General features: G+C 35.3%; 14 protein-coding genes, 1 long non-coding RNA gene, 2 other non-coding genes and 1 pseudogene across 21 annotated transcripts; 5 read left to right on the top strand and 13 right to left on the bottom strand.

Moving 5' to 3' along the window:
• Positions 1–7999: 7999 nt before the first annotated feature.
• Positions 8000–9841, bottom strand: LOC130733693 (uncharacterized). Its single transcript, XM_057585931.1, has 8 exons — positions 9714–9841; positions 9498–9627; positions 9254–9408; positions 9040–9160; positions 8717–8893; positions 8581–8635; positions 8465–8500; positions 8000–8379 (listed from the first exon to the last, which is right to left on the bottom strand). Exons 2-6 carry the CDS (start codon positions 9582–9584, stop codon positions 8609–8611), a joined length of 567 nt encoding a protein of 188 aa, XP_057441914.1. The 5' UTR covers positions 9585–9627; positions 9714–9841; the 3' UTR covers positions 8000–8379; positions 8465–8500; positions 8581–8608.
• Positions 9842–9947: 106 nt separating this feature from the next.
• On the bottom strand, positions 9948–11908 carry LOC130733692 (uncharacterized). Of its 4 annotated transcripts, XM_057585927.1 has the most exons (5): positions 11429–11908; positions 11205–11282; positions 10985–11110; positions 10136–10168; positions 9948–9987 (listed from the first exon to the last, which is right to left on the bottom strand). In XM_057585927.1, exons 1-5 carry the CDS (start codon positions 11489–11491, stop codon positions 9979–9981), a joined length of 309 nt encoding a protein of 102 aa, XP_057441910.1. In that variant the 5' UTR covers positions 11492–11908; the 3' UTR covers positions 9948–9978. The 4 variants fall into 4 exon arrangements, with proteins under 4 accessions (XP_057441910.1, XP_057441913.1, XP_057441911.1 ...); XM_057585930.1 differs by having other exon boundaries at positions 9948–11117; positions 11208–11282; positions 11429–11907; XM_057585928.1 differs by having other exon boundaries at positions 9948–11110; positions 11208–11282; positions 11429–11907.
• Positions 11909–16866: 4958 nt separating this feature from the next.
• LOC130727097 (uncharacterized) lies at positions 16867–18602 on the bottom strand. The gene is made up of 3 exons (XM_057578375.1): positions 18113–18602; positions 17464–17825; positions 16867–17406 (listed from the first exon to the last, which is right to left on the bottom strand). Exons 1-3 carry the CDS (start codon positions 18600–18602, stop codon positions 16867–16869), a joined length of 1392 nt encoding a protein of 463 aa, XP_057434358.1.
• Positions 18603–18811: 209 nt separating this feature from the next.
• LOC130734874 (small nucleolar RNA R71) lies at positions 18812–18918 on the top strand. The gene has a single exon (XR_009018211.1). It is a non-coding gene; the product is annotated as a small nucleolar RNA R71 (small nucleolar RNA).
• Positions 18919–24249: 5331 nt separating this feature from the next.
• On the bottom strand, positions 24250–26682 carry LOC130733691 (uncharacterized). The gene is made up of 2 exons (XM_057585926.1): positions 26579–26682; positions 24250–26450 (listed from the first exon to the last, which is right to left on the bottom strand). Exon 2 carries the CDS (start codon positions 26412–26414, stop codon positions 24567–24569), a length of 1848 nt encoding a protein of 615 aa, XP_057441909.1. The 5' UTR covers positions 26415–26450; positions 26579–26682; the 3' UTR covers positions 24250–24566.
• A 12506-nt stretch (positions 26683–39188) lies between these two features.
• Positions 39189–45289, bottom strand: LOC130733690 (probable methyltransferase PMT11). The gene is made up of 9 exons (XM_057585925.1): positions 44534–45289; positions 43309–43458; positions 42958–43228; positions 42296–42406; positions 41646–41805; positions 40525–40782; positions 40316–40438; positions 40121–40198; positions 39189–39675 (listed from the first exon to the last, which is right to left on the bottom strand). The coding sequence occupies exons 1-9, from the start codon at positions 45188–45190 to the stop codon at positions 39468–39470; spliced, it is 2016 nt and encodes a 671-aa protein (XP_057441908.1). The 5' UTR covers positions 45191–45289; the 3' UTR covers positions 39189–39467.
• A 1327-nt stretch (positions 45290–46616) lies between these two features.
• Positions 46617–53915, top strand: LOC130726984 (NAC domain-containing protein 2-like). The gene is made up of 4 exons (XM_057578340.1): positions 46617–46833; positions 47211–47518; positions 47854–48669; positions 53664–53915. Exons 1-4 carry the CDS (start codon positions 46617–46619, stop codon positions 53913–53915), a joined length of 1593 nt encoding a protein of 530 aa, XP_057434323.1.
• A 2527-nt stretch (positions 53916–56442) lies between these two features.
• Positions 56443–59567, top strand: LOC130733689 (mannose-1-phosphate guanylyltransferase 1). Its single transcript, XM_057585924.1, has 5 exons — positions 56443–56646; positions 57660–57792; positions 58114–58176; positions 58282–58521; positions 58620–59567. Exons 2-5 carry the CDS (start codon positions 57682–57684, stop codon positions 59289–59291), a joined length of 1086 nt encoding a protein of 361 aa, XP_057441907.1. The 5' UTR covers positions 56443–56646; positions 57660–57681; the 3' UTR covers positions 59292–59567.
• Positions 59568–66090: 6523 nt separating this feature from the next.
• Positions 66091–69924, bottom strand: LOC130733688 (histone acetyltransferase type B catalytic subunit). Its single transcript, XM_057585923.1, has 10 exons — positions 69753–69924; positions 69612–69653; positions 68755–68864; positions 68562–68630; positions 68378–68416; positions 68214–68290; positions 67991–68090; positions 67446–67527; positions 67186–67346; positions 66091–67053 (listed from the first exon to the last, which is right to left on the bottom strand). Exons 1-10 carry the CDS (start codon positions 69829–69831, stop codon positions 66391–66393), a joined length of 1422 nt encoding a protein of 473 aa, XP_057441906.1. The 5' UTR covers positions 69832–69924; the 3' UTR covers positions 66091–66390.
• Positions 69925–70934: 1010 nt separating this feature from the next.
• On the top strand, positions 70935–73769 carry LOC130733687 (uncharacterized protein At2g39795, mitochondrial-like). The gene is made up of 3 exons (XM_057585922.1): positions 70935–71265; positions 72804–73147; positions 73264–73769. The coding sequence occupies exons 1-3, from the start codon at positions 70999–71001 to the stop codon at positions 73421–73423; spliced, it is 771 nt and encodes a 256-aa protein (XP_057441905.1). The 5' UTR covers positions 70935–70998; the 3' UTR covers positions 73424–73769.
• Positions 73770–74273: 504 nt separating this feature from the next.
• LOC130733686 (delta-1-pyrroline-5-carboxylate synthase-like) lies at positions 74274–82686 on the bottom strand (annotated as a pseudogene). The gene is made up of 19 exons (XR_009017560.1): positions 82406–82686; positions 82211–82314; positions 81517–81619; positions 81198–81359; positions 80354–80631; positions 79616–79766; positions 79334–79498; positions 79167–79244; positions 78790–78879; positions 78166–78252; positions 77970–78056; positions 77772–77868; positions 77303–77406; positions 77110–77185; positions 75801–75951; positions 75581–75649; positions 75256–75322; positions 75097–75167; positions 74274–74584 (listed from the first exon to the last, which is right to left on the bottom strand). The product of XR_009017560.1 is annotated as a delta-1-pyrroline-5-carboxylate synthase-like (transcript).
• A 970-nt stretch (positions 82687–83656) lies between these two features.
• On the bottom strand, positions 83657–87565 carry LOC130733685 (uncharacterized). The gene is made up of 6 exons (XM_057585921.1): positions 87316–87565; positions 86933–86975; positions 86736–86831; positions 84957–85122; positions 84391–84664; positions 83657–84290 (listed from the first exon to the last, which is right to left on the bottom strand). The coding sequence occupies exons 1-6, from the start codon at positions 87370–87372 to the stop codon at positions 84099–84101; spliced, it is 828 nt and encodes a 275-aa protein (XP_057441904.1). The 5' UTR covers positions 87373–87565; the 3' UTR covers positions 83657–84098.
• Positions 87566–87654: 89 nt separating this feature from the next.
• TRNAV-CAC (transfer RNA valine (anticodon CAC)) lies at positions 87655–87728 on the bottom strand. The gene has a single exon. It is a non-coding gene; the product is annotated as a tRNA-Val (tRNA).
• Positions 87729–90346: 2618 nt separating this feature from the next.
• LOC130731611 (uncharacterized) lies at positions 90347–91803 on the bottom strand. Its single transcript, XR_009016761.1, has 3 exons — positions 91659–91803; positions 90925–91572; positions 90347–90808 (listed from the first exon to the last, which is right to left on the bottom strand). It is a non-coding gene; the product is annotated as an uncharacterized LOC130731611 (long non-coding RNA).
• Positions 91804–96532: 4729 nt separating this feature from the next.
• On the bottom strand, positions 96533–97835 carry LOC130726894 (uncharacterized). Its single transcript, XM_057578249.1, has 2 exons — positions 97764–97835; positions 96533–97654 (listed from the first exon to the last, which is right to left on the bottom strand). The coding sequence occupies exons 1-2, from the start codon at positions 97833–97835 to the stop codon at positions 96533–96535; spliced, it is 1194 nt and encodes a 397-aa protein (XP_057434232.1).
• Positions 97836–99661: 1826 nt separating this feature from the next.
• Positions 99662–100785, top strand: LOC130733684 (probable glycosyltransferase At3g07620). The gene has a single exon (XM_057585920.1). It carries the CDS (start codon positions 99754–99756, stop codon positions 100645–100647), a length of 894 nt encoding a protein of 297 aa, XP_057441903.1. The 5' UTR covers positions 99662–99753; the 3' UTR covers positions 100648–100785.
• Positions 100786–101008: 223 nt separating this feature from the next.
• Positions 101009–108750, bottom strand: LOC130733683 (folylpolyglutamate synthase). Its single transcript, XM_057585919.1, has 16 exons — positions 108612–108750; positions 108319–108464; positions 108170–108235; positions 107714–107823; positions 107310–107370; positions 106515–106598; positions 106345–106401; positions 106138–106198; positions 105909–105955; positions 105707–105784; positions 105289–105453; positions 104908–105198; positions 104033–104111; positions 103642–103794; positions 102367–102518; positions 101009–101486 (listed from the first exon to the last, which is right to left on the bottom strand). Exons 1-16 carry the CDS (start codon positions 108622–108624, stop codon positions 101427–101429), a joined length of 1623 nt encoding a protein of 540 aa, XP_057441902.1. The 5' UTR covers positions 108625–108750; the 3' UTR covers positions 101009–101426.
• A 1544-nt stretch (positions 108751–110294) lies between these two features.
• LOC130733682 (protein NEDD1) lies at positions 110295–117900 on the bottom strand. The gene is made up of 10 exons (XM_057585918.1): positions 117509–117900; positions 117264–117376; positions 116439–116699; positions 116232–116336; positions 115365–115430; positions 115028–115249; positions 113231–113791; positions 111284–111904; positions 110871–111044; positions 110295–110798 (listed from the first exon to the last, which is right to left on the bottom strand). The coding sequence occupies exons 1-10, from the start codon at positions 117642–117644 to the stop codon at positions 110691–110693; spliced, it is 2367 nt and encodes a 788-aa protein (XP_057441901.1). The 5' UTR covers positions 117645–117900; the 3' UTR covers positions 110295–110690.
• Positions 117901–121825: the final 3925 nt, after the last annotated feature.

Below are 121825 nucleotides of genomic sequence, written 5' to 3'. Positions count from 1 at the left end.
CGTTAGGGAGAAGACACGAGTGTTTAATATAGAAATCATTGCCATAATATTGTTCAATTGTAAATCATAAAATATCACTAATACATGGGTCCAGCAGTCCAGTTTGCTTCTGAAAAATGAAGGACAGCTTAATTTATCAAAACATGTGGACCAATTTAATCAAAAGTTCCTAGGGAATTTTATGCCTGTGGTACCTGGTCCATTGGACCCGTATGCAAACATAAAGTAACTGTAAATCATTGACAAAATAAACTGTAAATTTAGTGAAAAAAAATTATCTTCATCTCCTTCCTTCATCTCTATTTTCTTGAATGCTAATGGTTTTGAACCAATTGATCATCTGAAATTTGAAAGTTTACAAACTAGACGCTTTCGGTAGCCTTTCATCTCCATCTCGGTGGCGGTGGAACGATTTATATCACGAGCAACTCTAATTGGGTACGCTAAAAACAACACGTCAAATATTACAACTCAAAAAGCGCGCTATAAGATTAATATAAAAATTATATTTTATATCATATACATAGTCTTTTTAAGATTCTCAAAAATATCAACACCATTCTGCTGAATTGAAGGTCGGAAGCCTCCACAAAGAATTCTATGACTACTTTGTTGATAAATTTCACGGCTTCTAATGGAGGTTTATTCGGCTTTCAAACAGAATTTTAGAAGTGATCCACAATTTGAAAGTACTGCTTCAGGAATTAGGATCCCCTTACAAGCTTTCTTTCTTCTGCATGGTTTTGTTGCATGCGTTTTGTTGCCTACCTTGTTGCTTTGTCACTGTACTGTGTAATTAGGCCCTTTTTCCCCTGTTCTTTTCCTCGTAAATATCATGGGTTTGAGGTACCCCTAGTACCTCCTTAATACAATTTTGCTTAACAAAAAAAAAATATATACAAAGACGAATTATATTTGAATATTTAAATATTTTTATTGAATTATTAATTAATATAGTAATTTCTATTTTACTAGGAATTTGCTTATTGGCTTATTTTTACTTTGTATTTTGCAATATTCGAAGTATTGTGCAAAGATTCAGAACAATTAATAATACAAAATTCTATTTATATATATATATATACCCACTTATTTATTAACCGAACCTTTTACCTTATTTTATCCCTTAACCAAAGTGGATATGGTCTTAACTTTATTTCTAAACTAACTTACAAAGAAATGTAAGAATTGATTTGTGCTTTCAATTCAACTCCTCATGCATTGAAAGATTTTATGCCGGTGAGGTTTTATTGAATAGAAATTATAACTTTTAATTTTGAAAGAATGTTTATATATTGTTAAATAAATAAAATTAATATATATATATATAAATCCTTAATAACATTAAGGATTTATATTATAATTTTTTTTAAACAAATTGACATTAATAAAGATATAAATATATTTTTAGTGCTTCAAAATTACGTGTGAAAATTTATAAAAAAATTAACTTTCATTTTTTTAAAATAGAAATTAGAGTCTATAACCCAAGACTTTAAAGGAATGCTACATATGTCCATAAATGCTATATATTAAATAATCATCCACTCCATGTTGGAATGCTACATATGCCCACAATATAGCATTGCCTGCTCCCGAGCTTTCCTTTGCCAAGATTCAATTATAATTAAATTGAACTACGCGTTGCGCCAACACATATTAATTTTTTCAATATTTATTTTAAAATACTAAATGCAAAGAAGTAAAATAGTAGATTAAAGTCTTAATTTTTTCAATGTGGATAGTATTACTAATGATTAGAAGATTAATATAAATAAACTTGATGATAAATCATGTATCTAACTTAAGTATCATACTAAATAAATGTACACTCTTTTAAAAAAATGTAATTCATTTTTAGAAATAAAAAATATAATATGATTTTTTTTTTCATTTTATAAATTTTATTAAATATTTCAATAAAGGATATATTTATTGTGAAATGTTGTATATGTATGTAGATACACATATATAGATAGTAAACATATACTGTATGTTTTTTTATATAAAAATGTATTATAAGCTTGTAACATAACATGCATTATATATTCGTTGGATGAAAAGATTTTGACTCTATAGTAGAAATAATCTAGAAGAGTCTAGAGATAGTTTGTATTTATATTTATAAATATGATATATATATATATATATATTAATAATGCACCAAGAAAAAAAATTAATATATTCTTAGTATACATTTAATGAATAATTATCAATAATTAGAATTGTGGTTAAATTTTGATGTTCAATGTTTTACTTAATAATTTTGTACTTAGTAGTTACTATTATTTTATTAATTATAAAAGGACTAAATATGGAAAATAATTTTATGTTTTTATATTTAACTAGTACTTTTTACCCGTGCGTTGCACGGGGCCTTCTTTTTTTATTTTGTATTGTGTTTTTTAATGGTTTTTTAAAAATTATTTATTGTATGAAAAGGAGAAAAACAAATATTTTTGTGATAAATAGTTTTTTTTCGCATTGTTAATTTATGTTTTTAATTGTATATTTTTGTCGTAGGTTTTTTCTATGAGCATATTTGTTTTTTATTTTTGTTGTTAGTCCTTGTATATCGAATTGATGCTTTGGAGTTATTCTTTTGATATAACAATTTTATTATACTTTACAGATAGAAGTAGTATTTTTTTTTTGTAAGATCTTATTTAATATTCAGTTTGTCTTTTTGAGGTTCATAAATCATATTAAATAAATAATAATAAATTTATTTAAAATAGTTTGAAGTTAATAGTATAAGTCCATATTAAATTATCACTATAAACCTTGGTTTCTTCAGAGATGATCGATTACATGAAAATGATGCCAACTATATTAAAGTGTACAAAATCATATTTTACCGTAGGAGTAGTGTAACTTGTAACCTCTTCAGTTTTTGAGATGCTCATTAAAGTAATCTAGTATTTGTGCTTTGTGACTCTATATTTTCTAGTAAATGCTTGAACCATAAAATGTTGAATCACATAAACTTGTCATACACATGATGTGTTACTAAACTGTAGTATTTGAAAAACTACAATTTTAAAAATTTACTTTTTTTTATGGTAACAATAAATAGTTTGAATTAGGTATCATGAAAGTGGGGAAAACAAAGAAATTTAATACATTTTCAACGATTAAGAGTAGTTCAATCCTATTAAAAATTTGCGGTTTTTTGAAATCCCTTGTTTTCCACGCATGGAGTACACAAACTGTTTGAATCATCCTACATAACAAAAAGTTGAGAAAATTAAAGAGAAAATAATTTTTTAGGTGTTTCAATTTGACATGATGAAATCAAGTTGAAGATCATAATGAAATAAAAATCATGTTAGAACACACGTAAACATTCTAGGCTAATACATCAATAGTTAGTCGTTGGATATATGTACCTGGAAAAATGTTTTGAAGCTTGAGCCTTTGGAAAAACAAAAGTAAATACCTCAACAAAGCTTATGTGAAGTGCATATGTTGAATGAATATTGACACTTATTAATTTATATAGTTATAGAGAAAAGAGTTAGTGATAGTCTTTTATTTTCTTTTGGTAAGATCTCATTTAGAATTAAACATACCTTTTTGAATTTCATAACTCATATGAAATAAATAATAATAAATTTATTTAAAGTAATTTTCAATTAATAGTAGAAGTTCTTTTCTAAAAAAATTAATAGTAGAAGTCTATAGAATGACATTGATGAAGGAAGTTCAAGAGGAAGGGAAAGAGGAGTTTTATTTTAGGCTTAATTCCACTTTGGGCCCCTGATGTTTCAGAAATGAGCTATCGGGGCCCCCCGTGTTTAAACGTAGCGGTCAGGCACCCCAACGTTTCAAAAACGTGCGATCCAGCCCCTTCTGTTAAGCTCCGTTAGTTGACCAAACGGAGACCCTTTCATTAATTGACGTGGATTTTCTCTCACTCTCTTCTCTCTCTCTCTCTCTCCCTCACGCGTTCACTCACTCATGCTCTCCCTCAACCTCTCGACTCTTTCTCTCTTCCTCTCCAAGACTCATTTTCTTCTTCTTCTGATTATTTTCCCTAAGGTTGCAGCACTACCAACACCTTCTTCTCCTCCTGATGACAACCACCACCGCCTGGTCACTCTCCTTCCAGAGGCTACACCATCACCACCGTTCCTGTCCTGATCTTTCTCTTCTTCTCCTTCTATGTGCAAACCACCCTGGCATCACCCAAGCTAGCCACCACCGCCAGCAGCCACGATGACGCCGCCACCTCCTTCAGTCCCGCGAGCATCATCATCACCAACATGATGAGAAACAACAGAGAAATAGAGGAGAAACCAAACCCTAATTTCAGCCACCTTCAAATCCCGATCTCCAGCAAACCGCTTAGCTGTTGGAGAAACCACCACCACCACCGTACTCCTCTCACTGTCCGCAACAAAACCCCCCAAGAAATTTGTCGTTCCGCCGCCCTCCACCGCCAGCCGCCGCCGCCAACCACCGTCTTCTCCGGCTAGAACCTGCGTTGGATAGCTCTTTCTCTTCTCTATTCGAATTGATGATCAATTCATGGTAAGGAATCAACCTTTCTTCCAATTTCTGATTTCCCCTTTTCAAACCCTAATTTTAGTCTTGTTCATCTCTCCTAAGTCCTTGCCTTGAATTGTGCCAGTGTTGTTCACCATTGATGGTCATCAGAGGAAGACAAAGCCGCGGTTAGAGAAAATCCACGTCAATTAATGAAAGGGCCTCCGTTTGGTCAACTAACGGAGCTTAACAGAAGGGGTTGGATCGCACGTTTTTGAAACGTTGGGGTGCCTGACCGCTACGTTTAAACACGGGGGGCCCCGATAGCTCATTTCTGAAACATCAGGGGCCCAAAGTGGAATTAAGCCTTTATTTTATTGAGGACCTTTAACTCTTAAGATTTATTATTAATTATTAGTTGATTAATGCTTCAACAAACCTAAACTAATAATATGTGTCTTATGAAACTCATGACTAATATCATATTTCATATTAATTTTGACCTATGACATTTCATAACTCATATAAATTAAATAATAATAAATTCATTTAAAATAATTTTGAGCTTAACAGTAGAAAGTTATATACTAACATTGATGGTGGAAATTAAAGGGGAATATTGAACGTCTAAGATTAAAAGTCTGCTGAATATCAAACGGTTCTGAAAAATCACATATGAAATATTATGTATAATTACTTAAAAATTCGTAGATAAAAATAAATATATGAAACATTGTTTATCGATAGACTATTTTACCCTTGAGATTGCTAAATTTCTCCTTTATATTATATAAAAATTAGTACTTTTTACCCGTGCAATGCACGGGGATACTCATTTTTTGGTTTTTTTAGTATGTTGTTTTTGTTAAATTTGTCTTGATTTAAATATATTTTATTGATTAAAAGATATAATAAATTAGTTTATGAATTCTGATGTTTTCTTTTAATTAAATATGGTGAATTGGTTTAAACTGATGATGAGCAAATTTGTTTCGTTGCTGGTAAATAACTGGCCGGTTGAAAGCTTAATATATATCAAGTGTTTTATCAATCAAATAACATTCATTAATCAGCAAGGGTAAAAATATATAGTAGAGTTTGAATACACATGATTATCTAGAAAAAGTTAAACACACAATTAAAGTAACATTTTTGTGAAAAACATCCTCTTCACACTACATTGCGAAACACTTCTTTGTAAACTACATTAGAAGTACTATTTGAATTACTGTCGTCACCATCGCAAATGAGGAATTGTGCAGTGGATCCATCAACCTTATTGTTTCAGTAATATGTGTTCCCAAAGTAGCAACCAATATGTCTGGTAGCTCAGCATATTCCTGTTAATTTTTATCCATTGCTTAGTTAAAAAACAATCACTCCATTGAAAAGAAGATTCTCAATATATTGTTTGTGAAGAGAGCTTACGGAATTTGGCTCAATGGAAAGGTAAAGTCCTCTGTGCACTATACCCTGATTCTCCATTGGAAGTTTTATACTGATGTAGGAGAAGTGAGAAAACACAAATCAACCGAAACATGAACAAAAGGACTCCACGAAACAAACACCCAACACGGAAAATCACTTGTATGAAGAACTTCAAAACTTGAATGCATGGGTGAAGCTATGAGAAAGAGCCGTGGAGAAACCATTTATAAGATTCCAATTGGTATCTATTTGAATTCATCATCTTTCTTATGCTCAGCCGTTTCAGCCACTATGTGCTCCCTCGACTCTATAAAAAAATCAATTACCCTTTCCGTTTTTAAAATTTAAAATGGAGATTTTTTTTTTTAAATTTTAAAAGGAAATAATGAAAGATCAGTCGGTTTCATGAATTTTAATTTTCCTAAAATGACTAAAGGTTCATCAACGGCAAGTGTGCAATATGGGGTTCAGCAGGTTAATTCCTAGGGGATTATGGCACTTTAATACTAAGAAAAAAGCGTGTTTACCAAAGAATAAGGAAAGTTTTAAATCAGTTTTTTTTCCAAAACTTATTAATTAAGGATTTTTATCAGCATTAAAGTGAAAGCTATTAAGAGGGAACCAATCTAAAGTTTCCGTTTGGAATATTAGGATTGAATGCAATTAATAGGCATCCCTTTAATTTGGCAATCAGTTACAATTTACAAACAATGCTATTTTAAATTAAATGGTTTATATTCAATTTGAGAATTTTAAAAATACCCAGGTTTAGGCCGTTGCATTTTTTATTCACCAATTAATTATGTAACGGTCATTCAAAATCGGATATGGATTCTCTGCAGCAGTTTTTCCCTCAATCTCTCTGCTGCAGCCTTTCTGGCCATTGGATTTATCCAATGGTCCAGAAATATCCAACATTTAAAAATAGTTTTTGTTAAAAAAAAAACACGCACGTGATACCACTGCCGAGGAAGCATATCGGGAAGCGTATGAGTCCGGCGGACATGGCTGTTCCTACCGCCGATATGAACCAAAAAAGCCACTGCGTGATAGGGGTTAACGGCAACGCTATTTACTCTTAGTTAAATTTTTTAATTCAAAAACACCCCAAGGAAATTTTTTGTAATGATAATTGTAACGGATCCTTCAATATTCCGAGATTTTTGGCAATAACACCCCAGGTTTTCAAATTCAAGATATCATAATAATTTTTCCTGAATGAGACTTTTAAAAATTCAGCTACCTTTTAATTCACCAAAAAAACCTATCTTCTGTACAAACATTTAAATTACTTCCATACCAATTGCACCAAAATCTATACTTTTTCTCTGCAACGTTGCTCCAATATTTTAAATCACTCCCCTATCCTACCTTTCTTTCATTAATTATATTTTTAATATTGAGTTATGTTTTATAATTATACTAATTATTTTGTCATGTGAATTTGAGGAGCCATTGAGATGAAAGAGTGGATGGACTAAATCAATTCTATCTATGCATTAATATAGACATCCAAGAACTACTTTAATTTTCTATTTTTCTTAGTCCCATTATTTGTGACTGTTTGCTCTCAGGTTTTGTATTTTTATTAAAGATATGTCTGAAGTTTCTCTCTAGACCATCTATCTTCAATATCACATTATATATTTTATTGTTAAAAACTATAAATCCCGATATTTTTAAAAAATGTGCTAAAGTTTCCAAACTCCTCCACGTTTCCTCTTAAAAAACTATCATGTGTAATGTCTGTTGACTTTGTCAACCAATCAAATATTTTAAACTCTTATAATCAGTCCCAAGAGTTGTTATTTATTTAAAAAAAAAAAACTATAAATCCCGATATTTTTTAAAAATGTGCTAAAGTTTCCAAACTAATGTATGTTGACCTTGTTATTTCAGATCCCAAGTTGAATGTAATATAAATTGCAAGCAATGTTTTTAAAAAATGTATACTGTAATCTATATGTTGTCAATTTTTTTTGAATAATCAATTTATTATTTATTAGTTTTATTGATTTTTTTTGAAAAGTTATTTCGTTGACCTTTTAAATAAAATGATATTTAGCAAAAAAGTAGAAAGATGGAATATAAAAAAATATGTTGCATGGGGATAATCGTGTACTGATCATGAGCCCATAAAAAAAATGTTCACCATAAAGACTTAAACAAAACTCCAACAAACAACTTATTAATTTGAAACTATCCTCAAAACCCAATCAGAAAATCCAATATCTAAAAGCAACCACAAAAACATAGAGCATAAAAAACCACTCGCAACACACAGAATGCGTTTTAGTTTGAATTTGGCTCCACTTTAACAGTGGCCATCTTGAGTTTTTTCTTCACATCAGATGCTTGCAGCCTTTCGCCTTCATCTTGCGAAGCCAAGTCTGCGACATCAGAATCTCGCTTCCCACGCACTTCGGTTGAAGCACCAGGGTCATTTACTCTGGGCGTACAATCCTATGCAAGGTTTTTTATAAAGTCATTGTGTAAATATTAAATAGTCACACGAATTATATGCATTTAAAGAGTCATTTCTACATACCTTTGATAGATCATATGGTTGTTGTGAAGGTGTTCCCTTCAAATAGGAATAATTAGTCCACACCAATAAAAATAGCCTGATATTTTCTCCATAAATTTAGATAACATAGTTCGTACCTGGTCATCATGAGCTGACTGTGTGGCATCACAGTTTTTGTTTTGTGTTAACATCCTAAAGTAAAACAACAACGCACAGTATGTGAACAAATTATATATTCGCATGATAAATATTATGCAATGGATTTTTAGTCACCTCTATATTATGCTTAAGCCTGTATTTGGAAATTATTGCTTGGTCATGACTCAACTTCTTCACTGTATAAGTTTGCCAATTATCCTCGATATTCTTTTGGGTAACATCAATATTCAGCAAAAAAAATTCACCAATCATTGAATTCAGCTCAATTGGATACCCCTGACCATGAGCCGCCTAAGTTGTCCACACAAAGGAAAGCTATATCACGATTGCAGTTTTTTTTTTAAATAATTTAAAATAATACAACATAACATTAAAAGACTTTATAACAAATTACTTGTTTCATTTTTTCCTTGCTTGTAAATAAGACGGAAATTTACCTCATCCATAGCAGCTTGTAATTCTTCAGCATTTTTTCCAATAAATGCCAAAAGAGACCCGTCAAATAATACCAAAGATGCGGAACCGCTGTCATCAATGGCATAAACATTGACCTTATACCTGTTTAAAAGCAATAAAAATGTTTTTAAATTTGTAATCTAACCCCATAAACTACGTCTCTCTCTATAAATTTGGGAGCCATAAATTTTTAACCTCTTGATAGACTTCACCATTTTAGAGCATTTGGAGCAATAAAATTTATTTCCAACATCCTCTACTTTCTTCAAGCACTTAAAGCATGAGTTGTACATCCATCCATTATCATAATTGATCTCAATGACTTTAGCAAGTATAGATACAGTGCAAGGCTGAAATATAACGGAAAGATATTTTTAAAAAGTAGTTATTTAATATTTTATGTTTAAATTCACCGCAAATTATAATAGAAGAACAATACCTCAGTGCAATAACTGATATCTGATATTGTCATCCTTGGTGCTTCAAGAATTTCTTCCTCAAATGAAAGTCTAATCTGGGATGGCATCTGGGTAATTCCTTGTGAAATAGACACATCAGTACTTTGCAACCTGTATTATATAATCAAACATGATCTTGTCAAATACCTTTTGTGGATCATTTATAATAATTAAAGCAGGTATATAAAATCACCAACCTTTTCTTGTATTCTATAGCGTCATAGACATCAGAGTTGATTAGCAATTTTGTACCATGATAGTAGTTTGAAATCCCAACGACCCCTAACAATTTCAAATTCCTCAACCTACATTCACTTTCATATGCTACTTAGCCAATGTAGTCACTACTCCTGCCACCTCATCTCTATTTCTATACATGGTAACTGGTACTTGGAGCTGATAACCTTCAAGTCAGGTCTTATTTGGCTAAATCATTTCTTTCTTCCTACTCTTTTACCTTGCTTACAGACACTGGTCACAAAGCTGCGGTCAGATAAAGGGTGGTCCTATTTCCTCATTCAGTATGAAATGAAATTCTTGTCATTGTCTTTTTTTTTCTTTTCTTTTTTTTCTGCTGCATAGGTATAAATCAAACTGAAATCTGAGGGTGCTAATTTACCTGTTTCTGGATTGCTGCCAGCAGCTTGTTTCGCTTGAGCGAAGGAAAAGTCATTGAAATTAAAAGACAAATTAGACATATAATCTACACATCATGTAAACATGTTAGCTTTCACAAAGCCTGTTTAATTAGAAACTTGAACCTATTGGGCTGTTAGCGAAAGTGAAAGTGAGGCAAGAAATTGTAAGTACAATAACGGTTCTAATGCAATCATATTTGAGCTAGTTTTGAAACTAAGAAAATGATGAGGTTTCAGAAACTGAATTTGATTATAATGGATAAAGAATCACGTGAGCTTAATAGGCTTTGGGTCCAAAGAACCAACAATGGTTTTCCAGAATAGAGTTTTCCCTCCCTCGCCCAACTTATAAGTTTCGCTCATTCTCCCTCCATAGTATAATTATAATTGTGAGATCCTCATCTAATAGCCATTTTTGATAAACTGTTCAATAGCCAGAAGCAAATAATGGTTGAATAATCAGGCAAGCATGCACTTAAAAAAGTACAATGACTAATTAAAGCCTCTATCACTTCATTAGCAGTAGTGGAGAAACATAAAACACTGTAAATAGAAGAAAACAAATGGCCAAAATAATAATTCTAACATAGAGAAGGTCATACTCACATCACTAAAAAAATGAAACAGGAAAGAGTCACACTTATTTATCTATTTATAATTTAGTTATTTAGCAAATGTAATACAGCACAGAATAGTGCACAGTCCTTGAACAATTACATAACAGCAGATATCGCAATCAGCAAATGAATAATTCAGTTTACCGATATTTCCAAACATAAAGTAAAAGGATAACTTTAACAATATAGAATATCTATTAAAAATTGTCTTACTTTAGAAGTGATCTCAAGATGGCGCCACAGTTCTTCATCATATTCTTTTAAAAGCTGAGACAATCTTGTATTAATAAATTTGGGCCTAGATAGTCCTAATTCCATTATCAGCCAGATAACAGCAGCCTACAAACTAAGGGAATCAAACATCAGAGACAAAAAAAAATTGGGCCTTTCAGGGACAACAGAGAGAGAGAGAGAGGGAAAGGAAATTCAATACCACATTCAAGAACAACGTAGAAGAACGACACCAATGCACAAACTGGAACCCCATAATCCCAGCATAGGTGTACCAAATCTGCAGAACAGGAATCACAGTGAACAATTTGAATCAAACTTGCTCAGCCAAAAATCATCTCCATCACGAAGTGGGAAAACAAACAAAGGGAACGAATGGATGCTTGGAGGAAGAACGAATCACAATCGTGAGAAAGAGAAACAAACCTGAAAATTTGCAAGAAAACCCAAATCGAGTATGAGCACCCAGCCAGCAGCCACCATCACCATTTAAGGAACAAAGCAGACCACCTTCCCTACTTGATTCGAACCCTCCAAAAAATCCCTTGTCTTCGTTTGTTTGCATAACCGCCATCTAGCCAGTTCCTTGACCACCCGTCAAAGGCCCAATCCCAGTGGCCAAGGCACCTGCGACAGGGGTTACCATGGAAAGAGACGTGGGCTGGTCGCAGATGAAGCCGATGATGAAGGTGTTTCAGACGGCGGTGGAAGGGCGAGGAAGGGTGTCGAGGAGATGCTGGAAATCAGAGGCAGTGTCTGAGAGAAGGTTTTAAACGAACTTGAAACCATGTGTCTGCCTTTTCAAGTTCGTGAAACGGCTGAGGGAAGAAGGAGAAAGGAAGAATGTAAGGTGAAAGGGGAAGCGTTGTATTTTGTTGAAACTGAAAAGGGTTTCACAAATTTAACAAATCCCTTTTGAATGAAAGATGAAGTGAAACTGATATGAATGAACGGCTGAGATCAAATATGAGTGAAATAAAATGATGTTTTTACAAAAATATCCATGCCCAGCTTTCATAGTTATTGGAATAAATTGCTGAAGGACTTTTTTGCCCCTAAAGCTGCAAAACTTTGCTTTTATATATGTTATAGATAGATAGATAGATATTTATACCTTTTTGAATTTCATAACTCATATGAAATCAATAATAATAAATTTATTTAGGTAATTTTAAATCTGAATTTTTTTTTCATAAAATATTAAAATTTTAAAAGATTTGCCCTGATTATCTAAGATTTACCTACATTAAATAAAAAACAAAAAATTCAATAAAAATTAATTAATAAAAACTACCAAATCACAATAAAAACTCAAAAAATCCTTAAATAAATAAAAATCCGAAAATTAAATAAAAATAACATAAAATTTAATTAATACTCTAAAAATAAAATTTTTCTTCACTTAAAATTTATTTCCATAGCACATCTTGAAACCGATTTCTTCACCTAAACCAAAGTCAAAGCTCTTCTCTTCCTCCTCCTCTCTTTCCAGAATCTTCTCATTTCTCCAACGAACAGCTCCGTTCTTCTCCTCCCCTCAAATCCCTCTCTTCAACTTTCTCACATTCTTCTCTCCCTCGATTCGCCGTCGTCATCCGCCACGTCGCCACCCAACCAGGTATTTTCCGTTTTCTCCTTTTCCCTAATTGCATTGTTCATTGTTCGATTCAAATATTTGATTTTGTAGTGAAAAACTCAACACCATGTAGTTGGCAATCGTTAGGAACCGCACCACCCCCTTCCTCCTAGACTGTACAAACAAATGTGCACAAAGTGAATAAAATTGTTGTTGCCCAACTTATCAAACATAATACAAATTTTATGCTTTTTCCCAAAGTCCTATACTATTTTTCTTAAGGAGTTTCAAAAAAATAAAAAATAACCCCTGCCAACTCCTTGATTTACCCTTTTTATTCTGTTCCTCAATGAACTACTCAGATATAGAATTTCCAAAAGATAATGCTATAAATTTCAATGTTTAGAAGTAAAATTTCATAATAATAAAAATTAACCTGGAAACTTTGTCATTAAAACATATATGCTAAAGCACATTAAACAAATGAGTTGAGTTCAATTCCTCAAGATTTTCTCTTTTGGTTCTTTCAAATTCTTGCTATCAATCTTCAGTTGATCATAAGTTTGCAGTATTTCTTGGTGGATAGAAAGCCTCTTCCTTTCATTGACATCAAAATCAACCCTAGAAGAAAGTTCTGTAATTTCTCCACCAATTTCTTCAGAAACTAAGTTGAGAAGAACAACAAAAGTTGAGAGAAAAAATGATTCTCATATTTCTGAATTAATTAATATTCAACCGATACAATTTAGGCTTAGGGATTCTTTTGCTTTCACGTGTTGTGAATTAGAATTTTATGGTACCTTATTTGCTTATGTTCATCCATGTGGAAACTTTCTCATTAAAACATATATGCTAAAGCACATTAAACAAATAAAGGTCTGATAAATAAAGGTTGTAGGTCTGTAGTTGTTCTCTTTGTGCTAATTGTGGCTTGAATATGTGCAGAATTTGAGCAACAATGTTTGTCTCATGGTTGATATTTGTCGTCGTCGTCCGCCACATCGCCACCCAACCAGGTATTTTCCGTTTTCCCTTTTTTTCCGATTGCATTATACCAAACGAAAGTTGATATCCGTTGTTTATGCTAATTAGTTTTTCTTTTTGTTTGTGGTTAAGGTTTTTCTTCAATGTTAAGAGATATATATGCTTCATTGCTCAGGTTCTATATCTTTTCTGTTCTCTATGTGGTTCATATTTTTTCCTCTTTTCTCTCTTATGTGGTTATGGGTACTACTACATGTTAGAGAAGTTGAAGGGAATTCCAACTATTCAAATTAAGAATCCATGGTATTGTTGTTCAATTGCTTTTAACTTTGTGCATTGATTGAGTTTTCTTCTTTTCCCATGTCTATATGTGATTAATACGTAACAAGCTTAAAAAAAATTGATTTTGATTCTATTAATTCCAGGATGCAGGAGGTAAGTGAGTGAGTTTTCAGCTGGTGAAATAACAAGGAAGGCAGTTAAGTTTTAAGATGGCGGCTTCGGTCGGCGTGGCGCCGCATTCAGGCTTGAGAGAATCCGGTAGCTTTATTTCAGGGTGCAGTGTTTCAGACCCTTTTCTTTCAATCGGAGGAGGAGATAATACTATATTTCAGGATTCACTCATAGTAATATTAGTAATTCATGGATGTAGTATTTTGGGTTTAAAATAGTTTATCGAAATGTTTTAACATTGCTCAAGTATTATTTTAAGAAGTTGTTGATGAGAACTTCTTAACACTTAAAATATGAAGTTCTTTGCTTTAAATTGGTTGTGTATGTTCAATTATTTGTCATCATCCATGTTTTACTCTATAGATTGTTATAAAGCTTATGCTTGCCATTGTGACACAGTTGTTACCTAGGTAGGAGTTAGGACAACTTCATCTTCGCAAAAGGGGTGGATCCAGATACTGTTGTTTGAAACTGGAACAAACCTTTGATGTATATGGTTTATTTAGAGTTTATCTTAAGCTGTACGTTTGCTTTGATATGCATCTCATAAGACTTCTGGAAATTGTATTAGAGTGAGTGATTCCTGATGACATTACTATTGCACTTTCACCTAATTAAGTTAGGAATTGTATCTTTGTTTTGTTTAGTTCTGGAAATTGTATTGCTAAAAATCTTTTCTTTTTGTTTATTATTTTTTAAATAATCAACGTATTGATTCACGTATAAAATACGACAGACATATTCCCCGTGCATCGCACGGGTAAAAAATACACTAGTAAATTAAAAAGAAAATAAAAAAACCCACAAAAATACCCTTATATCCCTGGGTCAACACACCACTATACTCAACGACAGCTTGTCCTCAAGCGTAAATTCAAATAACTTGTCCTCAAGCACAGAACTAATCACCCATAAACCAGATGCCAAATTTTCAGTCAAAAAACATAGGGTTCATCACAGCAGTTCATGCAAGTGCTAAGATAAGAAAATGAATAAACTTCAGTAAGTGAGAATTACAAGTAGCAGGAAAACAAAGTCAAGAGTCCATACACAAATAAGCTCACACATCTCAGCTCATGAACAAACAAGTATAGTGCATCAAACCTGACTATCTTTCAACTCAAAATCAAATAAGACAGCAAAGCAATTAGGAGAGACCTCATCGGGTTGTAACGTGGTCAAGTGTGCAATGTAGGTAAGGAATTGAAAGAATTGACAACTCAAAGGGCTACCCAATTTAGTTAAGTGATCATTTTTTCATGAAGCACACAAGAGCAATTAATTCAACACATTTAGGCTCTCTCTCTTAATTTTTTTTTTCTTTTCATTTGGAACAAAGCAATGAAGTGATTGGGGAATATAGAAAGTGGGATGACCACCCCCAAAACCTTACTCACTTATTTTATAATTTTCCTTCCTTTGTTCCGTGGCACACACCTCAAATTTTTCATTTTTCACTTTGCAATTTTCTTCATTTTTTTAGAGAAGAGAAGCCTACAATATTTAAGCTCTTTCCAATTTTTAAGTAGGATCACTTAACAACACAACAAATCACCAAAGCTAGACACCAAAGAAATAATAATTAAGGCTCAAACGAGCCGCTAAGGGAAACATGAAAGCAAAATCTGAAGGCAAACAAAAAAATTCCTAAAAGTCTCTCTCTGAATCACAAAACTGCACATATTCAACCGAGATGCAAATCAAGACAGGATCAAGCAAGTACAAGTATGTCAGAATTATTCACTCAGCACTCAGAAACAAAAGGGTAAGTGTGCCCATAATCAGAACTCAAAACAGTGTTTCCAAGCAACTCAAATCAGGTTCCCAAAGCTACCCAACTCCAATTTCCTTAACACAAACAGTTCCCCACATGTGAATCACCCCAAATAACATATTTTCAGCAATTTTCACAAACAAAACAAGCATCCAAATTAAGGGTGAAACCGCTTAAGATATGCAAGTAACAGGGTGCACAACACAAGCATATAAGGGTAAACAGACTCAAAAAAAATGAAATGCAGACTAATACTAACACAAAATGAACATGCAAAATAGAAGGAATGTAGTTTATGAATTACTTCCTTGTTTGTTCCATGTAGATGCAACACTTGATAGTACCAGGACTTCATCAACTAATAGGGTCTCCAACCTTGTTCAAACTTTTTCAAAGTAAGCACTTAAGTCCTTGCAACATAAACAAACAAATAAAAAATACCATACATAGATAATTGCATCTCACATAATGTAAAAAAAAAGTAATTTTTATGATTAAAAAAAAACCGTTTTTTTATTTGGATTTTAAAAATAATTTTCTATTTTTTCATTTTCTGGAATTAAAAAAACAGAGTAAAAAAACAGGAAATTACGTTTTCTCTTAAAAACAGGGACTAAAGCAGCGGAATCAGTAGAACTGCAGCAATAGACTTGCGCTGGGCAACAACGGCGCAACCGCGCCGTATCTGGCGCTGCAAAATCCAGTAAGCTATTTTTTTTCTTTTCCGAGCTAATGCAGCGGTTTCATTGTTTCGCTGCTATAGAGTGGACAGAAACGCCACTAAAAGTCCTTATTTTAACAGAATTTTCCAAACTTAACCAATTTTCAGCTCTCTAACCTATGCAATGCATGAGACTCTACTACACACTAAGCCTCAAAATATCATAAAAACCCATACTAAGGGATTTTTTTTATTAAAACTAACAGTACGAAACCAAATAAAATAAATGATTAAAACTTAGAAGCAAAATGAAAATGATATTATAACCAACGAAATAAAACTAAAACTATCACTTAGGTTGTCTCCCAAGAAGCGCAATATTATAGTCTTTGCTAGACTTTCCTGGACTCATAATGTCATCCAGGGTTTATCCCAAAGTGCATTGCACTTTCGGGATCTTTCAATTGAGCAAACACCTTAGTTAGATTTTTGCATGCAACCTCAACAGCTAAAATACAATCATTAAGTTTAGAGTTAAGAGGGATAGAAGATTTTTCTTCTTTCTTACGCTTTGGCTTCCATTGGAAGCACCCACCTTTTACCTTCTCCTCCTTTTGCTTTGAGTCGATCTCCTCCTTCTGCTCAGAGTTGACAACCATGCTCATTGAGTAGACTTCCTTAGTTTGGTCGTTCTGCGCGTCTTCCTTTTTCTTCTTATTTGTTGCTCCAGCTTTTTCTTTAAGGAAGAACTGCTTCAGCTTTTCATCACTCCACTCTTCCATCATCTTCACCAAGAATATATCATTATTCTCAACTGGTTTTGGCTTCAGGTCAAAGATGATGAAAGTGATTTTCTCATCAGCTACCCTTAAAGATATTGTTCCTTTTCCCACATTTATTTTTGCTTGTGAAGTGGCTAGGAACGGCCTTCCCAAAATCAATGGTATTTTAGAGTCCTAATCCACATCAATTATCACGAAGTCGACCGGAAACTCGAACTCTCCTACTCTTACTAGCACATCTCCAACAACTCCCCATGGAGTCACTATGGAGCGATCCGCTAATTGAAGCATCATCATTGTCGGCTTCAGTTCTCCAACATTAAGTCGCTCAAACATTGATAGGGGCATTAAGTTGACGCTTGACCCCAAATCACATAAGGCTCTCACTTCCTTTGAAGCCCCAAAATTAACAGGTAGAGTGAAACTACCTAGATCCTTTCGTTTGGGTGGAAGCTTTCTTTGTAGAATAGCGCTACACTCAGTCAGCTCAATGGTATCATTCTCTTCACTCAACCTCCTTTTCTTCGAGGGTATCTCCTTCATCAATTTAGCATATTGAGGCATCTTTTCCAAAACTTCAGAGAATGGGAGCTCTACACGCAACTTTTTGAACATATTTTCTAATTCTCTGAAGTTATGTTAGTGGGGAAAGGAACTTTTGTAAACTTGTTTTCTAATTCTACTTTTCTCTTTTTCTCTTCTTTTTCTTTCTGTTCTTTATTATTCTCTCCTAAAGGTTCAATATCTCCTACAAACTCATCATTGGCATTATTGTTTTCTACAATTTTCTGTTTAGGCTCACTCAATGTAGCACCACTCCTAAGAGTTATGGCAGAACAATTTTCTTTAGAATTAATAACAGTTTATAAAGGAAACATACCTGGGGGCCTTTCTGACATTTTCTTAGCCATCTGTCTCATCTGAGTCTCCAAATTTTTTATAGCAGCTTCATGATTTTTGAAACTGGTCTCTGATCTGTTGATAAAATTCCCCATCAGCTCTTCTAAGCTTTTCTTCCCACTGCCACTGCCTTGATCATGAGTTTGTTGAGGTCCTAAATTCTGAGACTGAAACCTCTGATTTGAATATTGCCTCTGATTATTTCCTCCTTGATTGGAGTTGTTCTGTTCCCTCCAGGAAAAGTTAGGTTGATTCCTCCACCCTGGATTGTAGGTGTTGGAATAAGGATTATTTTGAGAATTGCCCAAAACCTTGACTTCCTCGTCAAAATCTGCTCCGCAATCTTCACTGGCACGAGGACCACCGCATGTTCCACAATGGATACTATCCACATTAGATATCTTGGCTGCCTGGAATTGTCGTTGCATAGCTGTCATTGGTTGAGATAATTGCTTGTTTGAAGCAACCATCCTATCATACGCTTCTATTTTCACTACACCTCTTTTGTTTCGGCGGTCATTGGTAGGAGTTCACTGCACTTTCAGTCATTTTAATGATTAAGTTCCAACTTGCTTGAGCTGAAAGAGCATCAAATTCGCCACTAGCTGCTGCTTTCAAGTTTGACCTGGAAGAATCAGCCAAGCCGTCATAAAACCTCTCCACCTGCGCTCCCAAAGTGAGGTTGTGTTGAGGGCACTTCCTTAACAGTTTCTTGAACCGCTCTAGAGCTTCATAGAGATTCTCAGTATCTTGCTGTTTAAAAACCAGGATGTCGTTCTTCAGCTTCCTCAGCAAAGTACGAGGAAAAAACTTTTTAGTGAATTTCTTAGCTAAATCTTCCCAAGTTCTTATGTTGCTTTGAGGTTGGGAGTTGAGCCACTCCTCGCCTGTGTCACTTAATGAAAAAGGAAAGAGTTGCAAACGGACAAGCTCGGCATTGGGAAGACGTGCAGTACTGTAGTTCCGAATGAACCGCTCTAGGTGAGCATGAGCATCTTCAGTAGCAGATCCCCCATATTGATGTTGACTGATCAGGTTGATGAGTGTAGATCTGAGTTCAAAGTTCTGAGCCTCGGCATCATGAGCGGCTATACTTCCTGGGTAATTATAACTCATGACAGGTTCATTCATATCCCTGAGGGGGCGGTTGGCCTCCTCTAGTTCTCTTTCTTGCTGGATTCGGCGCAAGACTTCCTGCACCAGTTCCTCTTCAGTCCTTGCAAACTCCGCTCGAAGTCGCGCTTCCAATTCAGCATTTGTTTCAGCTGCCATTGCATATGTATGGGCTCTTCTTTGTTGTGCTAACCGGTAATGAAATGTGCGGTCGATTTCTGGATCAAAAAGCAATGCCTCTGGATCAACTGTACCTCGCATACACTGAACACACTAATTAGAAGCACCCGTTCAATAAAGATGAAATAACAAAAATTGAAAGACAAAAAATCTAAACAAAAGAGATTAATTAAAACTAATATTGGAAAGACAATCCCCGGCAACAGCGTCAAAAACTTGATAGCTCATTTGCAAGTGTACAAAGTTGCCCGTAGTAATAAATTATCGATCACTCGAGGATTGTGATTCAACACTAATTCTCTTAACTCTTAATATTCAGATTATGAAAATAAAAACCAATTTTGAGGATTTTAAAGATTGTAGCAATCACTCATAAAAAGTAAAAGCGAAAATCAAATAGTTTAAGAAATCAGATGAGAAGATAGCACTTGGGTCCTGTTTCACCTATTCGGCTTATGCCTCCATTCTAACAATGTTCATATGAATTCAATAAACTTCTCTACGTCGATTTAGCCTATGTTCTAATATGTTGATAACTCACACGACCTAGACTTTCAATTCAATTACTAAGTCTGTTTTACGAGCACCTAGACCAGGGAATTGAAGATTAAGTTCTATTTAAAATAGCCAACGTAATTAAGTTCTACTCTTGAATCAAGAGTAGGGAACGTCTAATCTAATTGTTTCCTTGTTTCTTTAATTCCTAATCAACTTCCGTTCTCATAAGAATCAGTAAATTACTCGCATGCATGCAAGTATAATCAAAATAAATTGAAACAACTACGTAAATTGATAAATATAATTTATATGAAGCAAATGTTCGAATCAAAACATAATCCTAAAAAGGATCCACAACCCAAGTACTAAAAGAAGTTTAGCCTAACATAACCATAATCAAGAATTCAAGAAAAAGAAAATAACACCTAAAATTTCCGGTAAAAACCTTAAAAAAACTCTCAAAACCCTAAGAAGTTTGTGCTCAATTCAAATCCCAAAAACTTCCAATCACATTCAATATGTATCTCTATATATTGCAAAACCAAATCTTTAAATATATTGCTTTTCCGTCTGTTCCCACGTGCAGCTCACTTTTTGGAAATTCAACGCCCTGCCACGTGTCAGCTGCGTATTGGGCCATGGTTAAACTGTGACATCAAGTTCTACGCAACCTACGGCCTTATAGTGGACCTTGGTCAAGCTTGTGCCACGTGGAGGAAAGAGAAACAGGGGCCACCAATCTCCTGGGCGAGCATGGGAGCTCCCGTGGATCATCAGCACCGGATCAGATCCTTTTTTTTTCCTGATTTCCTCTTTTCTTTTTATTCTGAAAATCCTAAATAAAATAAAATAAAAATATCAAAATAAATCAAATAAAATACTAGAAAGATAACAGCCCAAAAATAAACTACTTAAATCCTAACTAAATCTATAATTTAAAAAGTACTAATTTATGATAGGTAAAAACTATTAAAATCCAACAAATCAAAATAAAAACTCCTAAAATCCTAAATTAATTAAAAATACGAAAATTATATAAAAATACCATAAAAACTAATTAAAACTCAGAAAATAAATTAAAAAGAAAATAAAAGACCCACAAAATACCCTTATATCCCCGGGTCAACATGACCCTTAACTATGACTAAATCCCGAATCTGGCCGCATCTGAAGGGTGATCGGGTACCGAATGTTTAAACCAAAAAAAGTTATTTTAATATATATGTAAAAGTATGATTCAAAATGATCACACTTTGTTGTTCCCCTGGCCTCAAAATGTGAAATCTCAAGTGTAGAATGGGCAAATCATATCCTTAACACTGGGTTCACAAATTCATTGGAGTAAGAATTAATATTTGTATCGATAGAATGATAAGATTTTCTTGCGTGTCAAAAATTACAAAGGATCTCAAGCTGAAATGTCATATATATCTATAACTCGAAGTCTTTGGGTGATTTGCAAAATCGGTGGAGTAGAAATGGGCTTATGAGGCTGAGGTCTTGACTATCTCACCTGCTTTAATTTTTTTTGTCAAAAGTTCAATTTTTAGAATGTAATTTTTTAGAGCGACTCTTCTTTGACTGTAGGATGTGGAAGTTGTACAATGAGCTTAATATGATTGATTACTTGTTGAAGACTGTGTGTTGTTTGGGGGTGAAACATGTTTTGAGGGAGAGAAATTCGTTTGCGGATTATTTGGCTAAAGTTGGTTGTGATAGAGTGGAAGAAATCCACTTCCACTAAATAACATCCAACTCATTTCATCTTCACTTTTAGAGATATATAGGAAGAGAAGAGTAAAAATGTGAGACATGATAAGTGAAGTGATAGAACAAAAGAGAGATAGAAAAAAAAATAGAGAAAAATTAATTGTAAGAGGAGTTGATTGTGAATATATCAAAGTTGAAAAAAAAAATCTTCAATTAGGTATGTGAGAACTAGAACTTTATATACAAATGGTCGGCTTTTCTCTACTTATGTTGCGAAATATTCACTAGTGGGTGAAGGAAGGAAGAGAAAAACTAGGGTTGGGAAAATTTATTTTGCGTGTTTGTTTTCTGAAGTAAAGTTTGAATCTTTCTTGAGTTTGATATTTTTTTTGGGTTGTGACGTAAATTGGAGCTCGAATGTGGGTGGTTATGGTGGACTCCGGTGAAGAGTGGAGGATAAAATCTAATTTTTTAGGCTAAATAAGTTTTTGGTCCGTTTAAAAAATAGTTTGCCTCTCAACGAATACGTTCATCTTTCATCTCCCACGTAACGAGACAAATGATGTTGGAGTGCCACATCATATACTTCACCAGACTCGTAAGCAACTTAGGCTCTGGTAAGGACTAAAATTAGGAAATTTGAAAGTTTGACCCAGAATGCAACTTTATTCAAACGAGAAACTAAATTCGGAGAGTGACCAAAAACACATTTAACCCTTAGATTAAATTAATGGGTTAAACATGTTTTTAGTCCCAACAATATATAGGTGAATTGAGTTTAGTCCTTCAAACTTTGCTGATAGCTATTAGTCCTTAATTTTTATTGAAAATAGTCTCATAACGTATGACCATTGGCAATGTACATGGTACAATTTTGACTTTGTTTACCAATCGTCTAATAGTATATTATGAAAAATTATATTGCGCCCCCTAATGTACTAATGTATTATACAAAATATTACTACATAAGAAAAACACAAACTTTCTTCACACTATTGCTCTTTCTACCTAGACGTGGCATTACCTTCCACTTCAAGCATTGAAAAAAAAAGGTCACCTTCCAGCCAATCTGCCTATCTAAAAAAAACCTTCCAGCCAATCTTTTTTTATAATTTAATATAGCAAACATAACAAAATTAGTTATTAAAACTTGCGTGATGGCTATGAGTGTTGTTATAAATCTGTTTTTTTTTTCTTTGGAGATATGATTAAGATATTGTCAAATATTGCATCATTATCAACCAATCCCCATTTTATATTTTCTTCTACACTGGGAAGCTTGCATGCTTACCAGCTTTTTTTTTTCTTCTTGATACCATTCTCTTACTGCTTCCCGTTTAAGGGCTGCAATGAGCAAGAGTAGAGAAGTATCCTGCACATTTTTGAAATTAAGATGAAGGCATAGATTGCTATATGTAGATCACTCCCAGGTGAATGAATGCATACAGTGATGCAAGCAAGGGCAATAAAGCTAGGATGACTCAAACTCTTTGCCACAATTGATTTGGTAGGCCATATGGATTAAAGTACCACAAAAAAGAAAGTAAATGTGTGAAACAAAATAGAAAAGCAGAACAAAGCTAAGTCAAAATTAAGAGTTGCGTCCAGCTCAACCTTCCACCCAACATTCTACAAAAAAAAAAACAGAATGAAGCATTAGAACTTAGTCCCTTTGCTAGTTGACCAACACAATATTGCCATGACTATGGTGAGGGTCACCCAGGACGAAATTTGAGGCTTATAAGTGAGCTTTGTTCCCAGATGAATTATTAGTAAAAATATATTTGGATCAACATACTTTTTCTCTGAATCAATTTTCAACACCCGGGAACCACTCACAAAAACTTTTCACAATTGGTTTTGACTTTAGAATCAACGGTAGAAGAATTTGCAAGCATACTATAAGTATTGCTTGACACACAAACAGAAGAAAACAATTTTCATTGTGTTCTTTTTAGGTCCAACTTTTTAGTGTAACGAAAGTGCACTAATTTTTTCATTAACATGGTGTCCTATTCTATTCTATTTATATTATGCACCAAATACAAGATAAAACTCATATTATATCTTATCCTAATCTTACCTGTCTACCCAACTCTACTACCAATTATCAACAATTAATGTAATTTGTCAGCACAGGAATTAGAGCGAAGCAGGGATTGAAGACATTGCTATAAGTTGTAAAAAATTACTGACAAAATTTACACAGAAGTTCATGAAACATACGTTTCTTTCAGTACCCAATAATAAATAAATATAGTCCATACTAGGTTTCATTATGAATTATTTCAACTACCTTTTGCTAATACCTTAATATAGTGCCTGGCAGTAATATATCTCTACACAGATTTGAGAAAGGCATGCAGTATAATAATTCAGAGTCAGTGCAATTTTCATGGTTAGAAGATAAAATCAGAGCACTTCCTCCACAAGATTTGAGATCTACTGTCTCATGGTTTCCAGCACTTACTGAAATCAATTTCAGTAGTAGTTAAAACTATGAGAGAAAGCACTTACTAAAATAAAATGCTTGTCACAGACTCAGTGTGTTTATGACAAACTTGGTCCAAAAAGAAAGGTTGCATGCGTAATTTGTTTAAAAAAAGGGAGTTGATATACAAAGAGAACTCTTCTACTATGATTCTGAAACCATAATCAATTTTGGGTAGAAGCTTCTACGTTTCAGAATTGATTCCGATGAAAGACAAGTGGAACCAAACATGCTACAAATAAATTTATGCCGCATACTGTTATAAGTGCACTATATCATTTTCAGAAACTAGGCAAGCATAAAATAATCCTTACACAAAAGTCACTGAAATTTTTTCAGTCCACTCTATATTTTCTCAAATGTGTGACAGCATGATGGGAACTGAACACCACTAAACCATATGAAGACTTGATAACAACTATAGCCTCCATGTGAAAGGCCTTTAACCTTTGCTGCTACCAATATCACCGTCCAAAATTGCATGCCTAGTTAAAACAATCTCTTTAACAAGATTTCTGTAAGTGAATGGTCTAACAACTGCTCTCAAAAATAGCTCTGGAGGAATTTTGCTCCTCTTGATCTTTTTCCTCCATGGGCCAATCCCGGCAATATTCCACTCATCTGGACTAACCTTTGCTCGCTTTCCTCTCATGGCGGTTTCATCTCCATCATCAACTGAATGCGCTGTTTGTTGCTCTGCTTCCTTCGTCATCATTTGACTCTTATAATATTTGTTAGAGATCTCAAGACTCCTCCTTGCCCAATTTTCCATTGCGTCTGCACCACTTGTTGCGTTTTGAAACTCCTTCTTCAAGTCCTTCAAATCTTCTTCTATAGGAGTATCCTCTTTCATGGCATGAAATTTACCATCTTCATTTTCTTCCATGTCCATAACAACATCTTCGTCTTCATCATCATCAATCTCCTCCTCCTCCTCATCCTCCTCATTCTCCTCCTCATCATCATCGTTACCTTCATCCTCAATCCAATCTAGAATCTCAGTTTCCTCAGGATCACCAACCATATCATCAGCATCTTCATCAGGGGCATCACAACCCAGCTCCATCTCTTCCAACTTAGCCTTCCACTCTTTAGTATATGGATGTAACAGTGGCACTGGATGATTGGTCAACAGAAACTCCAAACATTTCGACTTTTTCTCATCACTCAATTTTTGGTATGCATTAACCACATCATCAACAAATGCCTTTTGATTCACTTTCACAATCTTACACAATCCACCATAATAAGTACATGTCTCAACAGTACCATCATCATTTTGTAACTCAAAAAGATAATTATCTTCTGTGCTAGGATCAAGAAATGGAACTATTGCCCTAAAAAAGTTATCTTGTGGCTCAAACCTGCACTGGAAAACTGGCTTCTTCACATATATAATATCAGGTCTCATCCAAGCTGCACATTTCCCTATCAATGACCTGGCCGTGTTCCCAAGTCTACCCATCAAACTCCACTTATCTAATCTCTGTTTACCAGCTTCAAGCACTACTTCACTAACCAATGTCCATTGCTGCCAAGGAAGTTCCGAGATTCTCCATTTCGGGTGCCTTATGAATACCCAAAAATACCTTAATTTACTTTGATCCAGCTTCTTCACTTTTTCCCCATAATCTTGTTCCATTTCACCCTGCTCAATCTCCTCCCACTCCTCATGATCCTTCACTTCACTGATTATCGTCACACACTCATCTGTTATCCTGCCGCGAACCGGATCCCCAATAACAACTCCACGCCAAGAGTAGGGTCCGTACTCGCCATACTTATACCAATCATTCGGATGGCGTATATTTGGATCATCCTTCTCCATGAACCGGACCATTCGATCATACCCAAGCCCAATTTGTTGAAGCAAATCCTCAGAGAAGTTATCAGCATGATTCCCACCTCCCCTCGGGTTTTTGAGCCGGTAGAATAAAGACTCAGCATACTTCTTGCTTTTGATCCTGGCATTGCGCTTTATCTTTCTTCGGAACTCAGCATTGCCTTCAATTCGACCAGAACCACCACCAGGCTTCTTCTTGCTACGGCCCGCATAAGACCGGAGGTCTCTCCTGCAGGCATTATCTTGAGTAGGGCATAGTGAAATAGGGAACTTACTAACTTGTTTATTAGGGTTTCGCGAGAACGAGACAACGGCAAAGCGTTTGTGCGGTTGGAATTTGAGGTTTGTGGAGTTGGGGAAAGGTGTAATAGAAGAACATAGGAGGTAAGGTGAAGATGGGTTGAGGGTTCTAGGCAAGAAGTCAGTTGTAAGATTGGTGAGGTCCATCTCAAATATCTCCAATTAAAACCATACAAAGACAACCTTCAAAAATAATATCAATAACACATAGGCTAAGAATCAGAATCAATTTATATAAAACATTCAGACCCTAATGTAATTGAGCTTAAAAAGAAGAAAAAAAAAACAGAACAGAGAAGAGAGTGTTGTACCGTTCGCGATAATCAGTTGCCTTCAACCTCGCAAGCACAGTGGAAAAGTTTCTCCAAGCACAGTGCAGCTCTCTGTTGTCTATCCTGGAAAAGTTTCTGGTGCGTTAGGTCAATTGTTTTAGTAAGTTATTTTTTATTTTTTATTTTGAGTAAAATACACTCACCCCCTCAAGATTTGCAAGAATGATACTCCACCCCATTCTTTTTTTAAATCTACACTCCACCCTATTTTTTATAAAGACAAAATTTAGTGACGAAAACAAATTCGTCACTAATAAAAAATAATTACTAATTAGTTAAAATTTAAATAAGTTTAATGCATATACACTATCATACATTAATTTATGAAAATAATTTTACTGAATTAAATTTAAAAAAACAATCCACTCTGTCTGTTAAGTCCACGTCCCATCTGTCTCCAAATCATATTTCTAACCACAAACGGTCACCACCAAGCCTTTGCTCCCTTTAACACGACGGCCACTGTCCCAGAATGTGAAACCCCATGGCACCACCATGCATCAAAGTTTTGTTGCGACCTGAACTACAGAACGTGAATCGCACATTTCCAAAGCTACATGTTCAACTACTTCTTGTGAACTTCACCCCCTTTAAGTTGCGAGCGAACGCTCTGTTGGTCACATATTACCATTATATCCCTTTCTCTTTTCTCACTTTAGCATCATTACCATTATACCCCTTCCTCATGGTTGCCATAAATTTATTGAATATGAGGAGGAGATTTTAGCAGAGTTTGACAACTTTTTTTTTTTTTGAATTCATAGTTTGACAACTTTGGAAAGGGGGGTTAGATTTCCTACCTCCACTATTAAATTTCACACCCCCATTTTCGGATTTTCAAGTTCCGATTTTATTTCGGAATTTTATATTCTGAAATTAATTCGTGATTTGCAGTACAAAATATAATGTAACACCCTACTTTAAAGTGAGAAAATACTTCGGAAACTTAATTTCTGAAATATTTCAGAAATTATCGGAAATTAAGTTTCCGAAAAGTGTTTTAAGTGTGGCATTTCTAATGAGTGGGGTGCCAAATCCAATGATCCTTGGAAACCCAGGTATATGGATGTTCAATTTTTGTCCTTTCATATTTACTTGTTTAATCATAATAAGTATGCTTATGGAAGGAACATATTATTATGCTTCATTTTAACCATTTCCATTTACTCTACCTCTTTGGTGAGTACTGAATTTGAGAGGCTTATTAGTTATTAGGCTTAATTACAACTTTGGTCCCCGACGTTTATCAATGTCACGATTTTGGTCCCCCACCTAATTTAATTACATGGATGGTCCCCGAAGTTGTAGGTCGTGTGCAACGTTAGTCCTACCGTTTATTTCTTAATGGATGAGGCTTACGTGGACGTCTAGTTGGAGAGAAAAATGAGATCTGAGGAGAGAGGGAAACACGTGAGTATCACGTGAACTCACGTGAACCTTATATGAACTCATTATACCCAAATCTGAAACCCTAGGGATTTAAATCGCGTTACCTTCTTCGTTCCAGGGAGGTTAGGGGTTTGGGTATAATGAGTTTAGATAAGGGTCACGTGATACTCACGTGCTTCCCTCTCTCCTCATACCTCCTTTCTCTCTCCAATTGGACGTCCACGTAAACCTCATCCATTAAGAAATAAACGGTAGGACTAACGTTGCACACGACCTACAACGTCGGGGACTATCCATGTAATTAAATTAGGTGGGGGACCAAAATCGTGGCATTGATAAACGTCGGGGACCAAAGTTGCAATTAAGCCTAGTTATTAGGGTTTGCTTAACGAGTAGACAAGTATAGGAACTAAACTGTTTTGGATGGGGCATTCTGCAGCTGCATGAGACTGTAGAGCAGCAACTGAAATTGCATAAGTCTGGAATGAAGTCGATCAATGGTTTGAGCTTTACATTGCTAACAACACTACAAAGAAAATTTAGTGAACTGGAGATAATGGTTTTAATTTTAAGCAAACGAGATGCAATGTAGTGAGTTTATGAGGCGTGGATGTGAAAGTTCTGTCAGATGTTTTGATCTATTGGATGGGTATAGAAAGTTGTCTAAATTAAAGGAAGATACACCATTGCTAACTGCTTCCACATTTCAAATAAATATGCAAACACTAGGTTAAGATTGGGTTTAGTGATGTTTTTACAGTAGAAGCTTTTTTCTACTGTTCACTAAGAGAGTTCCTATAAATTTTATATTTATATGATTTTAAGGGAAGGGCAACCAAGCTACATCATCTTTTCTTTGATGATTTCATTTTTTTGGTATTCTAGATTCCCTAAGAAATTGAGCGTTGATTTATAAAAATTGATCACATCTTTGAACATACACAAGTTGGATAGGAAGATGTTATATCTGCATTTTATAAAATTGGTGTCCTTGTGTTGCAGGATAGTAAAGACAGAACAGATAGAGCAAATAACAGAGCTTGAAAATTTGGAGGAGGTATCTTCTAAAATTCAAGGCTATATAAATTTCTGACTATCAAGCAGAAAGACAACAATGTAGAGGAAAATTGATAACTTGTTTTCGTTTTAGACCTGTGTTTTGCTATTATTCCCTTGATGGAAAAATAAATGGATGCTTCTGTCATGTCAAGGTCTGTTCCTTTGGGAGAAGGTTCTTTTTTTTGTTTTGATCTGAATGAAATGTTTCTTTCCTTCCTCACTGAACTTGCATTCTGGTTGTTTGTTCTTAAGAATGGGCTTTTTTTTAGTGCTGAAAAGTGGATCATAAGTTGGATGATCGGTTGAGGGTAACTGAAATGGCTGATGACTTATTCCCTATTTTTAACTCAGTCGCCAGACCTTTGCAACAAATTCATTGTCAAATGCATATGAATTTCATGGACAGATCTGTACTTGCAACAAGTTCATTCATTTAATTTGTTTCTCATTCTTTGCTTTGTGTTCATCCTGACAAGGCATTAAAGTAAGTTCTATAATTTATTGTTTCACACTTTTAACATGATGCTTGTGTATACTTGAATGTTATGAATCATTGTAGCTTAATTTCTCTTGTGTGTGTGCTTACCAATGCTTAGATGCTATTGTTTGACTGAAGGGAACATGAATCCGTCTGTGTGTGTGGCATCATGGAAAGGCCTTAAATATGTGTTTGAAGCTGGTTCTAAAGCTACAATTATGGTGCTCCTCAAAGACCTCCAATCATATATGTATTATTTTAAAGACCTCCAATCATTTCTCATGAGTTTGCCCTTAACTTTGCTGTAGGTGGAATGAACTTTCAATTAATACAAGAAATGAAACAGCAACCAGTTTACTATTAGAAGGCACTGTGGAAGACATTAATTTTGCTGATGTTGCTGCAGAAGCAAAGCACGCATCTGAAGTTGTGGGGACATGCTCTCAAGCTTTCACATGGATCTTTCCCAATTTCTCTTGGTCATGGTGGTTTGTTTTGGAGAAGGAAACAATATTCTATAGAGGAGAAGGAACAAGAAGATCTGATAGTATTTCAACTAGTTCTGCTCTGGCTATCCAACTCCTTCGTAGAGGCCTTTATTCATAAATGGTGCATATAAATGGGGAAGAGAATTGCTTCCAGATCATGGGAGCAATAGGCTTAGGAGTAGTACAATATGTATCAATATAATGTATTTGTAGAAACACATTAGGTGTGATATTTATTTGCAGTTTTGTAAACTTTGTAATTCAGTTAAATTGTGAGCTATTCCATATTTGAGTTATATATTGTGTACTCTTTTGGTGACAATATCTTATATAATTAATGAGCTAAATTGTGAGTTAAATTGTGAGCTACTCCAAATTTGCAGTTATTATGCTATTATTTCTATTTTGATTTGTTTAATTTGTGAATTATCCTTATTTTGTTTGAGCTGGTTAGGCTGCTTCTTCCATATCGTCCTTTGATTTTGATTTAGGCAAATCTTTGAATCGTTGGTTCGGATTCTAATGCGCAAGCTATGCAATAAGCTAGACTTGGGAGTTGATTCATCTACAATGCAATTAATCCATTATGGTCGGTTATGGTTTGAGCCTTACATTGCTAAGAACACTACATAGAAAATTTAGTCAATTGGAGATAATGGAGATAATGGTTTTAATCTGCCCAAACCTCTCCTAAAACTGTAGAATCATGTTTCTGGAAGCTCAAGGAGTAATTCTGGAAATTTTGCATGATTCTGGGTTGATTTGGATCAAATCTGGGTTCAATCTTCATCGTATTAATCGTGTTCTTCATGTTCAAATCGGTCCTTCTTCGAAACTTCCCTAAAACTCGACCAAATCTCTCCAAAACCTACATAATCGTGTTTCTGGAAACCCAAGGATGAATTCTGGAAATTTTCGCGAAGTTCCGGGCACGCTTGAGACGTTTTTGGGTTGCTATTCTTCAGCTCCGGCGTGAGCTTGAAGATTTCGGCGAGCTGGATACAAAAATCCCGATGCATCCTTCAAATCCGTAAGTTTTTTTACCTCTGAATTCATTTTTGGCCTCTAATCTTTGAAATTCCTAAATGAAGTAATAAAAATCATGAAAAGGTGATTTTTTTAGCTATAAATTAATATTAAGCCACTTTGAAGTGAGAACAGATTAAGGTTAGAGAAGATTTTGGAGTTGAGCCAAGAATAAAAGTGATAAGGAAAAATTTGGAGTTGAGCCAAGAACTAATTAACTTTAGGATGATTAAAATGTTCTTAACCTAATTATTTGTCACATAAGATGATTTAGACTATTCATATTATAAATATTTTATTTTTAAGATGATCCTTAACCTAGGTAAGTGATTTTTATGATGAGTAATGTGATTTTTAATGCAGCTAATTAATTTTAAGATGATTAAAGTTGTTCTTAAGGTGATCAATTGATCCTTATAACGATTAAAGTGATTCTTAGTACAAGCAATTGATTCTTAAGATAATTTAACTTATTCATATTATATATAAGAGTTTAATGGATATGCACTGACAGTGTAAAATAGTTTTACACAGACATCCAATTGAATTCCGCCAAATCAGAAAATATCTTATTCTTTTAATTAAAATTAAAGTCAAATGTAATTATCTCTCCTATGTGGCATGCTTTGATTGGATGACTGTATAAAACTATTTTACACTGTCAGTGCATATCCATTAAACTCTATATATAATTGATCTTTAAAAAGATTCTTAACCTAGCTAGGTGATCGTAAACATGATTAAGATGATTCTTAATGCTACTAATTAACTTTAAAGATGGTGAAAGTTGTTCTTAAGGTGTTTAATTGATCCTTAGGATGATTAAAATATTCTTAACCAAATAATTGGTCATATAAGATCATTTAGGCTCTCCATATTATAAATATTTTATTTTTAATATGGTCATTCACAAATTAAAGCTTTAAACAGAAAATAACCAATGAAGAACAACCTGAGAAATAGTTGAATCAAACGGAATACTTTTTTTAGAGCAGAAAAAACGACATAAAATCATCGTTTTTAACAAATTCTAGATGCATATAGCATAGTGTAAACAGCTACCGTAAACAACAACTACAAAACAAGAACCTATAGCATAAACCCGGATGCTTCCTGTGAACTCAATGCTTTACTTCTTAATTGGATACAAAAATCCCGATGCATCCTTCAAATCCGTAAGTTTTGTACCCTCTGAATTCATTTCTGGCCTCTAATCTTTGAAATTCCTAAAGGAAGTAATAAAAATCATGAAAAAAATGATTTTTTTAGCTATAAATTAATATTAAGCCACTTTGAATTGAGAACAGATTAAGGTTAGAGAAGATTTTGGAGTTGAGCCAACCATAAAAGTGATGCCTTTTCCAGGAAAATGCAATGACTTGGCATGAGAGAGTGTTCTGTTGTTGTCCCATTTGAGACCAACAAATGAGCTCTCGAGTCCATGAAAATTTGTTCTTAAGGTGATTAATTGATTCTTATAGCGATTAAAGTGATTCTTAATACAAGCAATTGATTCTTAAGATAATTTAACTTATTCATATTATATATAATTGATCTTTACAAAGATACTTAACCTAGCTAGGTGATTGTAAACATGATTAAGATGATTGTTAATGCTACTAATTAACTTTAAAGATGGTGAAAGTTGTTCTTAAGGTGTTTAATTGATCCTTAGGATGATTAAAATGTTCTTAACCAAGTAATTTGTCACATAAGATCATTTAGACTGTAAATATTATAAATATTTGGACTGGGCGGGACATAAAGACCTCCATGCCCGCCCAAAACAAGCAATCAGCTGGACGAAGGAAAACATGGCGGGAATTGACGAAATACCGAGGATTCTCGCCCCCTTCAAGTGGTCCCGTAAGCCAGCTGGAAGATTCTCTTGGATTTGTCTTATGTGCATAGGGATTTGGGCCCTGATTGTCAGGCCCAAATGTAGGAAAAGTTCATGTCATGACCATACCCCTCTATAAAAGGGAAGGTCATCACCTTGTACCAGAGACTTTTATGACCATTAATGAGATTATTCATTTTTATTACATTTTTGCTATTTTAGTGCTCTGCTAGGGTTTGCTTTTTGTACTTTTCTTACTTAAGCTTACCTTAGAACGCAACATTGGCGCCGTCTGTGGCTCTAACCTAGATCTACAAGTGACGTAGAAGGTGAGAGTTACGATTCATGGAAACTCATTCGTGCGCTGTGGGTCGCCGTGACCATCGCCGGAGAGGTGGTGGTCGTCATGGCGGACGCGGCGGCGGTTGAGACAACAATCGTGCAGTACTTCAAGAACAAGAGTAGGAGGCTTCCTCAGACGTTGTTCACTTGGTGGCGCAGTCACCCACGTCGCTAGTAAAACTAGCTCCGGGCAAGCTCTCAGATCTGATAGCCAAATCAGATCCATGTGTCAGGCGAAGATCAACGCCGCCTGAGTACATAAACTTAGAAGATCTTAAGAACAGTGCTCCGAGGAAAGCACAGGAGGTGATAACAGGTATCACGCCAGTGGCTATGCTGGACACCTTGCAAAAGGTACAGAGCCAGAATGAACAGTTACAAGCCCAGGTGGAATATTTAAACCAGATGCGAGATTTTAAGCAGGGACAACGTCTCGAAGCTGAGGACGTCGTTGAATTTCAACCTTTTGTTCCTTCCATCACAAAGGTGGACATACCAAAACATTTGCAAACAATGGCATTAGACGACTTCTCGGGCGATTCTGATCCCATGGAGCATTTGAGGTACTTTAACACCAAAATGGTTATTGGTGGGGCGACGGATGAGGTGAAGTGCAGACTGTTGCCATCGACATTCAAGGGAATGGCGATGCAGTGGTTTATTAGACAACCGCCTTTCTCAATTGACAATTTTACGGACTTATCCTCCTCGTGATATGATGGATCTTCGCGCTCGAGTTCAGGAATTCATCTTAATTGAGCAAGACGATCAGAAAAAGCAAGAAAGGGAAGAGGGAAGAAAAGACGCCCTGCCCGGCGTGGTTGCACAGGTTAAACCCAAGGCTGGAAAAGATACAAGGCTAGCTCAAACTCCACGCACACCAAGGCCTGGCCCATATCATAACTCTAAACCTGGATTCCATAATACGTGGCATAGAAATCCCCAAGGCACCACCACAGCTTCGGCTAGTCAACATGTTGCCTCGCCAAATACGGTTTCACTTACTAAACTGAATGCACCCCTAAGCACCATACTGAGGGCAGTAGGACAGACAAATGTTGTGCAATATCTGCCACCACCTCGGCGACCACCAACTAATGTAGACACAAACAAATGGTGTAAGTTTTTTACCCTCTGAATTCATTTATGACCTCTAATCTTTGAAATCCTAAAGGAAGTAATAAAAATCATGAAAAAAGTGATTTTTTTAGCTATAAATTAATATTTAGCCACTTTGAATTGAGAACAGATTAAGGTTAGAGAAGATTTTGGAGTTGAACCAAGAATAAAAGTGATAAGGAAAAATTTGGAGTTGAGCCAAGAACTAATTAACTTTATTGATCTTGAAAGTTGTTCTTAAGGTGTTTAACTGATCCTTAGGATGATTAAAATGTTCTTAATCTAACTATTTGTCACATAAGATGATTTAGACTTTTCATATTATAAATATTTTATTTTTAAGATGATCCTTAACCTAGGTAAGTGATTCTTAGGATGAGTAATGTGATTTTTAATGCAGCTAATTAATTTTAAGATGATTAAAGTTGTTCTTAAGGTGATTAATTGATCCTTATAACGATTAAAGTGATTCTTAGTACAAGCAATTGATTCTTAAGATAATTTAACTTATTCATATTATCAGGGCCGGTCCCGACATTTTGGAGGCCCTGGGTTAATAATAAAAATGGACCCCTAAATTTTTTTTTGGAGAAAGTTTAATAGGTTCACTAAACCAAAAAAAGACCTTTTACAGCGCTTTGGACCTCTAGCCGCTGTAAAATAGTATACAGCAGTACAAAGCGCTGTAAAAGATGGACTTTTTAAAGCGCTTTTTTAAAGAAAAACGCTGTAAAAAGTATTCGAATTTTTTTTTGAGGCCCCTTCTTTTTGGAGGCCCTGGGCTGTGGGCCTGCTTGCACAGGCCCAGGGCCGGCCCTGCATATTATATATAATTGATCTTTAAAAAGTTTCTTAACCTAGCTAGGTGATCGTAATCATGATTAAGATGATTCTTAATACTACTAATTAACTTTAAAGATGGTGAAAGTTGTTCTTAAGGTGTTTAATTGATCCTTAGGATGATTAAAATGTTCTTAACCAAGTAATTCTTCATATAAGATCATTTAGGTTGTCCATATTATAAATATTTTATTTTTAATATGGTCATTCACAAATTAAAGCTTTAAACAGAAACTAACCAATGAAGAACAACCTGAGGAATAGTGGAATCAAACGGAAAAAAAAATTCACAGCAGACAACTCGAGATAATAATAGTGAAAACGTGGAAAGGATGAAAGAGCGAAAACGAATGTTTGAACTAAGGGTTGGGGTTTTAGATCGAGGAGAAAAATTGGGTATTTGAATGAAAAGAAAACATGTCGGAGAGGATGTTCTGATAAATCATGTTTGCAGGCTAGCAAGGACTTGGATGGTTTGCGGCGAAAACACGCAGACCTATTTTTAGGGCAGGGGTTTGAGGGAGACGCTCGACTCTCGGTTTTCAACCAGTTTCTTTTCAAGTTAAATTTTTATATATCTAAATAATGTAAAAAAATAACAATGTATCTTCTATCTTATACACTAGTGCGTTTCTTCTGCATAATTGGCATGTCTGTTGCTGCATAATTAACATGTTCATTGTGTAGTGTGTATTATGTGTTGAATGTTCATGGTATTATCGTTTGGAAGGGATTGGGTTTTGCATGCCATGTGAGTTGTTGGCTTGGAGTCACAAGTGTGTATTGTGTGTTGAATGCACATGGTATTATCCTTTGGAAGGGATTGGGTTTTGCATGCCATGTGGGTTGTTGGCTTGGAGTCATGAGTGCGTATTGTGTGTTGAATGCATATGGTATTATCGTTTGGAAGGGATTGGGTTTTGCATGCCATGTAGGTTGTTGGCTTGGAGTCACGAGTGTGTATTGTGTGTTGAATGCTCATGGTATTATCGTTTGGAAGAGATTGGGTTTTGCATGCCATGTGGGTTGTTGGCTTGGAGTCACGAGTGTTTATTGTGTATTGAATGCTCATGGTATTATCGTTTGGAAGGGATTTGGTTTTGCATGCCATGTGGGTTGTTGGCTTGGAGTCACGCATGAATCTTTTGTTTCTGGACCAGCGTGATATCGATGTGGAATGGTGGGGTAAAAATTAGTCATATTGTGTTGGTTTGGGTGGGCAATCCCTATATACTAGCTTATATTGACACTATTGTTTGTTTCTTTTTTGTCATTTTTCCTTCTCTTGCTGAATTTTGTACTTTGTTTGTGGGTTTGGAGTACCCTTGTACGCCTTTTAATAAATTGTTTGCCTATAAAAAAAACACTAAATAAATGAAGATTTTATTTTCAGTAATGATTCATTTACACTTCTTTTTTTTTCATCTCATTTTCACATATTTTTCTTTTTATCTCTCTACATTTTTTGTCGCATGACTTATCATATCATTCATTTCTCTCATTTCTCTTCCTATATATCAAGGCGGAGAGGGGGAATATAAATTACAAAACATTATTCATTTCTAGAAAACCTATGTTACGTGTCCCCTCTAAAAATGTGGATGCTATTATCTCAACAAAAAAAACTTAAAAAAAACCTGAAATAAATATTGGAAGTTTTTTTATTTAACCTAACAAATATGAATTTGGAAATAAACAATAATCATATATCCAATTATTTTCTAAATATTTATATATATAATTTTAAATTATTCAGAAAATTACACCTTACCTAAAAAAATATCAAATTAACCATTATTGCTAACCAATGCAAAATTTCAAAATCAGCTCTTGAATTCACCTTGTTATATAATAAAAGAGTTATCATTTTGATCAATGAGACACTCCTCACAAAAACACTTTCTTATTAAGCCACATCAACATTTTTTAAAGAAAATAAATAAATAACTATTTAATTAGAAATCTCCTCTCTCAAATCACTTTTTCATCAAGTTCTCCTCTTTCATCAAACACATATCCTCCTCCTCAAATCATTGTTTTGAATTTAGTATTCTTCTAAAGGTAATAAAATAAGAGAGATAACACAATCTTTAGTTTTGTAATGTTTAGTTAATTTTCTTTTTAAGTAACTATTTTTTCTATGTTTTTTTTTGCGTGATTGATAGCCAATCCGTAAGTATACGGATCAAGCGAAGTAATATAAAAGATTTTCGAACCACAAGGATAATTTGTTTATCAATTTTTTCTAAGAGTTTAATGTTTAGAAAAAAAGGAAAAGCAACACTTTCAACCCATGCATCTAATTAACTAATCAGAATATCTATTTAACATCTAATATGAACTTCAAACAGTTAACTTCAACACTTACTATTACTTTTAATTAAAAAAATCCATAAACCGTTAATTTCTTGACGATTTCATCTCTCTCCCTACCTACCGATCAAATTTTAGGTTAGGTTTTAGGGCAAAATCAAGATAGTAGTTATTAACACCCGCCTCTCAGTTAATTCCACCTCCCCTTTTAAGTGCGTGTAAAAAAGGGAGGTGGAATTAAATGAGGGGAGTGACATTAACAATTACCCAAAATCAAATACTACATCAAATTTCTCTTCAGATTCTCAAACTTGAATAAGAATCGCAAGTCTACCCAATTCCAACCGAGTCAAGGGAAAGAGTTTGTATTCAAGTTAACTCGAATTATACTATGTAGAATCGTAAACTCGACCGAGTCTATAAGTTGACTAGTGAGTTTGACAATTATGTTCACAACGACTCCAATTTTCTTGTCAATTCACGTTGTGCTGCTGACGAAACAAAACAACGTTCAATTTGGTTATACACTTCCTTTTTTATACCCTTCCTTTTCCCAGACAAAGCAACATTCTGCACCTCTACCACCATCGAAGGATGTGAGGTTCAGGGATGACACCCATTGATGAGATACACTCAAGTAGGGGTGCACATGGGTTGAGTTGGATGGATTTTGGTCAAAATAAAATCCGAACCGATCAAAATTGTATGGGTTGGGTTGGGTTGGATTTCACGAATTTCTTCTTCGGACCCGATCCGAACCAACCCGACGAAGTTTGGATTGGGTTGGATGGATTTATTGGGTCCATATATTAAAATAATAATATATCTGAAATATTAAAAAATCTTGCAAAAATTATTATAAATTCAGAAAAAGTTATAAAAAATACTAAATATGTTATTATACTAAATAGCATGAAAAAGACACAAAAAATTATAGAAATAATACCACATAAATGACATATAGCCAAATATCATGAAAACATAAAACTTAATTACTAAATGACATGAAACAATCTAATATAAATAGTATCTAAAAAGTAAAAAACAACACTAAATGTCATGTCATGACACTTAGAACTTAGATGTCTCCAACATGCCAAATAACTATATATAAACATGTAACAAATAACTACGAACAAATACTCTAAGTTCAAATATGACAAATAACTACAAATACTTAAGTCTCAAAGTTTCAAAAAGTCATCACTCCGACACTAGCAATCAAAGTATGAGTAAAATTATAAAAATTATTATTATATGTATGGATTCTGGGTTGGGTTGGATGGATTTGAACTGAATCCGAAATCCGATCCGAACTTGGTTGGGTTGTAGTAAAATCCATCCGACTAACCCGATTGCCCGATCCAACCCGCATTTTTTCTATTGGATCAGATTGGGTTGGGTGGGTTCATTGGATTTACCCGGCCCATGTTCACCCCTACACTCAAGGGTGACACCCAAATTGTTGATGAGCTACACTACCACAGCCGCACAGGAAAAATGAGATGGTACTCCTTAAGCATTTAACAGACTTATGTTAACATTATGGACTAAAAAGCATCACTTTAAAATAATAAGGGACATAAACCACAAAAAAATAAAATATTAGAGGGACTGAAATAAAAATTGATACAAATGTGCATACTAAAAACATATTTAAGAATAATAAAACAGCATTGTATGGAGCCTGCAATCTTTGAAAAAAATAAGACTTTGAAATAAAGATCATTAGGAACAATATACCAGATATTAGGCCCAAAAGTCTAAAACTATGTCACAAAAGAATAAATTGAATTTTACAAGCAAGTTAAACCATGCACTAACTAACTCTTACGATCTGATGTCAAGGATTAAATAAACAAATGCTTCTAGACAATTATATAGAAGTGATATCTCCACATACTTTCAATTCTCAAGTGTGTATGATGACCCTTTTCTTGCAGGGACCAAAAACAAGAATGTGAGTTTTATATATCAACCGCGTAGTAGGTGCTTATCACAAACCAAGACCCTGTAACTTGCATGAGGACCCTCAGATGTGTCTCGCACCGTCGCTTGCCAGCCTATAGCCTTGGCAATCTCAACAAGCTCATCCATTATGGCAAGAGAATCACGGATGTACGCACGCCCACCAGGTCTCAGTATCCGGTCCATCTCGAGCATAATTGATGACACATTGCATCTGATAACAGACAAATGCAACATATAGTAAAGAATCAGCAAGCATTATAGAAGCACTCCCAACATGATAAAAAAACACAGTAAATCTGTACAAATGTCTTATTTGCTATCAGCATTTATGAAGTGATAATATTTTTAGAATGGATGTCTTAGAGGTCTCAGTCTCTCTCCCTAAATAATGTCACGTTCTTTGTCTCACCTGTGGAATTGTTCATGTCAATTAAAAACCACTTCGGTAAGGTTATAAATGTCATACCAAAGTATTTTTTTATATCTGAGATGACATTATTTCATTGGTTGGGAACTTGGGATAGGGACACCATTTGGGAAAAAGCTTATGTTAGTAGCTTATGAGTTAAAAAATAGATTATGAGGAAAGGCAAATTAATCCAACCATGCCATAACTAGGACTAAGATAGAAGAACTGACAAGGGGAGAAAAGGTACCTTTTCTTCTCCACAGAAAGTAGGTTTGCAGCATGCAGTAAATCATAGGTTCTTGGATAGGTGTCAAATGGTTCACACCTTAATCACAAATCATAAAATAGAGAAATATCAATACATGCTGACATGTTCACAAAATATTAGTTCAATTTCCTTGGTATGTGTTCAATATAATCTTGAATAAGTTTAATGAAGTACCAGTCATGCATAACTCCAATCAGCCCACGGTCATATATAACAGGTAAAGTGTTTGGGCCACTAACAGGGACGACATTCATAACCCAGCTGTCCAGATTCTGGTCAATGAATGCAGCTGCAAATCTGCAAAAAATACTCGGATGTTGAAGTTATCAGAAAACCCTAAATTTATATTTAAAACAAGAAATAGGAATAGGATAAAACAATACCCTCCAAAACCAGCTCTCATGTCCATAACATTTCTAAATTTCATCGTCTTCCAGTGTAATCCACGAACATAATTTTCTATTATTTCATTCCAATACTTCGATTCTGCCCTAAAAAGCTCATTTCTGGATATGAAACCATCAAGTTTTACGCTTTGAAGCCTATCAGGTGGAGTGTGCAAACGTGCAGGCCATCTGGTAAGATTTCGTCCATATCCATTCTCGGGCAATGGAGAGATGCATGTTTTCAGATTAACATACCTAAAGTCATGAAGCAAATAATGAAACACCTGATAATGGGCAGGGAAACTTTAATAGAAGTATAAAACACTGATGCATGAAAGTTATCACAAAGCTTGATCTAATAGTCAATTACTAAAAATTATATACTTATCGCCAGGTTTCTTTCCCATGGCAGCTGGCAAAGGGATAAGGGTTGTTTCTAGATATAGAATTCTATGAGATCCAGGTAGAAAAATTCTAAACAAACGTGTACAATCAAGTTAGATAACTTATTCTGCATTCATCATTTAATTTCCATTTCCTTTTGTTTTTCATCTCATTGTATTTCTCTTTTCCGCAGAAGAATTAACTTGCCTATAATTTTGGTGCATGCTTCGACAAATGTGAAAGCCTAAAATATTAAAGAAAGTATGTACTAAACTACTAATAAAAATTAGAAATTGATTATTTCGAGGACCCTGTGAATTGTTGATCTGGGAATATTAGATAGTGCAGTGTTTTTCTTGGTATACCTAGTTTAGCATAAAATTGTATAGCTTCAACAAAGTTATCTGGAAGAAAATGAAGTTTCACTTCTTTTTTCCTTCGAGGGCTGTTGATCATGAGCTTCTAGATAGTGTAAAGCCATTTTTTAATCATAGTTTAGCTTAACAATTTATAGCTTCAGCTGAAGTGTCTGTATTGAAATGAAGTTTCACTTTTTTTTGCCTTTGATTAAAAATTGTAGGTAGTTAAGCATTTTAACATCAATGAAGGAACTAATTTACTCCTTGATTCTATGCTGGAAAGCTCTATCACATAAGACGGTAGTGGTGATAATATATAATTAGATGAAAATGTCATATAATCATCTATAGATCAGGAAGGCAAGAACACAATACCAAACATTGTCTGGGTCGTCACTTGGGTCACAAAGTGGAGGTTTAGTTCCTTCCTCACGGTTTAGATAGCAGCTATTGTCAGAAGGTTTCTGCCATATTGCAACATACCCATCTTTTTTCAACAACTTCCAGCAAAGACGAGTAGTAAGATTAAGCATCTCTGAAGATACAAAACCCAATGTTATAATCAATGGATGCTGACCACATTCTTAGGAATAGAGTTAGACCAACCCTAATAAATTACTAAAATATTCAAGTAATTACAATACAAATCACAGAAGTAACAGTGTAGGAAAGAAAATGGAGCAGATGAGCACGAATTTGATACCACCACATAATAACATGCTTCTACTTAAACATCTTGTAAGTCATAGCATATGAGAAAGAGAATAATAGGTTAATTGTAGAAACTTTGACAGCAAGGTGCAGAAGTTCAAAAAATTTGCTTTGAGCAATGAATGAATCATTGAGAGAAGGTTTAGGTCCAAAGTATGGCCATTTTAAGATTGTATGCTAATTCTGCCTGTCATCTAAACAAGCAGAATGAAAACAATTAACAAACAACTTGGTGGATACATCACGTCAGAAAGCGTTAATATTAATCCAATGGTACAAAATAAGCAATGGATAAATACTACATTGAGCAGTACCTTCCCATTGTTCTTCCAAAGCTTCCTCATGTTTATAAACTGGTTGGGCAGCCCAGACAAAGTACCCACCTGCCCTTAGCATTCTATTAACTTCAAGAAGCAAAATTCCATCTTCATCACAAATGAAAAAGAGAATGTGTTAGAAGAAATTCAAAGTGAGCATCTGACACAAAAATGGGAGGGGAATGAAACAGCTCTCATTCTATTTTCACAGGCAGTATTTTGTTAATAACATTTTGAGCAATTGGAAATGAGCCCTGCCACCCCCCACCCCACTTATTTCTATTTCTTATTAAAAAGCCAAGTATTATCAGGTTAAGATTGATATCGAATCTGCATCTAGCCATTTACAACCAAATATGAAGAATCTCATGGGGATAAAATCAGGACCCAAGAAGAGAGATTTCAACAATAAATAGAGACTAGAGGATCTTGATTATAATTTGTATCTGTTTTCACAAGAAAAAGTGCATGTTTGAATCTAAATACACGGTAAGCTTAAAACAACAGGGGAAGATTAAAGGGGAGTTGGGGGCATGAATAGAAATGCAAATATTGACATTTACATAATACACGTAAGGGAGCTGGAAATCGTAATATGTACTCCCACTCCCAATTAGCAGTTATAAAATAGACCTTGCACATACAAGAGAAACTCATACCATCTCGAGTCCAGTTAATTCTGCAGCGTGAACAATGTATCAAGTCAAAAGCTTGACTTGGATATAATAAATGTCTGGTTGCAAATGCAGCCACCATTGCTGGCACACCTCGCTCCAGAGCAAACTGGATCTGATTTTCATGGACATCCTTGGGAGCAACAGACACGGTCACAACATTTCGTGATAATAAGTACGCACCAAAACTGGCTACGCCACAGCCAACATCAAGAGCAACTCTTATATGCTGACCAAATGTAATGTCAGGAACCATCTACAGATCATACATAGCATCAGCATTGTCAAAGATGCACCTATAATGTCTGAAAATGTGAAACCAAAGTATATAATAACCTTTGCAATATGGTCCAAGTATTGATCTGCTCCGTGTATAAATTGAGTACCACCACCTGGAAACTTAAACTTATCTTTGTCTCTAGAAATCCAATTTTGACCCCCTTTGTCTTCAACGAGGCGTGTGTGAGGAACATTACTATACCATACCTACAAGAGAGAAAATAACATTGCATTAAGAAACCAATGTATGCCCACCCCTACCCCACCAAAGCAGAAAATCGAGTAAATTTACAATTTAAACCATGCATGATGCAACTTGTATTGCTTTGAGCCCGGAAGTTTTCATCTATACAAATTGCCCCCAAATATCTTTGGTCCTGAAAACTTCTGCCTATAAATTGCTCCATAGGGATGATCTTGTTAGCAAGTTGATAACTTTGGCAGGGTGAACATCTTTTTACGACCATATTGTATATTTAGTATATTTACCAACAAAAAATTCCAAAATAAGTTCTGCAAGTGGAATTCTATTTCCCCATTAGTTTATAAGCAAAACAAGCAATTGGCAAAACTTCAATACAAGAGTCAGAAGAGGAAAATTAAGTCCTGCTGTACTCTTGCTGCAAAATAACTTCTCTTGGTAATTTACTTCCACAACTCTTTCATAATTTTTTTTGTAATAAAACAAATAATACTACTTCCCATTCTTTTTATCTCTGCATTCCCCTCCCCTCTCTCAAACTAACACATTTTTGGTCTTTGCCAAATGTTCCCACCAGTTCGGGAAACTATAGTAGTCTCTCCCAACAAATGATCTCTCAAGGATCGAACTTGTGTTCTTAACCCTATGGGGTCTAGCTCGCTTACCAGTTACCACTAGTCCAACACCTTGTTGGTCGAACTAAACACGTTGTTAATGTTATTGCACATGTATTAAGAATAACAATTAATAATATCACCATTTAAAGTAACTTCCTAATATACCCTTGATTTCTAATATAATCAAAATATAATTGGTAATATAGCGACTAATGTTTCCATGAAAGGTAGTCTATACATAATACATTCGTTTTGGCCGCATTCAATCTTTGATGCAGTAACTGCAGTCAAGGAATATCCATCTTTGGATAAATATTAGACAACTCAAACTCTGAGACCCCTTAACTGAAGTAGTAGCACCAAACATTAACTACACTGAATCCATTTCCACTATACACAATGTTCCATATGTTACTAATTTTAGTAGAGCTAACACATTCTATATTCAGAACAGGAAATGTACCTCATCTCGGCTTCTAGGCCACGGAACCGGTGGCCGGTACCCTTTGGGCGGAGGAACCAAGCAATTCAACCCTTTACCCTCCACAGGACAATGCCTCTCAAACCTTTCCCCTTTCTCCGTAGATTCCAGCTTCTCAATCACCTCTGCATTATCCAAACACGGTATATACTCGCTCATACTCCGCGGGCACAACCCAAACCTCTTCACCGCCGGTCTCGGACCCTGACCCTGACCCTGACCCTGACCCGAACCCGAATCCTCAACCCGGGTCTCGTTCCCCCAATCCTCCACCATCTCCGGGTCAAAATCCCCAACCTCGAACTCCTCCGACATCGTGCCATCGTCCTTCAGAACACCGAATTTCTTCATCGGATCCTCCACCGGTGGTGGCGGTGGCTGTACTGATTTTGCGGTTTGCGTCTGGTTGCGATCGGATTCGATTAGCGAAGAGGCGTTGAAGGATTGGTTGAAATTGGGGGAAGTGGCGACCTCGTGGGTTGTGGCGGTGGCGGTGGTGGAGGTGAAGAAGATGAGCTGCTGGTAGCCGTCGGAGTAGTGCATGCCGAGGTAGAAGAAGGTACCGGCGACGACGAAGATAGCAGCGATCTTGAGGAAAACGGTGGTTCTGAGGAAATCGCCATTGGTGGAAGCTTTCATGCTTTCTGGTGTTGAATGAAGAAGAAGAAGAAGAAGAGAGTGAGAGAGAGTGTGTGTGAATTTGAGTGTTCACAGAAATTGATGAACGAGAAAGACGTGACGACATGAGCTGGATTTGCTTAATCATTACTCCACCGACAAATTAGTGTGTAATAGAGATTTTTTCTTCCATTAATTAATTTGAACAATGAAAATTCAAAACTTTTTTTGAAAATTAAAATTCAAAACTAGATAAAGATAAGTGTGTTAAAAAATTATTAAATAATAATAGTATTAAGATAAAGATAAGTGTGTTAAAAAATGATTAAATAATAATAATAGATAAGATTTAGATTTAGTTCAGATTTATATATATATGGATAAATAGAATTTGTGGGATTGGAGTGATGGTGCATTGAGAAAGAAGTTTGTTCGTCATCTACATTGCTGAGTGAGGATTTCCAATTTTTTTCAAAAAGAAGTTCGAGATTTACTTTATTTATTTCCTCAAGTAAGTGAATTTTATACTCATTTTCTTCCTTTTGATGAGAATTAAGTGAATTTTATAGTTTTTGTCTTCCTTTCAATGAGAATTTTTTCATTGCCATAAAAAAAGTTTCTTATCTCAAGAAAGTAATTTTTTTTTGCCCAAGCTCAAGAAAGTTATTTGATAATAGAAATTTGAAGTTGTAACATTTTTTAATGCTACTTTGATGTCTGATGCTTAAGTATATTTTGATAGCGTTTTTAGAAAGCTTGAGTGTTTAATAATGATTTTTAATAATATGTTACAAAATATAGTTGAAAGTGTATATATATTTTTGAAATGGTATTGTACGCTATAATTTTTTTTAAATAGTTAAAAATAAGATGAAATATTTATTAGGAGAAGTCTATTCATTTCATGTGATCTCAGAGCTTTAGAGAAAAATAAATATTCAATTTAAATGAACTCCTATGACTATTGATTTGAGAATTTTTAACCTAATTTTTTTAGGTTAAGGTGAGTCAAGTGATATTATTTTATTTTTTACAACCAACCGCATAGATTAATTGATATAAGATTGTTTTAATTACTATTCAAAAGAAAAAAGATTGTTCTAATTTAAATAGAGATTTCAAGTTCGAATCATCTATAAATGCAGCCGTGTTAAATTTTAGTGAGAGAGTTAACTTTGCCGCTCATAGTGATATTATCGGGGCTCAGATAGAATTAAACATGTGGTTCAAAATGTTTATAACTATTCCTCCATGGAAAACAAAGGCTTGGCCGTTGAAGCCTGGCTTAACAGAAAAAGAAAGTTAAAAAAAAAAAGGTTCAAATAAAGAGAAATTTTCTTTCTTCGATGGGTGTAATCTGCTCAACGTGTAACACTATTGAATTACTGCGTATAATCCCTTTTTATTCCCATGTGTAATTTAATGTTCTTCTTCGATGAACAGGAACATGGATATTCCTAATGATATTCAAGGTTTTGATGGTGAGGCCATAATGCAAGTGGAAGAGCTGAACTGGATACCACATGGTTACAAATTCCAGCCTGAGGACTTTGAATTGATTGAGTACTATTTGAAGCCTAAAATTAATGGTGATACCTTGAGATTAATTCCTGGTATAATTCATGAAGTTGATGTCTATACAAGTCCACCCCACCATCTCAATGGTAATTTTTTATTTTACTTGTTTGTGTTTTGAATTAATATGATGATTTTAAATGAGTTTAATGGATATGCACTGACAGTGTAAAATAGTTTTACACAGTCATCCAATCAAAGTATGTCACATAAGAGAGATAATTACATTTGACTTTAATTTTAATTAAAAGAATAATATATTTTCTGATTTAGCGGAATTCAATTGGATGTCTGTGTAAAACTATTTTACACTGTCAGTGCATATCCATTAAACTCATTTTAAATTGTCAAAAGATTGAGATCATTTAAAACTATTAAGTATATCATATAGACATTTAAAGCTTTTTTTTTTAAAGACTAAAAGCTTTGTTTTTATTTTATCATTATATTGGTGCGCGTTATACAGATATATATAAGCATGAAGGAGAACGATACGTGTATTTTTTCACTCCAAGAAATCGGAAGTATTCAAAGGGAAGTCGTCCAAATCGTGTTGTTGGAGAATTTGGTTTCTGGAGGGCTACCGGAGCAGATCGTCTAATACGGCGGAACAACGCCGTTATTGGATCTAGGAAGTCCTTGGTCTTTTATGAAGGCAAGCATAAAGAACCAGTGAAGACCAATTGGCACATGCAAGAGTTCACTCTAAATAAAGAGAAAAATAATCATCAAAATGTGAGTCTTGTGGCGAGTTCAGATGCATCTACATGCAAGGTATGTATTTATTAGACTCTAAAAACCTAATAACTTGTGTTTACTTAATTTGTAGGTTGTGTTTACCAAGAAATAATAAAAACTTGGTTCACGAGTTAAAAGAGCATTTCTACAAATTAATTTTAGCACATAAGAAACATATTGTAAATAACATAGATGGTAGTTGTAGGAACATAGTTCATAAAAAGACTAATATTTAATATGTTCCGCCGTAAAGTTGTCATAAATAATTTGTATTATATTCTATATTATTGTTGAAGTTTTATCTCTAATATATGCATGGTTATGTTTGTATTATATTGCGTGCTTATCAAAAAAATGTTTGTATTGTGCAGTTCGATGATTGGGTTCTTTGCAAAATTTATCAAAAAAAGTGTCAAAAGGAAAATTCGGAAACTGAAGAAGTGAAGAAACATGAAGTGGCAACACCCACAGAAGAAGTCATTGCTCTAGAGAATCATCCAGTTCAAAACCATGAGTTTCAACAAGATCAACAAATGGACTTATCTTCTTGTGCAATCATAGAGGATAAACATAGATCACCGTTCCCAATACCATCATCGTACCAAATTCCTAGTCTTCCTCCTCTTCCTCCATCACTAGATCATGAAAACTCAACTTTTCCTCCTTTTTCTAACTCATCTCCACCAAATGAACTTGTGAGTTCGCTTCCAATGCTATCATTGTACCAAATTCGAAGCCTTCCTTCTCTTCCTCCATCACTAGATTATGAAAACTCAACTTTTCCCCAATTTCCTAACTCATCTCCACCAAATGAACTTGTGAGTTCGCTTCCAATGCTATCATTGTACCAAATTCCAAGTCTTCCTCCTCTTCCTCCATCACTAGATTATGAAAACTCAATTTTTCCTCCTTTTCCTAACTCATCTCCACCAAATGAACTTGTGAGTTCGCTTTCAATGCTATCATTGTACCAAATTCCAAGTCTTCCTCCTCTTCCTCCATCACTAGATTATGAAAACTCAACTTTTCCTCCTTTTCCTAACTCATCTCCACCAAATGAACTTGTGAGTTCGCTTCCAATGCTATCATTGTACCAAATTCCAAGTCTTCCTCCTCTTCCTCCATCATTAGATTATGAAAACTCAACTTTTCCTCATTTTCCTAACTCATCTCCACCAAATGAACTTGTGAGTTCGCTTCCAATGCCATCAATTTTTTACCAAAACTCAACGCTCCCTCCTCTCCCTTCAATATGCACGTGCTATCATAACCCATCTCTAAATGAACTACTACTTCCTTCACTTTCAATCCTAACACTAGATCAAAACACAACCCTAACTACTACTACTCCTACTCCTCCTCCTTTGCTTTCACCACCATTGGTGCAAAAAGATTCAGGCTTTCTTGAAAACAAAATTACCGATTGAACCACTTCCTTAAGCCATTCTAAAATTCAATTTGATTTTTCCTATTTTTTAAATTTGTATTATTCATGTTGGAGAATACTTTATTGTACGTATCATTATTTGTAGATTGAAACTTTTTTTTAGGTTTCGTGCTTTTTATCAATTATATTAAGATGTTTATCATGTAAACAATTCCGTCTCTATTTCTTTTTTTTTTTTGAAAAGAACATGATTATATTAAATCGAACTGGCATAGAAGCCAAACAATCATCCAACAACAGCGAGGCTAAACCCGGCGGTCCTTCCTCCCCCCAAACCTCATTGGTAAAGGTAGAGGCATTCCGCGCCATAAAGTCAGCCGCATTATTGTCATCCCGGCGAACAAAAGTAAAATCAACAAAGTCGATATTAATATTAACTTAAATTGTGTAAGAAATCAATATGTATTAAGAATATTACTATGAGTTAATGCCAAGGCTCGGTTGGCATGAGGGGTATCACACTATCACATGAATGAGTTGGTGTACCTTCTCTCACGCATTCAATGGCTTGAGTGCATGTATATCATATATTTTTTTAGAAAAAAAAACTTTTTACTGGGCCGGTCTGTACACCTAGCTCTAATTTGTCAACCGTTGGTTGTATTGTAAGTGATAGTTTTGTTTTTCCTTTGACAAAAAAAAAACAAAAGTCTTGTTTTTCTTTCTGGGGAAAATATTAAACATGACAAGTAGGGAACATTCCACGAAAGCGAAGCTGGGCCTAACAGTCAATTAAATTCTCAGGGAAGATGCTCTGAGATCAATTTTCTGGCACTTTTCCAAATTCACAGCCAAATGCCAATGCCTTCAATTAGGCCATTGTGGCCTTTCCTTATCACCCTGTCGATTGAGAGTGATATATATGATGCAATCCAACTTCAACTTAAAATTGCGGTTCCAATTTGCAACTAACCACCAACTCACCACACACACATAATAAACATATTGTATTAGAAACAAAGTCGAAATATTAATTTGTGGAGGCCATAAAAAAGGATCACCAAATAAATTGGCAATAACATTCAAGGTTGATAATAGGTCATAAAAAGCATGGTACATTTCCATCATTAGTTCATAATAATCTTGTATTTGCGCTCAGTTTCTTATGATTGACGTAGGTAGATCTTTGATCCTTTGTACTAGTTTCAGTGTCGGTCAAATGGTGATCAAAATCTTGTTTTAAATATTTTTTTTCTCTTGGTAACAATTAAGTTTGGACTACTATTCATGACATGTCTTATGGACTCGCTTAATTACAAACATATTTACTGGTCACCTATTAATACAACTCTCACATCAACAGTGAAAATTAAACATAAGACCTTCTGAAAGGAAGTGACTCGTATTTACCAACTAAACCAATCTGTGTTAATTTTTTTTAATATTCTACGATCAAGAAAATATAGTCTTATAAATATAAGTGTGTATAATGTCTAGATTGCATGTGTAATTTTATTCAAGCTTTGACTTTTATGAGAAATTAAATTGGGTTCCTATAAAATAAATTGCAATAGATTCATGAATTGGTATTTTTCGTTGAGATTAATTTCTATGCACCGACGGTGTAAAAAGTTTTACATCATCATTCAATCACAACCTTCCATTTTCTATTTTAGATTTTATTAAATTCAAAATTAATTGTGAGCTAACAAAATGGAGGGATGTGATTGAATGATGGTGTAAAACTTATTTACACCGTCGGTGCATAGAAATTAATCTCTTTTTCGTTATGTTCAAGGTTTATGTCTTCCGCGCGGAAATAAGGATATTTTTAAGGCTTAAAAACATTTTTGGTCCCCCACAAATGCTATGTGTGCAAATATGGTCCCTAAACTTTAAAAATAGCATAATGCATCCCCGACGTTACCTTCCGTCAACACTTTTGGTCCCTTCTCACTTTTCCATCCAAAAACTAACGGTTTTCTGGATTTTCCAGAAAACTCATCCCCTTCTTCATCTTCTTCATGCATCCTTCCATCATCTTCTTCTACATACCCACCAATGTTTGATCTAGCTGTCGTCCTTTTCGATCATAACAAAGAAGATGAAGAAGAAAGCAGATCTGGAACTCGTTGTCATTCTCTTCAATTTGGTTCGATCTGGTTGTGTGGCTGGTCGTTCTCTCTAATCTGGAACTCGCGTCATTCCCTTCAGATCTGGTTGCTTTGCTTTCTCTGTCCTCTGTATTACTGCACTAATCTCTTTAATTTGGTCCTCATTCTCATTATTTTTTTCTCAGCCTCAGATCTGAACTCGGATCCACAAAGAGGTACTTCAATTTCAATCCTTTGAGTGAGAGGAGAAATGGAAAGGATTTGAGGTGATGGTGTTTTGGCGTTCATGAAAGAAATTTTGGAATTGTAAAAGAAAGTGTTGTTGCTTGGGGAAATTCTGGGGTTGCTGACATGGAGCGTTTTTCATTATATGCTAGGAGGATAGCCTAGGTGAAGATTATTGGTTCCCTTGTTCAATGTAAATGCTTGCTAGTGAAGTAGGAAGTGAGAAGGATTTTGAGGAAGGTTTAAGAAGGGGTCTTAATTTATTAGGTGGCTTTTGGCAAGATTAACAACTGGGACTTTATCTTTGGTGTTAATGGACTTTTGATTTGAAAATCTGTCTCACTATTTGATTCAAATAATTTGATTTTTTTTTGTTTTTGAAGAAATTGGATTTTCTGGAAAAAAAATTTGAAGAATATGATGATGATGATAATGATAGAAGGATGTGTGGAGAAAATGAAGAAGGGGATGAGAAAACGTTAGTTTTTGGATGGAAAATTGAAGAGGGACCAAAAGTGTTGACGGAAAGTAACGTCGGGGATGCATTATGCTATTTTTAAAATTTAGGGACCATGTTTGCACACATAGCATTTGTGGGGGACCAAAAATGCTTTTAAGCCTATTTTTAAAGATAAGGTTTTGAAGTAATTTGGCCTCGACGGTGGTTCTGTTACTATGCCTTATCAAGGGGTTGTTATTGTTTTTGGGATACGAGTGAGTGCGAGCACTTGTGGTGGTGGGTGGGAGGAGATTTATAAAGAGAATGATGGTGGGTTGGAGGAGGAGGAAGAGGAAGAAGATGAATATATAGGGATGAGGATGACAACAAACAAATAAATAGAAAACACGTAGGATTAAAATAGTATGACTGGATAAATGAAATGACATGTGATTGTTGACTAAGTCAAAATTGATGAAATGTAGTTACAAATTAAATACAATTTTTGGTCCTATTGCAATTAAAATAAATTAGAGATCTATTGAGAAAGATTTCTTTATAGGAACCTAATTTAATTTCAGGAATAAAAATATTTAAGCCTTTGTCTTATTGAAAAAAAATATAAATATTTATTTGAGAATATTCTCATATAGAGAAGGAATCTGCTTACATCATTCACCATTGTTTAACACTATACCTAATCCAATGAGTACTTTGTGCTCCTAATAAAAGTTTACAAATTTTGTGTCTAAATAACTCATTTATTTTAAATATTATTAGTCAACTTAAAATTATAGTGACTTAAACTTCACCCATAGTCATTTAAACAACTCCTTATTGCAAGTATATAATTTTTATGTATTTTATTAATATTATGTTTTTAGTTTCTTAGATACTTAAATGACGCACTCATTAGAAAAACTTCAGTTTAATTTGAACTATAACTAGGTTTAACACCCTAAAACTATATTTTCTATTATTCAATATATTAAATAATACATATTTAAGTTATTCTTTTACTTGTTTTAGTTTCTGAAAATGACTCTTAATGCACTCCTTAGCAAAACTTTATTTATTTTAGATTAAAAGGGGAAGCAACATTAATTAATATTATAAGCGTGGGAGCTACATAACATCAAGAAAGTAGAGTGTCCATTTTCATTTTCAGAAGCAGATCCGAATTCATTGCTGGAATATGCGTCAAGTTAACTTTTTTTGGTACATGCGTCAAGTTAACTAATCAAATGAAGTAATAAATTGGAACAATACAATAAAGGCTAACACATGAATCGGTGTGAGTTGGCTTTTATAATCAAAGCATTTTCATAATTGATGACAGATTATGTCCATGTTTTTAGATACATGGTAAAACACGAACATGGTAAAGAGAAATGAAGGTTAAGAAAAATTGCTTCTATCTAATTTTCACAATACATCAAAGCATGCATTATGTATGTTCCACATCATATAAAGATTGGATGCATCAGTGTTACTAAACTCGGTCCGGTGATCGACTCAGTCAGGGCACTGGGTCAATGGATCACTGGTCTGACCACTGGGTTACTGGTTGAACCGCTTGACTCGGTTGACAATAAAGAAAAATAAAGAAAAATCATAATACAATAATAAAATATCACAAATACCATACACACAAAAGCAACAAGGAATATTTTACCACAACAAAATCTCACAAATAACTAAAAGGTTTTACAATCACACAATTACCTAATTAATCAACCAACAAGAAAGGTTTTACTACAACAAAATATACAAATAAAGAATATCATAAAAAAAAATATAAGTTATATGCTTTAATCATAATAAAAATCACACAAGTAACTCATTTTAAATTATTTTTATTAAATATTACATATATTAAAATAAATGCCACATGTAATTATTATCACATTTGGGATTGTGGTTTTAGTACTGATGTTATAATCAAGGGATGATGTGGGTGATTGTTATTGATTATTTTGTTTTGTATTTATATGTCCTCATCATGGTCTTTTCAAGGTTAATTTTGATGCAGCTATGGAGCGCATGGGAGATGCTGGACTCGAATTCGTGGCTTGGAACTCTCTTGGTGAGGTGCTTGCGGCTGGATGCTCCTCCATTGGCATGGTGATATCTCATGTTGCGGCGGAAGCCACTTGCATGAGGTGGACTTTGGGCTTGGCTAGGGACCCTGGTTTTCGTCGGATTGTGTTGGAGACGGACTGTCTGACGTTTTTTCAAGCGTGGAAACGGGGGGGTGTTCTATTCTAGATTCGTTGCTTTTGGATTGTCGCTCTTTCGTTTCTTGATTTGATGTTCTTTCCTTTTCTTTTGTTTGGCGGACCGAGAATTGTGTTGCTGATGTTTTGGCTAAGCTTTCTTTTACTTTGGGCGATGCTATTTGGATTGAGGAGATACCTCATGAACCCATTGGCTTGGTCCAATCTGATGTAATGACTTCTATGTCAACCGTTTCTTCTTAATTGAATGAACTTTTGTCAAAAAAATAAACGTTTTTTTCACTATATTCTCCAAGTGAATCGACATGTCATTTAAAAAAAATCTGATGGGGTTGAGACTTTCAACCCAAATGCAAAAAGTAAGTTTGTCCAATTCAACATATATTTTGACGCCTCGCCAACTCATATTGTTTTTGAACATACCAACTCATATTGTTATCCTTAGTTAAATGTCAAATGTGCGTCAGTCTAACCCAACTTATATTACATGAAATAGCTACACCTCAGAGCACATTCCTTTTTATAACTCTTGCTTTATTTTTTGTCTTGACTAAAATTATTCTACAACCGGTAGCTAGCTGTGAATCTAATCATTCGCTTCATGCACGATCAATGACTAAGCAGTAGATTATTTATTCCAAAATGAGTCGAGATTTATAATCTTTTCTTTATAATAGTATATAGAGATTCATATATAATAAAATTTAAAAAAAAATTAAAAAATATTTTCTTTTTTCTGGATGAACTGACAAGTAAACTACAAATAAAGAAAGGAAACGGTATAAGAAAGGAAATTTCGTGCACTTTATACAACCACGATAGTACTACAGAGAGGGTAAGAAGGAAGGCACAAATTTGTGTGGACATACATGCACGTTACAAATCAATCGTAATAAACTAGTCAACAAAGTCATACTAGAAAGTGAGCAAGTTAATTTTTCTATTTATGATTAAAATTTTAGGGTGAGGAAATAATACCTCATCTGACTAAAAAACAGTTATAGAAGATTTATATTTAATTCATTCTAAGGTAACTAATGAGAAAGTCTCAACAAAAAACTAATGAAAATTCAGGTGCCCATTAGGGTGGACAATTTATATAAATTGGTCCACCAGTGGTCCAATATTTAAAACCGTCAGATCTTGAAATCAAAGAATATTCTATAGATGAATGGTTAGGATTGAAAGGATAATAAAAGGGTAAAAGTGTAATATACTTTCTCTTATTATTTAAAAATAAAACCAAAAAAATAATTTCTAAATTTCCAGATTTTATTACACGTTCAATCAAATCCAGATTCAGTCAAATTCCATATTTCCAGATTTCATCAGATAAGTTCAAATCCCTAATTTCCTCAATGTATCATCAAATCCCAGATTTTCTGTATCAAAACAAAAATTGGTAGGAGGAGGAGGAACAGTCATGGAAAATTGCAACAACTTCTCCATCTTCTTCAGACCCAAAATTGAAAGAACTGCCAGATCCCAAATCAGAGTGGTCTCCGTCAAATCCCAAATTTGTGACTCTGTCATGCTCAAACACCCAAGGTTCTCCTCCAACATCTATGCTCCCAGTTCCTTCAGCTCATCTCCTCACCGGCGATTTTGACACCAAGCATCGATACTGGCGGCAGTGGTTCTCCTCTCTCAATCTAAGCCCAAGCCCACACTGCTGACGTCGTCTTTGAACCATCACCCAGCCACCACGAACAAGGTTCAAGGGTCACACTGAATATGGTTTTTGGGGTTCGATATAGGTTCTTCTGTTATCTGCATGTTCATTTTTTCATGGCCCAGATCAGAATCTATGGTGTGATTATGGGTGGGAGGAACCTGTGAATTTTGGGGTTTCTGAATTTGAGTTTTGGGTTGTTGGGGTCTGACGAAAAATCCGAACTTGGATGTGATTTTGGGGCCTTGAATTGTTCATAATCTGGGTAAAATTTCTGGGTTCTGGGTGGTGGAAAAAACAGGACAAAATGAAATTGAAAAAATAGGGTATAGTTTTGAAGTGAACAAAAACCTCAACGGTTGAGCTTGAATTTGTGAAAGCTTGATGAATCTTTTGTGTTCAATTTGGAAACTTGCGCAGCAAATGATTGGTGGTGCTGCTAGAAGACGAAAAGGAAACCTAAATGGAATTCTGAGAGAGAAGTGAGTGAGGATGAGGAGAGAGATTTCTTTTCTTTTTAGAATTTAATTTTTTATTTTGTAAATTACTATTATAGCCCTTGGTCCACCGGTGGACCAGTTTGAAACTTGCCCACCCTAGTGCGCACTGAAAATTCAAACCCGTAATCTATCAGATACTAAACTTTATTACGCTCAGCCGGACGAACCCCGATTTAAGTAAGTTAAATGTAACACACAAGTCACAGCACAAACAGAAACTTAGGAAAAAGAAGAAGTGGACAAAATCAGAAACAACCCACCGACACTAAAAGGGTAAACCCCATGGCCCATAGAAAAAAAATCACTTTTAATATTAAAAAAATACCAATTTGCTTCAAATTTCAATAAAGATAAATTAAATAGATAAATGAGATAAGGGTAGTTACCTTAAAAATATGGTTGGCGCGTCCTAGTATATATAAAGGTTGAAGCTAGATTGAGATTCAGTTGGGGATTTTCCATCATCTTCTTCTTCTCTTCTTCTTCTTCTAGATTCCGACTCGCCGTGTTGACTCGGTCCGGGTCGGGGTTTAACCGCCAACTCGCTTCTCAATTCTCAATTCTCGCCTCCACCACACGCGGATCTCAAGGTAATCAATCGCTTCTCTCCGTTGAACTCATTCTGATCATGCCATTGTCGTTTCGCTTCGATTTTGTGAGAGTTTGCATGTCGTTTCTGAATTCCCGTAATGTGATCGCAGATTCACTGTGTTGATTTTGATTAGTTTTGTTTTGATGTGTTTTTCTGTGTGAATTTTATAGGAATGTGTTGTAATTTCCATTTTTTTACTCAGATCTGGTGCTATAGTTCAATTCTTTTGCTTTGTGTTTGATTGATTTATCAATTCAGCGATTTCACTTCGATTTTCATGGATTTGGGTTTGTCAACTGAGATAGATTTCTGCTTCGTAAGAACTTTGAATTGAATTCCCTTTATGCATGTTGTGTGATTGAAGAAAAAAGCATGCACTAGGGTTGAGGATCAGGTCCAAGAGGTTTTTATTTCAATTTGTTGTTGACAGGGTAGGTAGTGTGGGTTGTGTAGCAAAATGAGACTGCTTGGGAATTATTGTTCCCTTACAGCTGAAATTTATTTGGTTATCCTATTCTGCATTGAAATAATGTTCTATTGTGTTTCACTGCAAAGGATTCTCAAGCTGATTTTTATAGACTGTATAATTAAACTACCTGTGGAGCACCAAATATTTACCATATCATGATGCTCCTTTATTCGAGCATATATTTAACACCATTTATGGAGCGACCTATGTTAGGGTTCTACCATTTTGTCATTCTCGTTAACACCTTGTGACTGTTTTGTAGCTGGATTTTTGTCTTTGTTTTTCGTGTCTAGCTAAAACTTTCATGTTTTTTACTCTCGTTCTCGCATACGGTTCATGGGACACGTAAATGGATCCGTGTCATGCTGAACAGAACACTCGTCAGCTCAATTTCAACTTATTTGACAGTTGTTATCTTTAGTGTTCTCAGCAAGTTCTTTCTATCTTTCCTCGCATTGATATTTATAGGACATGGTGGAATCTATCTGCTCGTATTTCAGATTGCATTGATCTTGATCTGCTTCTAATTTATAAATTTACAGGAAAAGCAAAGGGTGTATCACCATGAAGGCTCTGATTCTTGTTGGGGGGTTCGGAACTAGGTTGAGGCCATTGACACTCAGTTTCCCTAAGCCTCTTGTTGATTTTGCTAACAAGCCTATGATTCTGCACCAGGTAAAAGCTATGTTAATTTTTTTTCCCTCTTGAAATTTTACATCTTTTATGTCATGGAAATAGATTAGGGATATTGCTTTGTTGTTGAATTGTCTTCTCAAAGCAACATCATCTGATGCCTTTCCTTCTACATAACAGAGATCTCAGATCTGTCAATTTTTTTAAAATAAAAACAACATTGATTTGTTTATTCTACACATGTGATATGAAAAGGAAATTTTTGCATGAATATGTATTTATGTGCCTCTTTTATTTCTGTTTTCTTAATATCACACAATAGACTATCCTGCTGATGTACCTTTGAACTTGGCTTGTTTTCAGATAGAGGCTCTTAAGGCCGCTGGAGTTACTGAAGTGGTACTAGCCATCAATTACCAACCAGAGGTAAGATGATCATGCCTCTTCTTACGAGTTACGACATTGTTCTAGTCTATGTTTAAAGAGATATCTGTGGCTAAAGTTTCATTATTTTGACTTGGTAATCTGCAGGTTATGTTAAACTTCTTGAAGGACTTTGAAGCAAAGCTCGGCATCAAGATCTCATGTTCTCAAGAAACTGAACCTCTGGGAACTGCTGGCCCCCTTGCTCTAGCTAGGGATAAGCTGATAGATGGCTCTGGAGAGCCATTTTTTGTTCTCAACAGTGATGTTATCAGCGAGTACCCACTTGAAGAAATGATTGAATTCCATAAAAGCCATGGAGGAGAAGCTTCCATAATGGTAACAAAGGTAATGGAAATGACAAAAATAATTGCTAATATCATGTGAGACTATGCAATACAAGTTAAGTTAGAGGATCTGATATCATTTTTCATCTACTTGTGCAGGTTGACGAGCCATCGAAATATGGTGTGGTTGTGATGGAGGAGTCCACCGGGCAGGTTGAGAAATTTGTTGAAAAACCAAAACTGTTTGTTGGTAACAAAATCAATGCTGGAATTTATCTGCTGAACCCGTCTGTTTTGGACCGAATTGAGCTGAGGCCCACTTCTATCGAAAAAGAGGTCTTTCCTAAGATTGCTGCAGAGCAAAAGCTATATGCAATGGTTCTGCCTGGATTCTGGATGGACATTGGACAACCAAGGGACTACATTACTGGCCTGAGGCTTTACCTAGACTCATTGAGGAAGAAGTCTTCTTCTAAGCTGGCCAGCGGTTCGAACATTGTGGGGAATGTCATCGTGGATGAGACAGCCAAAATTGGAGAAGGATGTCTCATTGGACCTGATGTCGCGATTGGTCCGGGCTGCATTGTTGAGTCAGGTGTTCGGCTCTCGCGCTGCACAATAATGCGAGGAGTCAGGATTAAGAAGCATGCTTGCATATCCAGCAGTATCATTGGGTGGCATTCCACTGTTGGGCAATGGGCTCGAGTGGAGAATATGACTATCCTTGGCGAAGATGTCCATGTGTGTGATGAAATTTACAGCAATGGTGGTGTGGTTTTGCCCCACAAGGAGATAAAGTCAAGTATTCTGAAGCCAGAGATTGTCATGTGAAGTCATTGTTATTCAAATTGGTTATGGTGAGGAGGTTAAGTTATTGAGTCTGAAAGATGTTTGCTCTTTTGCTTCCTGTCCTTTTTTTGTTCACCCATTTATTTTCTCAAAGTTTATAGTGTACAACAGTACAAGTCAGTTTTTTTTATTAGAATGAGTGACCCCATTACAGTGTTGAACTTCATAATTGTTCTATGGGCCTAAGATTGGTCTTCTGTGCAAAAATCATGTAATTTTCAGTGTATGTATAGAAATAAATTACTGATTAGTTGGTTCCGCCTTGTCTTTGCAATTCACTAGTAGTAAGAAGCCAAGGAGGTATTTCTGATAAACATCATATTTCAGAAACCACTCGCTCGTAGTGACTATTGCAGGAGCAGAACTTATTCTGGAAGATCTGAACTTGGATACAAACATGCTAAGTCACTACCCTGAAATGCGTTTTACTGTTAAATTTTCATATTATGGAGTCAAATGAGTGTGAACTAATGGTTAGCATAATGGTATATATGGTCGTAGACTAATGAGATTTGCCCCCTCATGAATCCCTACTTAGATAAAAAAAAATACTGTAACCTTCTAGAATCGAGTTTTATCGAGTAGCTAGAAAGGAATATTATGAGGATATTGTGATAGATTCGTTTGTACAAGTTTCATTTGTTTATTAAAAAGCGATAGTATTATAATATCTTAAAATCCAAAATGTTTAGTGCGTTTGGATACACTTTCAACTTACATCTTAGAATTTGGGAAGTCTAACTCAACCCAAAAATTAGTTCAAAAGTTAAGGTTGTTGAAGACCTTTCATATTTACTCTATTTCATAAACTAGCTCCGTGAAAATGTGAATGTGAAGAGGTTGAACATGATTTACTTCTACAAAAAGTGTAACACAAATGCAAAGCAAATAATTTGCGACAACCATTTTCCATGTGGTAGGGGTACGTTTGAGCAATAATGCAGGGCTCAAGCATTTATATCTTAATTGCCTCTACTGTTATATCAATTATTATCATATGAGAGGGACTGAACTATTTTGTTTTATCGCCTCGCTTTAATGTTTGTCTATATTGTTATACAAGTTTTTCAACACGATAACAACAGGTGGGGCAGGATTTCCTCACTCCTTAGTGCAGCAACCTTTGGAGCTAAAGACAAATGAAAATGTTCCCTACACACAACATTTCCACAAATTATCAATGAAGAAAAAAGAAAGAAAGAAAAAAAGAAAACAAGGCATGCTTTTGTGAAAGAAAAGAAGATAGAGAAAGAAAAAATAAAAAGAAATATAAAGTGGTGATTTAATTTATGGATAAAACTTAGAATTATAAAGATAGAGAAAGAAAAAATAAAAAGAAATATAAAGTTCCTTACCTCCATTTCATCAAATTTATGAGTAATATTTCAAATTTTGACTATAAATTCTTAATAAATGATATTTATTTTTAGAAATAGTTGCACATGTGTCATCACATGATTGGTAAACTTGATGAAATTGATTTAAGGAACTTGATCTAAGTTTCTCCTTTAATTTATACTAGCGGGATTACCCGTGCCCTGCACGGGTGACTTTTGTTATTTACAATTTAAAATTCATGTAATATTATGTTTTCTATCTTTTTAGTAAATATATTTTAATTTTAACAATTGTTTCAACTATATGTTCTTAATAGTGATAATTATGTATTAATCTACCACAACTTTTTACTTATAAATTTTTAATTATTTAAATATGAAAAAAATTAAATATTTTAAATTATAAGACTTAAATTCACTCAAATTTTTATATATGCATTAAATCAGTATTTTAATTTTTTTATACATGTTTAATTATTAATATTTGATTGATTATTTTTCATATCAATGTTTCTATTTATAATAGCAATAACACTAATAATAATATATATATTTTGATTCAAAATGTTTGGTGAATGTGCATTTCCTTAAGGGATTTCGCCTAGGCTTCTGGTCCGGGTTCGATCCCCTCTAAGGGAAAATATAATACATTTGTGGTCAGGGACATTACTACCGTATCCCGAGCCAGATTAGTCACGTGGGGCTCTTTTCCCCCGTGGTGACTGGTGTCCAAAGGACAAAAAAAAACATGTAACAACAAAATGAAACCCCACTTCTAATAAAACTCAAATCAAATCATAGGAGAAAATCGCCAGATTAAATAAACCAAAATAATAGATAATTTACGAAAATTATTTAGATCCAGAGGCTTTTCTTATTTTTTAATAAATTCTCATGTGACTATTACTTTTAAGTTTGAACTCGTTCCTCTTTTTTGTCCTTGGCTCTTCGATCATACCTTTGGTAACCACCGCCTACCAGGGACGATGGAGGAAAAATTCATTTTATCAATCCAAGCAGATAAATTGAAGGATGTTCGTCTTTCCCCTTCATGATTTTTTCATAAGAAATTTCAAAGATAGGAGGAAGAAGTATAAGATGAATAGGAAATGGAGGAAAATGAAAGTCCTTGCCTTGTTTTCGAGGAGGTATGCACAAAAGGATGCTGAAATATTTTGATTTATTAATGTTTAATTTTTTCCTAAAATAAAATACTCATTATTGGTCAATGAAAAATTAATCAGAAATTAAACATATCAACAAAATTATTTGTATTAAATGTTCTAAGGATTCATTAATTAAATTATATCAAAATGTTATAGATTAAATAAATAATGTGAGAAATGTCTCAAAAGAGCAAATGAATTCTCTAACCAATGCACATGTATAGCAAAATTAATTATTTTTGCATTAAGATAAAATTAAAGCATTACCTAGCACATGATTGATAAATTATTTTTCTCTATAATTGTTTCAAATGAAAGAAAAATTGAAGGTGAAAGTTGCTTAACATGAAATTGAATAAAGAATTGAGAAACAGAAAAATGAAAGGGAGGAAAGAGAGGAGTATGAAAAATATGGAAGAAAGTTGAAATACTTACCATGGAGCGGAGAGAAAAACATGATGAGTTTTTTTCATAAGAAATTCCAAAGATGGGAGGAAGAAGTATAAGTTGAATAGGAAATGGAGGAAAATGAAAGTCCTTACCTTGTTTTCGAGGAGGTATGCACAAAATGATGCTGAAATATTTTGATTTATTTATGCTTAATTTTTTATTAAAATAAAATATTCATTATTTGTCAGTGAAAAATTAATCAGAAATTAAACATATCAACAAAAGTATTTGTATTAAATGTTCTAAGGATTCATTAATTAAATTATATCAATTTAATTTCGAAAATGTGGAATATTTCATTTTTGAAATTTCAATTCTTTAATTAATCTTGTCTAATTTAATTAAATTTTTTCGTTATTTCTTACAAATTATTTCATTGTTCCAATAAATTATCAATTCTTGAGCATCAAGGTTTTTAAAAATTGAATTTCAAAAGACAATTAATTATACTCATTAATTGTAGGAATTAATTAGAGCCATTAATTTCAATTATAAGAAATCAAAATTGTAGTATCTAAAATAGGAATATTTATTCAATTGCCAAATTTTCGAAAAATTAAAAAAAAAATAAAAATGATGCTAAAATTTTTTAAAAAATATATTTATTTTATTTTCAAAAAATTATTTGCTCATCACACTCATTTTACAACTAATCTAGTAATAATTAGATTTTAAACGATTACTATAGTAAAGGAAATTCGAATTTCAAAAAAATTAATTTATATTTTAAAATCATTTTAACCATAATATTAAAGAAAAACAAATAAATGAATTTTAGAAAAATAAAAATTAAAAGATCCAATATTTATTTCTATTTGAAATAATTACGAATATTTATTATAATTATTTAGAATATTGTTAATTAAAAAAAAAGGGATTGCAATTATTTTTATGAATCGTATTTTCAAATTTGTAATATTTTTTTAAAATATTTGATTTATCTTAAAAAATAATTTCAGGGAAAATAAAAATTTAATTTTTTTTAATCAGAATTGATTATTTTCAAAAAGTTTTAATCTAATTATGAATTTTTAATAATGGATGAAATGAAATAGGTTTAGAGATGTTCATGTATTGTATCATGTTTTCGAAAATATGGAGGGGCAGAAAATAATATTATTTGGAATTATATCCTTACTTTGATAGTTTTTATAAGTATTACTTATGTTTTATTCTTAATAAAGATTTTACCTATATTTTCAAATAAAATTCCTAGTAAAGGTTACATAAAAAATTGAAATTAAAATCAATATTAAATATTGAAAATCTGTACTTTCGAAACAGATGAAAAATTAAAATAATAATTACGTTGAAAATTAAATTAAGAAGTATTTTTTCCGATTTGTGATTATTATTTTTTATTTTCGAATTTAATTTTTCTTATCATATTTGTAATGTTTTCAAATATAATTCCAAGTAAAGGTTATATAAAAAATCGAAATTAAATATTAAATATTAAAAAATTAAAACATTAATTGTTGTGATAATTCAATTAAAAAGGATTTAAAATATTTTTGAACTTTTAAATAAAGGTTACATAAAAATTGGAATTACATTAAATGATATTAAATAGGGTGAGTCATGATTGTATGTTGTGACAAAAAAGTAGAATGAATATTTTTTTTCTTGGAGAGAAAATGGATGAATATGGATGTGCCATGTGTCATAGATCTTCTAGAATAAACCTTATTTTCACATATATATAGATTTTTGGAATATTCCATTTCTTGGAGAAAAAATTCCAGAATATGCTCTAGCTTTTTGGATCAAATAGGATAATAAAGTCCGCTAATGGAAAAAACCTTGGAAATTTGTTTAGTAATGAAATGTTTATTAATGATGTGTGTCTCACATATAAATTATTTGTTTGATTTGTAGAAGTTTTAGCCAAAAAAAAAAGCAAAATTTTTAAAAAATTGATTTTTTTTCATTTTTGAATTTAAAAAAGGTAATTAATTATATCCATTGACTTTAGTTATTAATTAGAGTCATTAATAACAATTATAAGGATAAAATGTTTAATATAGATTAAAATTTCGGAAGAATAAATCAAACTTAATAAAAACATGATGCTTATTTTCCAATTTACCAAAAAATCATGATGCTGGAAAAAAAATATTTATTTGATTTGAAAACATTCATTTTCTCATCTAAGTAAACCAACAACCAATAATATTAATTAGATTTTCAACAATTATTATAATGAAGAAAGTTAAATTTCAAATGTAAAATTAATATAATATTTCCTTCCAATATATTTTTTAAAAAATTTAAATATATTTTTTAAAAACATGTTAAAGACATAAATTATAGGTTAGGAAATAATGATAGTTTAAATTAAAAGTTTCAATATTTATTATCAACATTGCTGTTGGAGTTGAACAAACAAAGGATTCCAATTTTTGTTGTGTATTATATTTTTTAATTTGTAATAAAAAAAACTAATGTTAGATTTATTTTAAAAATAATTTCAAGTAATTTTTATATTTAAAATTTAAAAAGTGAGAAAAAGATTTCGAAATAATCATTTTTTTTGAAATAGATTTCGTAATATTATTTGAATTGTCACAAACTTTCAAAAATATAATATTTAAAAATATACATTCAAGTGTATCATATAGGATAAGGAATTATGAATAATAAATGAAATTAAATAGGTGAGAGATGAAATATGTTGTAACAAAAAAGTGGGATGTCTTTTTTTTCTTGGAGGGAAATTGGAAGAATTTGGGGGTGCCATGTGGCATAGGCTTCTAGAAGGAAACATTATTTTCATATATATATAGATGATTACATGAAGAGTTCTACCCAAGCAAGTAGAGAATTGGACAGTCTAGACTCTAGACAATTTATTAGTTTAGCTCAAGCGCATTATGTGATAGAGACTAGAGAGCTCTACCATTGTACTAAATTACAAAGGTCTTTTAAACAATAATATTTGAAAAAAAAATCCTCCATCTTATTTTTACCTACTTTTTTTCTATCAACAATGAACACAAGTTTGGGTATGTTTTGGTTATGGTGCTTATAAAAAAAGATATTTGGCTGGTCACTACCACAGGTTAGTGCATACCTCCGGATCTATTAGTCACTTATAGAGATACTCATTATTCACCAAGTTAAGCCCATGCATTAGTAACGATAATCGAACACATAATATTCTCATAAGAAGTGGTACATTCTTACCAAGTACCAACTACTCCAATATGTGTTAGTAACTTTTCTCTTTTTATTGCTCTTCTTTTTTAATCACATCACCTATGGCTATCATAATACTCATTTCTTCTATTTTTCTTCCTCTCACGTTAGTGTAATTTCAGTTTTTTTTTGTAGTTTGGAATTCAAAGAAAACAGGAAAGCGAAACTTCCAACGAGAGTAATTTCAGTGCGACCACAAACTTTTCTTATTATTACCGTATCTTATTTATAAAGATTTCAATATTATCTAAAATGAACATTATCCTTAAAGTTCAGGCATGTACTTCCTAGTTTAGCATCCAAGGCTGAGGTACTTCTTAAATTTTTATCTTTTTGGATACCTCTGGAAACCGTCTTCAGGACATTTAATTCCAACTTTATCAATATTATAATATGAAAAATAAATAAAGAATGTTAGTTAGATTTTAAAATTTCATCTTTTTCATGTGTTATTCATAATTTTCTTTTAGTTGGTACTTGCCCCCCTCAAATATAAACTCTACCTCTCCCACTGCCTTTTCCCCCACGCCCCTAATAAAAATAACAAATTTCAAGTAAGAACAAAACAAAGGGAGAAACCTACAAAACAACAACCCACAATCCTTGGATCGGATGCAGCAAGCAAACACATGGCATAAAAGCACGAGCAATATTTGATCGCAATGATATCAACAATCAACTTGCTGCGGTTAGTCATATTAATCACAGCTTACAACTACATAACATGGTTCCTTCACAGCCTCGGATAATTAAATTGTACTAACCTAGAATTAAGAACCACAAAACAACCTAGATTGTGCCTCCTAGGAGTCTTCTTTGTCTTTGCCGAACTCAGAAATGTGCTAAGATAACCTCTGATAAAAACTCCTGTTCGTCAGCGGAAAATCAATCACACAAACCTCATCGCATGTCATCTTGTGAAGGAGAAATTTAATTAACAGCCACGCCTGAGCTCCCACGATGCAAGGCTACCTTTTCTGCGACCAACTGTATTTCTTTCACCCTATCTTCAACTAACTTTTGCAGTTGCTCTTGTTGATTTGTCTGATTGTCATCAATCTGCACAGTACTAGCTTCATGGGCCTCTGATCTGAACATGACAAATGACATATCCTCATCAGTATCGCTTGGTACTTCAATAAGCTTCTTCCCAGAAGTCCCAGAATCTTTCCCTAAGATATCATACTTCACACGTTCGGAAATAATACTAACAAAGTTCTCCCTGTACTTGTCAATAGGATCAAGGCCAATGTAGAGCAAAACCTCCCAACACTGGAGAAACTGCTTTTTGTTAATTTTCAGACTTTTTCTAACATCCTCAATAGCGCTTGGAGGTGGTATGAGTCGAGGAGAATGGGTTTTCTTTGACAATTTTCCTTCCTTTAGAAGTGAAACAGCCTTAGTAACTAAATGCTGGATTGGCTCGAAATGAAGCAGGCGTAGAGTGTCAATACAGGTTCGGACATGCTGGAGGTTATCCAACGGCTCTTCAATAGTCAGGTCAAAAACATTTTCAGACATGGCAACTTCATTTAGAACCTCTAGAAGGAACCGACCATAACCCTTGTGCTGGTAAGGAGGCAATACGAGTATCTGCCAACAACAGAAGGACCCATCAAAAGATGGGATAAAAAAGCAATTTAGAATTTAACAAGAGAATGATACAAGTTAAAAAACATTAGAGAGTAAAAAGCTGCATTACTGAATGTCCACTACAAAACAAACCTGACCCAGTCGCAATCGGGAACTATCAGGATAGTGGTAAAATCGATAAATAGCAGTAAAACCAATCAACACACGTTGGCTGTCTCCCTGCAGATCAGTTTTCTTCTGAATCACTACATACAACTCCCATTGTGGATCCGTAACATCAATAGGACTGCTCCCTACATGACAAACAAGGTTATGAAAAAAGGCTACAGCTCTGTGTAATCTAAACACGGTGCCCAACAGAGGTATGAAGCAGTAAAATGGGTGAAAATTACCATCAACAAGAAGAAGAGTAAGGGGTATTAGATGACTGTAAAGCTGCCCAGTAGAAATGTTGCCTGCCACCATACGAACGACCTGATACAGGAGATAAATCAGAATTCACTTTCACAATATCCCTCAAAATATGCATATGCAGACACAAGAAACCTAACTGAAGTTTAAAGGAGAGTAAAGACGAAACACAAACTTGTTGCACACAATTTTAACCACAAGGGGGAGGGGGGGGGGGACTTGGCTGGACTTTTCATGTAAAGAAAGGTTGTTCAAACATGTGAATCATATTTGCTAAAAGTAGATCTGGTCACTGCCTAGCTAGAATGTACAACACCATATATACGTGTATGGGACAATTCATAATTTCTACTATGAACCTAAGATAAAGAACCATACAAAAGTATTGCAGATTGCCAAAAATTTGAGTGGCAACATGTATAAGAATATAGTGTTCATATAGAATAAAAAATTAAACTGGGCTTTAACACTCAAGCAACCTAACTAAAAATATAGAGCAGCATTGAGCCGAAATGCAAATTACAACCTCAACATCAGAAGTAGCTGAATCTTCATTCTGATTAGAGTCAGAAAAGTTCCCCTTGAAAGATTTGTGCTTCAAAACCTCTCCACTTGAGATAGTTGTTCTGCAAACCATTTATAATTCGCAGCCACATTCTTTAACATTTTATAAATCAAATTCAAGTAATATACTGAAAACACACATGTTGTTTTTCTTTAGAATGACAAAAGAAGTGGAGGCTTAATACCTGACAAAATCCTTATCCAGCAAATATTTTTGAAGGAATTCATCCTTGCTATCAACAAGAGTCTCAGCAAAAATTGTCTGTACAAAATAATAAACAAAGTTGCAGTGTTATGGGTAATAGATAGGCATCAAAATAGTGGTAATGCAGTAGATGCTGATGCATACCTGAAGAGAAGATTTTAGATCTGTTATCCCTTTGCCTCGCTTAAGAAACCAAACAACACATTGAAAGAAAGTGTCAGAGCAATGATGTAAAATCAAACGCAAATTCTGGATAAACCAGTAAGGCAATATAGGAATATGAATATTTTTTCCACTAGTCTAAAATCCAAAGATATTCAGAACTTACATCAGAAGAACTCTCAAACGTAATATCAGCATAAGCATAAAAGGATATGCTGCTAATCCAGATGGTAATCTGCAAAAACAAAAAAAAAACAGCAAAATAATCTGAGAAACAAGTAATTGTACACCATGAAACATTCAAATATGAATATTTTTTAAAAAGAAAATCCCCAATTATTTGTCCAAAAGAATCTGACCTTCAAGCCCTCATAACCATAAATTTTCCCATCATCATCAAAGAAGCTATTCAAATCCACAGGATTGATGACCAAGCTCTCTGGAGCATTAAATTCATCTTCGCTCGAAACTGCACAATAATAGCAGACACTATATAAAAAACTCATGCCAGTTGCCAAATCACACCATACAGACAAGAAACATCTCAAGGAAATAATGGTAAAGGCCACTTTAATGAACTTGACTACGAGAAAGTGAGAAACAGACTAGAAATATCATGTCCCTAGCAACCTAAGCTTGTGAAAGGTTATTCAAAGAAAAAGAGGCAGCAGAAGCATATTGACAGAAGAGAAGGCAACAGGCTGCATCTAAAAGAACGTTGCTCATTAACAAGGTGTCAAGGTCCACTCTATGTGCTACATAAAAAATGAAAAAAAAAAGGGTCTAGAAAGAAATAATTTCCATTTTCATAGGTTGAGCTCACTTGAGCATAAGCTCTTCATATCGAAAACTTCCGCCTAAACAGGCAGTTTTTAAAACAAAACAAAAAATACCTAGTTATATACACCGGTACAGCTCGGATTAAAACCTCCTTAACATCGATTTTCAGTTACCTATAATGCTAAAAATACTGCTCTCATCTCATAACCAGCAAATAAGCAGGAAAATCGACAATAACAATAACAAGTACAGGAACAATAACAGAGTATGAAGAAGAATAAGAGAGTTAATTAAGCTATAATTAGCAGAATAATAAAATCAGCGACCCATTTTCAAAGGAACCACGTTTCCCCATCCCATAATTGATTCACACTCTTATATTCAAATCAAGAGCTACCCAGCAGCATAGAATGAATATAGCACATTTTTATCGTACCTAGGTAGATTGTGATGCAGTCTTTGGCTTCAACTCCAGCATCTACAAAGGAAATGAAGAAATGTTCACATACGCATGGAAACCATCAACCCAAATTAAAAAAAAAAAATTGAAAATGAGTAGAAAATGAATAAAACTGACCGACGGCGGAAAATCCAACACGGCGTCGCTTTTTGGCGTCGTTGTTGGGATCGGAGTTCGATCGCTGCTTCTGCCCCATGAGCGCGCTTTCTTCGTCTTCTTCTTCAGCTCAACTGAGAGAGTGTTGGGAAGTTAGGGTTTGTAGAGCGGGAAATGAATTGGGAGGGGAAACTTAGATTAGGGCTTTTAAAGCAATCAATCATTGGGCTGCCTTGATCAATGTAACGGGCCCAAATGTGAGCTCATGATATTTATTGTAAATAACAATAATGAATTTCTTTGGTGCGGATACTCGTACTAAGTGGTAAACGACTGCCCTCAACAATGACGGATGCAGGTTAATGACCATGAGCCCTCACTTGGTTTTTTAAAAAATCATTGAAAAAAATTTGAGTAGTAAAAGTATGTGGTATTTAATGACTCTTTAGTAAGAAATGTTCTCACTTGTGTTCCACTTTGCTAAATACCCTCACTTAAGTAGTAAAAGTATATGGTTTTTTTATGGCCTCTTTGGTATAAAATGTCCTTACTTGTGTCATCTTTGATAAAAAAAAAATACCTTTATTTCTAATAGTATATATTAATTATTTTTTTACGAATTTATATGTATATGTTGTCCTCACAACCTTAAATTTCTGGATCCGTCACTGACCCTCATTATTTGCTTCATTCCCATTGCAAGAATCGAATTCCTGATACCTCATTATTGAGGGGATGAAATGAGCTTCATATTTATCCACATTGAGGATAATCACTCTCTAGTTAATACTCCTAGTCACGAGACAATCACAGAGGCAATGCAAAATACTGAAGTAGTTTCATCCTCATTGTTACAAATAGCACACATCAGATAGAGCGAGACCGCGCCTAAAATGACAAGCATTTGCCGGAATAGCTAACCAAATGAGTAGCACACATTTCAGGAGAATCTTTAATCACCAAATCCAGCGCCAAGGCTCAAGGACAACAACATAAAAAATACTCTATAGTTAATAATCCAAAAATGTATTAAATGGAGAGATATGATTGTATAAGTATGTAATTTTTTTTATAAGTGCATATAAATCAAAATTTTCAAATATTTTTAGAAAAGTTCAATTCCAAATAACTTTTCTTTTTGTTTACTTTGACAATAAATAAAAGTGTAAAAAAATCCCGTATTTATATATGTGAGGGTTTGTAGAGTTTCCCAAACCCCAATCCTCCTAAAACCCTCACAAAACCCTAGCAAACCTCTTCTCTGGAAATGGCGTTCAACTCGATTCTTCGCAAGTCGAGTCCTTTATTGAGGTCTTTTGCTGCTGCGGGCCAATTGATCAAGAAAACCCAACCGGGTCATCGCGCCGCCCTGTTCGCCGCCGTCAACCAGCTGCACCGGCACCAGGATTCCGTGGTTCCGAGATTTCACTTTTCTTCTGTGGCTGTCAAGAACAAACCCACCTCCGATGAGACCCTTCTCCGAGTCATCGAATCCGAAATCACCTGCGCTGAGGAAACCGACGATCACAGCGCTGTAAGTTGCATCTCTTCCCTCAGTTCATAGTTTCATGATGAATAAATGATGGTAGTGGCTAAATTTCTATTTTCAATTTTTTTTGTTGACCAAATAGAATTTATAATTTATTAGTTACATTCAGTGGCGGAGCCAGGACTTTTAGAGAGCCTGGGCAAGATTAAGTCGCCTAACTACCCCACATCTAGTTTACATTGTGGTTGCGGTGACAGATATTGCGGTGTTTCAACGTAAATAGTTTGTTGTAATGACAAATATGTCTCATTCTCAATTGAACACTCAACTCAAATATATAGTTAACAGATTCAAAATTAATATCACCTTAATTTTATCAATATTAAATATATTAGCAGACTTTATATATATAACTTCCTCTTGTAAAAAAATTGATTATTAGGTGCTAGAAAATAAAGGAAAAATGGTTATCTGAAATCAAGGTCCTAATGGTGTAAGTAATCAGGGGAGGGGACACGTTATGGTGGTGAGAGTGCCAGGTGGCTCAGGGACTAGTGATTCAATTTCAGAAGCTTTGAAAAAGTTGAGAAAAATGTCACATGATAAGCCATGGTTTGTTTGGATGGGTCACGCTTGTGTTAGAGTTTGAGGTTTTTTCTTTCTCCTTCTATGCTCTTCTCTTTCTCTCCTCATTTCAATTTCAATCCCAAGTCAAGTAAGTGTTTGGGGGCATTGGAACTGAATCAGAAGATGACGATCACCGTGCAATCAACGCTCGGAAGCTATGGGTATTTGGAGAAATCTCTAGTGAAAGAAACTTCACACCAGCCCCAAATACAAGTAGCCACTCTCCTCATCTCAAGGTGCAAGAGTTGTGCTCTCTGGCCTCTCACCTCTGCTACTGCTACTGTTATTCTACTCTAATAATTCATTCACAGACTCACTCACCCACTCACCCTGACCCACCGCCTCGCTCCCTCAGGCCTCACCCACAGCGACACAACACAATCCTCTTCCCTCACAATCGATCAACATAGGACACTCTTCACAATTTTGCCCTTTCTTTCTTCTTCTTTTTTTCCCCAAGACCTTACCTGGTCCAAAGAAATAAATTTTTTTTTTCCTCAGAGCCTGGGCAAAGGCCCAGGCAAGCCAGGCGGTAAATCTGCCCCTGGTTACATTGCTCTTTTGTTTTTTGAATTTATGTTCTGCAATGTTGAAATTTCATTTTTTCTTTCCATTTTTTGTTGTTGACCAAATAGGATTTAGGCCATGTTTGAGAGAGCTTATTTGAGTTTATCTGATAGCATAAACGCTTGTGCAATTGTTGGGAAGAGCTTATGCAAACAGCTTATGACGCTGTTTTGAGCTTATTTTCATAAGCTACTCATGATAGCTTATGAAAAAGAGCATATGCTTATAGATAGTTTATTTTCAATTTATTTTAATAAATTTTTTAAAATAGCTTATGAATAAGCGCTTAATTAAGTTGTTTTCTCAAACGGGGCCTTATTAGTTAAATTGCTTTTTGGTTTTTTGAATTTATGTTCTGCAATGTTGAAATTTCAATTGGTTGATGCTAGGAGGAGGATCTTCCGAAAAATTTTCCTTTTAAGATAGTTGATAATCCGGGAAACCAGACCATAACACTGGAAAGGACTTACCAAGGTGAAGAGATTAAGGTTCAGGTTGACATGCCTGATCTTGTCACAGGGGAAGAAAATGGTGTTGATGGTGGCGGTGATGATGAGAGTGAGAGAGCATCTCAGTCAAGCCTTCCACTTTCAGTGAGTGTTTCCAAGAAGGGTGGACCCTTCTTGGAGTTTAGCTGTATGGCTTACTCTGATGAGATTGTTATTGACAGCTTGTCTGTTAAGAATCCTGAGCTTTCTGAGGATCAAATTGCTTATGAGGGACCGGATTTTCAGTATGCCCTTCTTCTCTTCTTTCTGGATCTTATTATCATTATTATTGTCCTCTTGAATTTGCAACTTTATTTTTGTTTTAGTTAGGCATTGTTTGATTGAACTTGTTCTGTTTCAGGGATCTGGATGAGAGTTTGCAGAAGTCTTTCCACAAGTATTTAGAAATCAGAGGAATCAAACCTAGCACAACAAATTTCTTGCATGAGTACATGATCAACAAGGACAGTAAAGAATACTTGGTGTGGTTGAAAAAGGTCAAGAGCTTCATTCAAGCATGAGCTTTCATTCAAGAGTTATGTGCTTACAACTGCTGTCTGTCAGCTTGGAAGATGCTGATTTTTTGTCAAATCACTTAGTATGCATTTGAAGAAAAACATAATCAGAGATCCTAACATTATGTTTCAGTAGTAGCTCATATTAAAGGCACATTATTATGGCTGAAAATGTTTAGTTATTTTATTTTATCCACCTGCATTTCTCGTGGGTGCTTTGTTAGACGGCTTTTAGCTGGGATTCATAAGCTGTGCGCATTTTTATATGTAGCAAGATAGTATATGGCTATATGTTGAACTTGTGGTTTGGCTTCAATTTGATGAATGCATCTCTATCGCTTATGGAATAGAATTTTGCATGTTACTTTTGAAATAGCTTATTTTAGAGTAGTTTTCAATTTTTCTTTTTAATTTTCTAGGAACATAGGAACACGAGAATTCTCAAATTGGGTAGGTTATAGGTTTTTATATTTTTTTGCACTTGTGATAGAGTTTAAACTCCCTTTTTAGTGTTAAAAATAAGGATTTTCTGTTAGTATGGTAAAAATGGTGTATATCAGCCCACTCCTGAGCAAAATGAGTAATTTTTATGCACTTTTAATTGAAAATATAATCACGTATACTAATTTAGGAACATATTACCGATTAGATTCAAGGCAATTCAAACTTGTATTGATAAGAGGCTTGAACATATTACCGATTAGCACATCATTTAAGTGGAAAAAATGATGACATTAACATACCTCTCAGAAACAATCATCTCACTAATCTAAATTATAAACATAGATGTCAATAAACAAGAATTCCATTGGAACTTCATATTCCCTGCATTTTCCTAGCATGAGCAGAGGACAAGTAGATAATGTAAGTGTTTAAGCTGAAAGGAAAGGTTATAATATTCATTTGCTCACTCCAAAAACAAATGCATTAAATAACAAAATCCTCACAAGTCCTGTAATTGACATTGCCGGAAACATCTTTAGGAAAAAAAATCAACAGTTAATACAAATACCCCTGTTTAATCGTACAACTCCACCCTGCAATCCCATGACAAGAGGTTACAGAAGAAAATACAGCAGACAACAGCCAAATTAAGTTGCAAGGTCTCTGTGGGTGTAGACAATCTCTTTATCACCATCTACTACTTGTCCACTTCCTTTCAGAATCCTGCGCACGCAAAGAAAAAGTAAAATAACACTAAGGAAAATAACAAAAACTTGCTAGAATAAATATTATCTTGGATGGGAAGAAATTTAAGATATTAGATGCATGGGTTGAAAGTGTATCATAGACTGTAGTGTTGGTTTGAATATTAATCTGGTAGGAGCAAGTTGATTTTTAAAGATTTGCTATGTACTACCCATTTAGATGCAAATCAAAGAACAGTTATTAAAACTTATTTAGTGCACTTTCTGGAGTAGTTAAGCTCCAATAAGCCTGAATCCAAACAGGCTCGTAGATTATAAGTGACAAATGAGAGGCTGAAATGTAAACTATATAGTCCTTTATTAGCACATATAGATTAATTTTATATGAATGATAAATCTTTCATTCCTCATGCAAAAGTGATTAGTGACATTCAAGTACATATATTAACCAAGAGACAGAATGGAATTGTTAGTTGTATAGTACAAGATTTGTACTGTTTCTTAAGCATTATAATGATCACCAGCTCATACCATCTTGTTGTCAACAATCCTTCAACGCCAACTGGGCCTCGAGCATGAATCCTGCTTGTACTTGTTCCAACCTATTCAACCAAGACAGAAATACAAAATTAAATCAACAACATTAATTCAATAGATTGATTAGAAAATGCAAAAAAAGAAAAAACATACCTCTGCACCTAGTCCAAATCGTGCCCCATCACAAAATCTTGTGCTTGCATTGTGAATAACAGACGCACTATCAATACAAGACAAACGATAATTACATCACTTCCATTGCACAATGTGCTGATATCTTCTGAGAAAGCAGTGATAGTTTAAAGGGTAATGTTTGTTTAATGTTATACTTTTGTGTAACTTTGTCAAAGACTGCCAAATAGTTACACAATAACAAAATGCTGCAAAGTAGAGAATTGAGTGAAATATCTTTTTCAACTGTATTTATTATTTATCATTGCAGAAACGAGATTAAGGAGCATGGTGTTTCAGATATTACCTGTCTACTTGGCGTAGGAACACATCAGCTACTTCATGATCTTCTGCAACGATGCAATCAGTATGTGCACTGCCACACAAAGAAATAGAAGATATGATATTTTTCCATATTAACCCACTGCACCAATATAGATGTCGGTTTGAATTGGAACAGAGAGTAGAAGGGAAATGAAAGCAATCTGTTTCACACGTTTCTAATAAAGAATAAAACACTGACATGCCTTCCATAAAGATTTATATGATTAATAGCTGCATACACATCATCCACAATTTCAACAGTGCAAGCCAATGAACTGTACTCATGATGAAACGTACGTGCCTGTGGAATATTTAACAAAGAAGTTGCCTTTGGTCCTCCATATAATGTAACACCTGCATAAATTTTACATCATTTTTGCATTTGAAATAAGATAGTAACACCTATCAATTCAGTATAACAGTCTTCCGACTCCCAGATAATATGATAAATTTTTCAATCTTTAAAATGATGAAACAACGCACCAGACTAGTAAGGATGCAAGACTTAGGTTAACATAAAGATAGATTGCAATATAAATCTTGGGGATGGCTTTCATTTTCTTTAATTTCCTAGAAGATCGTTTAAATTTCTTTAATATTTATTAATCAACAAAAAGAAGAATAATGAACATTATTTAGATTTTTGACACTCGATTAGCATTTAAAATTAAATATCTAAGATCTTTTTGAACATGAAAGTTTCAGTTCCAAAAGGAAATAAATGCCCATATTAGAAATTTACGTGAACAAACTCTAAACCATTAAATAATAGATATTTAAATATGCTTCTCTTTATAATGTTCAGCGTATGAGCGTAAAATTTGTTCACAATGGATTGGAATCTGGAATTACAAGCACTGTGATGCAGAAGGCCCTGAGACATAGCATTAAAACCATCATACTCATGCTTTCTTTATGTTGTCTTCTCAACAGAATTTGCTCAAGAGAATTTAAGAAATCATACAACTAAATTCCTTATTTGTTCATCATATAAAATTCAGCTTTGCTATGTGTTATTACATCCACTCTATGCAGTAAAATCTAACATGAGTGGCTTTAGGGGTTTGGTTGAGATACAAAACCTACATCTTATTTACCCACAAACATCCTCAAAACCAACACCATATTTCCCATAAGAAAATATATAAAAAAATATTGCCAACTGAGTTTATTAGATAACGCGGGTTCTTATCTTCTAATCCAAATCTTAAAGAGCATGCATTTTGCAGCCATGCATTAGCATGAGTCCTTAAACTTCCAGAAAGGATAAAAAACTTGGCATATTAAAAGACTTGATTGCAACCTGATAATTATTATCATTACGCAATCACGAAAATCAAATGTTTAAATGTCATATTTTTGGAGAGAAATGAGAAATTACAACAAAAACCTTTATCCAGCTAGAGCTACAAACAAAACCTAATGAGTAGTATCCAGAAATTAAAGCAAACTGTATTATCACCTGTTGAAAGAGAATCAAGAACAAGAGGAAATGATTGCAAGAAATTATACCTTTCGTTTGTAGGTCAACTATAATATCATTAAGCCAACCTTTCTCTATTAACTCCTTGTGGACAAGAAGTGTTTCCTAAGAGTTAAAATTTTAAAAGCAGACAAAAAGAAGTTATGCATGGCAGTGATTCATGAGCAAAGAAAATAGCTAACATCAGCAATCTTGCACGGTCATCCGGTACATTTAATTTACCATGGCATTGCAGGCTGCTGGATAATATACTTTTGCATCCAGTACAATCTGCCTTGCCATCTCCGTGTTAGCAGACTTGTCAACATAGACGTGGCAAATTCCATCTGGATCAGTAATAATGAACCTTATTATGATTTATGATAGTCACTAATAAATTCTTTCACTAGGATTTACCATACCATATCAAGCAATCAAGCATTGCTGATAAGATCCAGCCAAGAATGTAGAGAGAAAGAGTATTATTCAAGATGAACCATAATTCCCAATTGGGGAATTAGAGAAGGATATAAGTAACTGATGAGTATTGGAGAGACTCATCACTCTCCTAATTCCCAATTCCCAAATGATCCCAAAGATACTCAACACTCTTACAACCTTCCAATTTATAGTTACTAACCCCAACTAACTAACTAAGTGTATCTATCAATTGCTCGCTTATTATGTATAAACATAAGCACAATGGTCTTACCTGCATGACCCAACTCGGGAATTTTTGTGGAACTCTTGATCTGAGATACAAGTTTATTGCTGCCTCTTGGAATCACCAGATCAATTACGTCATCCAGCTGAAAGTTAAATGAATTGAAGTCCTTGTTTCGCTAAAAGGTTATAATTTCAAACGGAACAAGTTCATAAATCTGCAATTAAGCTCTACTGATAAATATACCTTAAGTAGTTCAGGAATTTCTGCTCTTGATGTCACAAGTCCAATAAGTTTTCCACCAACAGTATCTGGTATGGCTTCAGTAATTACCTGCATCCCAGAACAGGAACCACCCCCAAAAGAATTTATTAATGAGATTGCCAGACAGTATTAAATTCAAACAGAAAATAGTTTAAGATTATCTTATTTGAAACCAAACTTTGTGCAAAATTGCATTTGATCGCAAAGCTTCCTTGCCTCCTTTCAAGAGAAGTCCATTCCCACTTCTGATTGCCAAGGAAGCTATCTGTTCAAAAGATACAAAGCGACCAGATCAATAATGATAAACAGTTAAACTTCAGATTCATTTAATCAATTAGAAACCTATGCATACAATAAATGTATTTGCAGTAACATTAAAAAATTAAAAAGCTCAATTTGCTAGCACATACGTCTAAAGGACAAAATATCCCCTTTTTACCAATACAGCCCAAGGGGATGAGAACCTCTCAATTTTACAGATAAGTACCATATATCTGTTAAATTTCGATACCCCATGCTATCAAGCTTATTTGAAAGCACACATTCATTTAAGCAACCCCCACCCCAAAAAAAAATTCATTTAGGTTAACAGATCTCCCTCTTAACAGATCTTCCCTAATACCTTCTGAATGCTGACACTTGAAAAAACAATGAACAAGGATAGCAGATGAATATAAGTGCTCAACAAAAGTGAAAAAGTAAATGAAAAAAGTGTTTTTCCTTTGGGGAAAACTGGCTTAAGTATAAAACAGAAGGTGAAGAGAGAAAATGAGACAGAGAAGATTGGTAGGGTTTAATTTACCTGTACTAGTGCCTCAGGGCGAGACTAAAAAATAATCAGAAGAACTCCCAAAGGAGATGATGTTTTCTCCAAAATTAGCCCATCTGAAAGCTAAATAAATTGGCAGCAGTGAAAAACAAATCAGATCAATATTTATAAAGAAAAAACAAAAAATTGTGCAATCATATCCAAGAAAAAATTGTGCACACTTTGGACAATGCCTTCACACAAAATTGTGAATAACATGAGTCCGTTTTATCTAGTAGAAAGACATAAAATTAGAATCTTCAGTTTAATAGTAAGTGGAAGGGAAGCTGATCCTGCTTTATAAATTTCTCACAAATGGTATTTCATAAGCTACATTGATCCAGGAATACATTTCCAGATAAATTCATTACCTCAGTTCGTTTTAATACTTGGCCAATTGGTTCTTCCATATTTGCAATAATTCGCAAGTTGTTCGCAAGGCTTTCAATCTGTCAGTTATCATATATTATGATTATCATCAAAAACTTTTCAGTTTGTTAAAATTCAGATGATTTATTCTAAAAATGAAATGTCTTGCCTTCCCAGGTTTTAAAGCTAGCCTAGCCACCAAAGATTTTTCATATCCTGCTTGCTGTGCAGCAGCTATATCAGCTTCATTTTCATTCTTGATCACTTTTTCATTTGCTTCCAGCGCATCAGCTATTTTTAGTAAAATTTGTTTCCTCTCTTCTGAAGATAATGCCTGTGAAGTAAAATTAGGATATGAGAAAGTTAAACTCGGAGTATTTCACATACAGCGCATATTATCTATGATCTATCACACATAAATCACACATTATGTGTGATAAAGAAAAGATACCTGAAGCCGTCTGGAACATTCCCTGGCTGCAACAGCCATCTCGCGTGCATCAACGTCTTTCAATGTGGTCCACTCATGTGCATCTTTATGGAAGAGGGTTCCAATATGTTGTCCTTGGAGAATGTTAATGATGCTTTCAGTTTCAAAACCACTGAAAGGAGAGAAAAATGTGATGGAAGTAAGGAAAAACCAGCTTCCAAAGATGAGCATCCGATATAGTTTGTGCCCATGCTGAATCTCAGTGATTTTGGTACAGATCAACAAATGGAAAATAAAGAAGAGGCACGGCCATAAGGGATTCTTTAATTTTGCGTTTGTGTCCATATACACATTTTCATTTAAATTTACTAAATGGAAAAAAGAGGTGGATGAAAAGACATTATAGAATAAAATGAAAGGATAAAGACCAGAGAAACTGGCGGCAAGTGTATAAGTTAAATTTTTTTTAAATGTATTATTCATATTCCAAAATTGTTAGTGGTTTAGCATAGTTTGTCCACATGTCATGACCTAATGACAATGATAAATGTTATGGACCAACTATACCAAATGTTTAAGCTGTTGGGTGAACACATGAATAGTTGTATAATATATTTCTAATAATAAAATAAATAATTACCTAACTACCTAAAGAGGGTAGAATAATATGCCTTCAACAATCATATTTTTTTAAAAATGAAAAAACAGAACAGCAGTTTAAGGTGTAATCTTTCTCAGTAATAGAGTCTAATAGTAAACCTGGTAATAATAACAGGAATGCCAGCCTCAGCAGCATGAACAGAAGCTTTTACTTTGGCTGTCATTCCACCTCTTCCCACCCTAGACTTGTCGCCAAAAGTAATTTCATTCTGATGCCTTTCCTTAATATATGCACGAATGAGCTTTGAATGTGGGTCACTTGGAGGGCCGCTATAAAGACCTTCAACATCACTCAACAAAACAAGAAGATCGGCTTTTAACTCCAGAGCCAATAAAGCAGATAAACTATCATTATCCCAAAATATTCCAGAAGAATCCTGCAGAAAATATGAGTTGATGACACTTTAAGCACTTAAATAGTTCTAAATGAAAGGAGCTAAGCAAACATTCAAAGAAGCACACATAAAATTAAACTTCAAGCTTAAAAGACAGTTACAAGCCCATAAAGTTTGAGAAAGTGACTTCAAGCATTCTTACTTTATCATATAGTTTATTCTCAGACACCTGTAATTTGGTCATATATACTGAGAAAGTGAGAATGCTTGAAATCCAGAGAAGAATAAAAATTAAATCCCTAATAAAGCTTGTTATTGTGGACACAGTTCTAGCCAAATGTTTAAGAGGTATTTATTGGTGTAGAGAAAACGTTGGATACAGAATGAAAATTCAAATCTAAAACATAAAGTTGATAAAAACTTGGAAAGGATAAACAAATATAGTTCTGAGTTCTATTTCCTGTCAGATTAAACCTAGATCATATCACCTACAAAGATTACATAATTCATAGAACTAGTTATGTGCAAAGGAGCAAAGACTTGAGAAACTCAGTTCTAGGACTGAGTTTGATATTGTTAAAATTTCGTCGTCAAGTATAGCAACAAACCTCATATGGAGCTTTCCTAGTACTGACGGCATCATTCTCATTGAATACTGGAATGACTTTTAGAGCTAACAAGGATTTCACAGTTTCAGATAGTTGCTTTCTGAAATCTTTATCTCTAAAATCATTGTCTGTCACTAGAAGCTGAGCAGATGTCACGTCGAGCTGCAATTCAGATAGACAAAAGAGATAAAACATCTCTCTAAACTGCACTAAAATCTAGCAACAACTGAAAAGGAACAAGTCATTAAAAACAGTAGTAACAAAAGGAATTCTAGAGCAGAGTTTGATGGAAATAAAAAGATGAAGTAATAATAATTACTTGACCAAACAAAGTATCATAAAGAGCCATAAGACTACTTTGTCCAACAGCAGCACAAGCCTTGCCATCAAGGTCAAATTGCGGATTCTGTAGCTCAGTAAAGCTGCAGCATTACATTATAAATGCTTAGATAAGCTTCAAAAAAAAAAACACAAGCTTACAGGGAAAGCTACTCTATTTAAGAGCTTGCTCTTTTTATAAGTTTCAGTTGAAAATAACTACTTTTGAATGTTAAAATTAATTTTGTTAAAAATAGCCAGGTGATTTAACTTGGGTTTAACAAAAGTGAGAGTTTTTCACTTTTCCATCAAGAGTAATTCATTCTAAGTGTGGGATCCATACAATATATCTATATTTACACTTCAAAAGTCATTCTATCTTACTATATAAGCAAAAACCCAGTTTTTTTTTTAAAATTACTTTTACAGCACCATTTCCAAACACAAATTCATCTCAAACTTAATTCTATGGACCTTAATTATAATAGACTCAAGTTTACTAAACTTAATTCTACTAAACTTTAAAACAATCATACCCTGATGACACTCATTAGAAAGTTTGTTTTTTTCTTAAAGGATTTTACTTTTTCTGGGAAAACATATCTAATCACTATAAACTTCACTTATTAATTAAATAAAATGCAGTTTAGTATAAAGGGTGGCATGGCAGGCATATAAGTAAGAGTAAGAGAGACCTGCTGTTGATTAATTTCCTGTATCTGAGTCTTTGGCGGCCAATACCAACAGCACCAGATGACACCAAAATAACCTCATATCCTAAGGAATTCAGTTCCTTAATCTGGGAAAATGGAGATTAAGAACTATTGTTAGTATTAATTAATTGAGATTAAGAAGCAGAGATTATAGAAGGTGTGGTGAGCTGTGGTGACCTGCTCACAGAGAGTCCCTAATCTTCCAACTGCCAATCTTCCATCTTGGCGGGTGACAACAGCAGTTCCAACCTTGAAAAATGAAACACAGAAAAACACCATCATTGGCAACTGCATTTGAAGTTTGAGAAAGAAACAAAGAAGAAGGAAATGGAGAGAGGAGTGGTGTTGCTGGTTGTGAGTGGAGAGAGAGCTGCGTGAATAAACAATGACAGACACAGCAAATGTGGTTCTGTCCTGTTTTGTTTTGTTAGTCTTGCTGACAACTATTGTCTATTACAACTTGCCGCGTTTCTGGGGGTTTCCTCTTATTGCATTTCCTTTTTGGATTTGGTTGGATTGGACTCAATTACTCACTTTACATGGTAAAGTAAGTATCATAATATTAATGATGATTATCAATTTTGAAAAAGTTAATAAAATAACACAATCAATGAATCAATTGTGATATTTCACACTTTTGATGAGTTGGACTCCTCTTTTCTACCTTCATCAATGTTAATTCACCTTCCCTCATCCACAATAGAAATTAGATTGACTAGTACAATTGGGTGTGAGTGGACTCATTGGCTAGACTTGGACACCAAGGAAAAGAATAGAGGGGGGTGAGATCTTAAATAGATATTCTGATTAGTTAATTTTACTTTAAGAAATGATAGCAACACTTATTTTAACACTTTCTTTCCAACACTCTTTTTTTAATCGGTTAAAATTCATGCAGGGTCCATTAAAAATATGAGTCTCACTTCTAATTTAGTGGAACTCACATGGATCTTAATAATTAAAGAGTGAGTATTAGAAATAAAGTGTTGTTAGCATTCCTTTTTTATTTTTATATTATTGGATGGAAAATAATGAATTCACACTCATTCCTGCATTTCACACAATATCAAAGAAATAGAAATAAAAGAGAGAAATGAGAGATGGTATGATTGTTGATGTGATAAAAAAATAAGAAAGATAGAAAGAAAAAATAGAAACAAAACGATAGAGTGAATACATCAAAGTTGTTATTGTATGATTGTATCTAAGCTTCTCTAAATTGGAAGTCGTCTGTGTAAAATAAGCTATCAGAATTATTAGGATCAAAAAAAATATTACAAATTTAATTTTAACAAAATATCATTATGAATTTTTGAGTCATAATCAATTGATATTGTTATAATATTAATAGTTTAATTAACCAAAATTAGGCTCAAACATTATAATACCCCCTACTACACCCGAACTGTTCAACCAAAAACAACAGCATGCAAATTTTTCAATGCTTTAAAAGAGAGGGGAAGGGGTCAATTGGCCTTTGATTCGCACAAAACAGCTACATAGACTTTTTTTTTACATCTTAGAACAAAATCGACTACAAAAGTTACTTGACGTGGAATATTTACACAAATATGCAAGAAGCTTAAACATTTAGACGCAGATATTACAATCAATGATTGTTCATCTTCTCCTTCCAAAATATTGGTCTTCCACTAGGCTTTAAGGCCTAAATGATACCAACACTCAGACCAAGCTGATACAGAAACCACACTACTCTGGAATTCTTCTCAGTTACATTCTAGTAAATCCAAAAAACCAAACCAATTCTGCTTCAAACAATTCCTCTCACGTCTTGAATGAAGTTAGACAATGAAGTGAGCTAACAAGGATAGTATTTGAGTCTTATTCTTCACTACTGCAGTGCATTTAGCTATGCAAAGAACCAAACCTTGATGAAGACTGCCAAAGCTATTTGCAAGAAAAATGCGGCAACAACCGCCACTTGAAGATCAACACTTTCTATGTAAGACCTCAGGTTTAAGGCAACAAAACTAGCTGACGCACCCCCAGAAAGGAGTATTATAAGCCACCGAAGAATCTCAACGGGAATTATCAACAAAAACTGAAAGCAATCCAAGTAATATGAATTAGATAGTTTTCAAAAAAATAGTAATAGTATAAATATCTACACAATTTGCATATTGGTGGAAACAGAAACTTACAGAGGAGATGTTGAAAATGGTGAGGGAATACCCCCACATGCACCAAAACCTTACAAGGCTAGCATTTGAACCCATATACTGCAGGAAGAAATAGTATGCCACTGGGACCACTATAGTATACCCATAGATAGAGCATGCAGCCATATTCACATAGCTTACATCAAAGCTCCAAGAGGAACTTTTATCTGCATGTTTTTGCATGAGGTATGTACCAAGATTTCCAAGGGAGGCAAGTATAAACACCAATGTTGTTGAAATCCAGACAAGCCCATATCTATAACAACAGAAAAGAATTGCACTATTAATACTTATTAACACATACTATTTATGCTTTTTGGGGTAGGGTGAAGACAATCTAGAATAAGTTGAGCAAATGTCTCCCAGAACTTCAGTATCTATAGAAAAAAGAGAAGGGGAATGGAAGAAAAATGACAGGCAAAAATGCTATGGTAACAGTCCAATTAAATAAAAAAAATAAAACCGCCAAGTACCATACGTCAATAGAGTACCTCTAATTTGATTATTGAAAGTACAGAAGCACATTAGTAAAAAAAAAAAAAGCGTACAAATCAGGGTTAGCATCTATCTTGCTGAAAAAGTCTCCAGCAACTGGGTTCAAGGAACTTATCAATCTGGTTATGACATCATCCGTATCTATATTGAAATATTGTGAGTAAGACGAGACGTTAAAAAATCCTCTCCAGTTGTTTGCTGGCTGTTGTTCAAAAGCTTCTACATGGATGAACAAACTAGAGATTAATAAATGGCATTAAATCGCAAATGACAATGACAATACAAATCGTGGCTATTCTCAAATATGAATCTTGGTAAAAACTAAGAAATGAAACTAAATCAAGATCATTCAAAATTTGGAAAAAACCTTAACATATGCAATTACGAGTGGAATAAAGCCATAATTGGAAATATTGGTTGGTGTTTGGATATGGTGTTATATTGCAAATACTAGAAGGGTGTAAATGTCATTCATGAAGTATGCTAACATTTAGTGTCAATGAACATTATTAAAACAAATACAAAAATTATTTGACAGATATAAGGAAGTCTGTAAGATACTACATACATAGTGGTAAAATCTCTGGGTTTTAAGGTGGCTGGTTCTCACTAATGATGAGTTGAAACTGAAGTACATATAAAATATAATAGTTCACAATTTATAAATGTTAATTGTTTCAACTAGAGAGAGGTTATTGATGATAGAGATGAATAAGAGGAAAAAGCTCATGATTATGTCATACTGAAAAGAATAGGTGAAAGTATAAAAATAAACAACAACTCAAATTAATATATGGTATCTAATTAGTAAACGTTGATTCCTGTTAACCAGAAGATGCACCTAAAATACAAGGTTTTTAATGAGCAAATTTAAAATTTATTTAAATAAGAGACAGCATGGAAGCTTTTCTATTTAAGTAGCACAATGTAAAAGGGGTGAAAATATCACTTAACTCAATAGACTATTAGGTTGAGAGTGGAAATAAAATAACTAAACAATAGAACATTCTACGACATCCATACTCAAGCAATTCAAATTTGGCCTCAAAGTCTGGGAAGAACAAAGGAAAAAAAGGAAGAGATTCTCAGCATCATACATGGAAGTGTCAAAATAGGAAATAAACAATTGTAACATCATAAGAGAAACATATTAAAGAAATTACAGAATATACTAACTATCACCCAAAACAAAAGCTGGGTGAAGAAGGCCTGGGATTATAATCAGTTTTTTTCTTTTAGAATTTTACAAAATAGTTAAGGATGAAAGGAAAACAGGGACAAGTTTATATGATAAAAGGTACAAACATCATGAAAAGAGAAATGTCAGAAAACAAATATGCTCGAATTGGTCATTTATAACACAGATACTGATAGAACTCAACCAAGAATGTAGAGAGAAAGAGTACTATTCAAGATGAATCCTAATTCCCAATTAGGAATTAGAGAGAGAGAGAATGGGCAAAGATGTAGAGCATTCGAGAGGCTCCACTCTCTCCCAAACGGCCAAACCACAATTAAACATATGATCCCTAGGATAGCTAATCCCTCTTAACACTCCCTATGTATAGTTACATGCCTCACTAACCCTCCTACAAACCGACTAAATCCAAGTACCTGTCAGATACAACTAACCAAAGTAAAGACCTTCTCCGCACTACTGCACCAGTCATCAATTTATTATAACTTTTGATGCATATACTAGTTAGTGATTGTCATCAACAGAAAACAGCCATGGACTAGACAACAGAACTACAAAAATACTGTAAAGTCATTAAAATGAGCAGAAAAAGAAACAAGTATCTCGGAATCACTAAAAAACTTTGTTAACATACCAGTAGGACTGCCAATAGTTTGATATCCTCGTCCCCCGTCTCCTCCATTCCGTGGAGGGAAATTTTGCATATTTGCACCAGGGCCTGGGGCTGGGGCTGCAGGATGCATGTCCAAAATCAAAATGTTTCAAAGCAGGAAATAATATAAAATCACATTACAATAAACAAATGGTCAATGCTTATAGATAACTCCATACCCGGCGCATGTTTCGAGCTATTATTATCTTCAGTTATGGCAGCCTGAGCACCAAACACAAAAATGTATAAATTACTGAACTAAATTCGGATATATTCAAAATCAAAAGAACTTGTTATTCACAAAAAGATAAACAGAACAGTAATTCAGATCAAACAAATTCTTGAACAAAATAATTTCAAGATCTATTTAGTGCAAATTCTCCTACTTAATTTAGCGATTGTTTCTTGTTTTTCCACAATTTAATTTAATTTTTCATGATTCGAAATTTAATTTAGCTAAATCAATCTCCACAACTATGAAATGAACCTAATAGATCGATTCTGTGCAACGTGATCAAGCATGCGAATGCGATGAATTGAATAAAGAAGGAAGGATGCTTACGGGAACTGAACCGAGCAAGTGGCTAGTTGGGAGGCCGGTGTAGGAAGATTCCTCCATCGCAATGCAGAGAGAACGCACGCGTAGACACAGATCGTGGTTAGTTCATCGGAAACTGAACCCTAGATGGCAGAAGAAGATGATGAAGAAGGAAGAAACCGTTGCTTTTTTTGTAGCAACGTGCAGAGAGGAGAACAGAAGGGCTCGTGGTCTGTGATTCACAGGATTGGAAGCTCAATTCACAAGGGCATGGACACGCACCTTTTGATATTTTTTGAAAAGAAATAAAAAAAAATTGTGATGGCTATATGGGTTAAGTCGGTTGATAAAAAAAAGAAGGAATGTCTGAGCCCGGGTTCGAACCGGGGACCTCTAGTGTGTGAGACTAGCGTGATAACCGACTACACCACCCAGACTTCAGACTTGCTTGTCAAAACTAGTAGCCCGTGTTCTTCCACCTTCATCTTCTTCCTCTTCCACCTTCTTCCACTTACTCCATAACTCAAATCCTTAAACCCATAAATTCAAAATCCTAAAAAAACTATACGTTCATCATATTCACCTTGTTCTTCGAAAACCTAGAAAATTAGAGGCAAAAAAAAATTCAATAGGGAAGAACATAGACTAAAATTGATTAAAATATTTTTCAAAAGACTAAAATTGATGTGAAAAGGTCCACGTGGCCATCCTCCGCTGACTAGGCTTGCCATTGAACCGTTGACCGGTCAAAATTGAGAAAAATGACTTAATTTGATTAAAAAAAATATTCTAAGGATCCAATTTCATGCGAAAATTTTTCAGGTACTCAATTTGATTTCCTTTACAATTTTAAGGACCAAAAGGTCATTTAAGCCATTATATTTGATACATCAATTAATCATGAACGTGATTATGCGAGTTCGTTTTCAGATAAATAATAAGATAAATTAAGATAAAATCATGAAATAAACAACTTAAATCCTAATCAAATCTAAAATTTAAAAATGTATTTTTTATGAGAATTAACCTGAGAATGACACGTGGATTTTTTTTTGTGAGAATGACACGTCACTAAGAATTAACGTGAGAATGACACGTCACTAAATCAGTCTGATGAAAGTTCTTCTTTTCTAATATATATTGATATATTGATATTGATTCTTCAAAACAGTTGTATTGTCTTCTTGATATATTTACTCCCCCACCTTTATTATATTTTTCTCTTTCTTTTAAAACTCATTTAAATGTTAGTGGTTAATTGTTAGTAAGTTAGAAAATTCCTTTAAATTTCTCTTCTAGGATTCGAACCCTGGACCTTCCCCTCCCAACCCTTATGTCCTCTAACTCTTACAACTTGAGCTAATCCTCGGGGACAACATTTCTCATTCTTTCTATTGTAACAAAAAAATGACATTTCTCAAATCACTATGGGCGAAATGAAAGTACAAAATGACGAAAAAGATGATTTTAAGAATATGTTATGGTGATCTATTTTAGATTTATCTAAAGTATAAATTATTTTTTATTTTGGACCGGGCGGGTCGTTACAAGCCCGTTGACCCGCCCGACAAGGCCAACACCTAGTGGATAAGGACACAGGTCCCAGCTGGAAGACAGGGGCCCGGGTTATTTTGTCTTGATGTATTATACACATATATATTTGTCTTATTCTACATAGGGATTTGAGCCCTGCATGTAAGGCCCAAACCCATGAATATTCTAGATAAAGATCAAGATCACTCCTACTATAAAAGGGGTGTCATCACCTTGTACTAGACACTTTTTTATCATTAATGAGATAATTTCCTTATTCATATATTACTTATATTCTTTTAGCTATGCTAGGGTTCATCAAGGATATTCTATATCCATTGTTAGACCTTAGACCAGAACATTGACGCCGTCTGTGGCTCTTACTCAGTGATTGTTCTTCTACTGACGTGAGAGGCAGTTCATTCTTTGATGGAGACATGTTCTTGTGGTGGGTGGGCACCATGCCGTCGTGGTGGTGGCCGTCACAGTGGAGGCAGAAGCCAGGCGCATGCGATCCAGCATGAAATGGAGGAGGAGGCTTCCTCCGATGGGGCATCGGTGGCGGTGCGATATCACGCCACCACAACGCCAGACAACCCAGTTCGACCAGCTGCACCTGTAAGGTCAGGACTGGACCTTAAGGCGAAACTTAACACTCCGGAGACGGAGGATCCACGTGTTGAAACGCTGGTGCAAGCGAAGGACCATGCACCTAGAGCTTCATCTGTGGAGCTAAAGCAGGTGTTGGATACCATTCAGGCGGTCCAACGTCAGAATGAACACTTATAGGCTCAGGTGGAGTACCTTAATCAAATGCGTGACTTAAGGCGTGGACAACGCGTAGATGCTGAGGACATGGTGGATTTTCAGCCCTTTGCGGCCGTGGTGGCTGCAGTTGAGATTCCAGAGCATTTGCAAACTTTGACTTTGGATATGTATGTGGGAGATACCAACCCAATCGACCATTTGCGGTATTTTAATACTAAAATGGTAATTGGCGGGGCGACCGACACCGTGAAGTGCAGATTGTTACCTTCAACGTTTAAGGGCGTGGCTATGACTTGGTTTATCAAACAACCTCCATATTCCATTTCAAACTTCACTAATTTGTCAACTAAGTTTTTAACACAATTTTCGGCCAATCAAACACAAAAGGCGACCCCGGCTGATTTATTCAATATTCGTCAGCAAGTGGGCGAGCGTATCAAGACATACACGGCTCGATTTAGTTACAGTATAAACTCTTCATTTCCCTCCTGCGTATTGTGCGGAAATTAAACTCGAGAGCTCATCTTAAACTCGAGAGCTCATCTCCGACAACTCTATTTGGGTTGCTAATTGAGTTGGTCATAGTGTGTAGAAGAAATCAATGCTGCTACTGTTTGGTTTTCCCTCTCAAAACATTGCCTGAATTTTGTTAATTTCCGTCATAAAAATATCTTCACCTCAAGTTCGGATGAGATCGATATAACATTATTGTGGCTAATATCTTATCCGATTCTATACCAAAGAGGAAATGGAGTCTGGTTAATTCATGTCCCTAATATACCAACCTTAATTCAAAAGATACATGCACAAGTAGAACTGGGTTTAATATCAATAATGGGTAAAAGCATAATATGATATATGGAGCAGATTGTCTGGTCTTACTCAAAAACTGGCTTCACTTTCACCAAACTACAAGCAATTCTAGGCCTTTTTCATGCTGATAAAGCTAGTTTGGCATTCTTTAGCTACATTGCCTAGGCCAACAAAAAAGAGAAAACTACCAAAGATCTTTTTTCTTTCTAATATGGAAATGCTCATTTGCAACGGTAAGAGAATTCCACACTTCAGCATCAACAAACTCCCCTTTTGAATCGCTGAAAACCTCCGCCTCCTCCTCCTTCTCCCTAAAGCACTTCAAAATAGCATCAGCGCAAATATGAACAAGGTCAGCACCAGAATAACCATTGGTAAGTTCTGCAATTCCCTTTAAATCAACCTACAGTGTAAGAGAACCAGAATACTTGAATGAATAAGCTAGCTATATATGCAGCACAAGTTTAAACAAACAAGAACACAAAAAGTCAACAACAGAAAATAAAATGCTCAACTTACATCAGAAGAAAGCTTCAAGTGGTTGGTATATATGCGAAGGAGTTCAAGTCGTCCAGCTTCATCAAGAGCACCAATACCAATTTCCCTATCAATTTCCCCCGAAACAATCGTACCCAGGTTGTTGGATCCATACTTCCTCCTTCACAGGCTCCCCCTCACAGAAAATTCCAGTGTCAGGAGCAACAACACAATAGTGATTATCAATATCAATCTCGGTTTCAATTTGAATGACCTTGAACTCTACACTTCTCATGGCTGGGACAAGAAATACATCTCCTTTTGTGACGGGTCGATATGCCTGAACCTGAACCTCTGAGAAGTATGGTTTCAAGAAGCCTTTAACGAGATTGCCAGAGACAGCATAAAAGGAGTCATCATAAACGGAGTCATGAATAGGTGCACGGGTGCACGGTCACAGAATCTCCAAGATAAACCCTCAAATTGCACCTCACAACTCTGTTCATCCTGATCTTGGACTCCTTGCATGACTCATCAACATGGGCTCTGCAAATCGTGTCCCTCAATTTCTTCCCCTTGATCAGTATAATATCGCCATCACAAACTTTGAGGGTTTTCATGGTTAGAGGGTGCATCAACACCTTTGAGTTATCATCATCATCTCCGGTGGCCAGATCCACCATTAATTTCCTGAAATATTACGAATAAATTCCAATAAAATAAGAAACGAAACAGAGAAAACAAGAAAGACTGAAATCCAAAACGAGTTCACTCACAGGCACGATGAATCGCTCTGGTCAGACATGGCTGATGTCCCGTCGATGATCACAGCGACGATGATGAAGCAAAACAAAAATAACTCCCTTTCTCGATTTCTTTAATATCTCTTTGATTTTGATTTTGATTTTGTCATTACTCTTATCTCAACTTTTTCTATTTATTTTGTTACAGATTGGTTTTCTATTTTAAATACTACTCTAATTTCTCTATATTTTATATTACTATCTAATAGATTTTTTTTCCCCTTCTAATTAGGGGTGAAAATACGCTGAGTTTCAATACTCTTTGCTTAAATAGGTTGAGCCTGCTTAAAATATTTCAGGCCTGAGCCTTGCCTGTGGCCCGTCAAATGTTTTTTTTAGGTCTAAGATTATCTATTTGGAAGTCTGATCTGACCTGATAGTCTATTTAAAAGTTTGTTTCATAGTCATACATTCAAGAAGACTTGTAATTAAAAAAATTTAACTTGTAAACATGTCAACAAACTTATAAACTAATGATTTAAAATACAATAATATGATTATAAGTCAGTAGTAATTTTCTAAAAGTCTTATACGTACATTTAAATCATTATATAGTCTCACATATTTAAACATATAAATAATTCAACAAGTATATAATTTTAAGATATTATAATAAAAATATAATGAAAATAATAAAAAATATATTTATTTATTTATTTAAATAGGCCGGCCTGTTAGGCTTGTAAGGCTTTTTGTGTGGCCAAAACCTGACAATTTTAGCTAAATAGGCTTTTAAAAAATCATTGGCCTTATCTATTTAGTAATTCGGCCTAGTCTAAGCCTGACGTAGGCGAGGCCATGGGCCCCTGTCGACAGTCTGGCCTACTTCCATCCCTAACCCTAATGGATCAACTTCACTTTCTGAGCAATCGTATATCATATTATCATTTATTTCTGGTGGTTTCTATGATACCTATAATGTATTATACCTAAACGATGAGGCCAATAAATAATTCACACCTGTCCATTTTTTATAAATGTTTTTATTTTTTATTTATAAAAAAATGGAGGGGTGGATTGTAAATCTTTAGAATTGAGGGAGTTTATAAAATTCGAGACACCATCCTACCACTAGGGATTGACGAGCCGGCTCCGAGATCTACCGGTGACGCTGACCAATCTTCCCCAACAAGAAAATCCCAAAAATCCAAAAGGGTCAACCCTGGCACAGATGAAAAGTCGAGGGTCGCGACTCCTTCGCCTCAAAAGTCGAAAAAGAAGAAAAAGAAGAAGACCAAGAGACCCCGGGCTGGTGAAACTCCTGCCCCTCGCCAAGACCTGGCGGGCGGGGAAAAGCCAAATCCTACGGGCGATGCGGGGCCCTTGCCCTTTCCTGAGGAAGTTATTGCTGATCAACATGCTTCTGAAGATATTCCCTCTGGTGCTCCCCAAACGACCCTTTCTCCTGATCGTTTATGTCGCCAAGCTGAGGCAAGCCCACCTAGGGCCTTCCTCGTCCCTACCATGAGTCGTAACAGTGGAGACCAAACTCCCATCGCCTCGCTTTCGCCTCACCGTTCCTCTCCCGCCGCTAGCCATCCGATCATTGATGACCAAACGTGTTTTGCTTCAAACCACCAACCCTCCCTTGTTGACCTTATGCTAACTGACCCTTTTCTTGGCAGCATAAGAGGAACTGAGAATCCTGACCTTGACGATGTAGCGCGAGAGGCCATCTCGAACCTTTTTCGTGCTGGGTGTCTCTTCGCCAAGTTATCGCAGGACTCAACTACAACTGCTGAAGTTGAAGAGCTTCGCCAGAAGGCTGAGGGTTACCGCTGTGCTACCCTCAAAGCGTATGACGAGCGTGACAAGTTGTTGACTCAGGTAGCGGCCCAGATGACTAAACTGAACAATTTGGGTATCGAGATGAGCTGTCGCGAGGCTGACTTGTCCGCTTGTGAAGGAAGAACGGAGGAACTAGAGGGCGAGCGGGATGATTTGCAACAGGAGCTGAAAGTGAAGGCCGAGGTGATTGCCGCGGGTAGGGCAGCTTGCCTTGCCAAAGACAAAGAGATTGCATTTCTTCGTAGTGAGTTGGGGTCGACTAACGAGTCTCTTGCCGATGTGAGATCTGAATTGGAGACATAGGCCAAAGTCGTCGCTGACGCGGGAACCCGTGCGGACTCTGAGATCAGGACCCTCCGGGCTTTGGCGGCCAAGGCTGCTGCTGAGGCTGTGGAAGAGTGTGGTCGTGGCTTTTTCCTCGCCAAAGCCCAAGTTCAATACCTTTACGAGGGAATCAGCCTCAGCGGAATGGGAGCCTTCAAGAGGGTCACCCCCCACGGATTGGTTGGCCCGGATGATCCTCAAGGCTTTGATGCTGAGTATTTTGCGGCTGCTGAAAGCGCAAGAGAAATAGAAGATGTTAATGTAGTTTGAATATTTTGTATTGCTTTTTTTTTTGTAATTAATATAACCCCATGTTTCGTAATTAAAGTTTGCTGCAATTTCGCTTATTCATTTCTTTCCTCGTGTTCGCCCTTCTGCCCTTTGGGCTTTGTATTTTGTGATCGTCTAGCGATTTTGAATGTGTGCCAGCGAAACTAGGACTTTTGCTCAGTCTTGGACTGAGGCTTTCTTTTCACACCAATATTTCCCGTAAGAGCAGGTGTGGCCTTGCCGGTTTTGTCCCGGCGAGGACTTACAGTTGCTAGGACTCAATGACCATATAGGTTTACCCAGACTTATGCCTAGTTTTTGTTCTCACCCATATTTTGGGGAGGTCTCATTTGCCCATATTTCGGGGAGACTTTTGGGGTAAGGGACTTATCTCTTGGGATAAGGGCTTATCCGCACACATCGCCAACGAGAGGTCAGCGATTCGCGCCGGACTTTCCGGAGCAATCCCCAGACATCAAGGTCGTGTTGGGATTGCCACCTTCAGGGAATTTTTCCCAACGGGCGAACGTGACATGTTAGTTGAATTGCTATCGAGGTAGCATCGGTTCACACCGGACTTTTCCGGAGCGATCCCCAGACATCAAGGTCGTGTTGAGATCGCAACCTTCAGGGAATTTTTCCCACCGGGCGACCGTCGTATTGCAGTTGTTCTAGGAGTATTGCTTGAGAATATCCTTTTGGATTTGATTTGTAAAAGTTTTTACATTGGGGGATGCCTCATTAAAAAACTCCCGTGTCAGAGAAAAAAAGTGCATCTTTATTTTTGGGTCCTAATTTTTGGTTTCCTCGTCGCTCCGCTGCTCCAGCCTCTTTCATGCTCCAGCTTCCAGCCTCTTGGTTCAAAACACTGTGCCCAACACCTCATCCTTCGAGCCTGATGTGCTCGCTATCCACTCACTGTCATTGCGGGGTTGATCCCTTTGCCACCACGCCCTAGCGTAATGGTGAGCCTTTCCTGCCTCGTTGTCCCGCTTACCGTGTCCAATTAACTTGTTCTTGAAAGTTGTCGTTCCCGCCGGCTTCCGGCGCTTTGCCTTACCCTTTCCTTTGACCTCGCCAAGATGTGTCAGCCCCTTTTTCCCCGCCTTTGGTTTGCCCTGTGATCGCCCAAGTACCCAGATCTCTTTTCCTTAACGCCACCATACTTGGAAATCTCTCGGTCCATTCCCTGACAAACCTTGTTTCCTTTTTGTTCATCTGTGTGCTCAATTGGGAGAGCTGGCTTCCTAAACTTTGGCAGCTCCCAAAGTGTGGCATCCTTCGGGATCCAGCTAAAAAGGTCGAAGTTGTCTTCCACCAGCTTTTCCAGCCCAATCTTGAGCCTGGGCTCAATCGCCAGCACCCCTCTGCTGAATTTGTACCTTTCCAGATCATCTACTATGCTTGCCCAGCGTTCCTCAGCCCGCGCATCTGTAAATTGCCTATCCTTGCCTGACCTGCCATCCAACCTACCTTGTCCTTGGTTGTTCTTCGATTCGGCTATTTTCCTGTCCACCGTCTGTTCCAGCGTTCCCAGCTCGTCTCGCCCCCGCTTCTGTTCGCCCTGCTGATCTTGACTGCCTTGTATGATCTCAATTTCATGACATCGGTGCTCCTCGCCAGCTCATTTCTTTCCATACAGGCTGGGACAGTTGTTGTAACACTCTTTCTCCCTCCTTTGATCAACTACAATCTTCCCCACTCTTCCACACATCAGCTGATATTGCACTGCCAAGTGCGCCGTCAAAATTACTGCGTAGAGGCGGTTGAGTGTGTTCCTTCCAATGATTACATTGTAGGATGCTACAAACTGCAACACAAGATACCTTACACGGAGTAGCTTGGCGGTATCATCAATACCAAAAATTGTGTCCATATCTATATACCCGCGTACCCAGACTTGCTCGCCCGAGAAGCCTACCAACGTTCCTGTATACGGCATCAAATCTTTGTCTGTCAATCCTAGTTGATCAAAAGCATCTCCATAGATGATGTCGGCGGAGCTTCCTTCGTCCAAAAGAACTCGCCGCACATTAAAAATATTAATCCTTATCATTACAACCACGGGATCATCTTTGTGTGTCTTGATCCCCTCGAAATCTGCCGAGGATATCACAATATCTGGGTGATGGAAACCGAATGGGGTCTCATACTGTTGCATTGATGTCACTGCTCTCACGTGCCTTCGCCTCGCCGAAGTCGTGTCTTCGCCCCCGCCGAAACCACCTGTGATTGTGTTGATTGTCCCAACTGGCGGCTCAAGATCCTTATTAAAGGTTTCTTCCTTGTTGCCAGTGTTTCCTTTTTGTCAGCGGTTGGCGTACGGTGGCGATCGTCCCGCCTGCGGTCATCCTGCCGGCGGCCCCCTTTGTATCGGTTTCCTTGCTGCTGTTCTCCATTCCATCGATCGCCACGGTCATTCATCTGCGATCGCCCCGCTCGAATGATCCTATCAATCTCGTTCTTCAGCGTAAAACAGTCTCCTGTGTCGTGGCCAGCTGAGCGGTGATACTCGCACCACTTCGTTTTGTCCGACGCGGCTCGAGGCGGATCGGACTCTTTCTCGCTTCCTCGACTGCGTGGGTCGCCTTGACCTCACGAAGCAGCTCTGTCAGATGTGAATTTAGACTCTTCCCTGACTCCTCGCGCCGGCGAGAGTCTGCCTGATGCCACGGTCTGCGACGTTCAAAATTTTTCCTTTTAGGGTACAATGGCTCCTTCACAACCTTTTCCCCCGTCCTTACTTTCCTATCTCGCCTCTTGCTGCCCTCTCCCCTCTCTTTGCTCTGTTTTTCTTCTGGCGACGCGTCTCTCACCTCGCCATCCTTCTCCTTCCTTGCACGCCGTCGCTTGAAGGCATCATCCTCCTCGTCCAGAATGTAGGTGTTCGCTCGTGCCCAGATCTCTGCCATGGACTTTCGGCTCAATTTGCTATTCAACTTCCCTGGCTGTACGCCGTTCTTGAAGGCCCGCGCGCAAGCATGTGGCTCTGATTCCTCAATCTTGACGGACGCCGCGCTGAATCGTTTCACGTACTGCTTCAGAGTCTCACCCTCGGATTGGCGGACATTGTAGAGATCCTCAATTGTCACTTGCTTGGTTTTACTGGCGGAGAATTGGACAAGGAACTTTGATGAGAAGTCATGAAAATTCGTGATGGATCCTCGGGGTAGAGTGGTGAACCATGCCATGGTCGTGCCTTTGAAGGTAGATGGAAATATCCTGCACTTCACGGCGTCAAAGGCTGCATTGATCACCATTTTTGTATTGAAATATAGCAGGTGCTCTTTGAGATCAGCTTTCCCGATATATGTCTTGAGGACAATATTCTTCATGTTATCTGTTATGGCCACCTCCCTCACTGCCGCCGAGAACAGCTCAAATTCAGCCACGGCTTCCGCTTCACGCTCGCCTTCATCCTGCTGCTCGGAACGATAATATTCCAGTTGTTCTTGCAAGTAATCGTTTCGCTGCCGTATATCATCAACGCTACGGATCAAGCGCCTCCAATATTGGGCGGAGATCGGCGCTTGAGGTGCCGAAGTCTCCTCTCCCGAAGCCTCGGGTGAGTGCGCTGGTGATCCCTGCTGCTCCGGCGAAGTTGGCGGAGAAGGTAATATAGGGGTTGGAGAAGGAGGAGGTGGAGGTGGTGGTGGAGGAGGAGTTAACTGATCGGTTTCTTCACGGCGAGCTTACTCGCGTCGCGGCCTGCCTCTCACGCGACGTGGATGCGAAACGCGATGTCACTCCTGATCTTCGTCTCGTCATCGACGACGTGTCTCCATCGATCTTTGTCAGCGAACCAGAGAACTTCAAGCGAAAGATTGACAATCGAAGAAAGTCACACAGAAAATCGAACTTCTCTAAACCAAATCGCGTTCCACGTAGTCCGGGAATCAAAATCTACCGTTCCCCACAGACGGCGCCAAATGTTCTATCCAAGAACATAAAGTGAAGGTATAGTACCTTATATGCAAGGAACGTGATGTGAGATTCCTAGAGAGAATGAGAGCGTAACCGCTTTAGAGAGAGAGTAACTGAATTTCCATGTTGTTATTTCACAAATGAGCTAAGAGTCCTTTACAATTGGTATCATTCCCCTATTTATAGTTGGGGGAGTTGGGCTTGACATCTCCTACTTATCCTAATGGGCCAGTTGGGCCTTCCCGCCCAAGCCCCAGGTCCGCTCATCGCCCTTGGCAAGCGCTCTTGGGTGAGGGACCCCGGGGTCTCGCCCAGTCCCGTGGGTGTTCGGGTTGAGGTTGTAGGTGGATGGGGGTGAGGTTGCAGGTTAGGGTTTCAATTGGGGTGAGGTTGGGGTTAAGGGTGGCAGTGGGTATGGTGGCAGTGGGGTTGAGGTGGTTGTCGAATGGTGGAGGTGGGTTAATGGGGAAACAAAGAGAAGCAAGGGAACATAGAGGGATAGCGTGAGTGTGGGAATGAGAAGTTTTTGGAAGAAGATGATTGTGGATTAATTTTTTTAATTTGGGGGAATTTGATTTTGTTAATTAATTTCGAATTAGATTTGTTAATTTATTTTATTTTTTTCAACTAAATTTAAGTTTCTGACTTGTTATTTAATTTTATTTAATTTTTTTTTAATCCATGTCAGCAAATTTAATCCAGTCAGCCTGCCATTTCATCACCGGGCTCCGGCGAGGACCTACTCCAAACGTTTTACAAAGAAGATGACCATTTACAATAAATTTTCAGGCGAGGGACCTAGATCAGACGGCGACTCAAAGACAAGGACTAATATGATACTTAACTCTTTTTTTTTGTACATCGGAAAGATAAATTGCGTCCGTCAGGATTCGATCCCTGGACTTTCCCTTACCCAACCCATATGTTCGATCCTCCAACTCTTACCACTTGAGCTATCTTACTGGGACTACAAATATATAGTTACACACGAAATTTTTTTTCTTTTTGAAATTATTTACTCCCACCTCTTTGTATATTTTTTCTCTTATTCAAATGATTTATCTCTCATTAAATGACATTTCTCAAATCACTATCGGTGAAATAAAAGTACAAAAAGGCGAAAAATATGATTTTAATAATATATTAAAAGTGATTTATTTTAGATTTTAGAGAAGCTTTAACTAAAGTTTAAGTTATTTTTTATTTGATTATAATTGTAAAAAACACTTTTCATTATGAAAATGATGCATTTTTCACAATACAAGAAATACTTTTATAACTTAATATTTTTTAAAACCTTAATTACTTTGCTAAAAGTTAATGGATTAGTAAATAAGTGTTGGTCGCAATAATTAAAAATGAATGTATAAAGTCAAAAGTTTAATTCTTAGAAGACTCACTTTTGGGGTAATATTTGACTTATTTTTATCACACTATGATTGTCTCAATAAATGATATGATATCTATGATAAAACAAAAACATTTGACTCGCTCTTGTTGTTAACCGTGAATATAGTTGGCTAAAAAAGGCGTAATCTAAATTGGTGAAAAAATAAAAACAAATTTAAGTCAAGGAAAGACACGTGTGGATGGCCAGCTATGATGATGCAATTGCAAGTACATAACTAATTGATGATTTAATTCGAACATGTTGACGTTTTGAGTGTATGACCAAGTTGTTCATCATCTTCAACCTCCCAAAGTAGTAGCTCAATTCTCCTCAAACTCCACAAACCAAAACTTTCCTCTTATCACAGTGTAAATGTACCAAAGCCTCTATGCATTCATCTTACTATTATCAGTTATGGTAGCAGCACAACAACACAATCCCTCTCCCAATCCATACCTCACAACCACCACAATTCTCAACCGCAATTACCAGAAAATGGTCAAAACCTTCAAAGTCTTCATGTATGAACCAAACCAAACCCAATTATTCAAGTTCAGAACAGAACCAGAGTCTCTCTTCTACTCTTCACTACACAACAGCACTTACCTCACCAAAAACGCTGAAGAAGCACACATGTTCTTCCTTCCATTCTCCCATCACACCTCCACGCGCTCCCTCGCGCGTATCATCACGCGCATCCGCAACGACTTCCCTTACTGGAACCGCACCCTCGGCGCCGACCACTTCTACCTCTCACGCGCCGGAATCCCCCGCGAGGCCGACCGGAACCTCGTCGAGCTGAAAAAAAACGCGGTTCAGATATCGTGCTTCCCCACGCCGCGCGTGAGGTTTGTCCCTCACAAGGACATCACGCTTCCTCCGTTCCTTGACCCCCACGCGCTGGTGATTTCCGGTGGCGCGTTCTGCGTGTATGGGAAAGGCAACGTGTCGTGGGTGGGGGAAGCGCTGCGTTCAGGGTGTGTGCCGGTGGTGGTGGCGGAGGGGCCGGTGAACGACATGCCGTTTATGGATGTGTTGCGGTGGGGGGAGATGGCGGTGTTTGTGGAGAGTGAGGAAGCGGTGAAGCGCGTGTTGAATGAGAGTGACGCGTGGAGGGAACGGTACGCGCGTATGAGAAGATTGGGTGTGGTGGCGAGTAGGCACTTACTGTGGAACCACACTCCTCTGCCGTTGGATGCGTTTAACACGATCATGTATCAGCTGTGGCTTAGAAGGCATACAATCCGATATAGAAGCACTCAATAGAACTCTGTATAGAACTGTTTTTGTACAAGCATTTCTATTTTATTTTTTTGTACAAGTAGTCTTTAATTTAAATTGTAATTGCATTTTTAAAAGTGCAGTTTTGGAAACTAATAATATGTTAATTGCATTTTTCAATCAGCATTATGTTTGAATATAAGTGTTGGTGTAAGTATGTTTGAATATTCGGTTAACACGCACTTTAAGATAAAAAATGGAATTATGATTTCTTCACACCTCATTTTGAGGTGAAAGGAGGTGGAGGAAGAGAGAGATAGGAAGAAAAGAAAAAGTATGAGAGAGAAAGTATGAGATGTGATAGAGGATAAGAGGAGAGAGATAGAAACAAAAATAGGTGGAAATGAAGTGTTTAAACGATGAGGTGTGTATATATCATTACTCTAAAAAATGAATGAAATTCTTATAGTATTATGGATGAGATGAAAAAAAGTCCATCTTCATTGCACTCAACTGATATCCAAACACATACTAACACTTTTTTGGGCTTGGACGTATTACAAAACCTTGAATATAGTGAAAATGAATCTACATTTTCTGAGGAAAGTCCCCTGAGGTTGAATCAATGGAGTGGACGTATCAAACGTCTTCTGTTGGGACTTTCTGAATCAAAGTGCACTACTAGGTCTGCAATAAACTGAGTTAATGCCAAGAAAACCCATCATCTGGATTAACTTCATGAATATTAGCACTTCAAGTGATTCCAAATTATAATGAAAGCCTCTTAATCATCTTCAAGAAAACTTCAACTTTGCCAGAACGAATCACTTCTTGACTAATTTCAACACGTCACCAACAAGATGTAAAGAACCAGTCACAAGGACCTGATGAATCAGCAGACAAACTTGTATGTTAGAGATCTTATAGTAGACAGAAATGTAAGTGCTATAATTCAGCTTGAAAAAGAGCAATCAATTTTAGTTCAAGATGTATGTATTTCAATTTTCAATAACAATTTGTTTTTTTTTTAAAGAAGAACAATTTGTAGATATCCATATTCTCTATTCTGTATCTATACCAAACATTGGAATTCTATCAAATCTTACAGGTGGAACTAAAAAATAGAGAAAATTGTGTGATAATTGTTCATAATGTAATCAAGTATCAAGTCTTTCAAACACAACAGAAGTTTGTGTTTGGGTGAACCAACTAATTAAACGCTTGTGATAACAAACACTAATCACAGAAGTGCTTATTCGTAAGTCAATCTAAGCAGCTTATGAAAATAAACTCGCCCAGTTTGGAAGAGCTTATTTGAGCTTATCTGACAGCATAAGCTCTTATGCCAGTGTTTGGGAGAGCTTATGCAAACAGCTTATGGCATGCCATAAGCTATTTTCAGCTTATTTTCATAAGCTACTCAGGACAGCTTATGAAAAACAGCTAATGCTTATATACAACTTATTTTTAATTTATTTCAATAAATTTTTAAAAATAGCTTATGAATAAGCGCTTATGTCATAAGCGCTTATGACCATAAGCGCTTAATTAAGCTGTTTTTCCAAACGGGGCCTCAAAACAGCTATTGGTTATAAGCTCTTTTCATAAGTTTACCCAAACCCTTGCATAAATTTTAACACTACAAGATATATAAAGCTCAAATAATGAGTATCAAGTGCGCATAATATTTAATCGAATTTTATCATTAAATTTATTATCTTGTAATGTCAGATATTCACAAGTCTACTGCGTAACTTATGTTACCTGGAAACGAACTGATTGATTTTGTTGCACTCTGTCCCTGAGCCACTTGATTGCTATTGGCAATGAGGAAAACACTGCGCTATGTTCACAATTGCTGGCACTCATTTCCAAATCATCTTTTAGTTCTTCAGAAACAATTTCAGTAATTTTACCTGCTTGGACAAGTGATCACAAACAGATTGTAGTCATGAAATGTTCTAAGGCTCTAACTTCAAAGACACAACTTAGAGAAGAGAAAAGCAAAAGTTGGAGTGAAAAAGAGACATGCTATTCTCCCATCATGCAGAAAATCACAAAGAACTCTAGGACTTGATGGTTTTATAAGATTGTTGGACTGAGACTTGTTAAGGAGAACGTGACAAAAGAAACTATCCTGAAGTTCTCTGATCATGTTAGAAGAAGGAAATCTGATTAAAAGGGGTTCATAAACATGGAACCAAACTTAAGGTGAACCATTAAAGTCACTAGGGATATTGTTAAGATTCAATATTGTGATAGAGTTCTCTCAAGGTTGTTATCAATTGGTATCAAAGCCTTCCATCGTGTCTCTCAGGCCTCAGCTGCAAATTAGTGGCGCAGGGGATGACGTCTACATTGCAGTGTTCAATTTCAAGGTATGAGACTTAGACCCACATTGGAAATATGAGATACTAATGTGAGGTATATAAGGTCTTGGGATCTCCAACTACTACGGCTAACGCTATGTTTGTTTTTCAATTCCATTGAACTGAATGTCAACGGAGTCTCAGTGTTATTGAATTTTGGTTGTTGATAAAGCCTAGAGGTATCGACTACAAAAAAGACTTGGTTTTTCTTGCAGTAAGGTTAATCATGGACAAAATAGCTAACAGAGACAGCCAAAATAAATTAAGTGGAATTAAGCTAGTGTTATATGCAAGTGAGACAGAATTAGGCAATATTCTCCAAGGCCAGATTAGGGATTATAGAAACTATATGAAAATTGTATCTAAGGTTAAGGGCACACAACCTAAGAATCTTCACAACTTCAACATTTTTTCCCTCTACATAGAAAGTTTTCTTTTTGACACATAACTTCAACCTAACAAGTGCAGATTTTTTACAAAAATAACAGGGAAAGAGTTAGCTAGTGCAACCAAAATCGACAGTTTGACACAAAAGAATCTACCTCTCGTAGTTGCCATCACTAACAATAGTTATGGCTCTAACTCTATTCCATAGCCTCAAAACAATCTCAAATAATCAAATTTGCAAGTCTGAATTCTGGATACAATTTAGTATGTCACTAATCAATACCTTTGTTGCCTTCAATGAGATTTTCCCACACTCTTTGAAGATTGAACTGCCAAGACAGATCAACTTTAGAATCAGTTGGTGTTAAAGCCTGGGGTCCAACCTTGTTGTATACAGATAAACTTGGTACAAAGAGCGCCTTCTGGAAGTAGACACCTACAATTTCAGTTTAACTGTTTCTTTATTCCATGGACAAAGAAAACTTTCTTCAGAAAAAAATTACTGTAAAAAATCTGAATTACATTTTCTCATATTAGCCATAAACAGAACTAACAGAGGAGTCAGCCACTTATTTGCGAAAAACTATTAATCTTTAGAAGTTGTTAATCATATAATATAAGGACTAACCAGTATTGGGTTATTGTGTTCTAATAAAAATCCAGAGATTACTGACCATGATCAGCACATGTTTTCATCAGGCGAGGAAGAAGCAGCTGAGGATCTCGAACTGTCAAACAGTTGAACAGCAATATCTGCAAGTAATCCAATGAATTCAATTCAAAAAGTTTCATGAAAAAATGAAGCATCAATTTTGATTTAAAAAAAGGCAGCTCCTCTCTAATTTAATGACCTTTTAATTATTCAAAAGAACCCTTAAAAATAGCTAGTGTGTTCATTTGAGAAAAATTGATGTTTGAATCAATACATGTCAAGCAAAAACGTAAAAACTGGATGTTTCAAATCAAAGATTGAAACATTTGCATCTCATTACTTCTGAGAATGCAGCTTAGTCTAAATGTCTGTATGTGGAAATCAAACATCAGTCAGGAATAGTTCACAGACTTCCTAAACACACTGAACACAAGTAAGAGAATAAAGAGATCAGATAAATAACCATCCTGTGGGTAATGGGTGATTTTGTTAACGTAATGCTAGATTTAAACTGATAAATAGGAGACTGAAGTAAGCTGACGAAGAAGAAGGTCAACTAACCTGTCTCAAGCTATATTCTTGAGAATTATAAGGTATAGAACTGGGATGTTTGAAGAAAATTGATAATCTGTATATTTATGGCTCCTATTAAGATTAATCTACATGCCTTAAGATAATGTTAAATACATCATATGTTCCCTAAATGGTGATTTTTAAACTATAAGCATCAGATATCACTAGAAATTAATTATTCTTAGTTCAAACATTTGTGAATGGACATGCTCAACAGAACTGCATTACAAAACTTTATTTTACAGTGACCTATGCAACTTCAAATGCTAATTTCTCAGCTAATATGTACTTAAATTTCAAGATAGCTTTTAAATTTATATCTACCGGAGTGGGTTTTCGCTGGTCTCCTATTTGGCGCATCTTCACTACTTCATGTGAGAGTTTAGAACTATCAGGTTGCTGATGAAACAAGGTCTTGTCCGGGTTGTATTCTTTAATGGCAAGAGAAAACCACCTTGCACATACTTCCATGCTTTCAGGACTATGAGCTCCATCCAAAAAGAAAACAAGCTCATCTGATCTTTCACTCTTGATGAGTTGGTCAGGAACAATCTGAGCCCTTCCTTGCAAACTAGCACATGTTAACCCTTTAATGAACTGCTCTGGCAAATGGTCCTTCATGCAGGGAGATGAACCACTTCAGCAACAAGGCATAAAAAGAAAAATGAAAAAGAGGGTGTAAAAAGAACTACTTTAGGAACTTACAGTTTGCTCCAAGAAAGTGTCTCCAAGATGCCCAGTCCTTTTTAGCCATGTATTGCACAGTGCAATGGCAAGAGCAGCATTTAAATATTGATGCTCACCTTCAAGACCAAGTCTTAAACCATTTAGCAATTTGGCATCTAATGGGGGCACCACTTGAAGAGGTACCTGGAGTTAGCAAGATGTGCTTAGCTGACTGAATGTAAGGACCAAAACATAAACATACTTGCACAATATGTTAAATTGCAATTAAACTCATCACATGTCATAATAACTTTGCATTTTTAATCCTAAACAAACATAGTGCCAAATTATACCCTTTTACTTGATATTGACATGCCAATATTATACGATTACGTGAAGTGATGAGCCATTCAGATTTCTTTCATAAGAAGCAAAACAGCTTCATGAAAGAACATACATTTAACTGAGAAGCCTTCTCTTCAAGAACATGCATGGCTTCATCAGGTTGTGGTGTTGTAAAAGCTGGAATCCGATCCTAGAAACAAATGAACAAATAAACCAAAAGGATTTATTAGGAAGAAAGTTCACATTGTCGATAGACATCAAAAAGAAGTTTTCGTCTTCAAAAGAAGAAGAAACTATTCCACTCCAAAATATACCTTGAAGATACCAGCCTTCTCACCAGCAATTTCTCCAAGAGTATTCCCTGTTAATAAAATCCATAACAAATAAACCCAACTGGCTGAACAAATTAATGGAATTGCAGCTTTATGTTCAACCATATTCTGATGCTTCATCTATATCACTTCCATCTTTAAAGGTATATTTTAATAGTTATAGGAGTGCATTAAACAAGTTTTACCAATAATTCAAAAATAGAAAACTAACCAAGAATCTCCATGTGGTCATATCCAAGGGAAGTTATTCCACACACAATAGGTTTATGAACCTGAAACATAAACACATGAAATGAGCTTGTTCCTAGCTATTTACTTCTAGAAATATGAATACATATATAATATACCACAATTCAAATCCATGCAGCATTATAATATTAGACCAACAGATTTCTGCTGAAATAAGAACTATACATACCACATTTGTCGCATCATATTTGCCACCTAATCCAACCTCCATTATAGCAACATCTACCTGAATAAAAATTGAAATTAAAGTAGCTCTTATTCATTAATAACGATATATATAAAAATATTGTATATCTAAAAAACAAGTTTGCATATAAATTTAAAGTACAGGGATCAAACCTGTTCTGCTGCAAATATCTTGAAGGCAAGTAAAGCAAGGAAACGAAAATAGGGAGGCATTGGAATATTATCGTCAGTTTTTTCCTGTGCACCACCAAAATGAGAAACCAGTACATGATGAGTAAGCACATCAAGTTATAAACATTCTCTAAGAGGATGTAACATCACTTCTAGGTGATCACTGACAGTCAGGCTAGCATACACTTATAATATAGTATGACAGTTGTACTACACAAGAATTGTGATTATTATGGCATAACAATGCATGGGTTTTCAGAACATAAGGCGGTTTTTCTAGACTCACCATATTGTCCATTAAAACCATGTTTTTTTATTATCGTTTTTTTTTTTGTTTCATATGACATCCAACTCGATAGAGCTTTAACAACCACGCCAAGTTCAACACTCACAATCATTTGTTCCTCTGCTCATTTAAAAATATTAATGACCCCTTTCCGACACATAATTTACAAGCCCACACTGAAGTTTTGTCAAGGCCAAGGGCACCACCAGGCCTAATTGTTCTCTTTCATCACGATTATCTTCTAAAATCAATGCAATAACTCAAGAAAACAACGAAAAAGCTTCAAACTACAACCTAATTAACAGGAAATGCTCTCTTTATTGCTCATAAGAGATACAGGCCAGCTAATTTACAGAAAATGCTAAAGTTGCAATAAGAAATCAGTAGTACAGATATAGTACAAAGGCTATTTGGCAGTGGTTCAAAATAAAAAATAACAAAAATATGACCAGAAACAAACTCAAATGAAATACTTATGCACAGAAACATACCTTTAGTCTATCATAACACCACCAGAAGTATGCTAAAAATTTATCTTCACAGATTTCCAGACTGCAGAAGCAACAAAAATAATGCTAACGAATAAGGAACTGAAGTTATGCTGCAACTAAAAGGCCGCATAATATTATGTCTTTTCTTCAGTCTGTGAAATTTGGTGAAGTAACAGAAGTACAAATACTAAAGAATAATGTTCAAACAAGTCCAGTATCAACAAAATTATTCATTAGACCACTATGCACCTCAGACAAAGCAAATGACAGATACATATGGAAATCAAAGGGTTCAAATAAACAGCCCATTTAAAGTAGAAAATGAATTCAATATGAGCATGTCACAAGTAAATGAGTGCAGAGGAAAAGGAAATAAAATCAAAAAATGAATCTGAAGAACTCACCCATCTAAACGAAATCGTTCTCGGATATCAATAAGGTGAGGCGATGTAAAGAGTCCAGTGTGAAAACCGCAGTTACGTAATATAGATTCTGAAAAGGTGCATGTAGACCCCTATGGAACCACAGTTCACAAGAACAACACACACCATTAGAATAAGCATAGAATAACTATGATATAATAACAGAATTATAAATCCATAGCCAAACTTTTCTCTAACTATAATAGGCCACAAACTACCAACCACAAATCAATAATTGCAAGAAACAATATCCACCATTAGAATAAGCATGGAATAACTATGATATAATAACAGAATTATAAATCCATAGAAAAACTTCTCTCGAACTATAAGAGGATAACTATAAGAGGCCATAAATCAATGATTGCAAGAAACAAATTGAACTTATCATCATGGCTTCAATTCCAAGAAACCATCAAAGTTAATAGAAAGTAGTACCTTCCCTTTGGTACCAGCCACATGGATAATCTTCATCTTTGAAATATCCTCCTCCAAATCCAACATCTGTGGAATTACACTTCATGGTTAACACCAACCTTTCCAACAAAGTAACCAAAAACTCAAACTCAATTCACAAACTTTATTACCTTAAGGTACTCAAACATCACGTTGAACTGATCCCCCATGTTGGTACTATCAGCACGAGTGCGTCTAGTGATCAAAGACGACAAAGCCTCCATTGCTTCTTCATAGGGAGTCAAAGATGAAGTTTTTGGGACCGTATCGCCACCCTCTGCAATAGAGAAGACCCCACAAGAGAAAAGAAATGCAAACTTCATCAAAATCAAATTTTTCAATGAGTTGAAGCAACCCAGAAGGGAGAAGAAGAAAAATGATTGAAAGATGAAACATGGGTTGGTAGAGATGAATAGAGAAGGACCTTGTTCTGCCATGGTGGTTGAAGGTTGAATCTGAATCAAACAGAAAGTGTGAGTGTGAGAGGGATGGGAGTGAAATGTGAAGAAGATAGCAGGTGAAAAATGGTAGGTGGAGTTGAGATTTTGAAGGATTGAGAGTGTGTGAAAAGAGTTGTTTTTTGTGATATACGATGATTGTTTATTTGGTATATAATTATTTTAGGATTTAATTTTTTATATATATTTTTACTTTTTAGTATAAAATTCTTTCAGCTAGCATTTTATAGCTTTTTTTGGCACATTTTAAAAATAACAATTTAAATGTGTTTACGGGAGATCCTCCTTCAGGAGTAATCATGTTCGAACCGAAAACATTCACGTCATTGTGGGGTTAACTCTTCCAGTGGTTGTTATCCACAAAACTCAAACCTGAGATTTTGCTTATAAAAAAAAACATGTATCATTTGAAATCTAATTAGAGTGACTTGTGAGATTATGATCTTCCAAGTGGGGTTATGATCTTCCACAAACTAATCTCTGAGTGACTTGTGAGATTAGCCTTCGGGACCAAACCCTATGATCTTTATATAGAAATCTAATTAGAGCCCATTAACCCTAATTAGGTTTACTATTGAGGTGTTAACATTGCAAAGCTCATACCGACATATGATGTAAATTAGGCTTCTTAATTAGATCACCCTATCAACTCAAAACTTATTATTAGCTTAAGTGTAAATGTCTTAATTTATAAACCATATTAGGTTATTAAAAAATAACCCAACATATTATATTGTTTTAGATGTTGACTTGACACTTTAGGCCTTTAGGGGTTATCCAATATCCATGTTTCATGGAGATGAGCTTTAATCATAAACGGTTGAACTTTAGTTAATGATACAAACTGTTTATTTCACTGAGTTGCTAATCAAGTTTCTTTTCACAAGTCCAAATACCAGATACAAAATTAAAATTCTATGCTACAATTTCTACTGCATTGCTTCTTCCTAAATTCCACCATGTGTTTATTGTAGAAACAGCTTGGTGTCATGCTTTGGGCTTATTCATTTGTCTTGCTACAAATCATTTTGGCTTATAAAAAAAAAATCACAATAACATCCCATAAGTTTTGAACTTTATCAGCATTCTCTATACTTAAAAAATGACTTTCACGTTCACCCTTTTTATGACAAGACATTCATGCTAAATTATCACAAGCCCCACCTAAATGTTAACCTGTTGGGACTAGGGAAATTGAAAAACTCAGAAATCATATTCGAGAAATATCTTTCGAGTTTTAAATTTTAAAAGCAAATAGTCTGAATTATGTTCTAGGTTTTAAATCCCAGAACATTAAGTTCTCATTTTCCGAATTTTCAGATTCCAATAACAAACTTAAGTGAGGGCATTATAGTGTTTTGCTACATTTAAGTGGGTGAGAAATTGAGTGATTGGGGGTGAGAAATTAAACTCCCTTCACTTATCACCTTACAATAACATTGCTTGTAAGTTAGTGCAGTCCGGTAGGACATGTAATAATTTAACGGTGAGTTAGCACTTAAAGATAAGTGGGGGAGATGATACGATAGCATTACAATCTCAAATCCTTCCCATTCTCAAGCCCTGCTCATTCTCAATCGCCTTATTAGTCTTTTTCACAACATAACCAATGTCTCGTTGCCTGGGTTCTCTTATCAAAGGGAAAGATGGAAACAACCAATGTCTCGTTTCGTGCACAGCAAAATAACAATGGAGTGAAAATAATGGCTTTGGTGGAGTTTTATCAACGTGCTTCTCTCCTTTACAGCTTCTAATGCAAAGTGGCGACAAGGGGTAGTTTCATGCCAAGTAAGAACTCAAAATCAGTCAAATTGAAATGGCCCAAACAAAGCTTCCATAATGGAAAATCATTTCTATACATTTTTAAAGCCCTACCCAGTAACAAGCAATTATCTCGTGATATTTTTCTTCAACCACCGCCATCTAAAAGCTGAGACACAATCAAAATGCCAATAACAAGCCATGCACTAATTGCTAGTAGGTAAAAGAAACAATAAACCCACAAGATAGGACAAAGGCACTCATGAAAAAAAATATGCAATCCATCAAAGCATTTGTCGGAGCTGTTGGTTTTCCTTACGAAGAAGCTTCACTTCTTTCATCAACTCGGCTTGGTTTTCCAGAATGGACTTCATCATGGTTGACATTTCCGTCTGTTGAATGAAACAAATGATTAGAGACAAATTGAAATATGGAAACCACCATTACTTACTCCAGATGCATACCTCTTGCAGATGAAATTGTCGTAATACTTCAACATGAAGGTTTCTAATATCCCCGTGTATTGATCTCTGAAAGGAATCTAAAGTTTCTTCCAAGGTCCGCTGAAAAAGCTGCAGCGTAAATGAAGATCCTTGTTGTGCATCTGACTGAGATGTTTTCTGTTGTGAGAGTATTCCCTATCAAATTTGAGAAATCAATAACATAAGAAAACTAAAAAAATGTGTATTGACAGATTATTACAATAGATATTCAGTAAGTAATTTGCGATCTGAATATCACCAAAACTAACACAATCTATATCAATGAAACCCATACATGGCAGTTCAATAAAAATGCTGTACTCTCTTCTGAAAGCAAATACAACTACATGCAATTCAATAATCAGATCTAATATAAATTGTAAAATATAACATACATTTGTCAGTGGTAGAGAGCCTGATTCTGCTAGAGCAGCTATATCAGACTTCAACAGCAAACTATTCAGAAGATCTTCCTTGGTTTCTGCTCCTGATTTCTTAATCTTTGGTGAACCAACTGAAAGAGATACTCCATCACTGAAAGTAGATGTAGTGCTAATTCTTTCAGCATAAGTAGATCTTCGTGGAAAAGACATCCTAGGGGAATCAAGGATTCTTGGGGAATCAGTATTTGCCTGTCCAAGGCTAGTTTTTGTATTGATGGACAAAGGCAAAGAAGTAGAGAACGTGTGATCAGTAAACCCCGATGAAGTCTCCTGGCTCGCAGAGGCATCCTTGGCACGTAAATTAGCATAACTTACACCCGAACTGGTATAGTATATAGTACCTGTTGATGAGGGTGTGTCCTGCATTCCAGATAACATTGATCCTGCTGTCTGACCAGCAGAAGACAGCATCCCCAAACGAGATGGTAAATTGACAGGCTGGTTTGGGTACGTATATTTATCAGTCAATTTCTCACCACCCCATGCTTCTGGAGGAGTGATGGAAGAATCTTCACTCTTGGAAGATGGAGGAGGAGTTGACCCCACAAGTGGAAAGGAAGATTGAATAATATCCTACATCAAGTTAGCATGCAATATAATAAGTCAAAAGAGGATAATCTAACTGGTCATAAATAAATATCAAGGGTGTTTGGAATGTAAAAAACATGACTTGTCCATCAAAATCATCTGTTTTAAAAGGTTTAACATGGGGAAAGGCTGCGATATATAATTGCTATAAACTTAGAAATCAGGTCACCGGATTTGTCAGCATTTGACTTGATTTTAAATAAATAAAATATTTTACCTTTCCTAACCTTGTCAAATTACCTTTTATAAGAGTACAAATGTAAAGTAACAAAAATCAAATAATTATTTCCAATTTTAGTTATTCCAAACACAATGAATGTTGCCAAATACAACAAAGAATTCAAATCAAGCAGCATATTATACATGAAAACCTAGGGTATGATTTGATGAATCAATATATAAAACAGGTCTAATAGATTATCTTCTATAGTATTGGCTTCCTGCAAATTATAGTTAGATCAAACACATGAATCAAATCCTCCTAAGAAATTCTAGGCCCCAAAGAAATTCAACCTTTTAGCTAAGAATTTGGAAAATAAGCCCTCAAAAGAGTTTCTTCGTGGTGCAAATAAGATCAAGGATAATTAAACTGAAACAACCCATGCCAACAGTCAGTGGGCAATAAAGAGTATTCTTGGATGACAAAGTTTAACAAGGCAGGAAAACAGGAAGAGAAATGAATTTCTAATCAAAGAAAACCAATTTTACTGCTCTTTTCAACAACCAAGTTCTCTGCCCCAAGCATATTAGGGTGTGTTTGTTTCAAGGTTTGTGTAATTATTCAATGGAAATTTGACTGTACATTTAAAACAAGCTTTAAAAAAACATAACTTGTATGACTCTATGTTTGTTACAAGCTATACAAAATACTCCAGGGTACTGTTGATGCACAAGAAAGTAACATGCCATATTTTGCTAGCTTTTAATACCCATAATGAGGTTAGATGTGTTATTTTCCCATGAGACTGTAAGATATTCTGAAAACCTTCCAACTTCTACTGCCACTTCCTTCTACCACATTCTTTCTCCCATATTTTGATTTTTTTATTAAATTTAGTTTAAAAAACATTTTTAGAAACGTTAACTAGGAATAACATTCCCTGTCATAAAGTTCTTGGAAGTATCATTTCTGAGAATGAAATTATATGACTTGAAACAAACACCTCTTAGGGAATTCAAGTCCTACACATTTACAATGTTTAACTGAATGGCGTGGATGGCATTTTATAAAAATTTATTGCGCTTCAAATTGAAGGTTTGTTTATAGATCAATATTTCAGAGGGTAAACTCAATATTAGAGAGACAATAACCTGCTTGGCAGTTGAGACAGATTTCCAATCAGATATTGGATGGTCACTGATTCCTTCTTCTGAATTTGGAAATCTTCGAATGGATGATGGAAACAACAAGGATTTTCTATCTGCATATAAACTATCCTTCTTTGTCCCACTTTCATTCCACAGCGAAGGTGTTATTGGCTGAACATCCACAAGAGGGGAGAATACCTCCATGTCATCCTTTAAGTTATAACTACCACGAGGAGCATGCAACCTTGAAAGGGTTCCACCTGGCCATAAATGGTTACGATGCGGTGTTTCCTCAGCATTAGAGACATTATGCATGTTTGATGTAAATACACTGTTTGATGCTATAAGTGAAGATGCTTCAACAGAGGCACCTAGCCGACCAGGATTCCTAGTACCAGACACTGATGTAGATAGGGAAACACTTGATGAAGTTGCTGAAGGTAAGGGATCAGGCATAAGGATTGAATCTTCAACAGAATCTCCCACAAGAGCAGTCTCAGCACTGCAATTTCTTTCATCAATAGTAACTGGTTTTGATCTTTGCCAGCATAAGCTCGTAACAGCCTGTAGCACGCTATAATAATTTAGTATTAAAAGAGAAAATTTAGTTCAGATATAAATTGCTGATCTAATCACAGAAGACTAATGCTTAATTTAAAACAGTTTTATTTTATAGTGCTAAAGATAGAACTTTTTATTTTTAAATGACTGACTTCATTTTTGCATTTGCAGAATCAGTCCACATCAGGGAAACAATTCATGGTCACATCTATATTCAATTAAATATCAGAAGTTAAAAACCAGGAAATCAGGAAACAATTTTTCAGCTATTGAATAATTTATGCTTCAAAATCGCGTATTTCATGAGATGACTGAGTTTGTAGAAGTTGATTATCATTTTATCAGAGACAGAAGATTCTTTCGAGCACTGTCAAAACTTCTTTTGTTTGCTCCAAGTATCAGCTTGTTGATATCTTCACTAAATCCTCAAGGGGTCCAAGGATATCACACATATGTTCCAAGCCGGATGCATATGATCTATATGCTCCATCTTGAGGGGGGGAGTGTTGAGATATATTCAGATACAATAGAACTGTTCTGTTATGATTCTATTATGATAGATTAGGATAAGATATATAATTATGATAAAATAAATCGTTAAGTTAGTGCATTTTCTTTTAGATAAGATTTCTTGTAGATAAGAGCTTATCTACAAGAAAATGCACTAAATAAGCTCCAATAAGTGCTCTTTGGTTTGCATCCAAACGAGTAGATAGTAGGATAAGAATTTATTTTTTAGACTTGTAGTTGACTAGGAAGCCTAGTCTATAAATGTTGTACTTCTGAATCTATCAATAATCAATCAATTATTCAGAATACTTCCAGTTTCAAGAATATTAAAACATAAATAAGGTACCATCCCTACCCATTACAGTAAAGCAAGGGAATTGCTAAGGAGGCATCTGTAACCAAAGAGGAAAAGCGAATCAATCTTGTACATCTTATGATGTCTACTTCTCCCAACCTGGGGTTAAGAAAAACTAACTGTAAGCAATTAAGGAAGCTTAAAGAAGCCCCATAGTTCCATGAGTCCATGTTATGTTTTTCTTTTTTTTTATGGTAAGAGTCCATGCTATGCTAGTGTTAGATGCAAAGTAGTTCCCAAATACTTCCACTTCCATGAGTCCATGTACATCTCATTATCAGGTGAGGCAAATATTAAACAGTAAATAATTGAAGGCTTAAAAACATTAAACCATGAAGACAAGACAAAACACTGTAAATGAAGCAAAAAAATACCTCTGAACTACCAAAAGCATGAAGAACAACAAAAGGTTGTGGTTTTCCGCGGACATCATAGAATGCCACACGGCCATTGCCAGTTCCAGCAGCCAGCATCCATCCATCATCTCGAAAGGCCAGTGAAGAAAAAGGCGATTCATAAGAAATGCAAGATGATGGTCTTCTAGATCCAATGTCATAAGTGTATAATTTTTTATCAAGTCCAACACTAGCAATGATCTGTCAATTGGAAGATATCAGAGAGCAAATTTATCATAAAGGGTCACGACTTCACAGCAGAATGAAACAGCCTCGTTATGTATATAAAATTAAAACAATCCATGAAAAAAGAAACCTTGTCATTGGATGGAGAGAAGCTAATACCAGCAGTTGGTGCAGAATGCTGCTTCATCCAAGAAACCTTTTTTTTCAAAAGCAAAGGGAAAAGAAAGAAAAATATATAGTCAATTTCAATGTATACATTTGAAATAATAACAAAAAAAGGAGACGTCAAAAAAGGAAAACTTCCTACATAAAGAGATAATTCGTTAAACTACAATAAGACAAAACTGATTATTAATAGCATGTTTAGATAATAGTTTACATGCCTCAAACCGAGTTTCATAAAAAACTAACATGGTTGACAAATCTAAGGTTGGGTTTATGTTTGAAGATAATTTTGGATCCCAAAACATGGTTTAAATGATAATCCAATTATCCTAAATTCCTAAAAGCTTAGGTTGTTGTGTAAAAGCCACATGAATGGTTTTATATTGTATTTCTAACACGCCCCCTCATGCAAGAAGCGTGGACAATGCACATGCTCACATACCATGTGCTTAAATTCAACTTTTTTTTCTTAGAAGTATTGGGGCCGGCAAGGATTCAACTCTAGACCACTTAGTCATAGAGGCTTTGATATCATGTCAAACAACCAATTATCCCAGAAGCTTAAGATGTTGAGTAAAGGTCACATGAATGGTTATATATTATATTTCTAACAGAAAAAAAAAGTTGCTTTTCAATACAATCAAACCACGACTATAAAGGTTTTATGAGAGACAAATGTTATGACTAACGAGTACAAGTTGTTCTCTATTACTAATTACTAATTTACTATTTTGAACATAGAAGACCAATTGATTGCTCAACTATTAACCAAGTTCACAACTGTAGAATGTTGCAGCATGTTATATAATCATGGAGTTGTCACGTCCCATACCTTGGGACTGCGACCAGTTGTATCCCACAAATGTACTGTCCCCTCATCACCGGCAGTAACAAGAAGGTGGCGATTCACCCGCGAATAATCAAGAACTCTCAACACCTGGTCTTACAATGTCAAAAATGGCAGATTAGTCCATATACACATACACAAAGCCAAAACACGAAGAAGCAGAGGATTTCACTTAAAACAAAGAAGAAAAACCTGTTGATTGGGATCTTTAAGTTCAGCAGCCCTTTGGCCTGAAGCAAGGCTATGAAGTATAAGGTCCCCACTAAGACTGATAGAAGCCAAATATTCATCTTTGCAATTGTACATTACTCCTGTGATAGTATTAGTATGACCTTTGAGCCATTTAATACAGCGCTTCCTTTGCAAATCCCATATCCTTACAACTTGACCACTTCCTCCCGAACATATATATCTGGATGCCTTGTTGCTGAAGCTGATAGCCGATATAGATTCCTACCGAAGAAGGTTAAAGTGAAAAAAAAAACATGAAGTAACCCAGAAAGAACAAAAAGAAAGTTATCGATTGTGCTGCAATCATGAACTACCAGTACCACTAACACACCGGAGTGAGCACATAATTACGGCAAACAAAAGAAAAGAAAGAACTTGCTCAGGCAGGAAAGTAACTCTAGTTAGTCTCTATAAATGCTCTTATAGAGTTGGAGGAGATACATCAAAGAAGAAATTAATGTATCATACTAAGGGGTTTCCCTGTCTTTGTTCATTCTCCTGAAAAATCCATCAAGAACCAACTATGGCAAGATAGCCAAAGGAAATTCTTCAAAGTGTTTTTTTTATTAATTCAATTCTTAAAAAAACACTATAAAAATTACACCAAGGATCTCGCAAGCAAGTTTATTTTGATAACGACAACGCATTTAATTAGTCCTAAATTCTTATAAAAACCACTTCAAATAAGTGCAAAATTTACAATGTTTCAGCAACACTAAAATGAAACATTTAAATTTCTGTACAATACACTACAATACATATTCCACATCCAAAAGCAAAAACTACCTCAATGTTGTCACCGCTGTCAGTACCGGCGAGCGGAATGGTCCCCATGCTGTGCCCATTCTTACGCCACAAGGAGATCCTCTTGTCATCCCCAGCACTGGCCACAACCAAATCTGCGAAGAAACCAAATTCAGCAGCAGAAAAAACAATGCAACATCCAATTTCACAAACGAATCCAACATAACCAGAACCCATCAGAATTAGAAAATGCAAACCCTAGAAAGCAAAAAAAAAATTGAACTCACTGGTGTGATTCCACTTCACTGAGTGGACTTGAGAACCAGGAGAAGGGGTGAAGCTGAGAGTACAAGGATCGCCGGGCTTGACGGAGGCGTCGAATAGCTTAACGGTGTCGCCGCCGCTTGCTGCCAACAACGCCATTGATTGATCCTCCGGAAGCAGCAGTGATCTAGGAGGAGATTTGCGAGGAAATGGGCTGTGACATTCGCGATTTGGGAATGGGAATTGGAAATTGGAAACCCTAGTTCAACGAAATCACAGAGAAGAGAACGAGAGAAGATGAGAGTTGGAAAATTTGAAAGATGAAATGGAAATGAAGTGGGCGCGTTTTATATTATATGATCCAAATCTGGGTGGGAACTTTATATTATATCATCTCAACAATCTTGATTTTTACATTTTCAGCCAATGTTTGGTATTTTGAATAATTTTGAGGCATTATAATTTATATCCAATCATATTTCAAAAATATGGAGAAATTGTTTTATTTAATTTAACTGGTTGAACGAGGAAAATGATCATTCAATAAAGTTAAGACGAAATCGGCTCAAATGCCAAAATATCATAGCGCACATAAGTTAAGAGACTTGAAGGAACACCCTCCACTATACTAAATTGGCAAAGGTCGAGGCGTTTTTAGTCAGAAAATCTGCAGCAGGGTTATCACTCAATCCTCCGAATAAATAATAGATCAAAATAAAAAGAAATAAAATGACAATTATAAATAAGCAAAACTACATAGAAAGACCTTGACGGATCGTTTTCACCATGAAAAACGTTGCAAACAATTTGTCTCAAAGCAAATAGATCTGAATTTAAGATCCACTGCAAGAGCATGACTCACCAGAAGCTAAGAGCCTCTGCCAACCCCGATGACTGGACTTGGGGAGGAAAAGAAGAAGCAGAAGCCAAGACCTCTTTGCCACAATCATGTTAAGCTTATAACAGAAGCATCCTAAACAGAGGCATCAACATTTATTTTAATCCATATCGAAGAGGGACATTGCACACCCTTGAAACTTGATTCATAAAAAAAAATTATACACTATAGTGAGTTTACATTTTTTTTGGTCCAACTCAAATTCAATAGTTAGGTAGATCAACATTTTCTCAAAATGATGCACAAAGAATATTTTCTTAAGGAATTAATACACACACGTAACACTTATATAAGGTGTGTGGCCGGCTGGTAGCTTGAATTAGACTCGCTTAATGTACAAGAGATTAAAATTATTAGAACCTAAGCAACCTAGAAAAAGTGAAATACAACAATTTTCATTCACTAAATCTATTTGAATTCGCGTTGGATAAAATTATGTTAAATAAAATCATGTTTAATTTGATATGATAAAGTTTGATAGAATGAAGTTTTATTTTATATCGTTTTTCTCAATTCTACCCTTTGCTTAAGTCTCGTCATAGTATCATACCTATGTAGGGAAAAATGTCACTTAATCATCCACACATGACACGCCAATTTTATTTATAAAATTAATTTCTCTTTTTTTATAATCAACTCGGACTTTGAAAAATTACTCACATAATTTGTCTTTAAAATTGATTTTAAATTTTAATTTAAAATCAATTTTACATGAATTTATATAGTAATGCATAACAATACTCTTTTATCAAATTAGAATATCAAATTATCAACATTTGGTAGACACTGAAAAGACTAGATGTAAATTTTTTTTTTTCATATCGGAAAAGATAAATTACACATTTCAATAGTTGATCCCTAAACATTTCCCATCTCACTCATACGTTCTTCAACTCTTACCACTTGAGCTATCCTTCAGAGATAGATGTAGATTGATGGAATAAACACTTAAACAAATATTTTTCTTGTTAATTTTTAGGCAGAAATATAATTTTACTTAATACTACTCCCTCCGTTCCTTATTATAAGTCACATTTTTTGAAAAAAAATTGTTCCTAAATATAATTCACTTTCTAATATCTAGGAAGCATTAAATATTTTTTTCCAAATTCACCATCATATTTAATATGAAAGAGATGATGAACTTTTGGAATATTAACTTGTAGAGAGAAAATCATAGGAAAGTAAATAAGGGTAGTCTAGGAAAGCTAATCATTTTCTTTACAAATTTATTATTACTAACTACTTTTCTTAATCTAAGAGAATTAGTTTTTTTTTTTGACTTATAAATAGGAACAAAGGGAGTACTTTTTTAGCTGAAATTTAGGTCTAATTACACTTTGGATCCCTTAATTTAAACTATGTGTGGTTTTAGTCACTTCAATTATTTTAAGAAAATTTAGTCCCTCAACTTTTTGATTGTTACAAATCAAGATCATATATCTTGACCATTTTACTTAAAACTCTCAAATTTTTGCTTTCTTAAAAAAATTATTCACAAATCAATATCAATATCAATATATATTATAAAAGAAGAACTTCTATCAACCTGATTTAGTGACGTGTCATTCTCAGGTTAATTCTCATAAAAAAAATCTCACGTGTCATTCTCAGGTTTATTCTCATAAAAAAAAATTCACGTGTCAATTCGTTAGATAGCTTCTCTTCTATTGTGGGTCTTTTATTTTATTTTTGAATTATTTTTGGAGGGGGTTGTGAGTTAGTTTACACGCACACCAACAATCATGTTTAAATTGTGCTCTTTATTATGCTATTTAAGTAGACTTGAGTGTTCAAGTCATCATCAACTAGACATTGATGGTGTGAATGAATGTATTGCTTGAAGAGTTTCAAGCCTTCAACATGACCAAAGAGAGTTATAGATTGCTAATGCTTGAGCTGTTGAATTTACAGTCACATTTTATGGTGGGTGGGAGTACTGTGCATGTGTCTGACCAATGCCAACCCGTAGATAGTCGGTTTCTATTTCTGCTCATTATCTATTATCTATAACTACTACAAAGAGATAGAATTTTTTTACTATTCACATTAGGGTTTTTAAAAAATGTTTCGCAGGTGCACCATAAGGATTACTTTTTGGTTTTTCTATTTAGTTTCAATATAAGAATTAAAAACTTACAATCTATTTCGCTGTGTTTTTCTATTTACCTTTTGTGGCTACTTTTCCCTTTCAGTACTTTTCTGAGCACTTTTCATTTTCATTGCTTTTCTGACCACTTTTAATGTTTTTCATCTTCATGGAATTTTACTTTTGAAGAACAACTCACCTTTTAAGCACACTTTTGATAATTTAAAACGCTTATAATTTCTCTTCTTCATCTATTTAATCCCTCAACCATCTATTACTGTCGGGTTTTGTTCTTTGTGAGTAGCAATTGAAGTCTGGGTGTGGCGACAAGAAAGGTTGGGTCTTTGTGAGTAGCGATTGGAATCGGATCCATCCAGGTCTATATTTCTTGCTTTCAATTGGTGATCGGAATCAGATCCATCTTGTAGTGTAGAGGTGAGGCACAGCCGTTCTTCCTGATCTATATTTCTTGCTTTCAATTCACATACATATTTTCTTAGGGTTTCTTACCGTTTTTTTTTTGGTGTTACAAGGCTCAGGTTTGTTATCATGATGGAGTATATTTTTTATTGTAGGATTTGTTAGTATGAAATAGCCTTACTATATTCGTTCTTTATCTTATCTGATTACATTTTACTTGTAATTTTGCGACTCTAGCATATTGCTGGACGCCTAGAGCGAGAGGGGACTTCTACCGATCTGGGTATGAGTGGTCAAATACAGTCAGAGTCAATGCAGATAGGACTTGCTATGCAACATTTGGGTGTCGAACAATGTTGACACTGCGTATGGGACAGTCTTATGTATGTTTTGATTATTTTCTTAAGTGATCTGGCTTACTTCATTGTGTCAAAATATTGTTCATGATCATATTCCAATTTCAGGCAGAATCAGTTGTGAATGTTGGACCAGCAGTTTATATTTCTCCATCAGGGCCAAATCCTATAATGGTGCAGGTTCGTCATTTATTTTGAACTATTCACATTAGCTGATGTTTCAATCAAGTATTCAAGTTGATTAACATGCCATAAACTGAAATGTGAAAATTATGCAAGATTAGCTTGGTTTAACTGCAATTAGATTGTTAGCAGCACATTGAAGATTGAAAGAAACACAGCTGATAACCACTTTTATTTCGGAACCTTGTCGTAGTTATGTTGTTCAACAAAAATATTCATTGTGGAACTTGAGTAAAAAAATATGATATTCACATGTACTCTTAAGTCTTAACATATTACACTGTATGCTTTTTTCTTGGCTTCAGAAACAATATAAACTAAGTATTCAATAGATAGTGTCATGATATGTGAAAGAATGAATTAAAAGAATGACTGAGGATTGCTGCGAATCCGA

Source organism: Lotus japonicus, chromosome 1 (genome assembly GCF_012489685.1).
Source record: "Lotus japonicus ecotype B-129 chromosome 1, LjGifu_v1.2".
Lineage (NCBI taxonomy): Eukaryota > Viridiplantae > Streptophyta > Magnoliopsida > Fabales > Fabaceae > Lotus > Lotus japonicus.
Note: the sequence above shows the minus strand (reverse complement) of the source record. Positions and strands in the feature narration are given on the sequence as shown.

Excerpts from the sequence above, each read along its gene's own strand:
- LOC130733693 (XM_057585931.1), bottom strand. The coding sequence starts at position 9,584 with ATGCCATCCCAGATTAGACTTTCATTTGAGGAAGAAATTCTTGAAGCA. Across the intron at positions 9,161-9,253 it reads ATGGTGAAGTCTATCAAGAG|GTATAAGGTCAATGTTTATG; the intron begins GTTAAAAATTTA and ends GCTTTTAAACAG. Across the intron at positions 8,636-8,716 it reads GGCTTAAGCATAATATAGAG|GATGTTAACACAAAACAAAA; the intron begins GTGACTAAAAAT and ends GTTTTACTTTAG.
- LOC130733692 (XM_057585927.1), bottom strand. The coding sequence starts at position 11,491 with ATGGTGATGGTGGCTGCTGGCTGGGTGCTCATACTCGATTTGGGTTTT. Across the intron at positions 11,111-11,204 it reads CTACGTTGTTCTTGAATGTG|GCTGCTGTTATCTGGCTGAT; the intron begins GTATTGAATTTC and ends CTTAGTTTGTAG. Across the intron at positions 10,169-10,984 it reads ATCTTGAGATCACTTCTAAA|CGAAACAAGCTGCTGGCAGC; the intron begins GTAAGACAATTT and ends CCTTCGCTCAAG.
- LOC130727097 (XM_057578375.1), bottom strand. The coding sequence starts at position 18,602 with ATGGTTGCTTCAAACAAGCAATTATCTCAACCAATGACAGCTATGCAA. Across the intron at positions 17,826-18,112 it reads AATGTCAGAAAGGCCCCCAG|AGCTCCCATTCTCTGAAGTT; the intron begins GTATGTTTCCTT and ends AGTTGCGTGTAG. Across the intron at positions 17,407-17,463 it reads GAGTTGTTGGAGATGTGCTA|GACTCTAAAATACCATTGAT; the intron begins GTAAGAGTAGGA and ends GATGTGGATTAG.
- LOC130733691 (XM_057585926.1), bottom strand. The coding sequence starts at position 26,414 with ATGGACCTCACCAATCTTACAACTGACTTCTTGCCTAGAACCCTCAAC.
- LOC130733690 (XM_057585925.1), bottom strand. The coding sequence starts at position 45,190 with ATGAAAGCTTCCACCAATGGCGATTTCCTCAGAACCACCGTTTTCCTC. Across the intron at positions 41,806-42,295 it reads TTTGGAAGAACAATGGGAAG|AGATGCTTAATCTTACTACT; the intron begins GTACTGCTCAAT and ends TTGTATCTTCAG. Across the intron at positions 39,676-40,120 it reads CTTTCTGTGGAGAAGAAAAG|ATGCAATGTGTCATCAATTA; the intron begins GTACCTTTTCTC and ends GTCTGTTATCAG.
- LOC130726984 (XM_057578340.1), top strand. The coding sequence starts at position 46,617 with ATGGATATTCCTAATGATATTCAAGGTTTTGATGGTGAGGCCATAATG. Across the intron at positions 47,519-47,853 it reads CAGATGCATCTACATGCAAG|TTCGATGATTGGGTTCTTTG; the intron begins GTATGTATTTAT and ends TGTATTGTGCAG. Across the intron at positions 48,670-53,663 it reads CATCTCCACCAAATGAACTT|GTTAATTTTGATGCAGCTAT; the intron begins GTGAGTTCGCTT and ends GGTCTTTTCAAG.
- LOC130733689 (XM_057585924.1), top strand. The coding sequence starts at position 57,682 with ATGAAGGCTCTGATTCTTGTTGGGGGGTTCGGAACTAGGTTGAGGCCA. Across the intron at positions 57,793-58,113 it reads AGCCTATGATTCTGCACCAG|ATAGAGGCTCTTAAGGCCGC; the intron begins GTAAAAGCTATG and ends GCTTGTTTTCAG. Across the intron at positions 58,522-58,619 it reads CTTCCATAATGGTAACAAAG|GTTGACGAGCCATCGAAATA; the intron begins GTAATGGAAATG and ends CTACTTGTGCAG.
- LOC130733688 (XM_057585923.1), bottom strand. The coding sequence starts at position 69,831 with ATGGGGCAGAAGCAGCGATCGAACTCCGATCCCAACAACGACGCCAAA. Across the intron at positions 68,631-68,754 it reads ATGGTTATGAGGGCTTGAAG|ATTACCATCTGGATTAGCAG; the intron begins GTCAGATTCTTT and ends TTGTTTTTGCAG. Across the intron at positions 68,291-68,377 it reads ATCTAAAATCTTCTCTTCAG|ACAATTTTTGCTGAGACTCT; the intron begins GTATGCATCAGC and ends TATTTTGTACAG.
- LOC130733687 (XM_057585922.1), top strand. The coding sequence starts at position 70,999 with ATGGCGTTCAACTCGATTCTTCGCAAGTCGAGTCCTTTATTGAGGTCT. Across the intron at positions 71,266-72,803 it reads AAACCGACGATCACAGCGCT|GAGGAGGATCTTCCGAAAAA; the intron begins GTAAGTTGCATC and ends GGTTGATGCTAG. Across the intron at positions 73,148-73,263 it reads TATGAGGGACCGGATTTTCA|GGATCTGGATGAGAGTTTGC; the intron begins GTATGCCCTTCT and ends GTTCTGTTTCAG.
- LOC130733685 (XM_057585921.1), bottom strand. The coding sequence starts at position 87,372 with ATGGAGGAATCTTCCTACACCGGCCTCCCAACTAGCCACTTGCTCGGT. Across the intron at positions 84,665-84,956 it reads ATAGATGCTAACCCTGATTT|ATATGGGCTTGTCTGGATTT; the intron begins GTACGCTTTTTT and ends CTGTTGTTATAG. Across the intron at positions 84,291-84,390 it reads CCATTTTCAACATCTCCTCT|TTTTTGTTGATAATTCCCGT; the intron begins GTAAGTTTCTGT and ends GATTGCTTTCAG.
- LOC130726894 (XM_057578249.1), bottom strand. The coding sequence starts at position 97,835 with ATGACGAGACGAAGATCAGGAGTGACATCGCGTTTCGCATCCACGTCG. Across the intron at positions 97,655-97,763 it reads AGAGGCAGGCCGCGACGCGA|CAGGGATCACCAGCGCACTC; the intron begins GTAAGCTCGCCG and ends TCGCCGGAGCAG.
- LOC130733684 (XM_057585920.1), top strand. The coding sequence starts at position 99,754 with ATGTACCAAAGCCTCTATGCATTCATCTTACTATTATCAGTTATGGTA.
- LOC130733683 (XM_057585919.1), bottom strand. Across the intron at positions 108,236-108,318 it reads TGATGTTTGAGTACCTTAAG|ATGTTGGATTTGGAGGAGGA; the intron begins GTAATAAAGTTT and ends GTAATTCCACAG. Across the intron at positions 102,519-103,641 it reads TCTCATTGAAGGCAACAAAG|GTAAAATTACTGAAATTGTT; the intron begins GTATTGATTAGT and ends TTGTCCAAGCAG.
- LOC130733682 (XM_057585918.1), bottom strand. The coding sequence starts at position 117,644 with ATGGCGTTGTTGGCAGCAAGCGGCGGCGACACCGTTAAGCTATTCGAC. Across the intron at positions 117,377-117,508 it reads AGTGAAGTGGAATCACACCA|ATTTGGTTGTGGCCAGTGCT; the intron begins GTGAGTTCAATT and ends GTTTCTTCGCAG. Across the intron at positions 115,250-115,364 it reads TCTCTCCATCCAATGACAAG|ATCATTGCTAGTGTTGGACT; the intron begins GTTTCTTTTTTC and ends TCCAATTGACAG.